Raw genomic sequence first — 141,401 nt, 5'->3', positions numbered from 1 at the left:
TTAAAAGAATATGTAAGAGTTAGCTGATAAGAGGTTAGAATTAATGGGCCAGGCAGTGTTTAAACGAATACAATTTGTGTGTTGTTATTTCAGGGTATAAGCTAGCTAACCAGGTGGCTGGGAACCGGGCTGCAGGAAGCGGCCCGCTGCTCCTTTTACAACATGCCTGTCATCTGCCAAACCGCGTGGCTTTTTTGGGTGACACTCATGGACCTGTACTATAATTTGCACTGTGCTGTGAGAGACAGGTGGCAAGCCAACCCCCAAAACACCAGTATGTCTTCATCATGGGCTGTGACTTGGGCTTCAGCAGCCTGCTGACCAGACTGCAGACTGGATAAAGGCTGAGAGTGCTGGCTGCATGCTTGTTGAAAATGGAGGCCAAGCACCGGTGGTGTCAGATGTCAGACAGGCTAGGGAGGGTAACCCTGGAGGCCGACATGACATGGCGCAATGTTACAGCCATCCCATGGATAAACCGTGTGAGGACAGAACTTACAAGGGATTCGGCTCATCAGAACCGCTAGAATTGCCAGACGATTCATGAGGTTTACCTGAAGCTTGAAGGATCAGATCAAATCTAAACAGAGGATTCTATTCAGATATAAGAAGTATATTTTCATCACATGAAGACTCACAAATGAATAAACGCTCATAGATTAAGAGAATAAGAAGTATTTGTATTTAGGGCAGCATTGGGAAAGACCCCTCTGTCTATTAGGTGTGTTTATCAGCGTGGAAATCAGGAAAAAGTATATTGGCAGCAAGAAAGTAGATTTAACCAGTGTGTGCACATGTGTGTGCACACGTGTGCATGTGTGTGCAAGGTGGGACAAAGAGCGAGTGAGAGAACAGAAAGAGGTGGCTGTGCTGCAGACTGTGTGAGTCTCAGGAAGATCCGGAGCGAAAACGTTTTGATGGCTGCTCCAACACAGAAGGCCATTCTGGGGATTACATGCTATTGTCTATGTCTTTTCCTTCCAAGAGCGGGACAAACCTGTTCTTTTAAAATTATAGGATGACGAGAAAGGGAGAAACCTACTGTATCTAGCTAGGGAAGGTTCCAGAAGCAACCTTATTGTTCAGCCCCTGTATGCCTGGTGATTTTATGGTGGGCCAGTTTTGAGCGACCGATAATTAAGCCACAATTAAGCTTAATTAAGATAACTGAGTTCCAGCGTGGCATAAGAAGCGCTGGCGTGGGAGACGTGAGCACCAGTCCTAGCTCTGGGGGCTGTCACTACCAAGGAGTGGCGTGCAAGGGCCTTCCAAGCTCCTGATAAAAACGTTCCCTGTGGTGACTTCAAATTTGTCCGGGAAGTGGGCAGCCCACGTGCGGCTCTTCAGGAGCAGGAAGCGGAAGACGTTAAGGTGGAAGGAAGATTTAGTACAGCGAGGGACGGAGCTGATTATCGGAGAAAGGTTTGGATGAAGGTTGCGAAGCAGGGAGCTTTATCGGCTTGGTTCTCTGGGGTGTCCCAAGTGTGAAAAGATGTGTAGAACACAGTGTCACCTGATAAATCTATATGCAGGCACTGGAGACGTGGTTCAGCAGTCAAGAGAACTTGTTGCTCTTCCAGGTTGGTTATCAGCACCCGAATCAGGCCGCTCATAACCGCCTGTAACTCCAGTTCTAGAGGATCTAGCACCCTCTTCTGGCTTCTGCTGGTACCCGCACATATGTGGCATATAGACACAGACATATAAATAAGAAATAAAAATAAATCTTAAAAAGTCTGTATGGGATAAAATAATCCCAGCTGCTACTGAGAACTGACTAGCAGCTGGCGAGTGTGAGCTTATGCCTCACCAATACTCAGTGGTTTGGTTTTTATCCCTGAGTGTGGTGGACGCCCCGACCAGCAAGGAAGACGCAACACTGGAGCTCTTCTTTCAAGCAGTTTACTCAGGACCTTGTTACAATAGTTTCTCTTGCTTCTCTCCCCGGGCAAACTCCTCCCAGCCCTTAAGTAGCCCTGGGCAGCCAATCCTGGATCTCCACGTGGGCACTGTCCAAAGGTCCACGATCATCGCGTGATCCTGGCCTTAGCCAAATAAGGTGTGGTTTACCACTGAGAGCGCTCGCTTTTGGGAAGGTGGAAGCCGGCACCACATTTTAGGTGCGGATCCACGCAGCTCTCTACACCGGAGGCCCAGCCACTTCCTAGAGAGGATGTGGAAGGGGCAAAGTCAGCTCCAAACTGAAAGCACAAGGAGGGGGAGGTTTGGATGATGGCTTTGCGGTCTTGCAGAAGGACTGAAGCCAAGAGGTGGGTGGAAGGGAGGAAGGAAATAGCAGTGGTTCAGACCCGGCTGAACCGACGTGTCGGAGGACTGGGATCTGATGTCAGAAGGGTTGCGAGGTCACGGTGAGAGACTCAGGCCTCAGCAGATCCGTAGCCCTAGCACAATCCCGGAGCGCTCTGGCGCTGAACCCAGAGTCAGTGACAAACACACCCTGGATCTGGGACCGGAACCAGTGGAAGAAACAGTTTATTCCTGAACCCAGAACCAGAGAAAAACACTGTGACCCTGAAACCAGAGCCAAAGGAACACACTTTGCCCCTAGAACCAGAACCTGTTAATGAAATTCACCTTATCCCTAAAATCATAGCTTAAGAGACAAAAAGGACCATAGAAAGAAACACAGTTTGGGCCTGAAATTAGAGCCATCTTTGCTCCTGACACCAACCAATCCCTGAAACCAACCAATCCCTGAACAGGAAAATAATGGCCATTCCCTAAGTAGGAAAGTAGCAACCCCTAGTCTAGAGGCTTGACCTTTCCGGACCTCAGCCCAGGGAAAGAGTAAAGTAGTAACCTCTAGCCTAGAGACCCTGTGCCTAGTCTAGTGCCATGACCTTTTCCGGACCTTAGCCCAGGAAAGTAGCCTCTAATCTAGAGGCATGACCTTCTCCCTGACCCCTGACATTAGGGGCTCCTCCCTTTTATGGGAAGATCCACTTAAAAGTGGGCAGCCCCCCCTCACCCTATAGGGAGCAGCCAATCCCAAGCCTGTAGGATTCCCCAAGCCTTCCCCTTCTATAACCCCCTCTCCCTGCACTGCCCAGGGTCGCCACCAGGGTTACCCCTATTGTTGGTGCTGGTGCTGCTGCTGCTCCTCCTCTGGACGGACAGACAGAAAGGCCCAAATTAACTCGCAATAAAGACTCTTTGCTTTTGCATCGGATTTGGTCTCGTGGTGGTGTTCCAGGGATCCAGACTTTGGACCTAACAATGATCACTCAGAAGACAAGTTCATGCCCTGGCTGGGTATTGAAGAGTGTTGTGTCCCCCTGGCTTAGGGCCTGTGGTGACTTAAAAGAAAAAGGCCCCCAAAGGGAGGCACCCTTGGGAGGTGTGGCCTTGTTGGAGGAACTCTGTCTACTGTGAAGATGGGCTTTCAGGTCTTATATATGCTCAAGTCACACCCAGCGACTACTTCCTCCAGATACAGAACTCTCAGCTGCCTCTCCAGCACCATGTCTGACTGCATGCCGCCATGTCCCACTATAATGATAAGGAACTAAACTTCTGAAACCGTAAAGAAGCCAATTAACTATTTTCCTTTATAAGAGTTGCTATGGTTATGGTGTCTCTTCACAGCAATAAAAAGAAAATCCAAACTAAGACAGAAGTCGGTCCATGGGTCTGGGGTATTGCTGTGATAGGCTGGACCATGTTTTTGTTTGGAGGAATTTGGACTTTGGGATTTGGGTCAGGAAAGCAGTGGATGCTTTAAGTGCTACTTAGTGAGCCGTACCAGTAGGAGCATGGAAGACAGTGGTGCCGAGAGTGATTTGGACTGTTGTGGACTGACTCAAGAGGTTTCAGAGGAGAAGAATTTTAGCATACTGTCTAGAAATCATTCTTGTGATATTTTGGTGAGGGAAGTGACTGCTTTTTGCTCTTGTCTGAAGAGTCTGCCTGAGGCCAAAGTGAAGAGATTTGGATTAATTCTGTTGTCTCAAAACAGCCTGGTATAGGCTGTTGTGTGGTTATTAGTGTTCCTACTTACAAAAAAATTATAATGAAATTTGAACAATTTGAGGTGAAAAGGAGAACCAGGAAATGGAATGGAAGCTAAATTCTGTGTTCAAGGAGATAAACAGTTTAGGAAATGGAATGAAGGGAGGGTGACCTCAGGGCAAGATCCCACCCAACCAAGTTTCCAATTTGTGAAAAGGAATTAACGTAAAGTTTAGAGCTGGGTGTGGTGGGGCATGTCTTTAATCCCAGCACTAGGAAGGCAGAGGTCAGCCTGCTCTACAGCCAACAGCCAAGCTCAGTAGGTGTAGGAAAGCACCGAAAACAGGAAGCTGGTGAAGACCTCTGAGTTCAAGGACAGCCAAGCTTAGGCGGTAAAGGTAGAAAACAGGAAGCTGGTGACTGTGTAACTGAAGGAGGGGACCATGATCCAGCCCCAGTAAGCAGCAGAACTTGGCAGCTTTGGCTGTGTGGTGCTGGCGTCAAGGATAGAAGGAAGGCATCATGGAACCTTCCTCCGTGACTAAAGTGGCTTGGCTGAGGCCAAGCTTGTATCAGGGCTGTCCCTGAGTGGAGGCTTAGAGAGGTCATTTCATGAAGCTGTGAAGGTGAAACTCGGATTGCTTGGGGACCCCAAGATCTTAGAGATACCAGAGTCATGGGATACCTGCAGAGGAGAGCTGCTAACAGGGAGTGGAACCAGCCCAAGAGAAAGAAGGGTGTTGAGTCAACAAAGCTGAAGGGAGTTGGAGATCTGAAGAACACTTTGACATCAGACCTGGAGACGCAGAGTTTGTAGTTTCGCAGCTTGGGTTTTGGTCTCACTTTGGTCCAGTATTTCTTCGCTATGCTCTCTTCCCTATGTTTTGGAATGGTAATGTATATGTTATGCCATTATATGTTGGAAGTATGGGATCTGTTTTTGTATTTTGATTTTATAGGGGATTACAGTTAAGAGATTGCATGAATCTCAGAAGAGACTTTGAACTTTGGACTTTTTTCATTGTTGATGCTGTGATAGATTCCACTGCTGTGGAATAATCCTTTTTGTTTGTTTGTTTGTTGGTTGGTTTGGTTTTTTGAGGCAGGGTTTCTGTGTGTAATAGCCCTAGCTTTTCTGGAACTCGCTCTGTAGACCTGAGTGGCCTCGAACTCACAGAGATCCTCCTGCCTCCACCTCCCGAGTGCTGGGATTAAAGCCGTGTGCCACCACTGTTCCACGGAATGTGTGCCACCACTGTTCCGCGGAATAATCCTTTTGCACACTGTGAAGATGTGTTGCTTTCCCCGATTTATTAAAGAGTCAACTGACCAATAGCTAGGCAGGAAGAGGTTAGGTGGGAGAGCCAGACTGAGCATGCTGGGAAGAAAGGTGGGGCTGCCGGGAGAAGATAAACACGCTGCATAGGAAAGAAATATGGGTTAATATAAGTTGTGAGAGCAATTAATAACAAGCCTAAGGTATCAGCCAAGCATTTATAATTAATTATAAGTCTCTGTGTGGTTTATTGGGGAGCCTGCAGTCCTGATGAAAACTCTGCCTATAGGGGACTTTTGAAGTTGGACTGAATGCATTTGCATTATGATATGGCTACAAGTCTTCAGGGGCCAGGGAGTAGAATATAGTGATGTGAAAGAAAATGGCTCCCAAAGGGAGTGGCCTTGTTGGAGTAGGTGTGGTCTCATTGGAGGAAATGTGCCACTGTGGAGGCAGTGTTTGATGTCTCATATATGCTCAAGCCACATACAGTGAGTCAGTTCACTTCCTGTTGCCTGTAAGATGTAGAACTCTAAACTTCCTCTCTAGCACCATGATGATAATGGGCTAAACCTATGAAACTGTAAGCTACATCATTAAATGTTTTTCTTTTACAAGAGTTGCTGCTGTCTTGGTGTCTCTTCACAGCAGTAGAAACCTTGACTAAGACAGGGCCTCTGAAGCTCCCAGTCACTATCACAGATGATCTTGGCCTTGCCACTCTGAGGTAAGAGAGACCGTCCAGGGAGGGGAACTCTTTTAGCAATCTGTTTGGGAATTTGCTTCAGGAGATTGCCAAACGTGGTTATAGAGTCAGTCTCTGAACTAGGCATGATTAAGGAGGAGCATGGAAGGGCTCAGGCTGGCTTCTTTTACCTATAGTAGTTAATTGCATGGGCTTGAGATGTGTGAGAAGTGGCCCTACAGTGACCACACCTAAACCGTCACTGGGAGAATGCACTTGGAAGGGGTTCAAGTCATTCTTATGGGACCCCTGAGTAAGTGTTTATGGAAAGGTAGTTATATAAGGAAGATGCTTGGCTCTCGCTCCCCCCCCCCCCCGGCTTTCTGTGTGATGATGTCATTTCTTGTTCCCATGTGTGCTCTGGTTTGTTTGCAGTGCTATCATGTACATCTACCATTATACCATCACCGGGGATAAGCTGATAGGACTTCATCATCTTGTACTGGCTGCATCCACAATGGCAAGCTAAATAAATCTCCTTTCTTCATAAAATTATACATCTTCAAGTCTTCCATTACAGTATTGAAGAACAGACTACATGGCCTTTCCCATCCCTCACATCAGGAATCCTGATACAATGGTTGCCCCAAAGGGTCCTTTTTAGGGGGTCTGGACTTGGAGAATAGCCAGGGGCTGAGCATAGACACAAACATTCTTCTTTATGTTCCCTCATATTCCCGACTTCCTAGTCTCCAAGCCCAGTGCTTTAGTTCACACTCATTTTCCTATGTTTTCTTCCCTTCCTTGTCAACTTCAGGCTCCTAGAGGCTCTGGAACTGCATGGGCTATGTGTGGTAGATTGAATGTAATTGACCCCCATAATCTCACAGTGGGTGGCACAATTAGGAGGCTTGAACTTGTTAGAGTAAGTGTGGTATTGTTGGAGGAAATGTGTCACTGTGGAGGTGGGCTTTGAGGTCTCTTATATGCTCAACATACTACCCAGCGTCACAGACACTTCCTGTTGCCTTCTGATCAAGATGTAGCCAGTACCATGTCGGCCTGCATGCTACCATGCTCCCTACCATGGTGATAATGGTCTGAACCTGTAAGCTGCCACTTCAATTAAATGTTTTCCTTTTTAAGAGTTGCTGTGGTCATGGTGTCTCTTTGCAGCAGTAGGAACCCTAACTCAGACACCATGCTAAGAGGAGATAGGTTCAGGGAGAAGGGGAGAGCCTGATCATTTCAGAAGAGTCACCATGGAAACAATGCTAAGCATGTCTGTAAGGGATCTAGACAAGGTCAGAAGACTCTCCAGCAGAGTGGGCAGTGCCATCCATGGACTCCTAGACTGAGCGAAAGGTAAAGGCAGGCTGGGAGTACCCCAGGAAGATGGTTGAGTTCATGGTGCTGCATGGTGCTGGCCACTGCTTTGTGCAGGGAGTGTGGATCTGTGGTGGCAGCAGGCTCCTGGGGTGACGGTCCATGGTGACAATGAAGTGGCTGAGACTGGGAAAGCAATGGCAACCGTCTTCTCTTGGATTCTGGACCAAAGCCTCCCCACTGACATTCTAGATGAAGATCTGGCAGCTCTCGTTGCTTGACGTGGCCCTTGGGGCTCCTGTTTTTGAGAAGTGCATTTCCAGGGTCATCAGGCCAAAGACAGCAACAGTTTCTAGGGACTTACTCTCTACTGCTGAGAAGACAGCAAAGGCTGAAGGTCTGAAGGACAGAGACTGACTCATACTAGCTTGTGATCGGTGCTCGGAAGATGGGCACTTGATCTGAGCGTCACTCACAGTGAGTCTCTCCTAAGTCTCGGAGGCTGACAGTTCCAGCCGCCTCCTTGATTAAGCCTCCCAATGAACAAGGCCCCCGTAGGCCTTATGCCTGGAAAGGTAAGGAGAAAATAACGGTGAGAGTTAATAAATATGTTCTCTCTCTCAAAGGGTGTGTGTGTGGGGGGGTGTAAAATGAGCCAAGAAGTCATCATTAATTATTCTCTGTTCAGCATGAATAGCTGCCTCCTACACTGCCACCACCGTGATAGGTTGTGTCTCCTCCAACAGTGAGCTGAAAAAACAAATAAACAAACAAACAAAAAACCCACAAAACCTTCCTCCCTTAAGTTGCTTTGGTTGGGTATTTTGTTGCAGGAACTAAATAAGTACGGAATACACCCTAAGTCAATCTTAGTTAACCAGTGAGTTTACTGGGTGACTTACAAAAACACAGAGTCACATACAGGAACAAGGGGAGCAAGGGTGACTCACTCCAAACCAGTCCTAGCGTGAGCGATGAATCGCAAATCTGCTGCACCGAGTCTGCCCTTCTACCTCCGGCCTCTGCTAGCACATCCGGAAAGCTCGAAACCTCGTGCATGGGGGCAGGATTACGTACAGCTGAGCTGGCGGTGGGTGGGTGGGTAAGAGGGAGGGAGTGCCTGGCATCTCAGCTGAGGGCACGGGGACTCCCCCCACTCCTTTGCAGGGATGTCTGCGGGATGCTCAAGGCTGTTCTCGGTTCAGCACAGTCGCAGCCGTGCCATTCCTGGACCGCAGTGTTCCACAGCAGGGGACTATGATGCTGACTGAGAGCTTTCAATTACACTATCCCGTATATTCGCCACAGTCCTGGGGCGTAACGAGCCTTGTCTCTGAGAAGCCAACCGATCCTTCAGCAGGTTAGCTTACTTTAGAAGGTAGATCAAAAAATTCCACCTTCCTTGAGATCCCTTGAGCCACTTTACTCCACACTGCCTCCTAGTGGACACACCCACCGAACAGCTCCTTGTCAACCCACGATGGCTAGAACAGAGGCTGTGGTGGGTCACGGGGGTGAGGAGGCGAGGGGGTGGGGTAGGGGAGTTTGACTGTTTTCGACGAGCCTCCAGAAAAACTTTATATTGTGATAGGTGATTATATTACGATAGCTGACAACCCCAGGGAACATTCCACCATACCACAGAACTCATAAAAAGAATAAAATCAAGGTTAACCCTTGAAACCCCAGGGTTACGGATGGAATCTTACAGATGAGCCAAGGATAAGATTAGGACCCAATTCTCACTATCTTTCTGGAGACAAAAATCCAGTATTCACTGTCACAAATAAAGGACTTTAGACGTTGAATTATTAGTGAAGCTCTCTATTCTTTCAATTTCCTTTAAAATACTTAGATTATTACACAATCAATTAACTGTTGGCATATAGAACTATGAATTTGAACACACCAAGAGTTGTAATTACCACCACAACCGATATAGGCTAATCTCATGACCTTCCGTACTTCCCGCCACCCCTTTAAGGCCACGCCCTCACCCCACCCACATCTGCCACCACCGACCTGGTTCTCACCGTCATAACTCGTAACTTTGCACCCATCCCACGCCCAAACCCATTTACTCTCGCCCAGCTTCCCAAAGAAACATTCCAATATAGAGTTACACAACTCTTATCTACATCCCGTCAAAATCCTAATCCTATCACACAGTCTGATCAGGAGTGGAAAGAAATCCGGGCACACCCTGTCTCCCTGGGGTCCTGTGAGATTCAACAAACGAGTTACATGTTCCTAGAACACAGCAGAGGTGTGTCTATAGGGCTATAATTGTAGACATCTCGTTCAGAGTCAGGGAAATGTCGTAGAACAGACAAAAGTAGCATGCAAATCTAGCGAGGCAGCCGTCTCCGGTCCCAGAGCCCGAGACAATCTCCCACTCTCGGCCCCGCCCTCTATGCCCCAGCACCCTCTTGGGCCCGCCCTGTGAGCACCCACCCTGCTTCAGGGAAGCTGCTAGCTAGCTTTTGCAGCTGGCTAGGTGACATTTCTCTCGACTGGCTGTGACTCTGACCCAATAAAAGCTATTTAAGAGCTGGGTGTGGTGGTGCAAGCCTGTAATCTTAGTACTTGGGAGATAGAGACAGGAAAGTCTGGAGTTCAGGTCGAGGTCAGGCCTGGCTGGTACGAGTTCAAGGACTACTTGGGCAACTTGAAACTTCATCTCTCTAAAAACAAAAACCAACCTAGTGGAGGAAGGCATTACCTAGGCCTAGAGACTGAGAGTCATGTGAGGGGGGCAGCTCGTGGTGCTGGGACCATGAGGCTGTGCGCTCACATCTGGGCAGGTTGAGAGCCGAGACAGGGGGCTATAAACCCCAAGGCCGGCTCCCTTTAGGAAGTGACCCTTCCTAAAGTCTCCACATTCTCCCAGACAGCACTGCCAGCTGGGGACCAAGTGTTCAAAGACATGAGCTGGGGCGGGGTAGAGGGCATCTCACAGTCAAACCATAACGACAGTAAAGGTTTGTGTTTCTATTTAGCGACAAGGTTGGTCTTGAACTTTTGGGCTCAGGTGATCGTCCCGCCTGAGCTGTGGAGTGGCTGGAACTACATGAGTTAGTATTCAGGCGTCTGCACTGGCCTGCCCTTGGGGTCCTGACAGGATACATCCTCAGCTGCAGCCGCTAAGAGCCCCTCCTGTTCACTGTGTTCACTGTGGTCCTTTTAAAAGGTGGACCTTGCCCACCTCTCTTCTCTTTCTCCCTCTACGTCTGTCTGCTTCTCTGCCTGTCTCTTTGTCTGCCCCACAAGTTCTTTTGCCTCTTTCTTCTCTTCTGCTGCTCCTGTCCCCAGAGGCTGGTCTCCCTCCTCTCCATCTCCGGTTTTATGTTCCCTTCTCCCTAATGGAAAATTCCTCCACGTGAGTTCTGTCCCATGGCGTCTTTCTCTCTTGTGCCGCTTTTAAAAATTACAACCGAGTCTGAGAAACTTTGTTGGCCAGCTTCCTGCCAGTTAACCTATGAGGATTTGACAGCTGTCTTTTGGTAATTACACACTGTTTGGCCCCTTAGCTCAGGCTTATTATTAACTAGCTCTTACAACTTAAATCAACGCATTTCTATTCATCTATGTATCGCCACGTGGTTTTAGCGTTACCTCACATCTTGCTTCTCTAGCAGCTGCTTGCATCTCATCCAACTCTGCCGCCTTTTTCTCTGTATTCGGTTTGGATTTCCTGCTTAGCTATATTCTGTCCTGCCACAGGCCAAAACAGCTTCAACTTATTAACCAATGGTAATAAAACATATTCACAGCATACAGGAAACATCTCACATTAAAGCCCCATTTCTCTCTCTCTCTCTCTCTCTCTCTCTCTCTCTCTCTCTTTCTCTCTCTCTCTCACCTGCCCTCTCAGAGAATCTCCAGCAAAGAAAAGTCCCCCAAAAGCCCAGTTCCGCTGAAGCTACTGCAGTTACCTCCCCTGAAGTTGCCAGCTCCCCAAGTCCCTGCCTAGAGCCCTCAGCTTTTGACCACACTTGGGCACAAACCCAGCTTCCTAGCTTGTGGCAGACACATCATCACCCTGCCCTCACCCTGCCCCTCACCTACAACCTGTATAATCTTCCTGCTTTAGTTTGGGTGTGCGGCTTCTCCAGCCTCAATCTCTGGGACTGGAGAATCTGCCCAGGAGTTGCTTTGCTCAAATAAACCTGTTGTTACACTTTTTAAATTATATTTGATCTGGCTGTGTGGACAGTGAAACCTATTATGGGGGGGGGCAGAAAAACCTCTCTGTGGAGAGCAGATGAAGCCCTGTGTGTACATCGTCTGACAAGGGTTAAGGACCAAAGTCTTAGACCTATGGGAATGCCCAAGCTTTATCCTACGCTGTCAGACTCAGAGAAACAGCAAACCCCTTCCCTAATCTGTGCATATTGGATGTCTAAAGTCTGTGACGACTGCCTACCAATGCTCCTACTGAGATGAGCTAACTGCTCCCTCTGTGCCAATGTAAACAACCTGAGGTCCCAGGTTGTTGCTTTGTAGCTACTGCCCTCTATCAGAGTGAGGAGAGCCCACCAGACCCCAGGTTTTCTATACATAATGTCTGTTTTTCCTTCATTCACTCAGCAGCCCAGTCAGACCCAAGCTGTGCTGGACAGGATAAATAAACTTGTGGACTTTGATTAACTTTATCTCTGGTTCAATTAACTGGGACCAGAGGACGAAATTCATATGAGGAAAAATCTTTGACCCAGGACAAACACATTTTGAGTAGAAAAAGTGAATCTTGCCAAGCGGTGGCACACGCATTTGATCCCAGCACTCGGGAGGCAGAGGCAGGTGGATCTCTTTGAGTTTGAGGCCAGCCTGGTCTACAGAGTGAGTTCCAGGACAGGCCCCAAAGCTACAGAGAAACCCTGTCTCAAAAGCAAAACAAAACAAAACAAAACAAAAAGTGAATCTTCCAAGAGGGGGTATGTGAAGTGGGTTCTAACACTGTCATTTCTTAGAAGTTCTTTGTCTCAGATTATGATGTTTGTAAATGTATTCCTTTTGTTGTTATCTCCCTATGCAGCTGAGCTGGCTTTCGCTCACTCTACAGCCCAGGCAGGCCTTTGCCCTGGAGATGTTTCAACTGCCTATGTGCTGGGGTTATGGTGTGTGCTGCGTGCTTAGCATAAATATATGATTATAGGGGCCAGTTAGATGTCTCAGCAAGTAACAGCGTGTGCTAAATAACCCTGATGACCTGCGTTCAGTCTCTGAGATCCACCATGAGAGGAGAGAAGTGGCCCCTGAGAGCTATCCTCGGCCCTCCACATACACGCTGTGACACTCACACACCTGAGAACTGTCCTCTGACCTTTACATACACGCTGACTAGGTTCCTCTTTCATAGGGGCCTGGTGTGTAAAAGCCACAAACGGCAGCTTCTTTCATATATATACAGCCTGCTGCATGAATGGGTTACCACAAGAGGCTTGGAACAGTTTGTTTCTGACGGACATTCATGATCTCAGCGATGCCCCCAAGCCTAGACAGGTGTGCAGGGGGATTCTGGGAAGCCTGGAGCTCATACTAATTGTACCATCATACCTACCGGCACCAAGTTGCAGTGTAAGAGTGTGACTGAAGCCAAGTGTAAGATCCCTGGCCGCTAGCAAAGATGGATCTCAGACAAGTAAGCTTAACCAAATTTAAAGCAGATTAATCAGAAGTCATGCGCAGTTTGAATAAGAATGGCCCCATAGGCCCATATATCTGAAGGCTTGGTCCTAGTTTAGGAAAGGTCATTGAAACCTAAGAGAGCCTGATGAACTCTCCTCTCCTTGACCAAGGTTAACTGGAGCCTTGTTTGCTGATAACAAAAATCCGGCCCCAAGTGGCATTAGGCAAACAGAGAATGGACTGGTCCACACAGTACGTTCAAGGTGCAAAATAGGTAGAAAGAGCACGCACACGTGTCACACGGCACACGTGTAGGCCAAGTCAGTGTCATCTACCCAGAGTCACAGAGTAAATAGCACAGGCACAAGCTGTCACCTGCTGCCCCTTTGCAAGCATGCAGAAGGAGACCATGACGAACACTTGTCAAGAAGAGGGTTTTCACATCACCCAGGATCACTCAGCAGTTTTTTGGTTCACTAAATGGTGCATCGCACAGTTTCTAGTTAGCAGGTCAAATCCACATTCCCAGCTCTGTCCAGGGCTCATTCCAGCAGAGCCAGGGGAGAGAACCCAGGAATAGACTGCAAAAGCTTAGCATCTTGGTATACAGCATTATTTTCTTTTTTAAAAATATTTTATTTTTTTATTATGTATACAGTGTTCTGTGTGCATGCTTCCACACCAAAAGAGACCACCAGATATCATTACAGATGGTTGTGAACCACCATGTGGTTTCTGGGAACTGAACTCAGGACCTCTGGAAGAGCAGCCTAACCTTTGAGCCATCTCTCTAGCCCTCGACATTATTTTCAAAGACAAAACATTTAAAGAAGAAAATGTCCAAAATAATTGAGAACATTAGAACATTGTGTCCCCCTTTCCTGTGTCTCTACTTGTCCTGTGTCAATATTCTCAGTTTAGCCCCTGTCAGGTGGGCCAATACTGAGGCCCCAGCCATCCCAGCATAAACCCCAAAGTGAATCTGTTTTGGTCACCACCCAAGCTTGAACCAATCACACCGCTTCAGAAGTGGAAGGGGACAGACATTAATATTTTCTTGTTTCTGTTGTTTTTCCAGAACAAAAAGACTTCTTTTTTTTTTCTTTTTTCTTTTCTTTTTTTGGTTTTTCAAGACAGGGTTTCTCTGTAGCTTTGGAGCCTGGTCCTGGAACTCGTTCTGTAGACCAGGCTGGCCTCCAACTCACAGAGATCCGCCTGCCTCTGCCTCCTGAGTGCTGGGATTAAAGGAGTGCACCACCACCGCCCTGCTATGAAAAGACTTCTTAATAGTGGGCGAATCATGCTTTAGATAAAGAAATAGATTTCTATTCCCTCTTCATCCAGCCTTTGCCTAAATTCTGGTAAATTGCCTGCAAGAAAAACTACCCATGGCTTTTTACCCCAGCCACCTTCCCTTGTCCCCTCCTGCCGTGATCAGAATGAGCGTCACAGTGTAAATAGTGCAGCTCCGACACACTAAGGGCGACTGTCTGACCCTTCCTCCACGGCTCTGTCAAACCTCTGCGCCAACAGCCTCCAGACTGTAGTAGACCTTGGCACAGCTGACGCCATGATGGAGCCCAGCATGGAGACATCATTACCTACCAAAACAAACACCCGATTCATCAATGTCTATGTAGTTCTGGGACAGTCCCTAAATGCACTGACTTTGACTTTTGGCTTCTGCCGTTCTGCTTCTTCTCGCTGGCTGTCAACCAGGATGTAGTTTTGGTGCTTTAAAGTCCACTGTGGGAAAGGCTCGGGGCTGCACTTGGGTCCCGAACACCCAGTTTGCTAATAAAGATTTTATTTTGGCTTGAATCTGTGTCTTATTGGCCTTCCCTGCCACTAAGCCATAACACTGACCGACAGCAGAATTATGGTTGCAATTAAACCACACACATGTACTGAAAATATGTGTCATATAACCTAGGCTTTCCTCTTCACAACTGCCTAGAATTACATCACATATCTGACACTATGGATTCAAATAGATCATTACATTTATTGATAAGGTACCCCACTTGACCTTAAAAATTTGGAATTTCATAATATTAAGAGGTATGGATTTTCCAGTCTTTATTGGTTTTTGATTTTATTTCTAAGGTAGCTAGCTACCCTTTCTTTTTGAAGGCAAGGTGACCCAGATGTCACAGTACCGACTCCACCTCCCAAGTGCTTGCCTCTTGACATTTTTTGTTTTCATTTATTTTTAAATGATTTTGGGGGATTAAGCTAGAGTTACACACTCATACTGAACAAATGCTTTACCACAGGGTCACATCTCCAATCCATTGTTATGTACTTTTTAAAATTGAGATTTATTTCACATTCCATAAAATCCACCCTTTCAGGTATGCAATTTATGGCTTCAGCAAATCTGAAAGGCTATGAAATTGTTACTACTATATAGCTCCAGAACATTCTAGCTGCCCTTAAAGAGATTCAGTAGTCTTGAGCTTTTGGGACTGTTCCCTACAGCCAGGCTCAAACAGACTTTCTACACAGCCAGGCGAAAGGATGCTAGATGTTTCAGGATCAAGAAGAACAAGAAAAATGTGAAGTTCAATGTTTGCTGCATCCGGACCCTTTACAGCCTGGTATACAGAGGGAGGTGTACACGGACCAGGAGAAGGCTCCATCACAGCCTGGTGTACGGAGGGAGGTGTACACGGACCAGGAGAAGGCTCCATCACAGCCTGGTGTACGGAGGGAGGTGTACACGGACCAGGAGAAGGCTCCTTCACAGCCTGGTGTACGGAGGGAGGTGTACACGGACCAGGAGAAGGCTCCATCACAGCCTGGTGTACGGAGGGAGGTGTACACGGACCAGGAGAAGTCAGAGAAACTGAAGCAGTCCCTCTCCCCTGGCTTGGCAGTACTGGAGCTGAAATGAAGCAGACATCGGGCTTTGGATCGGTGTTGGGAGCCACCTGGAGGCACAGGTGGTCCTGCAGTTTGGAGGTAGCCACGTGGGGCTGAGCAACCCTGCCTGCACCCTTGCCTGCACATGCTCAGACCAGCAGGATAGCATTAACCAATCAGGACAGCGTTCAAGCTGCTCCACCGTTTAAAAGCAGATGCCTCGGGACCCTACTTCCTCTCTCTAAGCTTTCTCTCGTCCCTGCTCTATCTTCCCTTCCCCCAATTTTCCTCAAGGAAATGCTCCAAATAAAGATGTGACCAGAGAAGGAATTCTCGTTTTTGGTGGCGTTCATTCCTGCGGGACAGGATGGCCCCCCGCAACTGGTGCTCGAAACCCCGGGACGCTGAGGGACCCTGACAACTACGCCGGGGGACCCTGAGAAAGCCCGGGAGAAAAAGCCAAGATCAGACACCAGCACAGAGAGCCTTGAATTTCAGAACTCTGAGAACATGGAGCGGTGAGTGACGTCGGTTAAAATCCCCAGAAAGGGGAGGAAAAGAAATGTAAAAAGGAATTTCAAAGGATAGGCCTAAATAGAAAAGAAAATACAAAAAAAAAAAAAAAAAAATCAAAGTTAAGGTATCTGAAAGAAGGTACAGAAAGCAACGGGGAAGAAAAATCCCTTAAGTTCAGTGCAGGAGGAATGTGAACAGCAGCAAAAAGGCGAGGTAACTAAGGCGGGACTTTGAGGACGATGGGGTACGGGAGACCGCGGCTTCCGCTCCCTCTCCGTCCACCTGCGTACTCGCTGATAGAGATTGGAGGCAACAGTCTCGTAGGGAGGCAAACTTGATCACTGCCTTCCCTGTTCTTAAAGAGCCACAGAGCTTTTGGAGGTGATTTTCGCCTAATTTTGTTAAGAGAGCTCAGTCTCTGGCTCTCACGTACAAAAAACTTTAATTTTTTGACTGAGAAAGACAAGCTGCTTGATCGTGCTGAGAGTGCTGGCGGCAGCCGGCCCGCCTTTGAGCGGTAATGCCTGATTAGAAACACGGAAGTGGGCCAGGCACGGTGGTGCACACCTGTGATCCCAGCTACTCAGGAGGGAGACGCAACCGGTTGCTGGCGGGGAGTTTGCTGGGGGCCTACGGAAAGCCAGATCGCCATGGCGACGGGCGGGCTAAAGTCCGTGTGACATCAGAGGCTATATGTCCCGGCCTTCTGGCGGGGCTATGGTTTTTGGAGGACTTTTTCAGCACCTGAGCGGACTCGCCTGACTGAGGCGGAAGCTGCGTGGTGAGCAGCGGCGCCATAGAAAGCAGAGAGGAGCTGAATCGGCTCTGCGGAAAAACTGTGTTTCCATAGCAACATGGGCGAGCGGGGAGGTGAGTTCCCAGAGAACGGGGCTCTGCGCGCAGGCGGACCGGGCAGGAGAAGCCCCTCCACGGGTGGGCGGATGCCCCCCCTCGCCGGAGCTTGGAAAAGGCTCACAGCCGGCGGTGCGAGTTCATTGCCTGAGGTGAAACGGCGAGCCCGCGCAAGGCCCGGGGCGGAGCCATGCCTTTGGGCCATGCGGAGCGCGCCATTATGGGCTTCAGAGGCGGAGCTGTGGCAGCTGCTGCCGCCGCCCTCAGTCAAGGTCGCCAAGAATTCAGTCAGATAAAAACATTTGTCGCCAAAAATTCAGTCAGATAAAAACATTTATCCCCTAAACAACGTCCCTTCGTCAGCAGGAAGTAGCCAGATCGATGCTACGCCCATTCTCCCTTAAAGAACTGGTCGTGATTATCATAATAAAGGCATGTTTACCTGGTTACCGTATCCTAGGTAACAAAGAAAGGCGGACCTTTTGCCTGAGGCACCTGGTGAGATAAACAATGCTACCTAGAGGTTTTTCCATCTGAATAGGGAGCTGGAGAGATGGCTCAGAGGTTAAGAGCACTGACTGCTCTTCCAAAGGTCCTGAGTTCAATTCCCAGTGACAACTGCTTTGGTTTTTAGACATAAGAGGGGGAATACACTACCAGTGACAGCTTCCCCCAGAGAAAGGATTTCTCTTGCATTCTTTACACTTAATTTTTAATTCAAAATTTTGCTGGTACAGGCAAACAAGATTTGCTCTTTGAAACGGAGACATGCAAATCTCTAAGTTCAAAACCAGCCTACTTCCAGTACTGATTGTGCTGAATTTTTACACTGAGAGTTTTTAGTACTCTTAAATGTTAATTTGGGAGGAGAGTTTTGTTTATGTTTTTCTAGGAATGCTGACATACATCTGGATGCCAGCGAGACCGACCAGAGAGATAAAGAAGACGACCCAGTGGATGCTGAGTGTCCTGCTGTAAAAGATTCGTGCGGAGACAGCAGAGATGACCTTCTGGGCAGTGCCAAGAGCAGCTGTTTCACGTTATCGCCTTGAGCAACACCCTGTGCATCTCTTAACAATTTTCTGACTGACTCTATTCTGCCTTTCTCCCTCCTTGGAGATGGGTGGGAGCAGAGATATCCTTGGCATGCTGCGTCTAGGTGGGGACCAGATTGGAAAATAGTTTTGCCTTATCGCTCTTAAAGACAATAATTAGGGGGAGATGTTGGGAGCCACCTGGAGGCACAGGTGGTCCTGCAGTTTGGAGGTAGCCACGTGGGGCTGAGCAACCCTGCCTGCACCCTTGCCTGCACATGCTCAGACCAGCAGGATAGCATTAACCAATCAGGACAGCGTTCAAGCTGCTCCACCGTTTAAAAGCAGATGCCTCGGGACCCTACTTCCTCTCTCTAAGCTTTCTCTCGTCCCTGCTCTATCTTCCCTTCCCCCAATTTTCCTCAAGGAAATGCTCCAAATAAAGATGTGACCAGAGAAGGAATTCTCGTTTTTGGTGGCGTTCATTCCTGCGGGACAGGATGGCCCCCCGCAGATCGGACTGTATTAAAAACACCGAAAAGCAATACGAACACGCAAAAGGACTCCGTGCGTGTTAGCAGTGGTACCCAGTAGCTCCAGGCAACAGTGAATCTAGAATCTAGTTCCTGCCACTGTGCATTGACTTGGCACGTGTATTTCATATAACTGGACTCACACTGTCACAAACAGGTAGCTGGGACTCTGCTTTATCTGGACAAAAACCTTGAAACTGCAAGGAGCAAATACCCCTAGTGCCGACTGTCCTGAGTTCCAGACCCAAAGCTAGAGGCCTATGTCTCCAAGCTTTCGAAGCCACTAAAGGTAGAAGTTCATCACTTTTAGTACCAGTATCAGGTGGTTGGAGTTACAGCCCCTGAGCTTGGGGTGTTGGGACTCTTGGCTCCGTGACACTTGTCAGCTAGCTCCAACACTTCTAGTAGCTGGGGCTTTCAGTATTTTGTACTTTGAGCTCCTATCTTTAGCTATTCTGGCCTCACACTCACAGAGATCCTGCTGCCAGGTGTAGGATTATTGGAGTCAGCCACCAAATTTGGCTCCTTGTGATGTCTATCCTTGGTTATATTTGGGATTCTTTGGTGGCAATCTAGAGTTATATAATTCTTTGGACCGGCTGGTGTTATAGTTCTGAGACTTCAGGGTAGGGGCCCTAGCTCTTGGTAAATCTCAGTAACTCAGCTACTTTCTCCTTGTCAATATTGTTGTCCTCACCAGTGGAAGCCAGAGTCTGTCTGTCCTTTGTGTCCGGACTGCTCAAGTCGTGATAAAAATCACGAACATAAAGAGCTCATCTGGGAGACCACTGAGCCTAACGCTGCTCCGTGCACCGGGATGGAGGAAGTGCATTGGTGAGATGCATCCTAGCCTAACCCGGAAACAGTGGAAACAGCCCGCTATGAGAGGTACATGGCTAACAGCCGTGAGAGGGACATGGCCTGCTTGTCTGGTGATTCTTATCCACCAACCACAGCCCTGTGTGTGCACAACTGTCCTTTCCACCGGTTACAGGCTTTCCATATATACCAGTCACAGGTCAAGGTTACAAATGAATTCCAAACCTGGCGGTGTGTCGATCACAGGCTTTCCCCCCCTGATTCTCAGGGTGAAGTGCGCCACCTTCTGTTGGAAGTGAGGATAGCTGCAGCTGTGCAGGGTCGTCTGAAATACTTCTTTGCTGCGCAGTCCTCCGGTGCCAACGTAAGGTGCCAGGAGGGATTGGCTGGAACACACTTGCCTCAGCCTGTCCGCGAAGTGCTCAAAGCAGCCAGACTTATGAGGACAGTCAGGCTGGTCTCCACAAGAGGGGCTGCTCAGTTGACGGCTCTCAGGTACGTACAGGAAGGGTCTGAGAGCTGCCAACCCAACCCAGCAGCAGCTCAGCTTACTTAGGGAGACGTAAACATTGAAGGGTGCTGACCATACAGACCAGACCCAACTTTTTATTTACTTATTTATTGACAGGGTTTCTCTGCGTAGCCCTAGCTGGCCTGGAACTGGCTCTGTAGACCCAGCTGGCCTGTAGACTGGACACCTGCTGCCCAAGAGCTGGGTTAAAGGCAAGCACTGCAGCCCTCTTAGGTACTCATTTTCAGGGTCGCATCACACACCGCACACACAGCGCATTTTCCCACCCCTCCCTTAGCTGACAGACGTGTCAGTGGCTCTTATTTTTTATTTTTAGCTGTTATGGAAGTGTAGCTGCCAACAGCTGTGTACAAGTTCTCTGTATGCGTGTTTTTAATTCCCTATCAGACTCAGTGCTGAGTCATATGGTAAATCTAAGTTTACCTTTCTAGGAAATTATCAGTGGGTTTTCCAAAGCAGCTGTCCCATTGAGCAGAATTAGCTTCACTATATGTCATATTTGGGTCAAAAGTTTTATGTTTGTGGTATTTAATGTTTTCTCATTTTGTTTTGACTTTAACTCCCGACTAGATAGCTAAGAAAATATTTTAATAGTTTCTAGTCAGGTATGAGGGCAGACACTAAGATCTTAGGGCTCAAGAGATGGAGGCAGGAGGATCATGAATTCAAGGTCATTCTCAGCTATGTAGTAAGCTGGAGGCTAACCTGGGCTACGCGAGAACCTGTCTCAAAAACAACAACAAAAGCAAAGCAACCCACAAAGTCTGGGTGTGGCTATTAGTAGACAATCGCCTAACATACAGGAACCCCCAGGTTTGATCCCTCTCACTCCATAAACTGGGCTTAGAGGCGCACGTCTATAATCCTAGCCCTGGGATTGGGGGCAGGAGGATTGGAAGTTCAAGGTCATCCTTAACTATGTAGTAAATGTGAAGCCAGCCTGGGATACAAAAGACCTTTTCTCAAAAACAACAGAACCAAAAAAACACTCCTAAGTTTTTTGTGGTGGGGAATTTTCTTAGTTTGGTCTCCTCATTTTGAGGCAAGAGGCAAGAAGTTCCTGGCCTTTAAAATTCCAGAGCATCTTTGTATCTTAGTGTCACTGTAAGGATTATTCATAAACTGTGGGAAAGAGCTGGGTTTCTTATTATAATGTAGTATATTCTTCCCTAAATCCAGTTTACGGGGCTTGGGAGAGCGCTCAGTCTGCGAAGTGCCTGCAGTGCAATCATGAGGACCAGAGTTTGGTCCCAGCTCCCACATTAGAAGACTCTGGGCAAGTCTGTAGCTACAGCTCTAGGGTCCTTGGGGCTCCCTGGGCGGCCAGCCTAGGCAATCAGTGAACTTCAGACTTAGTGACAGCTCCTAACAATATGGAGAGTGATGTAGGAAGACACCAGTCAGTGTGTGTATGCTCTACATACATGCAGCTGCCTTTGTCCTCCTGGGGTGCCTACGCTTACATGCATAGCCCCTCCCACAGCAACGCAATACATGTAATTAATAAATTAAAAAAACCCCAAAATAAGACAATAAAACCAACTGTTTATTGCCAGCAGGTGACTGGGAGAATTGACAGGACAGGAGAACAGCTCTGGGCTCTGGTGGAGGTGGGAGCTGCCGGAAGTAGGCAGGTAGCCTACTGAGGTTATTCCAATCTCTATACCTCCAAGGAGAGACTCCCCCCAATCAAGTTCAGACCACTGAGGATGAGGCACTGGCTGGATGGTGTCACCAAGCCTTAAGGGGTGGCAACTGGTTAAGGGAGACTTCCCAGTGCAGAGGGAATGGTAACCCGTTGCCAGATCTGTTGATATCAGAGTGTAAAAGGGTTGCTCTGGTGGTACCGAGAGGCCAAAGGTGTGAGGAAACCTGCCTGCTGGGGGTGCTGCGGGGGAGACCTGGGAAGGCCAAGTGTGGTCTGCACAGCAGCAGAGCGCAGAGCATAGAAGACTGCATTTCAGGCCAGAGAGAAGGGTCTCATAACCAACCTCACCGCCCGCCCCCGTTACTCTGCGTCAAACCGAGTCTCCACCTGTTGAGCTTCCAGACTAGAGCAAAGTGACCCTACCCTGTGACAAGCTGCGGGTTTCTTCTGTGCAAACAAAGCCATTCACATTCTCTTCCTACAATGAGAAGACACCCAGTCAGCATTTATCAGCGGGTGACATTCATAGCATCCCTTTCTGGTGAGGAGATGTAGAGTTGACAAAATAAACAACCAACAAAGAAATGCCCTCTCCCAGGTCTCAGTGGAAGGGATCCGACTCGTTCTCCACACTCCAAAGGCAGACATCTCTCCACTGGCCTCAGTGGGTGATCTCTCGCGACAGTGGCAGACTTGCTAACCTCCTGCTTATTCAGGCTAGAAACCGGGTCTGTATGTCTGAAATTGGGCCCTTCTATGGGGAGCATTGTCGAGCTGACTGACCTCATGCTCTTTGAAGTTTGCCCAGGGTATGTAGGGACCACAGGAAATCAACCAACCCTTCAAGTCTTTTGTCTTCCGAAAGTCTCTCCAACTGTTTTGACATAGGTTGTACACGCCATCCCATGGCCTCAAGCCCCGCCCTGCTAGCTTTGCCAGTTTGCTGGGATGCATGCTCATGTCATGGTTTGCACTCAACACTTGGCCCTAGCAGTGGTTTTAGGATGCTCCTCCCAGTGAATGGTGAGCTCTCTGTTCTTGAGATCCTCGCTGGGGCCAGCCCAGGGCTAGGACAGCTGGTTCTGCAGGATCAGGTATTATTCTGGGCTCAGTAGTCACACAGTAACATCCCTGTCCACACTCTCCCACTTCCATTTCCCGTTCTGATGCTGTATAAGTGCGTAATTTTCATCTCTCCTGCAGCCATGGTTTGCAGTGACTGACCTGAGGCATTCACGCTCTTGTGAATTCTTCCTTGCGTCTTACTCCAGACAGCTGGCCAGTCCCCTCAGAGAAGTGAGGCCTGTTCCTTTACGGACAGTAAAGCCTCCTTATAGTTCTTGGAGATGCCCTGGAATACCTTTCTTTCTTCCCCTTCCACTGACTGGCCATGTTCCAACTCAAGACTCTCACCCTATGTGTTAATATCTTTGATCTGGAGGACACTGGGATATGGGAGACTAGACCTCATTTAAAGGCAGTCAATGCTTTGCAGAAATCTGCACATGTGCAGTGTTTGTCTGTCTGTGTCTGTGTGTGTGTACGTGTTCACATGGGTACAGATGCACTTGCAAATGCATGTGTGGAGGTCAGAGGACCATCTTGAGAGCCATCCTCAGGAATGCTGTCTGTCTCTTTTGAGACAAGGTTTCTCATTGGCTTGGATCAGGAATGCTATCAGTCTCTTTTGAGACAAGGTTTCTCATTGTCCTGAATCAGGAAAGCTGTCTGTCTCTTTTGAGACAAGGTTTCTCATTGGCTTGGATCAGGAATGCTGTCTGTCTCTTTTGAGACAAGGTTTCTCATTGGCTTGGATCAGGAATGCTGTCTGTCTCTTTTGAGACAAGGTTTCTCATTGGCTTGGATCAGGAATGCTGTCTGTCTCTTTTGAGACAAGGTTTCTCATTGGCTTGAAACTCATCAATTAGGTTATACTGACAGGACAATAACTTTCAGGTATCCTCCTGCCTCTGCTTTCCCAGCCTTGGGATTACAAACACCTAACACCCTGCCTACTGCACCTCTGTGGGTTCTGGCCTTGAACTCAGGTCCTTGGGATTGCAAAGCAAATGAGTTATTTATTGAGCTATGTTCCCGGCCCAACAGATGCTTCTTGTTAAATTTAGAAATCTATTTTAAGAATTTCTGATTTAATTTTATGTGCATGAGTTATGAATGCATGTATGTCTTTAATTTGGCTTAGGAGGCAGTCAGAACTCTGTGAGTTCAAGGTCAGCCTGGCCAACGCAGAGAGCTCTAGCCCTGCAAAGGCTACTGAGGCCTGATCTCTAAAAAGAAACTTTAACGTTCTCAACACTGCTCTACTCCTGGTCAGGTACCCTCAAGGGGAGTTAAGTTCTCTTTGCTACTCAAATAATATGTGGTCTTTGTACTTAGTTCCTTCGACTGTTAGGACTCATCCGTGTGGTAGAGTGGGTGGATCTGGTTTGTTTTTTTCTTTCCCATGCAGTACCTGAAGAGACCAGAAGAGGGCATCAGATCCCCTGGAATTGGAGCTGCAGACAGTTTTGACCTGCTACCTGGTTTCTAGGAATTGAACCCAGGTCCTCCACGAGAGCAACAAGCGCTCCTCACTGCTGAGTCATCTCTCCAAACCCTTCCTTTTAATTCTTTGGGCTCAAAGTCTTAACAAAGGCAAGAAATTAGACTGTTCTGATTTTTTGTTGTTGTTGTTCGTTTCGTTTTTGTTTTTTTGAGATAGGGTTTCTCTGTGTAGCACTGGCTGTCCTGGAACTCACTTTGTAGTCCAAACTGACCTCGAACTCAGATCTCCTTGCCTCTGCCGTCCAAGGGCTGGGATGGATTAAAGGCGTGTACCATCACTGCCGGGTATGTTCATATTTCTGTTCCTGTCACTCACTGACCAGTCTTTTACTTCCTTGTCGTCTTGGAGCTCATACGAGGAAGCACCTCTTTCTTTTCTGATTGGGTTCTCAGCATGATGGCTAAGATATTCTTTGGCCAAATGACGCGTAAGAGGAACAATAAACAATGACAGGAAGGCCGATTTAAGCGACAAGGGCATTCAAAACCGGGCAAATAAGGACAATTATTAACTCCAGAAAAAATAAAATACGTGGAACTTGGAAATGATTGCATAATCATTAGATGCAATGCTGCGGGGCGTTCTGTTCAGTTCTTAGCCTCTCTATTTTAGAAGGGGAGGAGCTGATCGATGACACAGGTTGAAATATCACGGTCCACAGGAAGACTCAACAAAATGATACCCAACCAGAACCGTCACATAATTGTGCTGTTTAAGTATTTGGCAGAAAATAAAAAGAGTCCACTGAAGAATCCAAAGCACAGTCCTGTGTGGAGGGGAGGTGGGAAGGGAAGGAAGCGAACCTCTGCTTGTCTCACTAGAGTGTCCTCACAGGACTACAGACACATGTCACTTAGCGTGTCCTTACAGGACTACAGACACATGTCACTTAGCGTGTCCTCACAGGACTACAGACATGTCACTTAGCGTGTCCTCACAGGACTACAGACACATGTCACTTAGCGTGTCCTCACAGGACTACAGACACATGTCACTTAGCGTGTCCTCACAGGACTACAGACACATGTCACTTAGCGTGTCCTTACAGGACTACAGACACATGTCACTTAGTGTGTCCTCACAGGACTACAGACATGTCACTTAGCGTGCCCTTACAGGACTACAGACACATGTCACTTAGCATGTCCTCACAGGACTACAGACATGTCACTTAGCGTGTCCTCACAGGACTACAGACACATGTCACTTAGCATGTCCTCACAGGACTACAGACACATGTCACTTAGCGTGTCCTCACAGGACTACAGACATGTCACTTAGTTATGGAGACACAAATGTGCCAGTAGCAGGTCGTCCTTGTACTCTAACCATGGAGTGTGTTATACAAACTTAGACGGTCATGACATCATGAGGTGATGGAATCTTCCGGAACCACCCTCACCTGTGGTCCATCATTGGTAGAAACTTTGTTATGTGGGATGCAGCGGTGTTTGGCTGTCCGTGGCCCTATGATGTGTGTAGAAACCATACTTTGGAATGCAATGAGAGAGAAGGGTTTCATCATTTCTGGAAGCAATCTTGCGCTGCAGAACTTGGATTTGTGGTTGGGGGGAAAATATCAGTAGAATAAGAAGAAACGAACAGCAAGCACCTCGCTCCCCAAAGATAACTGCTGTGGAAACCATAGCGGAGAATGTTCCTCTGGTCCAGGAAGTCACCCAGCACTTCTTCTGCAGCTCAAGACTCAGTCAACTCAATCAGCCCATGCTCGGCGCTGTACCCGACTACGGTGTTAGGGGAGAAGAGCAAGACACAGCCCCTGTCCCTCCATTCAGTTACAGGTTAGACTTTTACTACAAAAGAAGCAATAGCAACATTTTTCATTGCCTTGAGATATCTTTGCCTTAATTTTTTAATTACATTTTTTTTTTAAATCTGGGGAAACAGGGATGATACCATGGTGTGCATGCATTGGCCAGAGGACAGTTTGTAGAAGTCAAATCTCTCCTTCCCACCATGCGGGTTCAGGTAATTAAATCAATCCAGCTTGGCTGCAAGCAACAGGCCTCTTTACCCAGTGAGCCATCTCTTCGGGTCACTTTCACTTCTTATTAACAAATCAATATTGTGCCAGTTGAGCTTAACCCTTGCATCCCCAGAAGCAGTGGGAAGCGAGGAAATTTTGCCAAGCCCAGTAATACATTCCATAAGAAATAGAAACCACCCAATCAGTAATCTACTAAGTTTAATTCTTGTTATATACTTACCACAAACGATAACAGGCCTTGACTTTGGTAAGAGTAGAGCCGGGTTATCCTGGTCCTGGTAGGAGGCAGTATATTCCGATGACTCCCAGATGACTCCTTGCAACTTTATAATCCTAATAATAACAATTAAATTATAGACTGAGCGTGGTGGTAAGTGCCCATGATCCCATCACTTAGAAAACTGAGACAGCAGGATTGTAATTTTGAGGCTACAGGGATAAATATCAGGACCTTGTCTTTGAACAATTTAAAGGAAGAAAATTGGTAAGGCCAATTGGGATCAAGAAAGTCGTAATTTCTCCTTTTATAGAAATCTGACGAACAATAAAAAATTAGAGAAGGCAAATTGTTGGGAAAGTGCTTTGCATCAGAGTTACTCACTGGGTGCTGCAACCCGCTCAGCCCTGCCGTTGCAAAGTGGTATGAAGGGAAAACGGCCCGATGGCTTGGCACAGGTCCCTGGAGATGGCCATTCGGATCTTCTGGTCAAGCCCTTATTTGTAGAAGATGATTGTTACTGTTGGTGGGCTGGATTTAGGCTCACAGGAACTAGGTAATTTAAAATACTATGACTGCAGAATCCCTGGGTGAAATGTCCTCTTCTGTTTAGGAGCACGGGGTCCTGCAGGCCAGCAGCAGTATCTCTCCTGGGCAGGGCAGGAAGTCCTCTCCCCATTCCCATCTTCCATGCTCACCTCAGTGTGTTGAGCATGCAGGTAACACGTGCCCACGTCATGTTCCAGGCCTGCTTTCTTGGTGATTTGCTTGCCCTGACAAACCCAGGGTTCATGACACTATCTGTGACACTTGTCCCCAGTTGGGTTGCTTGTTGCCTCTTAGCTGAATGTCAGGAGCTGCCGTCGCCTCAGCTAGTGACTCACTTACTAAGAGTGAGGTGGCGATGTGTGACTGGCTGCCCAAGAGAGCGAGAAAGGAGTGAAGACCTCAAGGCCAGGCAAGCCTGACTCCACGTCAGTGACGTCAGTGACGGCTACTCGTCAACCCAAACTTTGTGCTTGTTTTACTGTATTTTCACTGACCCCAAGTAATTCTTAAAAATGACCTTGTCATTAGTTAAAAATGTCTAGAGCCAAATCCAGACTTGAGAGAATCCAAATATGTCCCGACCAGCAGAACACGAACGGAGATCCTGAACCCTGGAGGGAAGAGGAATGAAAGGGACAAGAGACTCGAGAAGCAGACAGCAAGTCTGTATTCTGATCAAGCTGCCAACTCTATTTTTTTTCTCAGGAGCATTATATAGCTAACAGGCAGTGGGGAGGGGAGGGTGCTAGAATGTCAGGTCTGGAGACATCTCTAGCTGACAGAAAGAGATTAAGGAGATACTGAGGGCCTGTGACTGTTAACAAAAACAAGAAATGCTAATTACTTCTGAAGCCTGGGGCCTGCAGGTCTCACAGGGAGATAAGACACTGGGTTATTTTCCTAGGCCCCCCCCCCCCAACTTGCCCTACAGAGGCTTCTGAATAGCTTATTTAACTTGTGACTAAGATGGCTATAACCAAAATACAGGTCTTTGCTCACGGCACAAATACATGTCCTTTGAATACAAGACCTATGCTTCATAGCTAGGAATGGTGGCTCCTGCCTATAATCCCAGTGCTTAGAAAGTGGAGACCAAAAGTCCCAGGCCAGCCTTATTTCAAATAAAATTAGCTATGTACAACTGGCACACACACATACATACACACATGCACAAACACACACATATACAAACATACACAAAACACACACACACACACACACACACACACACACACACCCCAAAATTTTAGGTCTCCTTGGCCACCCTGGAAGACAGTGTCAAATTATTTGAAATAAAGTAATTTTCTATTTAGTGATCTTAGATTTAGAACAGTTTTTTTTTTGTTTTATGTTTTTTTTTTATTTTTGAGATAGGATCTCCTGTATCCCAGGCTAGATCTGAAGTTGCTGTGTAGTTGAAAAGGACCTTGAATTCCTCATCATCTTGCCTCCAGTGAGTGCTGGAATTACAGGTATATTCTACCATGTCAGGTGTATGTAGGGCTGGGGATCAAACCTAGAGCCTCTGCATGCTAGGCGGGCAGTCCACACGGGAGCCCCAGCCCCAGCCCCGAGAATAGTTGAGAGATTACGGTAAAGCACAGAAATGGCCAGGCAAATCAAACTATCTCAAACTAAATGTCAGAACAATCTAGAGGGAGAGGGTCTGTAATATATATTCTTAAAGAACATAAGAAAATTTGCTATGACAATAATTTTGTAGGATAGACTTACAGATTCATATTCTAAGTCAATTCTAACTGAACAATGGGTATTTGATTTGACTTGAGATTTTAATATAAAAATTTTCTTCATTTGCTGGATCTGTATCATTGGATTCATAAGACTATTTAGGGTTTAATCAGTCACATAGTTGACATGCCTTCAAAGAAATACGTTAGGTTAATGAACACAGATTCCATTTTCAAGGAAGTTTAATTAACAAAGGGAAATATTAATCAAAGTCTCCCTTATGAAGCTGATAAAAGGCCAGGCCTAGTGGTCCTTGCCAGGGATTCCAGTTATTATGGTTGAGAGGCTGAGGAAGGACAAAGTTAAGTTCCTTTATGTTGGGAAATGTAGTGAAAGCTAAGAAAAAAAATAGCCAGGCAGCGGTGCACACCTTTAATTCCAGTATTCCTGAGGCAGAGGCAGGGGGATCTCTGCGAATTCAAGGTCAGTGTGGCTTATGGAGCAAGTTCCAGGACAGTCAGGGCTGTTACACAGAGAAACCTTGTCCCCAAACCCCAAAAACAAATAAACAAATAAATAAACAAATAAGTCTCAGCACATTTTACAAATAAAAATAAACTATGAAAGTAAAATTACTTTAAGCTACAATTTAAACAAATTAACTATTCATCTTAATAGTCGAAGAAAGCCCGAGGAAATGCCTTTTTCCTCACAGATGCACCTTGTTCAAGGAAATGGACGCACACCAACTTCCAAAGCTCATTTGGCACCGGCCATTGAGAAACTGGAAGCGGGAGGGACCTGGGAACCAGTGGGCTCCCTGGAAAAGACACTGCCGTTGCTCATGCGCCGTGGAGAGAGCTGCCATCTTGATTGTGTAGGAAATAACGGATGTGTTCAGTATAGGTACAAACCTCTCCCAGAGTAGTTTCTCTCCATGGCTGGTGGAGTCCATAGACATGGAACCTAACGATTGAGACATTATTGCCCAACACTTAAACGAACGAATTAGTCAAGCATGTATTTTCTATATAACTTTGCTACATTATCAACATCAGATATTCCTTTAGAAGTATATGCGAGCCTTAGAGGTTAAAGAGAATATGAAATGTCACAGGCAGATCCGGCCTGCTTTTTTTCCCCTCCACACACGGGCCACTAGGCAGACAGTCACTGGCAGTACCCGTGTGACGCTGGCACTCACAGGCACACATGCAGACAGGGACAGAGACCACAGGTAGGCACACACAGGCCTGCAAGGCTGCCTGGCAAAGGCAAAAGTCGGAAAACGTTCTCCTCTTACCTTAAGGTCGTGTTTATATAGAGTCACGTGAAAGAATCATTTTGCCAGGAATCGTTACGTAATAGATTACATCACTGTTTACTTTTGGGTTCCAGGGTCCTCCGCATATCCGGAGTCAGCATTGTGACGTCTAAACAGAAACTGGCCCACTTGTCCTGTCTCCTTCACTGTGCACGGTGTATGTGAAAACATCGTTCCATTTTGTTTAACACATGCAGAGCTTGATGCTATGGGTCTTGGAATCCGATCCCCATGGATACCAAATGATTAAAGGTCTTTAAGAAGCTGTATTTTGAGAATCACTGGCCAGACAAGTTTTTTAATCTAAGGACACAACGTTCTTGTCAATAATCAGCTTGCTTGTGCATGCTGAGTCTCACTGCGGACATGGAGGGAGACTCAGGCCTGGGCTCTGAAGATTTCTGGACATGCCCTAATCATGGCATGGCATTTGCAGTAGGAGTGAGGTGATATCTTACTCACTCTTAGTCAAGCCATGAAAGGCTTACTGGTTTGGGTTCTGGGTTCTGAGTAACTTAGTGCGTGCTTTCAACTTGAAAACAGGAAAGATGGGAAAGAAGACAGTTAACTGCCAACACCCCGAAGTCCCTGAAGACTAAAGAGTTACTGAACTGCTCCTTATAGATGGATCTTCCATTTACAGACCACTCCCACCCCTGCTGAGCTGGGCACATTGCATATGTGTGGTGATCTGGATGAGAATGGCTCCCTTAGGCTCAGGTATGGGAATGTTAGGTCCCCAGAATTGTTTGGGAAGGATTAGGAGGTGTGGCCTTGCTGGAGGAAGTGTGCCACAGTGGGCAGACTTTGAGGTTTAAGAAGTCCATGCCATTCTGGACTAGTTCTTTCTGCCTTGTGGTTGTTGCCTCTACATGTAAATTCTCAGCTCCTGCTGCAGCACTGACCGCCTGCCTGCCATGCTCCCTACCACGATGGACCCGAGACAACATGGCAAACACACACTGTTTCATTGAGTCAGACCCGCAGCTCCTGGCTTTTGGAGACAGTTTCGATATATAGCCTAGTCTGACCTTACACTCACCAGATCAGATAGCCTAGGCTAACCTCAAACTTGTGATCCTTTTGCCTTTGCCTTAAAAGTGATGGATTATATTTTATTTCCCATTTAAAAGCTGCTTTTTAACTTCTTTCATCTTTGAACATAAAGGTGACTCTAAGCCTGGTATCAATAATGTACTAGGTTTTTTGTTTGTTTGTTTGTTTTTGTCAGTTTGATGCAAGGTAGAGTCATTTGGGAAGAGGGAACCTCAGCTAAGAAAATGTCCCTACCACTTTGGCCTATAGGCAAGCATGTGGGGGAGGGCCCAGTGCACTGTGGGTAGTGCCAGGTTATATAAGAAAGCAGGCTAAGCAATCTGTGAGCAGCAAGTCAGGAAACTGAGCTCCTCCATAGCCTCTGCTTCAGGCTCTGCCTTGAGTTCCTGCCCTGGCTTCCGGTCACCACGGACGTAAAATGAAATAACTTTTTTTCTCCAGGCTGCTTTTGGTCATGGTGTTTAGTCACAACAACGGAAAGCAAATGAGACAAGTAACTGGAAATATGATAAATTATAAGAAACAGTTACTGGGCAGGAAGTTTATCTGGGACTGCAATTAAGAATACTAAAACAGGGCTGGAGAGATGGCTCAGTGGTTAAGAGCACTGCCTGCTCTTTCAAAGGTTCTGAGTTCAGTTCCCGACAACCATATGGTGGCTCACAACCATCTGTAATGAGACCTGGTGCCCTCTTCTGGCCTGCAGACATACACACAGACAGAATATTGTATACATAATAAATAAATAAATGTTTAAAAAAAAAAGAGTATTAAACAACCAGAATGCCAGCTGGGCACGTTGGCACAAGCCTGTAATCCCAGCACTTGAGAGGCAGAGGGAGAAGAAGCAGGAAGAGCTCGGGAACAGCCTTGGCTATGCATCTAGGCCAGCCTGGTTGCTTAAGACCCTGTCTCAGCAAAAACTCTCAAACAGGGCAGGTGAGACGGCTTAGCAGTAAAGGTACCTGCTGCCGAAGCTGGTAATCCTTGCTCAACCAAAGCAACCCACATGCCAAAACAACCCACATGGTAGGAGATATCAGTAAGTTGGCCTTTGACCTCCACAGGCTGGTCACGGCATAAAGTATGCACACACATGTGCACTTCTATAGTTGAATATATACACACAGCACACACATACACATCTGTGAAAAAAATAAGAGAATAAAAACCTCTAAATTCGTGTCTGGGTGAAAGTTGACCCCTAGCTAATCCTTCCTCACTTAGAAAGCCCTTGCCGTCAAGGTCCTCGTCCCGTACGGGAGGTCAACATCACTAAGCCTAAACAGCGACACCCAACCCATATCCCGTCAGGGCAGCGTTTGCACACTGTCTTGTCTTTCGGGTGCTTTCCAGTTGCATAATGGCAGCCAGTGTACAGATATAAGTTTTTAAAAATGAGAATGTGATTTGAACTACAAAATGTGTTAGTACAGTCACTAGTGGGTACTTAGCGATTGTGAGCGACACCTCAAGACGCCCTAGGAAGCGTCTGGGAGGGTGCCCAGCCTTAAGCAAGAAGCTCCAAGGAGAAAGTTTGGAAAGAATCCAAGTAGTAGTTGTTGGCTAATAAAGTCACAATTTTTGTGATGATATTTCACTTTTCTGTGAGCAGAATTCATCTTTATAAAAGCTTAGGGGGAAAACCCCACTGCTTAATTAGAAAACCACACGAGGCTCGGATATCCTCTTTGCAAGGGAGAGAAGAAGTATCAATAAATAACGAAATGTGTCTCTGCTGACGAAGGACATGCCAAGTAAAACAAGAATGACTTTGCAATAACCAAGCGATGTTTGCTTTGCCGCTTCCTGAGTCCAGGGCTGGAGAGACTTCAGAGACCTGATGCTCACACACCGCTGGCGGGGTGGTCCCCGTGTGTCTCCAGGGGCCGCACCTGTGTGCTGTGCCCAGCACATCCTTTGCTGTGAAAGCCTTACTGGCCTTATAGTTATTATTGTTTTGGGACATGGTGTCACTATGTAGCCCCAGCAGGCCCCAGACTCAGGTTCCTCCTCCTTCATCCTCCCAGATGCTAAGATTACAGGCCTGTATCACGATGCCCAGCTTTTTAGGAGCCTCGGATGTTTTGCGAGTACCTTTGACTCATACATTAAAATAAAAAGAACCAGGAAGTAATTTGAGACTTTGGTTAATTCATTTTTCAAAGAACTTTGGAGTCAGCATTCAGCTTAATTAAAAGAAGATATTCTGGTCTGTATTTTTTTTAAAAGCCCTCCATGAAAATTTCCCAGTAAACTGCCCTTTTTATTTATTCATTTTTTAAGCATCTGCCAACTCCATGCTCTCTCTTTATTGACGTCCTTTTTGTTGGCATGATTTTGCCAAAGATAATATGGCTACTTTAAAAAAATCTCCCACCCCCCAAACAGGCCATTTCAGACCCAATTTTCCCATTTGATCCTGCTCTTTTGTAAGCCAGGTATCCTTAGAGGACACGAGAACCACAGGGCCCTTTCTCAGGGCCCGAGTGCCAAGGCTGTACGATTGGGGACCTTTTGGGCCTGAGTCTCCACTCTTTTTTGATCTGAAGTCCTGGATTCGCTAGATGCTGCAAATGTCCCATTTACACTACACCACGTTTTTGAGTTAGCAGGAACTGGGGATTGCTGGCAACTGCTGCAGTTTATTTTTAAGATAACAGGAATGGCCTTCTAGAATTATTTAGAATCAGTACCCAGATTCTGTCATTCTTCTATTTCTTGGTGCATTTAGATGACAGAAGCTTTTCTTTTCTTTTTCTTTTTTTCTTTTTTTGACTTTTTGAGACAGGGTTTCTCTGTAGCCTTGGCTGTCCTGGAACTCACTCTGTAGACCAGGCTGGCTTTGAACTCACAGAGATCAGCCTGCCTCAGCCTCCTGAGTGCTGGGATTGAAAGTGTGCGTCACCACTGCCTGGTTTAAGGTTCACTCTTAGAGAAACATTGATTTACTTGCAGAAAACAAAGCTTTTCTTATTTTCCCTATCATTCTTTCTTGGCATATAAAAATTAAATCAGGATATGCTTGGATAAAAATATGTTAGAATGTTTGATTTTTAAAATTAATTATTTGAATTCCTGATTTGGGTTTTATTTTCCTTTAAAAACTACTAAGCAGATCTGGGCATATAACCCAGTAGTAGAATATTCACCTGACAATCCGTGAGGTCCTGCATTCAATCCACAATATCATCACCTCCTCTCCCACCACCCCCAAAAAATAATTAAATGAATTTTATCTTGGATTGTGACAAAATTCCCAACAATTTCTAAAATGTCCCTGTCTTAATTACTGTTCTATTGCTGTGAAGAGACACCATGACCGAGACGACTTAAAGCAGAAAGCATTTAATTGGAGGCTGCTTACAATTTTGGAGGGTTAGTCCACGTCCACGGCCATCACGGCAGGGAGCGCGGCGTCAGGCAGCGCGGCGGCAGGCAGGCCCTGGAGCAGCAGCTCAGAGCTTATATCCTGATTGACGGGCAGGAGGCAGAGAGAGAGCATCTGTCATACCTCAGAACCCATCCCCAGAGCCATGCCTCCTCCAATAAGGTCAGGCGGCCCAAACCCACTGGAACAAGGGTTCTGAATGGCGAGACATTGAGTGGGTGGACGGAGGATGAGAAATAAAGAAGACGTAGCTGGGACTGGGAGGGCTTGTTTAAGCTGATGCCTTGTGACAAGTGTGTTTATTAAGAAGTGGAGCATCCTGTATATTATTTGTAGGGGAGAAGGGGCCAAGATCAGCAGGTGGCTGGATCAGACAATACTGGCAAGAAGAACACAGGGTACTTCACACAACTGCCTTAGCCCTTTGCGGGAGGACGCTGGGTTCCCAGGAACTGAAACTTTAACTCCTTCAAGGTCCGGGCTTCAGCCCCAGACTGGATCTTGACAAGCTTGCTCCCGGACAAGGAGCTAATGGTCCTTTGTCCTCTCTCAGGGTCTCTGAGAAGGTCTTGGGGTCATCTGACCGCCGATAGTCACATCTTAAACAAGGCCATACCTCTTTATCCTTCTCAAACAATTCTATCAACTGGGAACCAAACCTTTAAATATATGACCTTTTGGGGACCCTTCTCATTCAAACCACCCCAGTCTCTAAACATACTTTTGACATCTTGTACCATGCATTTGTCCTGGCAATAGTCTCAGCACTGACAATTATAAAATCAAAACACGGGTCAACTCCGAGAAAGACTACAGGTGCCCTTCAATTTTTTTTATGTGAAAATAAAAAGCTCATTCAGGCCTGGTGGTGGTGGCACATGCCTTTAATCCCGGCACTCGGGAGGCAGAGGCAGGCGGGTCTCTGTGAGTTCGAGGTCAGCCTGGTCTACAAGAGCTAGTTCTAGGACAAGCTCCAAAGCTACAGAGAAACCCTGTCTCGAAAAAACAAAAGCAAACAAACAAAAAAACAAAATAAAAAGCTCATTCATCTCACTAGTATGCTAAATCACACATATCCAAAGGATTGCTATAAAATAAAATTCTTTATGATTTACATGAGCGTATGTTTGTATGGTGTTTTGAATGTAAACAGCCCCCATAGGCTCATAGGGAGTGGCACTATTAGGAAGTGTGGCCTTGTTGGAGGAGGTGTGTCACTGTGTCGTTGGGAGTGGGCTCTGAGGTTTCAGAAGCTTAAACCGACTCAGTGTCTCTCTCTTCCTGCTGCCTTCAGATTCGGATGTAGAACTCTCAGCTACCTCTCCAGCACCATGTCTGCCTGCCTTGCTGCCATACTGCTCTCCAGGGTGATAATGGACTAAACCTCTGAACTGGAAGGCAACCCCAGTTAAATGTTTCCCTTCATAAGATTGGCCATGGTCATGGTGTCTCATAACAGCAATAAAATAGGTTGACTATAGAACTAGGGCTTTGTAAAGATTTCTGTGATGAAAGGGGTTCTGAGCAGGGACAGACAAGCCTTTGGAGACAGATAGCTGCTACATGTCTCCTCAACTACAATATGAAATATAATTCACCCTGGGCTATACAGCAAGGCCTTGTCTCTAGAAAAACAAAATAACAACAACAGAGAAAATTTAAGTGTGCTCAGGCTCACTAAAATTAAACTGTAATTCTTCTATTCACTACCCCCGCCCCCTCAAGACAGGGTTTCTCTGTGTAGTCCTGGCTGTCCTGTAACTCCCTCTGTAGACCAGGCTGGCCTCGAACTCACAGAGATCCACCTGTCCCTGCCTCCCAAGTGCTGGGATTAAAGGTGTGCACCACCACCATCTAGCCCAAATTGAAGTTATTTTTAAGCTTGTCTAATGAGCATAAATCTAAAGTACATTCATCAAATCTATAGTTTACTTTTTGTTTTCTTATAATATTGATAAATGATAATGAAATATTTTTATACATTCTTTTTTTCTGAGACAGGGTTTCTCTGTATCGTTGGAGCCTGTCCTGAACTAGCTCTTGTAGACCAGGCTGACCTCGAACTCACAGATTTCTGCCTGCCTGTGCCTCCCGAGTGCTGGGATTAAAGGTGTGCTCCACCACCGCCCGGCTTTTTATACATATTTTAAATTAGGCTTTTGCTTATGATTGTGTGTGTGTATATGAGTGCAGTGCATGAAGGGGTCAGAAGAGGACATTGGCTCTTGGGTCTGTGTCAGAACACGGTCCCGGAATGGCGATAAGTCAGAACACGGTCCAGGAATGGCCATAAGTCAGAACACGGTCCAGGAATGACCATAAGTCAGAACACGGTCCCGGAGTGGCCATAAGTCAGAACACGGTCCCTGAGTGGCCATAAGTGAGGATTCTGAGTGCCTTTGAGAAAACTTCAAGAAGGCAAGTCTTGTGACCTCAGTCTCTACAAAACAGAATTGTTCTTGAATGTGGGCTTCTTTGATTTGGAAATTTCACAACCTAGCAGTTTTTCAGCACTCTTATGAAGAAACCAGCTCATAAAATCATTAGCCTGCCGTCCAGGAACAAGAGAAACAATCACAAGAGTCTTAGCTGATGCAGGATTGTCACTTTTATGATTTTTATGACATTCTCAATCCTATTTTCCAGATTTAAAGTATCCCTTCCCTTAAGCTAACTATAGCCTGCAGCAACTTTTACAAGTTATATCGTTGTGAACAGAATTGAAGTGTTTACTTTTCTCCCTACTTGAGCCTTCTGGAATTCCAAAACTATATATTAATTAAAAAACTCTGGTCTGTGTGCATATGCGCACGTGTGTGTGCAGACATGTGTGCACGTGCATGTGTGCATACGTGTATGTGTGCATGTGCACACGTGTGTGCAGATGTATGCATGCATTACGTGCGTGTTTGTGTGCATGTGCATGTGTGTATGTGTGCATGCATTCACATGTGTGCATGTGCTATTGTGTCTGGCTTCATGTATGCTCTGGGGTTCAACTCAGGTCCTTGCCCTTGTACAGGCAAACACTTTCTACACTGAGTCATTCCCCACTCTATTCACGAATTCTCTTCATCTCTTTCTTGGCAGGGACTCACTGTGCAGCTCTGGCTGGCTTGGACCTCCTAGACGCCCCACTCCCATGCCCCTGTTAGGTTTCAAACCTGAGACAAATGACTGAGGTGCCTATTTATACCAAAGCAGACCTGGCTCCCAGGTCCTCCCTGCACCCCCTGCTACAGGGCCCTCCTGGCTGGCATATCCCAGCCCAGGGTTGGCCTGCTCTTCCCTATATAATCCAACAATTTGGATTGCTCACTCTTTGTTTCTTTGGGTCTCCTGGCTGCTGCAGTTGGTTCCCCTCTCTCCTTTCCCTTCCCCCCCCCCCTTTCCCCACATGGCCCAGACCAGGGTCATGTCCACTCTGGACTCAACCAGATGTCCCTTCCTCTGGCTAAGCCTCCCTTTAATCCACGATAAATCTTCTCCTCCATCACACCTAGGAACTGTCATGTTTCTTTTCCTTTCCTTTCTTTTCCTTTCCTTTCCTTTCCTTTCTTTTCTTTTCTTTTCTTTTCTTTTCTCTTCTTTTATTTTCTTTTCCATTCATCATCCAGTTCTGGGATTAAAGGCATCACCATGCCTGGCAACAGTATATGTTTTTACTTTATCTTTTATGCATAGGTCAATATGACTCTGTTCTCTGCGTCATAGAAATGGTGGCGAATACTGCTTGCACTGCGTGGGCTTTGACTGCAATGTGACTTTGCCACATGTGCTTGGCCTGCTTTAAGGAACTGAGCTAATGCCCAGGTACTTAAAAGCCCCTCACTGGGAAAACTACCTATTAGCTAGTCTCTGTGGTTCACTGTCAGGGCCCTGGTGGACCAGGAAGTAAAGAGTGCCACTTCTGCTAGAAACCTCAGGATTTGGGGGCCTTGAGGACAGAGGAATTCATCCCATGGTATGGGAACCACAGGAACAGTCCAATGTCAAGTCCCTGGTGTGTCTTCCTAGCTTGGGGGGCTTTCTCAAAGTCAAAAGGCCGGGCATGGTGGCACATGCCTGCATTCTTAACATTTGGGGAGTAGAGACAGAAGGATCAGAAGTTAAAATTGATCCTTAGCTAAAAAGTGAGTTCAGAGTTGGTCTGGGTCACATGAGGCCCTGTCTTGAAACAAACAAGAAACAAAACCCAGAAGTCTAACCTGAGATTCCTCATGCAAAGTTCAAACGGTGCACATTTGCTTATTAATTTATTTATTTTGGTGCTTTGAATCAAAGACTTGCTATGTAGCTTAATATCATTTTAATAATTAATTGTGTATGTGGTATATTTTTTTGTGTGTATGTACATATAAATATGTGTGAACACTTACGTGGAGGCCAAAAGGCCACACCAGGTGTCACCCTCAGTCACTTCCTCCCTTACCCTTTGAGAAAGTGTCTACCACTGCAACCAGAGCTCATTGGGTGGGAGAGGATCCACTTGCCCTGTTCCGTCCTCGGGCTGCCTCCTCTGGCTTAGGCACTTTATTGACCCAGTCACCCCATCAGACCCTAGTACTTGTTATTTTATTCTTGCTGGGGTGTGTGTGCTGGGATAGTGCCTCTTTATATAGCCCTGGCTATCCTGGAGCTCACTGCTTAGACCAGGCTGGCTCTGAACTCTCAGAGATCTGCCTGCCTCTCTCTCCCAAGTGCTGGGGCCAAAGACTTACACCACCATTCCCAGTATACTTTTTATTTTTAACTGGTCTACTAGTGGGATACTGTGTTGTGCTTAATGCATCAATTACATTGTATAATGCGTAAGTCGGGTTAAATACATTTCTCTCTTCAATCATTCTCATGGTGAAAACTTTCAGGGCTACTCCTCCCAACTTTTTGTAGCATATTTGTTAGAAGTTGTTACCTTACTGCACTCGCGCCCTGTAGCTTCTTGTTCCTCTGCAGCTGTAGCTCAGAACCCGCCCGTCACCCCATACCGAGTGTTTAAACAGCTGTGCTGCTAGTCACTGCTTCCATAAATCATCGGAATATGAATGTATGTTGTGACTTCGTCAGTCCTTCCGTCATCACCTTGGCAAGCGGGTGACTATAGAAAGAAAAACTGGTTCAAAGCAAACTTATCCGTGTCTGTTCTTAGACTCTGCCTCATTGATTTGGAAGTGTTGTATCCAGCTGCAATCTGGGCTAGATCCCCCTTCCCTGACTCTCCTTTGGAGACAGGGTCTCACTACTGTACCTCTGCCTGGATTGGAGCTCACTCTGGGATTAAAGGGGTACGCCACCATTCTGGGTTTAGACCCCAGTTATTGTCCTTCCCTCTGGTGACCAGCTGCGATTCTCCAAACTAACACTAGTGATTTCTTTTATTATTTATTATTTCTATTATTCTAGCTTGGAATCACTTATATCAAAGTTGTCATGTTCTGAAGCCCTGCAAGCTGGTTGATGGCCGGATGAAGACTTGGAAAAAACAACCATGAGCTTTTCTGGTCTTCATACCTGTGACTGTATGGCTTCCTTTTCTGGTCTTCATACCTGTGACTGTATGGCTTCCTTTTCTGGTCTCCATACCTGTGACTGTATGGCTTCCTTTTCTGGTCTCTATACCTGTGACTGTATGGCTTCCTTTTCTGGTCTTCATACCTGTGACTGTATGGCTTCCTTTTCTGGTCTTCATACCTGTGACTGTATGGCTTCCTTTTCTGGTCTTCATACCTGTGACTGTATGACTTCCTTTTCTGGTCTTCATAACTGTGACTGTATGGCTTCCTTTTCTGGTCTTCATACCTGTGACTGTATGGCTTACTCAGGGATGACGTGGAAATCGTCCTTCCAACACACAACAGATTATAGCGGAACATGCCAGAACCCAAATAGAAACCTTCTCCATTGGCAGTCCTAAGACTGAAAAATTGAGTTCACACTTCGTCATGACTTCTTTTTCCTCTTGTTTCTATAGAAACAACGCTTGTTGAAGATCTGGCTGCTTGAGTCCTGCAGTGACCTCCCGTGCCTGCACACAGCACCCTGAAATGAGATAAGTGACTATAGATTGGGAGACTGCTCTGGCTTGTTTCCGGGAATTTGGTTCAATGGCAGGGAGAGGAATGGACTTCAGATCAGAAAATGTTGATGTTCAGAAAAATGACACCCTCGCCTACCCTCTCGCCTCTCCCACCCTTGTTCTTTCCACTGTGAGCCTCCACAGAAACCACAATGCCTCTTCTCCAAGCTGGTCCTAGAAACCAGAACTTCGTTCCTCCCCAGGCCAGCCATAAAAATCCCTGGAGTTGACTGAAAAGAGATAAACTCTTAAACTCCTGAGGGTCCTTCTTGCCCTATCTCCAAGAATGAGATGCTACAAGAAGGGACCAGGAAGAATCTGAACAGATGTGCCTTGCAGGATTTGCCCACCTCAGTCTTCAGTGATTCATACACACATGCACACGTGCACATACATGCACACACAGACACACATGCATGCACACACGGACACATGTACATGCATGCACGCATTCACACACACATACATGTATGCACTCACACACACATGGTTGTCTGTGCTTTACTGAACCCAAGCATGGAAATAGGCTTGCTTTGTAAGTCTTTGGGTCTTTAATCTGCAGACTCCATGGTCATGTCTGTTGTCATTTGTTGTTAATTTGTCTTTTGTTATGAGGATATAACCCTTATAATAGGTAGACAGTAGGTAGACAGACATCACCTCTTTCTACCCTTACACTGTCTAAAGTCATTTGGCAGCTGATAAAAAATTAAACCACATAAAATAATCCTACTCATTAGAAAGCTATTTTTAATAGTTCTCTATTGAGAACTGAAGCTGGAGAGATGGTTCGGCAACTAACAGCACTTGCTGCTTTTCTGGAAGAGTCTGAGGTTGGGCTGGTCTACATAGCAAGCTCTAGGCCAGTCTGGGTTACACACTGAGAATCTGCTAAAAAATGAGAGAGAGAGAGAGAGAGAGAGAGAGAGAGAGAGACAGAGACAGAGATAGAGACAGAGAGACAGAGAATGAACACAGGAATTGCCAGAGAGCTTTAATGGCTATATTAATGAACCTTATAAAAATAACTATGATTAGAAACAAAGAGGTACATTTTATATTGATAACAATATTCAGAAATAGAAAAAGTATAATGTGTATGCCTCTAATGCTAGAACCCAAGGTATATAAAGCAAAATGAACAGGATTACAAGAAAAGAGATAATTCAATAATTACATTGGAAATTTCAATATTCCCCTTTAGAGTTTTAACAGAACTACTAGAAAGTTTAAAAGGCTGGAGAAGACTTGAACATTAACTATCTTGACCTAACAGATACTGCTAGAACTCTCTACCCAACAATGCAAGAATGTGGTTTCCTTTCAAGCATATATAGAAATTTTCTTAAATAGCTGATATACGAGGTCCTAAAATAAATCTCAATTATTATTTATTTTTTCTGAGACAGGGTTTTTCTGTGTAGCTGTGACTGTCCTAGAACTAACTCTGTAGAGCAGGCTGGCCTTGAACTCAGAGATTCACCTGCCTCTGCTTCCCAAGTCCTGGGATTAAAAGTGTGCACTAGCATGCCAGGCTATAAATCTCATTTTTTAAATATTAAAATTGCACCAAGATTGCCCTGCAACTATAGAGAAATTAAATTAGTATTCAATACCCATCAACAAAAAATTTAAAAACTCCCCGAGTATTTGGAAGCTAATCCTGTCTGAGCTGTCCTAGGATCAAAAAGAGTCACATTAGAAAGTAAGTCTGAAGAGATGGCTCCGTGGGTAAGAGAACTTAGCTCACAGCTGTGAGACCTGGATACGGAGTCCAACGCCCAGGTGGGTGCAGCCTTGTGTGTGCTGTGGGAGGTGGGCGGGAGGACTGGCTGGCAGCCTGGCTGCAGAATACGAGCTCCAGTTGTGAAGAGAGACACTGCCTCAAAGAAACAGAGTGAAAAGTGACAGAGGAAGGCATGATGCTGTTCTCTGTTCTCTGTGCATGCTCATACGGCACACCTGCACATCATACACACACACACACAGACACACACACACAGACCCGCACATCACACACAGAGAACTGCACATCACACACCTCTGCACATCATACATACACACACCTGCACATCACACACACACACACAAAGACCTGCACATCACACACCTCTGCACATCATACATACATACACCTGCACATCACACACACACACACACACACACACACACACCTGCATATCACACACCTCTGCACATCATACATACACACACCTGCACATCACACACACACACACCTGCACATCACACACACACACACACACACACACACACACACACACACAAAGACCTGCACATCACACACCTCTGCACACACACACAGACCTATACATCACACACATGCACACACACAGACCTGCACATCACACACTTGAGCATCATACACACACACACCTGCACATAACACACACACACACACCTTCACACACACACATACATGTGGGAGTCTGCGTTTCTCAATGAATACCCACGCCCGACCCAGGCTGTGCGCTTCCTGAACTTGGGCCCATGAGAAGGGACATTGTCCTGAGGGTTGGGAAAGAAGACACAGACACAAAGAGACCTGGCTCATCTACAAGAGTAAATGGCAACTTTATTAAATTTAAGTCAGATATTTATACCAGTGGGCAACCAGGATCAAAAAGGCAAGGCCTCCTCCCAACCAGAAGCAGGAGGAGAAGATTAAAGCTTCCCGGCCCCTCGAGCAGGGTCAGCTAGGGGAGGCAGGCATGGGCCCACTGCTAAGACCTGAATACAAGTGGAATCACCATAACAAAGAGAACCAGGTTCTTGCTAAGTTATCCCCTCAAGCCAGAGCTGGAGCAGAGACTCCAGGAAGCCGGAGGTCACACGGCCCTGCGAATCGCCAGGAGAGAAGGGAAGAAACTTTGTTAGCTACACATACACACACACACCTTCACACACACACACACACACACACACACACACACACACACACACAGACCTGTACATCACACACACACACAGACCTGCACATCACACACACAGACCTACACATCACACACATGCATACACACAGACCTGCACATCACACACTTGAGCATCATACACACACACACCTGCACACACACAGACCTGCACATCACACACTTGAGCATCATACACACACACACCTGCACATAACACACACACACACCTTCACACACACACACACACACACACACACACACACACACACACACCTGTACATCACACACACACATACGGAACTAGGATGGGATTTTGCAGCCTGTTACATATTCGGCATTATTTCTCAGCAGGGAAATGCAAACTAAACCCACTGCAAAATGCTGTCCCTACTGGTGACTGCATCCGAAAGACTGAGTGCCCAGTGCTGGTGACCATGTGGAGCAGTCACAGCAAACATGCATTGTTAGTGGGAACACAAAAGGCAGCAGCTGCTTTGGAAAATCTGGAAAGTTTTAAGAAGTTAGGGTTACTCCACGACCCAGTTACACAATTCCTGGGCACCTACTTGGAAGAAGTAAAAGCTGTGCTCACACAAAGATAGATCTGTAGTGTTTGGAGATGAGCTCTCATGTAGCCCAGGCTGGCCCTCGGAGTATTGCAGCTGCACACCACTACCCCAGGCTCAAAACTAGTGTTTCATGCTTTCAGTAGCATCCTTTATAGTACCCCTCAGAGAGAAAAGAGTGGGTGCTCGTGCTGACAAACAGGTAACACAGTGTGGCATTGCCATGCTACAGGTCACTGACATATGAGATAAGATGGCTAACTCTCCAGACACTATTCTAAGTAAAAAGCTAACATAAGGGACTACCTATGGTGTGCTTGTATTCATATGCAGTTTCTAGTCATGGAGGCTCCCTGAGACAGGAAGTGGATCCCAGTTTCTTAGCTGGTACAAGAGAGCATTTTAGATGGAGGAAATGTTTTATTGCTGAGTTAAATGATCTACAGAACATACATGCAGTTATATAATTGTATAAATTTAATAAAGGAAGGAAGGAACTGAAAGATCCCCAGGGATTTACCTATGGAGGAAGATATTTTTGCTGAGGACTCACCCAGAGGCCTGACTTTCTCGCTGGAGCAGAGACTGCCAATTGGACCATAGCGCACAGGCACCCTCTTCCTGTAGCAATGGAACTCCTGGTTGAAGGCATGGCTGCCCAGGATGCAGACCAATTTGCGCCTTTCCCAGGGTTTGTCTATGTTCCAGCCAGTGCGTGTGCGAACAAGTGAGTTGTGCAAAATGTGCCGTGCCCTTAGGGAGCAGAGACCTCCCTTTCCTCGTTCCAGCTGGCTGGTGCCATCTTGGACCATAGAATGGCGGGGCAGAAAGACACAAGGCATCGTTGCCTTCATAGACAGAAGTAGCACATTTTCAGGCGGAAGAAAAATCAGTTGTCATATATGCTATCCACGGTCAGTTCTGGTGCTGTGACACACAGCCTGGGAAGCCCTAGCTTTACGCTGTGGGTCAGAAACAACATTTGCACCCCCGTCTGCACCCCTGTCTGTCTTCCTTTTACCACACGGCCTAAGTGGAAGTTGCTATTGTTTTGGAGAGTGTATCTGCTCCTAACCTGAAGTGATTAATCAGGAACCAGTCTCTCTTCCAGGTCAGGTCAGACCTAGAGCCCTGAACCATTATGTATTGATCAGAATCAATGACCTTAGGTACTGACACCCAACAAGAATTCTTTGAGCTTGGATCTAATGGGGGCAAGTCTGAACTCCCATATGCTAGAGGTGTGAGGTTTGAGCTGGAAGCTGCTGTGGTTTGTGCCACCCCGAGGTTCAAGTTGAATTTAATTAAGAGGTCAGTCAGGGAACCTTTACTCAGTAACCGGGGCTCGTGCTCTCTTGAATGAATGGGCCCACATCCAGTGGCTAACGGGTGAATGGATGAAGGATTGAACGGGCTACCTGGAAAGTGAGCCTGAAACCAAAACCAGTTTGGTTAGTCTCATGCCTGCCATTACCCTTTGACCTCGGATTGGAGCTCTGATCCAAAATAAACTTCTTTCTTTGTAATTTATCCCGTTTTTAATTGTCTTAGTTAGGGTTTCTCTTGCTATGATAAAACTACATGACCAAAAACACCTGAGGAGGAGAGGGTCTGCCTCAGCTCACACTTTCAACCCTGGTGGACATCAGGGCAGAAGTCAAAGCAGGAACCTGGAGGCAGGAACTGAAGTAGAAGTCATGGAAGGGTGTTGCTAAATGGTTTACTCAATTTGTTTTTTTACATACCCTAGGACCACCTGCCCCAGGAAGGGTACCGCCCACAGTGGGCTGGTCCCTCCCACACCAATCGTTAATCAATAAAATGCCCTACATATTTGCTTACAGGCAATTTGATATTTTTTTTCTCAGTTAAGGTTCCCCTTCCTAAATAACTATGTCTTATCACACATGGGCAAAAAACAATAAACAAACAAAAACAAAATCCCCCAGCTAGAATATTGATTTGAAAGACTCCCATGGGCGTCTTCCCTCGGGAGAGACCCCGTGCCCAAAGATCAGTCGAAAACACGCAGCCGGATGCAAACAGCAAGAGGTTTATTGGATACGCAGGTACCTGGGGCGACAGAGTCTCTCGGAGGACTTGCGCGCCTGCAGGTTGGGGGTGAGGGGTTTTTATAGGAGATGTTTACAGAAGCAAGATGCAGGGTGGTAAATTCTTAACCTAAATAACAATGAGGGGACTACTCAGCGGTTCCTCTTATCCTGCCCCCCCCTTTCCTGGCTGGCGACCAGATGTCTGATTGCACAGCCCCTGACTCGTGACGAGCCCCGCTTTATACGTGACTTAGGCCTCGCAATCCTCTCTTTCTTTGTTTCTATGACCAATCCATAAATCTCCTGTCTTGCAGCCAGATAAGGCTGTCCTTGCTCTAACCTCAGGTATCTTTGCTCAGCATTCCGGAGGCCCTGAATTCCGGAGGCCCTTAATTAAGCCTGTTATTTGCTCAGCATTCTGGAGGTCCTGAGCTAGTTATCTGTGAACCTTTGCAAAACGGTATAACTGTGGTTAAAACGAGGGGTCCTTCAGATTTTGTGTTATTGGCAACAGAAAATGGGTAAAGACCGAACCTGCTGTCTGGTGTCCCCACGAAGAGGCAATCGGTCTCGGAAGGAGGGTAAAAGGAGCCTAAGTCCTCACTCGTGACAGTCTGCTACTCAAATATCTCTCCCATCTTTACAACAAATGGATTCTCTCTCTGTGTGTCTGTCTCTCTGTGTCTCATATGTGTTTGTGTGTGTGTGTGTGTGTGTGTGTGTGTGTGTGGTGTGTGCATGTGTATGTGTGTCTGCATCTTTGTGTGTACGTGTACACGAGTGGAGGTCAGAGGAGAGCTTTCGGCGTTGTTCATTGGGGACCATCCACCTTGTCTCTGGAACAATGTCTCTGTTATGGGACTGGAACTCATCAAATAGGCCACCTAGCCAGCCTCAGGGACCCTCTCGCATGTCACCACCTCCCCAGCACTGGGGTTATAACCATGCCATGAGTCTTATGCGTCTACATAGCTCTGGCTGTCTTGGAACTCACTATGAAGACCAGGCTGGCCTTGAACTCACAGAGATTCATGTGCGTCTGCCTCCTGAGTGCTGGATTAAAGGTGTGATCCACCATGCCCGGTTTATATAGCTTTTAAAATTATAGGTTCTGGAACTTGAACTTGGGTCTTCACATCAAAACAAACACTTCTCCACCAGCCCTGGCTCCTCAGACCCATGGCCCGGAGTCTTTCGACTTCATTCTCTTTCTCTGTTTCTTATCAGAACAAAGCTCCTGGAAGGGACTGTTAGTTCTCAGAACTGTTAGTTCTCCCCAGGAGAAGAGAGAGGCCACAGCGAGGGAGGGGACATAGTGCAGAAATGAGTTAAGGAAGAGGAGAGATGAAACATGGGGCCCTGGGCTGGGCAGAAGTAAGGGGTGCAGCGTGACAGACAGAGTCACTGGTCGTGTTGGTGTGTCGCTTACAGGAGGATGTGTCCGCCCACGGCCCTCCTCAGTGCTTTCAGCCACTGAGCCAATGCGAACAACACTTACCGGTAAGAGTTACAATTGCGCATCATTGTGTCAATTTACTGCAGGCTATGCAGTCCTTCGGGTTAGTAACCCTTTGAATAGCTTCAGTGATCTGTGAAATTGATATGATTGTTACCCTTGTTTGGCTTGGGACAAAAAACAAAGCACAGAGCAGTTAATACTCGGCCCAAAGTCAAAGTGGATGAACAACAGAGGGAGATTTAAACCCCTTAACCTTACTCTGGGACCCCAATTTTACTGTCCTTTGAAAGGCAAACATGGCGCTCAGCCAGAGCAGCTCCAAGGCAGGAGTTTACTGTCCTCCTTCCTCATTGCCTCCCACAGCTGCCTTCTGTGAAGGAAGTCTGGGTCCACCACCATTGCTCACAGGTTTTCTTTTAAATTCTCCATCTCACGTGCTGGCTGCTGTTAGTCAGCGAGGACCAAGTGCTCAATGATTTTAGGACAGACGGGGAACTGGGATGTGCGTGTGAGGGAAACAGTGTTTTCTCCACATAAACTGAGACCCACTTCTGCACGGAAGATAAGATGCTGACCCTCTTGCTTGGCCTGTGAGTTCCAGTCCCATTCTCTCCCTCCTCCCTCTCTCTCTCTGTGTGTTTTGGGCACATGCATGTGGAATCCCAACGTTGATTTTCAACAGCGTCTTCCTTGATTGCACAGTTGAGATAGTCTCTCACTGAGCCTGGGCACCTAATTAGCTAGACTTGGGCACTCCTTAAACCACCAGACCCTGAATTTCTTGTAAACAACTTGTTTTCCTCTGCGCTGAGCAGCCTGTGGCTGTTCTGAGCATGAGACCCGGATGGCAGGCTGGTGGATCTGCAGTTGAAAGATCCTGAGAGCTGGGGCGTGGCCAGAGCCCTATATAAGCTGCCCCTGAGCACAATAAAGTGGGCATTCTTGTCTCAAGGATGACCCCGTGGCCCTGTCTGTCTGTCTGTCTGTCTGTCTGTCTCTGCCTGTATGTTTTTAAATTTTCAGCCTATTTCCCGTAGCGTGTAGTGAGTAGAGAGCAGAACGGAACCTGTGTAGTTTTACATGTAGGGAGTTCTGGAGAGCTGCCTGTTTCTGTTCAAACATGTGTTTAGGGTCAGAGATGCATGCAATCATGTCCAGCTTTTTATGTGGGTATGGAGGATCTGAACCCGGGTCTACACACTTGCCTGGACTGAGCCATCTCCCAACCCCAACTTGATCTCTTCTTTTCCAAAGCTTTTCTATGTGTTACAGTACACGTGTTCTACCATGGCTTCTTTCTATGTGTTACAGTACATGTGTTCTACCACGGCTTCTTTCTATGTGTTACAGTACATGTGTTCTATCACGGCTTCTTTCTATGTGTTATAGTACATGTGTTCTACCATGGCTTCTTTCTGTGTGCTACAGTACATGTGTTCTACCATGGCTTCTTTCTATGTGTTACAGTACATGTGTTCTACCATGGCTTCTTTCTACGTGTTACAGTACATGTGTTCTACCATAGCTTCTTGGGGAGACACTGTTGTTCCCACTTCATTGGAAAAGGCCCTGACTCACGAGGAATTAATAACTTGTCCAAGAGCACACAGAATTTTAATACAGATATCTGGATTCCAACTCCCAAATGCCATTGCCACAGCTTGTGTCAGAGCTGTGAGCCAAGCCCTGGACTGAGGAGGAAAGACCCATCCAGAAAACATTCGGATTAACTGGTGTCGTAACTCACGCCTATAATCGCAGCACTTGGAGGACAAGGAAGGAGGGTTGCCATAGGGGTGAGGCCAGCCTGGACTACATAGTGAGTTCCAGACTGGTCTGGGCTACAGAGTGGGGTTCTGTCTCATAGAACAAACAGCAGCAGAATGCTAAAATGGTTAGCATGAAATAAAGTTTCTTTCCATAGGACGTGGATGTTGCATATAAAGGAAGCTGACTACACTGTGGTGTGCTGCACAAAGAGCACACAGGACTGAATAGTTTGTATTAAATCACTCAATGGGACCGCAGGATGGAGAAGAGCCTCCGTCTGCAGCATACAGCACACACATCCCTTGGGCTATGACTAACTGGAATTAGACATCCTCTTGGATCTAAAAGCAATGTTCCTTTGCACAAAGTAAGAACAAAACTTGCGGGTAGAGGTTGTAGCTCAATGATAGGGAACTTGTCTAGCATGTGCAAGGGCCAGGGTTCAACACTAAGTATGGGGTATGGACCAAATTACTATTTTGATGCCTCTTTCTTTTTTTTTTTAAATATTTATTTATTTATTATGCATACAATATTCTGTGTGTGCCTGAAGGCCAGAAGAGGGCACCAGACCTCATTACAGATGGTTGTGAGCCACCATGTGGTTGCTGGGAATTGAACTCAGGACCTTTGGAAGAGCAGACAATGCTCTTAACCTCTGAGCCATCTCTCCAGCCCCTTGATGCCTCTTTCTTATTAGGAACGTTGGTGCCATCTTCTTGGAGGCCGGTGTTTGGAATAAAGGGGCGTCCAGTTTAGGAGAAAACAAACCAGAGTCATAGGGAGTTCTCTCAGGTATACATCCTTTACAGGGAGCTAGAGTGGAGCTCACTGTCTGTTTTGGTGACATCTGAGGGCACCATCTTCCAGGCAGCAACTACAAGCCTTGCACGTTCAGCTGTCTGTTCAGCAGGTTCCCAAACCTGACTCACAACTCACCATTAAACTGTCCACATATCAGGGGTGGCTCATGCAGCGCCTGCCCTGCCACCCGAGGTGCGTGAGAGCCACACATAACTCCTTAGTATAGATCCGCAAATAGGCCCATGAGATGGCTCGCTGGGAAAATGCATTTGCCACCCAAGCCTAAGGGTCTGAGTTTAATGCCTGGGACCCACATGGTGGAAGAGAACTGATTCCTGCAACCTGTCTTCTGACTCCCAGGCATGCCCCAGCATGGTGTGTGTGTGTGTGTGTGTGTGTGTGTGTGTTGGTTCCTGCAAGGTGTCTTCTGACTCCCAAGCACGCACCAACATGGTGTGTGTGTGTAAATAACATTATATATATATATATTTATATATATGCATATATATACACATATATACACAACACGTACACACACACACACACACACACACACACACACATATATGTTTGAGACAGGGTTTCTCTGTAGCTTTGGAGCCTGTCCTGGAACTAGCTCTTGCAGACCAGACTGGCCTTGAACTCACAGAGATCCGCCTGCCTCTGCCTCCCAAGTGCTGGGTTTAAAGGCGTGCACCGCCACCGCCCTGCTCATAATAAATATTTTTAAAGAAATAAGGATTTTAAAAATCAGATCTTTCCTTTTCTAGAACAGTTGGGAGAGTCACTGGAGACGTGTGTCGCCTCCCTTCGTGTTCAAGGCCCTCTGACGGGTTGACGGGTGGTCTGTGGAGTCTCAGCTTTTCTGCGTCGCTCACAGACAACTCATTTTACCTTCGGCATCACACCAGAAGTGCCAGCAGGAGCATTTTGCTTGCTGTCCTGAGTTTGTCATTAACGGCCTGTATGTGATTGAGTGTGAGAGCAACGGGCTCGTGTTTATAGAGTGTCCTTGTGTAGAACTGCCTCAAAAAGGCTGGTCAGGCAAAGAGTGGCCACTTTCTGGTGCGTGGGCTCTTATCTTTCTCCCCACCTTCTCTTGAGGTTGAGGGACATCTGGGAACTTGCTGAGGTTCCAGGGGTGTATATGTGGGGGACAATCACATTCCCCAGGAAAGAAAAGCCTCTGGAAGGGCAGTGGTTGCTGAGGAATGAGCGGAAGGACAGCTACCGTCTCGGGAGGTGTCGTCGTGGAAACAGAGGGCCCATCACTCCTAGCAGGTGGACAGAGAAGAAATAGAGGGTGTGGTAAAGAGTGGGTTCTAGAACTCAAAGAGTGCTCTGTTAATCCCTTGTCGGGCAACTCATGACACTCCCTGGGCCTAGCCTCTTCCTCACTGAAACTAGAACGCTGCTGGCCGGAGGTGAGCTTCTGGAATGAAATCTCCTATGCACACAGGTTACTTAAAGAAATGTCTGCTGTGGCAATGTGGACACCCTTTCCTGGGTGGCTCTTCCGGCCTGTCCTGTAGAGTGGGGCACAGTATAGTATGTGACATTCCCCAGGCTCTCATCTGCGTTACACAGGGCACAGCAGCTGCTCCCCTGTCTTGCCAATCCCCAAAGTGCGTCTGGAAACGGCCCCAGAAACGTTAGACGTCACCCATTTCTCTCAACAGCCAGCGACTCCTCGTGTCTTTGGAGAAGGGACAGCTTCATGGAGACATTAGGCTTGTCCAGAAGTGACATTACTTGTACTTCATTCTCCAAAGCCCATAATTTCGCTATCAACTTCAGAGTTGGGGCAATAAAAGCTGAGAAAGGGAAATTGTGTTCTGTCAAACATCTTACCCCAGCGAAGGCTCAATTTAGGTACCTACTTGAGTCCGGGGAAGGGAAAATGGGACAGCAAGGAGCTTCGGAAAGTATATATGACTATCTCAGGCTATTGTCAGACACAGTTTCCTTATAATTCAGTGTCTGTGTCATTGGTTTGTGACAGGGTCTCATGTGACCCAAGCTGGCCTCAAACACACTATGTAACAGAGAGAGGCTGTAAACCCCCGATATCCTGGCCTCCACCTTCCCAATGCTGGGATCACGGGCATGCGCTGCCACACATGCCTGAAGCTGCTATGTCTTTAGTTAAATTTATGTTTTACGTTTCTTTAGCACTCTCAGCAGCACAGAGGTTTAAATTTTGAACTTTTCCAGGGCAGTGAGCAGTGTGGCCAACTCTCCGACACCCCCATCCTATGACTGAGCTACAGTTTATGCCAACTTGCAGCCTGATCGGGGATGGGGTCAGGACAAGCCCAAGCCACTTTGAGTCAGTGGGATTGATAGCAGCACTCAAATCATGACATGGAGACTCATTATTAGTTATGAAAGCTCAGCCTTATCTTATGCTTGTTTCTTTTGAGACAGGGTTTTTCTCTGTAGCTTTGGAGCCTGTCCTGAAACTAGCTATTGTAGACCAGGCTGGCCTCGAACTCACAAGAGATCTGCCTGCCTCTGCCTCCTTAGTGCTGGGATTAAAGGCATGCATCGCCACCACCTGGCAACTAGTTCTTATAACTTAACCTGTTTCTCGTTATGTGTGTTCTACTTTGGGGCTTTTTACCTTTCTTTCTGTATGTCTCCCTTCCCTTCTGTATGTCTTCCTTCCCTTCACTGCTTTGTGTCTGTCTGGTGGCTGCCTGGCTTCTGGTTCCCAGCATGTCCCTCAATTTCTCCCTCTTTCTCTCCATTCTCCTTTTTCTAAGCCAAGATTTCTCCTCCTACTTATTCTCTCTGTCCACCAGCCCCGCCTATCCCTCTCCTGCATAGCTATTGGCAGTTCAGCTCTTTATTAGTTCAATCAGGTGCCTTAGGCAGGCAGGATGAAACAGATGTAGCAAATCTTTACATCATTAAACAAATGTAACACATTTTTGCCTAGTTAAAATAATAATCCACAGCAGGGATTCTAAAAGAAACCTCAATGCTGGCTCTGAGAGAACACCTTTCTGGAAGGCTGTGAAAGCAGCTGTCTCCCCTGTGAGTTAGAAGTGAAGAAGCAAAGAGCTACTACCCTCAGCATTCCTGCCTCTGTGCTGCGGGAGTGCAGAGCCATGCCCCTAGGAGCTGGATCACTCTCTCACTATCTAGCACTTAAGCCTAGGGGGCCGGGCTTTCTCTTACTCCTTCCTCAGTTCCTTCTGTCTGAACCAGAATCTGGTGCTGGGAATAGTAGGTAACAGACTATAGCAGATTGTATAGTACGTCCTCTCCCTTCCCAGGGATGGGAATGCTAATTTCTGGAACCTACGACAGCTGCCTGATTTGGGAGGAGTTTGAAGAGATAATTAAAGTCATATTTATCTCTAGTTGTTGATGAGACACAAACACATTTGCATTTTCAAGAATCATATTTGAGCTTTATTGCATAGTCATCAAGATTTTCAACATTCTTATTTATTTATTTAATTGCTATTGTTGGGACTGGTGGCACATGTCAGTAGTCACAGCACTCTGCGAACAGAGGCAGAAGAATCACAAGTTTGAGGGACTACTGAAAGTTATAGCAAGTTCAAGGTTAGCCTGAGCTACTTGGTAAAGTCCTAACTGAAAATCCGACGGTTGGGAATGTAACTTAGTAGAGTGCTTGCCTAGACTGCCCAAGTTCTGGGTTTGATACTCAGTATCTCAAAAGAACTTTTCTTTTTAGCAGAAGCTCAAAGAAGCCAGAAGTTCATGACTGTTTTTTAATATATGTATTATTTAGTTCCATGACATATTTGAAGATGTCACAGTTACTGTCCTATAACTAGAAAAAGGAACCTGAATACTGGAGCTCTGTTTGTTTGGACGCTGAGCTGGGGGCCCTTGGGTAAGTTGTTTCTTACTCTGGACATAGCTGATTCTCCTGTGGCACTACCAGTGGCTCCCAGGTGCACAGGTACATCGACTCATCTAGGTCCTTGGTACCAGTTCATAGTCCTAGCCTCTGCCTTGGGTCTATTGAATCAGATTGTCTAACATTAACATTCATATGTACTTTTTTCCCGCTGGGGTTTATTTGTTTCTTGACACAGGGTCTTATTTTGTAAACTGTTTGCCCTTGAACTCACAAAAATCCTCCTGTCTCGGCTCCCCAAGCGTTGGGATTACAGGCATGAGACACCATGTCCAGCTTCCATATTTTATTTTATGTGTAGCAGTGTTTTGTCTGCATATCACACTATGTGCATGGTTGGTGCTTGTGGAGATCAGAAGAGGGCCTCAGATGCCCGGAACTGGAATTATGGGAGGTGGTGGGACACCATGTGGATTCTGGGAATCCGACACAGATCCTCTGGTCAGCAAGTGCTGCCTCTCCAGCAGCCATATGGACTCTAACTGAGTGATTATGAGCATCCAAGCTTGGGAATGATTACATTGTTGCTACTTTCCTACTTTGTTGTAGCTATTGTAACAAAATAAAACATAAACAAAACAACAAAATCCAAGCTCATGATTTCCTCCTCCTCCTGTACCCTCAGAACCTCAGTGCCTGGTAGGCATTAAGCAATCAATAAATACTTGAAACATTAATCAATGGTGATTAAAGAAGTGCGTGTTATATGGATCCCAATTACCTACAGATAGAGAAACGCAAAGGAAAGGAAACGACTTCAAACATTCTCTGGATATGCGCTGGCAGTTCTGACTGCCGCGTTACACAGTTTGTATATGTACAAACCTGTGCTTGTGAGGAGAGCTGTGGGGAGGGGCTGAGAGTCTCCCATGGACTAGATTATCCTGTGATATTTTTTATAATATTTATTTATTATGTATACATAATTCTGTCTGCATGTATGCCTGCAGGCCAGAAGAGGGCACCAGACCTCATTACAGATGGTTGTGAGCCACCATGCGGTTGCTGGGAATTGAACTCAGGACCTTTGGAAGAGCAGGCAATACTCTTAACCACTGAGCCATCTCTCCAGCCCTTATCCTGTGGTATTTTACAGGGTGGCCACAGTTTGTCATTCAACAGAAGCCAGCTTTCTTCTCCTTGACTTTTCCAGGGCCAGGGCCGTTTATACCTGCCTTGGCGAGAGGTGTCTTGGGGCCCATAGGGCAACTCTCTAAATCAGCAGGGGTCACATCAGGTTTCTGGAGGCCCCAGCAGAAGTGGGGAGACATAAGCCAGCAGTGAGTGTCCCTCTTGTGATCCCACAGTCCTTTGCCCCCTCCTCCATGCACCACTGGCCACCCCTTGAGCTCCCCAGCTCAAACACTGTCTGCTGGCCTCGGCAAGTATCGGCTCAAGATGAAATCTGTCACAGACGTGGGCAACTTAGCCAGGGGGATGTAGAGAAGCTTGACATCCAGACCAGGGTTGTAGCGGATTCGGGGACTCCTGGAGACCACAGCATGCTCCATGCTGTTGGTGACATCGCTGAGTTTTGGATGTGCCAGCTGCATATAGTTAGCCAACTTTTCGGTATCTGTTTGAGACATTGGGGGTGAAAGGAAGATAGAACAAAAGCCTGTTATCCTTCAAAAAAAAAACCTCCCCCCTGAATTCCATCCAAGCTCCCTGTCTCGCAGAAGTCTGACCCAGCATTTAAAGTGCGTCTCCCACACTATCTATGCACAGTGTCCCTCAGATGTCCCTCACCAAAAGCCTATTTACAAGATAATTATATTATCTTATTTCTCTTTCTAAACACTGGAGTTGTGTCCTGAAATCTTACTGTTTTATGAGATGAGCAACAAAAAGAACAAGCCCAATTCTTCAACAATAAACCACTTAGTAGCTAGCTGTCTGACCTGGAACATCTGTTTGGTTATCTGCAAAATGGGGGCAATCACACGGATCCTAGAGCATAGCACAGATGACTGTCATCTTTCTGTTTCTGTATCAAAATACCCAAGGGAAAAAAAACTAATTTTGGCTCATGGTTTCAGAGGCTGCCCTCCATGGCCACTTGGTCCTGCTGTTCTGGGCCTGCCAGAAGCCAAGCATCAGGGGGTGGGGTGCAAAGCTGCTCCTCATGGTGTCCATGAAGGAGCAAGGGATGGAAGAGAGGTGGAAAGGGAGGAAAGGAGGGATGAAGGAAAGAGGGGGAAGGGATAGCATACAGTCCTAAAGCCACGCCCCTAAGGACACACCCACTCTTTCACCGAGGACCAGATAAATCTGCATTATCTCTCATAGCCCAGGAAGTATGAATCACCAAAAGATTATCCTTTGTTTGCTTGTTTTTGTTTTGAGGACAGAGTCTCACCCTGTAACCTAAACTGGCCTGGAACTTACTATAGAGCCCACACACAAATGGCAATCCTCCTGTCTTAGTCTCTCAAGTCCTGGAATTACAAGTGTGAGACTTCATACCGGGCTCCCCATCTTTCCTGTTGCATGTATGTATGTATGATGTATTATGTGGTCCTGGGGATTGAGCACAGAGTCCCAGATACAGCAGGTAAGTACTCTACCACTGAATTATACAGCCCAACTGGGTTGACCCATTAATAACATCAGAGCCCTTGGGATCCAGCCACTCCCCTTAAGTCCCTACTTCTGAATATTGTTGTTTTGGGGACCCAGCCTTTAACACATAGCCTTTGGAAGGCATTTTTGGCCCAGACCATTCCTGGTTAACAGCAGAGTAGATGGTGTGGAAGGACAGAGTGGAAAGGTCCACAGTCACAGGGACCTGGAAGTAGGAAACTATTGGCTGGTGGGTGCCTAATTACTGTACAACGTTCCATGTTTTCTACCAAAGCATCTGGGGGATAAAAAGGTATTAAAATGAGTAATTCTGGGGCTGGAGAGATGACTCAGTGATTAAGAGCACTGATTGCTCTTCCAGACGACCCGGATTCAATTCCCAGCACCCACATAGTGACTCACAACTGTCTGTAACTCTGGTTCCAGGGGACTTGACACCCATGGCAAAACAACAATATACACTATGTAAAAATGAATAAATTTAAAAAATGGCAATTCTATAAACAGGCATGGAGACACGGATGGGTTTCTAAGTAGTTCAAGCCTGTTGGGGCTCATGACATAGAGGCAGACAGACCTCTGGCACCTCACTATGCCCCTCCTCCTGTACTCTGGGATAGAGATAGGTGTGCAGAATAGGGGGTGAGATTCAAGCTTCAGAGAGAGGAATAAGGGCTTCAGAGGAAGTGGACTTGAGGGTCAGACTTTCCTGACAGGGAGTCAAAGAAGGGAAAGAGTAACAATGAATAAAGCTGAGAAACAGAATAACAAAGTAGTCCTGACTTTGGCCTGCTTTAGGTAGGCACTTCTGTCCCTCCTCAGCTCCTCCTTAACCCACGTGACTCCACTTTATCATGCGATCCATCAGCGCTGGGGGGGGGGGGGATCCATCAGCGCTAGACCGTTGTCCTCTGTTCTCACCTGCTCTGGTGACTCTGAGCCACTTTAATATGGTTCTGCCCCAGACACAGTTAAAAGTAATGCAGGAAATCTGGAGCCCATCCTGGGGTTCAAAGCCAGGGACCTGTGGGATTAGCCAGAGCACCTGTCTAGAGTTTATGTCACATGACACTGAATCGTCACTCCTAAACATTCCTCCAGTCTCTCTCAGAGCTTGACCCTGTCCCCACACTGCCAGGACCTGCCTCCTATCTGGTCCCCTTAACATCCCCAGCTATTTGAGCTTCTTTAAAAGTCCTCTAGGGCCTCAGGACAAAGACCCACAGTCCTTTGGTGTGGGTATCTCCAGAGGCTTTCCCACCCTGTCTGCTTCTACCCTGTTCGTACTGCTGCCAGGTTGGTAGGAAGAACTCCACCGAAAGTTTGCCAGGCTCATTCTATGCCAGTTTTGTTCAGTTCTCCTAAAAATCCATAAGAGAACCATACTTAGGGGAATAAGCCTTCGTTTCTGAGAGCTATGGGATCATGCCCTGGAATCTGTGCACATCCAGATCTCCGGGTGTTGCTCATGAGCATCTGTGGGAAACTAGGATCTTATCCCTGTCGGTGAGCTCCTATTCACCCAGCTAAACTAAAGGATTCGTTATCACCTCTGTGGGCCATTGGTCACAGCAGAACTGGGTCTCTGGAGCCTCTCCAGATTGGCTTTGCATTCTGTGCCTACCCATTAGAGCATTATGTTCTGGGTGTGAGGGATTTGCTCTCAGATCTCCTCTGCAGAGCTGAAAATGTTTATCTAAAAGCACTTATCATGTGTTCTTGGAAAATCAGTGTGGAATAATAGGCAAACTAGCCTAGGGCATTTAGCAACCCAACTCTTACTGTTGTTTAGCACAGCTATTACCCTCCCCCCCCCAATGTCTGGCAAGTGGCTTTCAGGGGAGTTTGTCTCTCTGCATCTTCCTTCAAAAACCCTTGGAAACTTCACAGTCTCTGTCTGCAGTAGGTATTCCCCCTGTGAAGTTTCCAGATACTGAGTAAATCTATATTGCACCCCAGCCTTAGAGTAGGTCTGTAAATAATTTGGCCCGCTGTTTGCTTAAGAATCCCGCAGAGCATTACATTATTCATTCCCTCTATCATCTAATCCCATCCTTCCAACAACTTCAGATTTCCCTCTGTGGGCACACGAGCCAGCCTGAACCAATCAGAGCCAGCCTTATGTTTCTTTGAGCCTGTGATCCCCACAATGGGACCTCCAGGTCAGGATGAGTTTCTTAACTCTCAGGGAGGTGCTGGACAGGATTCTTTGCTCTGGAGATGAGCAGTGGGCACGAGCTGATACAAAATAACCAGAGATGAGAGAAGGAACCAGACCAGACCCTAACCGTAACATTCCCATAGCTGATCAGATTGTGCCCGGAGAGAACTGTTGCTGGATTCTTTACTCCTATAAGAAATTCCTTTCTTCTTAAATGGTTTGGGTTGACTTTCCTTCACTCGGTGCCCCAAGGTCCTATCTGATGTCCCTCCTGAGGGCACCCTTCTCTGTACAGGCTGCTGTTATGTGCAGAACCGAAAGACTAGTTGTTATTCCTTTGCGGTCCCTTTAAGAGCTAACCACGCCCACTCCCCAGTCACTTCTGACCTCCCTCATAGCCATCTTCCCTTCTCTCTTTTGTTTTGTCTCTTGGTGTGTGTACACGTGTCTCTGTCTCTCTATGTCTGTCTCCATGTCTCTCTGTCTCCCTCTTTTTAAGTAATAAATGTTTAGCCTTATGTCCATTTACTCTGCCGTCCACCGCATCCAGCCGCCTGACTCTGCCGCTTGCCTGGGGAACCTGCACTGCTCTGGCGGCAGCCCCTTCCTGGCTCGCAGGCCGCTTGGGGCATCCCAACATATTATCTTTTAAAAGAACAATACTAGTTTCTTTAAGGAACAAAATCAACCTTACCAACAGTGGACGAAATCAGTTCTAACCAACAGTGAGCGAGGTTGTGCCCCCACCAGGTAAACCTTTCCCCTAACCATTGAGAACAAGGCTGTCTCCCATCGGGTTCATCAACATAAACCCAGCCCTCATCCTACATGGCTCCTCCTCACACAGCGACTGCTGGCCTAAAACATTCCAGGCATTCAGACTCCTTCCCACTTCTGCTTCCTGTCCTGTTGGAACCACCATCCTGTCTCATCTGGAAGTCTGCAACCACCAGAGAAAACCTGAGACCACGGAGCAGATGGCTCTGTCTGATGCTCCCTCAGCTGCTCCTCACTGCTCCCTACCTGCTGCTTTCCTTAAATGCCCTCAAAATGTCCTGTCTCCGAGCCCCCTGAGGATTATAATTATAAATCCCCGTCTTCCCTTTCCACGAGCCACCAGCACCCAGCTCTGACCCCTCAAGCTACCCCAGCAGAAGCTCCCTTTATACCAGAATCTGAATTCAGCCTCCAGCCCCCTCTTGTTCTTCCTACATAGCCTTATTTCTTTGCAATGACATTTAATCACGGTTGTCACTAAATGTGTGTGATATCTGTCGTCAGCTACAGGCAGCAAGGGGTGAGTGTGCTATCCTGCCCACCCCAGTGTCTGACGTTCGATAGTCTCTCAGTGAAAGATGTTCCCAGTGGAGAGAGCTGTCTCGGTTTTCCTGCCTTGGCTTGCATCACTGTGGACATAGAATGCCCAGGAAAACTGTCACTAAGCACACGCTCCTATTCCTGGGCAGTTCAGACCTGCCACGGGCTTGACTGACTTATATTGTTGTAGTTTGGATCTTAAGTGTCCCCCTAAAGACCTATGCGCTTCTTTAAGCTCCTTGTACAGGTGGGAAACTGAGGCAGAAGATGATCCGTCAGGCTGGGCATGGTGATGCACGCCTGGGATTACAGAATCTAGAAACAGAAGCAGGAAGGTCCAGAGCTCAAGTCATCCTCAGTTAATAGGAAGTTTTAAGACAGCCTTAGCTACCAGAGACCCTGCCTCAGGAAAACAAAACAAAACAACAGACTTTTAAAAAGAAAACAATGACAACACCACAAAACAAACAAGCAAGCAAGCAAACAAAAAACAATGTCCATGCTCACAAGTGGCGGACAAAGCCTGGACTCCCAGCAGGAGGTCTGGCTCCCACAAACAGGCCCTCTGTCTTTTGCTAGTCTCCTCTCAGTGTGTTTTCACAAGCTCTACCTGCACTGATGTTTGGAGGAGCCGTGCCAGCGCAGACAGCATCTTTCCACCATCCCTACCTTCCCCGCAGCCGTGGCCCTGCAACCTGGATTCTAATCTCAAACTCCAGCTTTGTGACTAACTGTCTGGATGATCTCTGGGGCTCTGCCTCATCCTCTGTAAACTGAAATTCAGCCAGTGACTCCCCGAAGCCCCACAGTTGCCTCAGAGAGCCCGCTTCTTCCTGGAGACTCACAGACACGGAAATACTCCTCTCCGTAACTGTCCCGGGTCTCCTGCGGCAGCCGGTCCCACAGCTTCTTCATGCGTGATTGCAGAGTTTCCTGGCCCAGGATGGATGTCCGGTAGTTCCCCGGCTCAATAATGCTGACCTTCACCCCAAAGAAATGAAGCTCTCGCCTGTGGGATCAAGAGTTGCATTTGGTCTAGCCTCAGAATGACAGGCACCAGAGACACCTTTGGCGGGACCTGTCCCTCCCAAGACCTGGAGGTGTTCAGCCCACCGCCTGAGCTAATTTCAACCTCGCCTTTATGCAAATGGCTTTCCTTGAGGCCTCAGCCCGTTCCCAAAATGATCCAGTAGCCTGGAGCAATCTGCATTAGGCAAAACCAACAGGAAATCTGTAGAGAATCTAGGCCAACGTCCTGCCTCCTCCCAGGTTCTTTCCACCCAGCCCTAAACCCAGTCACCGAGTGACTAAAGGCCTGCATCTTCTGAGGGGCTTCCAGAGGCACCTCTGCACCAGGTCTCTCTCTATGTGTGCGCTCTCTCTCTCTCTCTCTCTCTCTCTCTCTCTCTCTCTCTCTCTCCCCTCCCCTCCCCTCCCCTCTCCTTTCCCCTCTCCTCTCCCCTCCCTTTCCCCTCTCCTCTCCCCCTTCTCTTCCCTTCTCCTCCCCTCCCCTCCCCTCTCTTCTCCTCTCCTCTCCTTTTTCCTCCCCTTTACCCCGCCTCCACTGTGATTTAACAGGGTTTGCCTCACTCTGGGTCTGCCCAAGGGAAGATCCACCCGGTGTCTTCTAATCCTAATTCCACAGGGCTCCCTCCTCCCGACTTCTCCCCTTGGTCCTGTTTGAGAGTCTTCTTCCCAGAACTCCCCTGCCTACACACTGACCCGTTCGGGCCTCTATTACTGTGGGAAAGCCCCGAGACCCCCACCTGGTTTGGTTCCAGGACCCACTCACCTGATGCTATCCGAGAAGGCTTCAACACCAAACTTGGAGACACAGTAGCCACCACCGATGACAGCCACGCGCCCACCGGAACTGGACATGTTGACCACCCTGCCCCGGGCTTTCTTGACCATAGGCAGCATGTTCAGGGTGACTTCAATCAGTCCCACCAGATTCACATTGATCACTTTCACGAAGTCTTCTTTGGTCAGCCATTCATTGGGGCCACTAGGCAGGCCCACACCAGCGTTGTTCACTAGGGCCCAGAGGCCTGGGGGGAGACAAAGGTAGAGAGAACCGTACAGGAATCAGCACGTTCCCTGGAAGAGCTCCGTGGGACACCAGTCAACAGCTCGCTGTCCATGGGTGGCTTAGCCGGTGGACAACGCCTACGGACAATGGGCAGACACTCAAGGATGGTGTGGCTTGGGACAGTCGGGAGAGCAAACTTAAGGCCAAAGTGTTCGATGTTCCCGGTGGGATGTTTTTTTATTTCCCTGATTCCTAGGGTCTGCCAACTAAACTGGGCTCTGTACCTACTATAAACAAGGCTGTGTGCAGCCAGTGGCCGTGAAGCTGTGAGTTGCCATTTTCATGCAAATGGATCAGTGCTTGGCTTCTCAATCTCACACCCTTTTATCTACTCTTCCAAGTTTCCATTTCATGATGACTCAATCAGTCAGTCCATTGGTCTATTCGCCTAGCAAACGTCATTCATTCATTCATTCATTCATCCAGTTTCTGCTCTGTGTTGTCACTTAAGTAAAGGAGACATAAAATGAACAAGTTGGGATCTTACGCCTCCAGAAGCCCAGAGACCAGAGAGAAGAGTGAGCTTGGAGTATTTATAGAAAAGTACAGAAGAACACACACTATGGTACTTATGGCAATGGGGTGAGGTTCTCTCAGATCAGGAAGGTAGGACTAGAGAAAAACAGTTTGGTCATCCAACTCTGTGGGACCTTGGGGTTGAAGAAACCCAGGACTCAGGTCTGGCTCTGATTCCGGCCTTGGACAAGCCCCTTCCCTCCCCTGGGCCTCGGGTTCCTCATCAAACAGCACCAGGACAGTTGTTTCCACAAGCCTGCTAGGGATGGGGCTGTGAGAGAAGTCCTTCTTTCATTTGTTTTATGAGTTGAGCTTTTGAGTGAAATGCCACCAAGGAGGTGATGCAAACAGTTCAAGTCTCTTCCTTCCCCTGGGACTCCATGAGCCCCAACCCCCGACCCTTCTGTTCTTTTCTCTGTACAGTCCCCTTCTGATTAAGACAAGCCCTGAGACCCCTTCTTGAGTGCACTCCCTCTCCCGAGGGCAGATCTGGGTGAGACCACCAGTTCTGACCCTGGCTCTGGAGTCCCCCCCCTAAGCCATGCCTCTCCCCATCTATGCCCTCTTCAGGCTGGAGAGACTCCAGGAGAAGAACCGACTGGTAGGACTCAGAGCCTTCCCAGCTAAGGGACCTCTCTTAGCAGAGGAGGTCCTGAGGCTCCTGAGACTCAAAGATCCTGACACTTGAGTGCTATTGCTCTCAAGGGGACCACAGACCACCGATGCCTCTGATGGTGTTTGTTTTCCTATAAAGAATAATTAGAGAATGATCAGAGCAGGGGTTTCAGCTCCAGGGCTGTGCTCACAGGAGCCTGTCTATCCTCCGCCTCAGTTTCTTGAACTCTGGGATGCAGGTGTGCATCACCTTACCCAGTCCCCAGTGCTTCTTCCATGGAAGATGCTGCTCAGTGGCGCATGAAGAATATCAGTCCTCCGAAGATGTCGCCACCCCAGGAACCTGGGAGTTTGTTAGGGTGCACGGGAAAGGGAGGATTAAGGCTACAGGTGGAAGGAAGGTGGCTAATCAAGTGACATTATCCCAAGTTCACCAGGTAAGGCCACATAACTACAGGACACTTAACTGGAAGAAGAAAGCAGGGGCCAAAGAAGCAGAAAAATGAAAACGCATAGAGAGGACGTGGCTCAAGCTTACTGGAAGAGGGGGTGAACCATGAGCTAAGGAATGTCGGCAGCCTCCAAGGCAGGAAAATCCTGGAAGTGAGCTCTGCCCCAGACCCCCCAAATGAGCCAGCTTTGTTGAGACTTTGCCTAGTGAGAACCATTTTGGACTTATTTCCTCCAGAATTATGGGGTAATAAATGTGTGCTGTTTAAACCACTGCATTTGCGTGGATTTGTTGCAGCAACAGGAGACTGCTACACCCAGTGAGTCATGGTCACAAATGGCTGCAGGCTGGGTGCAGGGAACAGGCTGAGGCAGCATGGTGGACGAGACTCACCCTGCTGAATTATTCATTAACTAACTCAGTCGACAAATATTTAGCAAGCACCTTTCTGGGTGGTAGATATCGTCCTAGGTACTAAGGACACGGGATGAGTGAGGGACATAGGCCCACTCTCTGGAGGCTTTATTCCCGCAGAGGAAACAGATGATAAAGAAAAAAGGGGCGGAAGTATGGCTCAGCAGATAAGAGTGTCTGCAGCACAAGCCTGGTGACCTGAATTCAATACCCAGGGCTCACATGGTGAGGGAACTGACTTCCAAAACCTAGCCTCTGACTTCCACACAGTTTTTTTCTTACTCTGTTTTCTTTTTCTGTAACTCCTGATCCATAGTACCAATGCCCTCTTTTGGTCTCTTCTCGTACTTCACACACACACACACACACACACACACACACACACACACACACAATAATCATAATAACAACATAGTTTTAAAAAAACTGAAATGCATTATGTACTGAGTAGGGCTAAATGCTGGAGCTCTGGGCAGAGGCCTAGCGATTTTTCGGAAGCAAAAACTTCCCCATAGTCGCCGTTCCTGTAACTAAGCAGTCCGGTGTCCACACCCTGTATGCCACAAGTTCAGGCAAGAAAGTCCCCATGTATTCCTGGTACAGCCCCCAACACAGGTTCATTTTCTAAAGGGAGATCCCCCCTGCTGAAGGCCGTACAGAAGAAATGGGCCCACCCCACCCGTGGGATTCCACCTCTTGCTGCTTCCCTGCTGCTCCTAGCCTCAGCCCTCCAAGAACTGTGACTGTGCCTCTATGGGAGCCAATTTGGGACTCCTGAAGTCTCCAAAAGGCACCTCCATCTTTAGAGGTTTGAACATTTGGAACATTCCAGATGCTGCCTCTGTCCTGAACCTCTGAGGGAGAAAATGTCCTCAGGATGTTGCTTCCTCGTGTCAACTGGCCAAACCATGCCATGATTCCAGATTCAACCGCACCAGAGGCTCTTGGCCTGCTTCCTATCCATCTCTCCAACTCCATTTGCACATCAGGTCCCAGAAAGAGAGAGAGAGAGAGAGAGAATGTTAAGGAACGCAGTTCACCCCACCTTGCTCGCCCACTTGGTCCCTCACCCACTGGGCTGCGGCCTTGATGCTCTCAGTCTTGGTGACATCTAGGAGGATGGTCTGCAGCTGGTAGGAGGTGTCCTGCTGGAGTTTCTGGGCCCCCTCCTCCGTGAGGCAGGCAGCGAGCACTCTCATGCCCCGATCAACCAGTTGTCTGGCCAGCAGGTTCCCAAAGCCAGAGTCGCAGCCCGTGATAAAGACATACTTCTCTGAGAGGTTTCGAACCAGATTGCAATTTTTGAACCAGCGGTACATAAAAGAGTAGTCTGTGAGGGCCGCCATTGGAGCCGATGTCCAAGGATGGGCCCAGGAATTGGTAGGATACGCTGGTCCCTAGAACCCAGCAGGCAGCCTGCCAGAGCCCACAGGGAGAGAGAGCTCTGGGACCTGCGATAGACACGGAGCCTCTGGGTGAGCCGCTCTGTAATTTTATAGGTGGATGCATGAGCGCAGCAATTAGCTCAGATGCAAGAAATTCAAGTCCAACCTGAAGTGTGTCACCTCTGACAAAATGACTGCCCTGGTGACTACTTCCATCTCTCTCCTTGACCTTCCAGGGATGGAAACCAAAAATTGAGAAATTCATAGTCGTGTGAGTTCAAGTGCATTCTGGGAAGGGGCATGAGAGGGCAAAGGAGAGCTTAGCTCTGACTGAGCTCTCTTAAGGAAACCCCACCCCGGTTTTACCTCCTGTCGAGGGATCAAAACCATCCACAATGCATTCAGGCATGTCAATAAATTTAATTTCTATTGTCTGAAAAGACAAAGTCACTAATACAAAGGAAACAAAAGCTGAATCGAGTCGCCAAGTCCCAGGAGAAATGAACTGCAGGGCATCAGCTCTTTGAGATCTTTAATTCATTTAGGTTAGTTTTGTGACAAGAGTCTCACTAGTGGCGCTGGCTGGCCTAGCCTAAACTTGCCAAGCTGTGACACCCCTCCTGCCACTACGACCTTCTATCTTCTTTAGAGGTGTTGAGCGAGCCTCCATCATGAGAGAGGAAAGAACACACAGGGTTTTCCCGGGATGGGTGTGACTCGCTGCTGACTCCAGAGGCCATGAGGCATCTCCGTAGAGGAGGCTGGAGATAGGAGTTTCAACTTGTAAAAAAGTAGGAAGACTCTAAACAGCTGGGTGGGTGGCACGCGTTTGTAATCTTAGCACTTGGGAGGAGCAAGAGTTCAAAGGTCATCCTCAGCTACAACAGCTACGTGGGACTCTGTCTCAGACAAATAAAACACGAAAATCAGCCAGAACCGTGGTGATGGCAGAGCGGGTGATAATCAAGTTACCAGCAAGGAACATCATACTGGAAACCAACCCAGTATTCAGCCCAGCCTACCCTCTGGTGGCCAGGTCATCACAGGGGTCCAGCACCGAGGAGACAAAGGCTGTCGGGGAAGGGCACCTTCCCTTCTATCCCAAGAACCTGGCACACTCTAGGTGGACTGATGAACTGAAGAAACTAGGCAGGGAAGGCGGCAGTACAGGGACCAGGCTACCAAGCCATTTGTCACTGTGGCTAATTAGATCTCCAGAAAGAAAAGAGGGCAGATGTCAAAACGATTAGAAGGTATGGGGCCAAGGACGGACAACAGCAGATGATGTGAAAAGTCGGGAGGTAAGACAGTAGCAACAGGGAGGTTAGGGAGGGGACAGCTCCGGCTGGAGGCACTCAGAGACAGACAGTCAGACAAGAGGAGGCTGGACCACAAGGAACCCGCTGGGAATGCGGGAGGAGCTTGGGCAGAGTCTCGGATCCCAGGGAGATGATTGTAGGGAGAGCAGGGTTGAGATGTGGGAAAGGTCAGCGGCAGAGCTTGCAGAGAGAGCTATCCCAGGCAACAGAGGGCTTACAGAAAATCGGAGGGCAGGAGGAAGCAAGCTGGGTGTGATCTTGAGGGACCACACCCAGCGTTGCATAAGCTGCAGGGACAGAGCAAGGCTGGGTGCCTTCTTGGTCACGAGTGACCTCGTCCCCTTTTAGAAGGTCTGTACAGAAATTGGGTGCAAAGGCTCCCTAGAGAGGGGAGCAACAGGTGCATCCCGCTATTTACCGATGCTGGCCAGCTATGCAGGGAAAGAGGGTGTTGTCACACCAACTGCTCATCCCACTGGGCAAGAATAAGACTTCTACCATAATTTTTGAGCCAAATTTGAAGCAAGCTTTGTTAAATACTGGTCTAGACACTGGCCAGGTCCATACCTGTGATTCCCATAGAATGGCTGCAAATTATGTCAGGTGCTTATAGAGCAAACCCCACAAGGCGACCTACTTCCTGCCTTCAGTCTGATCAGGGAGAAGCATACATCCTGATGGACCTCCTGCCTACATGTGATCGAGCACATCCTGTGCAGATGGGGCAACCAACCCTGTATACAGAAGTGAAAACGTGTGGCTTGTTATCTTCTGTGAGCAACAGCCCCAGCATTCCAGCTATCTGTCTTTGGGCAAGCGGGGCTTACAGGCATTTTTGTTTCCTAGATCTCTTAAGCACAATCATTTAAACTTCAAACATAACTGTAGGCCGCACACAACAAGGCTGGGTCATTCTGTGCCAAAGATTTGGAGGTGGAGATTAGGTCAGTGGCCGTCTCTGAAGGGCAGACCCGTGGGCAACGGTAGATGACAAACCTACGTGTTTCATGTTTTCCTCAAGGCTGTGGCACGTCCTGTGCTGGCTTGGTAAGCCTCCCCCAGGCTGAGCTGGCCTCCTGGATGAGAGATCAAAGAAGTTATGCCCAGGAGTCATCAGTGTCCCCCAAGGGCTGAGCAGGCTGAGGGGCAGCAAGCGTTGCAGTTCTTGGGGACAGGGTAAGACTGAGGTGTTTGACCCCAGAGTAGAATAATTCAGAACTGACCTGAGGCAGACCGATACAGGATCCAGACACTTTTTAGGCCTCTCTACGAACTCTGGCTAAGGTAGTGGCTGCCTGGATTCAAATTAAAAAAAAAAAAACAAAAAAAAAACCCAACAATAACAACAAAAAAAAAACTGTAGGCTGAGAGCGGTAGGGCCACATACAAGGCTGGAAGTGCCTCCTATTTTCAAATCCCAGCTCTCCTCACCTCGCTGGCATTTGCGGCCTGAGAGTTCAGCCTGCTTTGTCCCTTTCAAGGTCACCCAGAGTCCACAGGAACTTTCGAAAGAAAAAAGGCCTCATTTCCTCCAGGTCATTCCCATCCTGTGGGAGGGCAGGGACTGGCCACACCAAAACTTGCCCAAAGGAGGTAGGCAGGAGACAGGATAAACTGAGTCCCATTCCCCTGCCTCTGCTCATGCTTCATTCCCCAAAGCAAAGTACTCAGGGGGCAAGTGAGCTACGGGGCTTCAGAGCCTTGAGTGACAGCTGACTGCACACATGTACACAATTCCTCAGCTGAAACAGTGTTCACTCTTCCCTGTATTTCCCCAGAATCCTGATTAATATCTCAGGAAAAGCCTGGGGCAGGCATAAGGATGAGGGGAGCCTGCATGATCTAGGGTCCTGAGATGTTCTCCTTACCTCTCTGTTCCCAACCCCACGACGTATTACTATCACCAGTAATCCACTAGATTCTACCATGTTCTCTGATCTTGGTTCCACACCTTGGGGAGTCCATGGAACTCACCAGAAAGGTAGATGTACAGCTTGTGAGGAAGAGCAACGTTGGAGTCACAGCCACGTGAGTACCACATATGATGCATGAGTGGTTAGTGCGTCCTCTGTGTACGAAATCTGCCACCCAGCACAGATTCGACTTGTCAGAGCACTGCCGTGGCCTTTGAAATCTGCTCAGAGTCAACGAATCTTTAATGCATTCTCTCCACGTCTACTTTCAGTTCTGAACTGGGACGTTTGTAAGAGTTCCCGGTTCCCCAGTAATGCCACCTCCTCGCCCTCGGTTCTTTCCTCGGCATGGAATTCCTATCAACCCTCAGCTGGCCACAACCTGTGCCCATCTGCCCACCTCTTAGGCTCATGATGGCGCAAGCATGAGAAAAAAAAGGAAGCTAGTAGTTGGTTTTATATTTTTTCTTTTCTTTTCAAGTCTCCTAGACTTTTGAGGAATCTTGCGCTTGAGCACAAAAGGGATGTCCCCTTGACAAAGAGACAAGACCCAAAGAGGAATCTGACTAGTACCTTTGCCCCCCACACGGTCCTTTCTACACACAGTCCTTCACCCTTTAGAGGCTAGAGTAAATCTCTGGTTTGTTGATTTCCAGGGTTGTGGTTTCCAACATGTCTGATGCCTTGCCCCTCTGCTCAGCCTCCTTCCCCAACTACTCAGCCAGCACTCTCTTGCTTCATGTGTCCAGCTGTCTGGCCAGCAGGATTCCAGGGCTGGAGTCACAGCCCACGACGAAGACATGTTTGTCTTGGAGATGGCTCACCACCTGCTTCTCCCTGTATGAGTTCCACAGGCCCACTATGGCCACTAGGTACAGCCCAGGACTTTGCAGAGAACACTGAATTCTGAGTCAAAATGAGCCTGGCCCCTGTTCAGAATCGAAGGGGTGGGAACAAGAGGGCTGTGGTAGGCAGGAAGGGCGGCCTGCAGGCTTTTGGCATGGAGTCCTCAGTTTCTTCCCCATTACTGGCTTTCTGGTACATTTTGTTCCTGTCCCACCTCGGCTCTGTGAGTTGCTTTTACTATCCTAATAGGTGAATATCCTTGGATATTTCTGAAAGAAACCACAACTCAGTATTCAGCAAAACCTCGCTAGTCCCTGATTTCCCTCACCCCCTACACCCATGTGCGAATGCACGCATATTTCACAATGCATGCTCCACCCTAGTCAAGTCCCAGGCTCAGGTTGTTCTTACTGTCTCAGAGACTGGCAAGCCCCTTGAGCCAGGGGATTTCTGAACATAGGTAGTCGCTGTTAATACCCTGGACTTCGCATCAAAGCACATTTACAGCCACCTGTGTTGGGGACACCTGCAATCTGAACCACTTCAGAGGTGGATCCAGGAGAATTACAAGGTCAAGGCCAGTCTAGGCAGGTAGTAGGACCCTGTTTCATATTTTTTTTAAAAAAGAAGTCTGCTGATACATTTCACTGGCAGAAGTTTTGCTGATACCTTAGGTTCAAGCCGCAGTTCCTCTCCCCCAAAACCTCTCTTCACAGAAAAAAATTCCCCTATAAATCTAGGTTTTCTCATCAGCCTTAGAATCCTTACTCAGAAACCTAAGTCCTTCCCTTGCACCCGCAGAAGAGGCCGGAGGAGAGAGCAGGAGAGTTGTGGTGGCCGCAAGCCGTGAAAGAACCCTGAGTTGGGTATCCTCCCCTCGGGGACCCTGACGCCCAAGAACCAAGACCAGTCCACTGGATGCAAACGCAAGAGGCACTTTATTATTCGCACAGGCGCCTGGCAGACGCTCCAGCCTTCGGGTGACTGAACCGGGCTAGGTTCGGGGCCGATTATAGAGGGTTGGGGCAGCAAGAAGCGGGCTTACGGAAGCAGATGTATGGTTACAGGGTTCTCATTGGTCATTTCAAATAAGGCGATGGAGCCAGGTCAGGGACAGGGTACATGGAAAGCAGATAAGGCTCATTTTAGCACAGATATCCTGTTTTTCTCCTCAGTAGGGGCCCATCTGGCCTCAGGGCGATTATGCTGGCCTGGGAACAGCTTGACCTGGTTTGGACTATAGCTGCAATGGAAATTCCCCGATGCAGGCGGGCGGGGGTCTTTCAGCAGAACAACAGGAAGTGAGGTCTCCAAACAGGAAGTGTGATGCCATGAGCAGAGAAAGAAGAAAGGGAGAGGAGTGGAAACTGGAGTGAAACTTCCAGAACTAGTGGGAGACGCCCTTTCCCCTGCTGGGCAGATTCAGTTTGTCACAGCGACAGCCATCTTGAGTTGTCACTGACATACACAACCTTGGCTAGCCCCAGGCAGATTTTCTTACGTAGATTCTCAGAAATCAAATTATTAAATGGAGTCTGGCGAACTGTTTCCTGCTGTGACCCAAGCGCCTTGACATCTTGAAGCTGATCCTGGTGGTGAGGGGCCGAAGAAAGGACAGACGCAGACACGAAAAAGCTGGATCCAGTGGCTTGCGTGTGCCCTGATGGAGCCTCAGCCCCTGCAGCTGCGGCCTCAGCAAAGGGCCAACTAGTCTCTGCAGGGGGCCTGAAGGCAGCAATCTCAGACTGGGAACATCCAGGAAGCTGCATCTGCTCCTTTGGGCTCACATTGCTCCATCATCCACAAACACCCAAATGTGGACCAGAGGAAGAAGGCATTGCCAGTTCTGAGCCTGGCCCATACAGGGAATGGCTTTGTCGGTCTGCCATGGGTCTGAGGCCTGGGTCCTTGTCATGGTGGCACCCATGGTGGCAATACACACTCACCCAGGACTTTACTGACTCAGGGCTCCCTCTGCTCTCTGAAGTTTCCTGGCTTCTTGAGCAAGTTTGATTCTTTGATACCAGTTTAAAATAAACAAGGTGACTTCTAGCTGTAATGAAGTCACTTTTAAAAATTTTTTCTACAACTGTATATATATATACATATATATATGCGCATGTATACATACATATATGTAAAATATATACTTTGATCATCCTCCTCTCGCTTCCACCAGACACCATTGTCTTCCTAACAAGGAGCTGTCCTGGTTCCTGCCTTTATGGGTGTCCTTGTGTCTCCCTGCAATCAGGATTGATTGCCTGAATGAGCATGGGTGGGGAGCTGTTTACTTGAGCTAGGATAGCTTATCAGTAATGATATCACTGAGGAATAAGACTCCCCCTTCTTCAACAACCATGAGCTGCCTATAGCTCCTCAGGGAGGGGTGTGCCCTTATGAGCTCACACCCCACACCCCTACCCTCACTCCAGTGATGGAATGGTGTTGAGCTGATAAAGTCACTATCAGTGTACAGCCCTCTTCCTGATCCAGATGGCAGGGATCCAACTGGTTTTATTGCTACCCAAGATGGCAACACCTTGGGGTTGAATCTCCTACAGTTGCACCAGCGCTGGGATAGCCTGCTTCTCTCCCGTGCACATACCTAAACCTAAACCTCAGAGATGCCATTTTGGAAGGACTGCAAAGATAGGGGGTGTTTTGGACCTCAGTTGGACGGGGAGGGCCCTCAGCCCTACCCACTGGAAAGGTGTCAGTTTAGAATACATTCTGGATAGACACTATCCTTCAGGATGCCTAAAAAGAAGCCAGAGTCTGTCCCTCCATGACTGTCCATAGCGTACTCTCTCTAGGGTGAGTACAGTCAGTGCCCACAACAGTCAGGGGTGGAGGATGAAGAGGCACATGCAGTTGATGGAGAGAAAGCACAGAATAAATCAGGGAGCTATAGGCCTGCACAGCTTCCTTTTTTTTCTTTCACATTTGTTATTTCTTATTTAAAAAGATGCTCAGAGAAGAGCTGGACTCCATGAAAGCAGAAAGTAGACTCAACCGCCACTTGACCAATGAGAGGGAGTGGAAGAGTGGCTTATGGAGAGCACTGAGCATTGGGTAGCAGCAAGGAGCTGATTCCACCTGGAGCTGGAGTTTTCAATTTCTAAGGTGGGTAGGGCTCGTGCCCCCTTCTCATGTTGTTCCTTTGACTCCTCCTCCTGTTCCTCCTCCTGTTGCTCCTCCTCTTCCTGCTCCTCCTCCTGCTCCTCCTCCTGTTGCTCCTCCTCTTCCTGCTCCTCCTCCTGCTCCTCCTTCTGCTCCTCCTCCTGTTGCTCCTCCTCTTCCTGCTCCTCCTTCTGCTCCTCCTCCTGTTGCTGCTCCTCTTGCTCCTCTTCCTGCTCTCCGTCCTCCTGATGTTCCTCCTCCTGCTCCTCTTCCCGCTCCCACTCATCCTGTTCTTCCTTCTCCTGCTCCTCTTTCTACTTCCACTCCTCCTGCTCCTTCTCCTGCTCCTCTTCCTCCTCCTCCTCCTCCTGCTCCTCTTTTTATGCCCACTCCTCCTGCTCTTCCTCCTCCTGCTGCTCCTCCTCTTGCTGCTGCTCCCACTCATTCTTCTCCTTCTCCTCTTATACCTTATCTACCCCTTGCTCCCGCTTCTCCTTCTCCAGGTCTGTGCCTGGCCTTGTCCTTCCTCCAGTTCCAGCTCCTCACCAACCTCCTGCTCCTCCTCTACTGTAACCTCTTGCTGCCATTCAGGCTCCTGCTTCTGCAGTAGTTGCTGGGACCCTCTTTCATTGCCTCCTTTCAGTGATGGAGAAGAGGGTAGAAAATTTGCAGCGGTCAGTTAGGACCTGTGAAGACTCACCTGTGCTCACATCCAGCTAGCTACAGAAGACCTATGGGCTCTTGAGCTGGGACAACTGGCAGGCTTCATTTCCTCAATAACTGCTTGTTCCTTCACCTATGAATTCCCTAGGTCCATCCACTCAGTGTCATTTCCGATGCCTCAAACCTACAGCCTAAGGAATTCTATTACTCTGATGGAACACCATGACCAAAAAGCAAGTTGGGGAGCACAACGTTTGTTTGGCTCACACTTCCCTGTCACTGTTCATCACTGAAGGAAGTCAGCACAGGAACTCAAACAGGGCAGGAACCTGGAGGCAGGAGCTGATGCAGAGGCCATGGAGGAGTGCTGCTTACTGGCTTACCTCCCCAGGCTTGCTCAGTCGATTTTCTTCTAGAACCCATGACCACGAACCCAGAGATAGAGTACCACCCACCAGCTGGGCCCACCCCTATCCACATTGATCACTAATTGAGAAAATGCCTTGCAGCTGGATCTCATGGAGGTATTTCCTCAGCTGAGGCTCCTTCTTAGAAGACTCTAGCTTGTGTCAAGTTCACACAAAACAAACCAGCACACCTACTGCAACTTTCTCCCTCATCCTGACAGCAAGATGCACTTGAGCTGCTATCCAGGGCTTCTAGAACACAGCAGGGTCTAGTCAGTCTCTGAAAATTCCGGATAGAGTCAGGAGTCCGGGTATGACTTTCTCCCATGAGGCTACAGGGCTATAGAGACATCCCCAGAGACACCGACCTGTCCCATGGGGCTTCTCTCACTGATCCATCCCTCCACTGAGATCCCTGCACAAACCACTTGTCAGTGCCCAGCTGGTCCTCCTCTCTGTCCTGGGTAGCGGGTGCCTGGTTCCATTCCAGTACTGAACTGTGAGTGTCTAAACTCTCCAGCTGTTCTGAGCCCCAGCTGTGGGGCTGAGGTAGAATCTGAGCCGATCAAGACTCCAGAGGGGTCTAGCTCAGCCAGGTGGGAAAAGTCGGGTCTCCCCACCCACCCCACTCTTTCTTCTTCATGCAGGATGGGGAGGGACGGTGCCTGGAATATGTGATGTAAAGCATGGGAAACAGGCCCACTGTGCAAGCCTGTTCCCAGTCCTGCCACAGGGAGCCCCTTCTCATTCTTAACTGGGGACCCAGAAGTGAAGAACCAGTTGTACTCTAAGGCCTGAAGGTCTACAGCAGTGATCTCAACATTCCTAATGCTTGACCCTTTAATACAGTCGCCCACCTTGTAGAGACACCACCATAAAATCATTATCACTGCCATTTCATAACTGCAACTTTGTTCCTGTGATGAGCCATAATGTAATATCTCTGTTTTCTGAGGGTCTTAGGTGACCCCTGTGAAAGGCTCATTAGCTACTCAAAGGAGTCCCAACCCACAGGCTGAGAACTTCTGGTTCAGAAGATGGGCTTAATTAGGTGGATATCTGACAGATGGGCACGACAACAAGGGAATAAACAAGGTGACTTTTTATAGCAGTCGAAGAGGAGGAGGAGGAAGGCAGGGAGATGGCAGAGTCAGCAAACTACTTGCTGTCCAAGCATAAAACCTGAGTTCAATTTTCCCCAACCCATGTAAATAAGTAAGAGTGTTGTTCTTGCTTTTGGTCTCATGCTGGCAAGACAGAGGCTTGCTAACCTCTGGGACTCACTAGCCAGTAACTTATTCTATTGCTGAGTGCTAATCTACTGAGAGACACTGTCTCAAGAAACAGGACAGCGGCTTAGATAGGCGGAGTAGACCGAACAGGATGCTGGGAGAAAGAAAGCAGAGTCAGGCAGACGTCATGGCTCTCCTCTCCGAGACAGACACTGCTTAGACTCATCCCAGTAAGCCACAGTCAAGTGGCGATACAGATTATTAGATATGGGTTGAATCAATATGTGAGAGTTAGCCAACAAGAGGCTAGAACTAATGGGCCAGGCAGTGTTTAAATGAATACAATTTGTGTGATGTTATTTCAGGGTATAAGCTAGCTAGCCAGGCAGCTGGGAGCCGGACACTGGGAACGCAGCCCGCCACTCCTTTTACAACAAAGAACAAAATGAATAGATCTGCAAAATGAGATGTTAATCTCTGCTTCTCCTGAGACAGAAGTCATTGCTCAGTGATTCACCGAAGACACAGTGACCACCATTTCTACAATTGAAGAAGGACACCAGGGCATCTGGACAGGCTCCTCCCATTGGCAGTGTAGGACTGAACCCAGGGCTCTGTCATTCCCTATAATTGTTTCTCTGATCATCCCTCACTGAGAGGATCCTCACAACCCTCTGACTTTCAGGGCCAGGACATGGGAGCCAGGGCAAGTCCAGGAGCATCTCTGACCCGGAGCAGCAAATGCTGACAGAGAACAAAAGACCAGAACCCAGAAACGACGCTCACCTCATTCTGAGGTGGAGGAAGTCACAGAACAGAACACGGTGAACTGAGGGGGTCAGTGACTGAGTCTGGAGGGCAGGTGCTGGTGACAGAAGGGAAAGGTGGGAGAAAGGAAGGGCTTGGGGGCTCCCAGTACCCCCAGAGAGCTCCTTGATAAAAACTCTTTGCCTTATCCTGTGGATCAGGTTGCATAAAAACCCTGGAAGGGAAGCAATGGTCACTCTGCTCCATGGTGGGAGGAGCTAAGCAAGAGCAGAGGTGACAGCTGCTGGCGCTCCTCAGGACAGTCCCCTCTCCCTTAACTCTGTCTCCCAGTGATCCACACCTCGCTGCTCCTCTAGAGCAAGGCGCAGGACACAAGTAATTGTTCCAACATTTATTCTAAAATGAAAGGAATCCAAAGAAAGCCACGGTTTCGATACAAATCAAAAATTGTTTCTCAGTCTTGGCGAGATTCCATACCACCAGCATCACCATCTCCCAACCACAGGTGGCTGATGTGGCCTTAGGACGTGGGGTGCTGGCGGTGGTCCTCCCACTCGACATCATTGACAAAGATGATTGAGAAGAGGGTTGTATCCATGCTACGTGATGGTGTGAGGAGCCAGGCCCACACACATCCTGAGGAAAGGAGCTGTAACCTCCCCCAGGTCTGTGGATTCTCACAGTCAGCCATGACACACAGAGCCTTGGGAAGTTGCCTAACTTAATAGGTTACTGCCAGCACCTTTGAATTCTTTGGCTCTGTCCTCTGGACTTCCCTGGTCTAGAGCAGTGTGAAAGCAGAATGATTTTCATGGATATGGTGAACAATGTCCCCTAGTACCACCCCCTCCCTCCATCCACCTAACTTCCCCACTCTGCACAAGGGCACATTTCACAGGGCCTGAGCAGGCTTTGGTGAGCACCAGTAGAAGAAGGCATCTGATAGGAAGGTGGGCAGGTAGCTCATGGGGAGGTACAAGAGCTTAGCATCCCAGCCGGCTGAGTACCGGGTGCGAGGATGACAGGAAGTCAGGGCGTGTTCCATGCAGTCCGTCACCAATGTAAGGTCCTCTGAGCATGTTTCCACCAATGACGTCAGTGTTTGCAGGTCTGCAGAGAACAAGACATTATTCTGGTCGCCTCCACATCCCACCACCCCTGCTCAGTGACCAACTGAAGAAAGCCTGTCTAGAACCCATGTGTCCAAATCAGAAGCCATGCCCAAGCCTAGCCTGTCCCAGGTGCTCAGGAGGACACAACCAAGTTTCAAGAAAGAATTGTGCACACTCAGCCCCTGGTGTCTCTGTTCAGAGAACTCTCTGGCTGGAAGATCTCTCCAAACACCAGACATTAACACAAACTTACAGAAAGCAATGGTCTGATACCATCTCCCATCCCTGGCTTCATTTGCATCTGTGAGATAATGAGGGGTTCATATAAAACAGAGCCCCATGTTCTAGAAGCCAGAATGTCTTTGTGTGAACAGAAGCCCACAGGCTCCCAAGGAAAGGGGACTAAACTCTTTACTGTGAGAAAGGCAGTCTGGATGAGGCCATGGAGCAGTGACAGAAAGCAGAGACTCAGGACTTAGGACAAGACTTGATTTCAGTTCCTAAAGGTCACTCACAGGACTGCAAAAATTTCTCTCCGTAGATCTCTTTGACCTCTGTGCTGGCCTGGTCCCACAGCATCTTGATAATTGACAAATGCCTGTCATTCAGAGGAGTCTTGAAGCCTCCAGGCTCTATAATAGCCACCTTCACCCCAAAATAGGACAGCTCTCTCCTGGAAGAGAGCAGACAAATGTCAATGGCTTTAGATGTTTGTAGGGAAACAAAGCATTTAACAACACAACACAACACAACACAACAACAGGAACCTGTGGTGAGGAAATTCATGAAGGTTTGGGTCTGGTATGTGCAGCAGTTCGGGACAAAACTTTTGGAAAGTGTAAGGAAATAAGGATTGCCAAGCCAAGAGATGAGCCAACCTGCAGTCTGACTGAAGGCCTAGCCACAGGCTCTCCGGGAGTTCTTGATCACGCCTAGCCAATGAAGGGCAACCATGTGATGCTGCCTAATGACCTAGTGACAGGTGCTATCAGAGGTCCTGATGGTTCTTAGCCAATGAGAGCTGACCACGCAGTGTCAATGGATCAGCATGCAGCTCCTGTGCTAGGAGGAGGCTATAAAAGGCTCTCCTCATTGCTGAGTAAAGGAGTGAGCTGTCTGCCTTTTACCTGACTCCCAAAGTCTATGCCATTGATGCTGTGCCTTTTCACCCCCCCACCATGGGAGCCAAGAGGATACAACAAAATCTGACACAGAACAGGTGCCAGTCATCTCCTGCTCCTCGTTTGTGCACTGGACAGCACCCCCAAGGGGGAGTGTTTTAGTGAAAAGGCCCCTCCATGTTTGTGTTTTCAGTTCCTTCAGAGGAAAGCACTGGGACCCACTTTCTTTCCTTGTTTGTTTGTTTATTCATTCATTCATTCATTTATTCATTTACTTATTGTGTTGTCTGTATGTCTGTCTGCCCATCTGGTTAGGAAGACATATTTTTTCTGCTTTGATTTGTCCGATGCCTCCACATAAGTGCTGTCCCCCACAGAAGGTGGAACCAAGGCTTGTCTTGTCATCTGGAGACGTGGAAAGGCCCCAATAATCATGAATCATGACGGCCTGACACAATTTTCCACCCCTGTTGACCGCTGTCTTTTCTCTGACTGTAGCTCACCTGGTAGCCCCCTCTACACATTGGGTAACCTCTCCATCACCCCCACCCTTTGCATGTGTGACCTCTCTACGACATCCAATGAGGAGGAGACAATCAGAGACCCGGAATACACGCCAAGGAGAGCACAGGCACAGCTAAGAGCTCATGTACCACCTCCCATCAGAGTCCCTCCTGCTGGTTGAGACTATTCCTTGCCCTGCGACCCTTGGATTGAGATGCCTCAGTGTCCACCTGGACCTGATGGCAGACTTCCACATCAACCTGGGACAAATGTCATTAACCAGCCCCGGATTCCCACTCCCGCAGTTGAACTCTCTCCTATGCAGAAGGCTACGGAGTCAGGCCCGGATTCATCTTACTTCTAAATGGTTCTCCCTCAATGGGCAAGGCTACTACAGACTTCCTTTGATTGGTGAAGTATCCTCAAAGCTGTGCCAGAGCCGGCCCCCTTTCGTAGCTGGAAAACAGCTTACAATGGTCAGGCATGTGCAAACCTTATAATTAGTGTTCCATGTACCCTTGAACTGATCACTGGATGAGATCACTCTGTCTGTCCTGTCCATCAGACACAGACTGGCCATCATGTCTACTCCCAACAGATTTCTGATGTGGCCTTCAAGGCTCTCAAGGCGTGCACCACGCGGGGCCATTATACTGACTTCTGCAATCTTAGTCAACAGACACATGAAATTGTCCTATTAAAGCAGAAAAGGGCAGAGTTTATAGCTTTGGACTCTTCATTTTTTATAAAAGCTCGGTATAATATAAAAAGGCTATTTGATCCCTCCTGGGTGCTCACTAATGCCTTAATTGGCAGGGTGACACTGTTAATCCTCATTCTTTTTAAATGTTTCCTGCAGCATATTCAAGAGTGGTGGCAGCCACTAAGGGACTCTTCAGGTGTTAATGGCTCTCAGGCACCCTTCTTTCAGACCTCAGCAGGAGGTTATGCATGCCCGGTTTTCTGAAATCCAAAAGGCTACAGCTTAGTCTCCCCACCCTGGAAGCTTTCCAGGAATGAATGTTCTTTGAGGAATGGAGGTCAACGAAGGATAACAGCTCGTTAGTAGGCCTGTCTAAGACAGGCAAGGCAAAGTCCAGTTACTGAGCCCTCCTGAGGCAGGATCAACAAGGCCTGGGCAAAGAACTCTGGCTCCCGCTGAGTGACCACATAATTAAAAAAAAGAGTAGATACATAGAAAGCAAAGGCATACAAGGCTGAGAGATGAGCCAGCCTGGAGTCCGTCTGAGAGTCTAGCACAGGCACTGTGAGAGGTCCTGATTGTGCCTGACCAATGGGCGGACCAAGTGATGCTTTCTGAGGGCCTAGCAAAGGGTGCTGTCTGTAGAGCGAATAATAAAAACCCAGAGACAGATATTGGGGTTCAAGCTGAAGATCAGCAAAGCAAAGCAATCAAGCCACTAGAGAGTTCTTACCTCTACCAAGGCTCAGACCATCAAAGGGGCGGTCCTATCCTCGGTGTGACTGTAGACTGCAATGCTCGCCACCAAACCTCAGACTGCAGTGAGCTCTCATCTCTTCCTACTGCATAGACCTCTCTCCACACAGCCATATCTCTCCTGTCTCTACCTCACTCATGCTGGGATTAAAGGCACATGAATCCCCAGGCCTGAGAGCATCTTTGAGTTCTATTTCTCTTTTTAGACAGATTCAATCTCGTGTTGCCCAGGGTGGGCTTTAGACCTGGGGTAAAAGGTGTGTGGCCTCAGGTGGCTTAGCTCTGCATTCTTATCCTCAGGAAAGCTTTATTTATTAAAACACAAATTAAATAGCACTATAGCTGTCAGATGTCCTGATTGTGCCCAGTCTATCAAATGTGACCATGAATATTTAACAGTTCAAAATACAGCTAGGAGCTGGGAGGCAGGCATATGCAGCTCTCCACAGGGTTGAATAAACAAGTCAGCTGTTTGCCTTTTACCTGACTCCCAGTGTCTATGCCATTGACACCACCTCTTCTCAACCCCCTTAGGACCCTGCCCAGGCGAGTGCACTGCTTCTGGGCTGTGGAGTGTCACTCCTATTATTTACTGCATACAGCTCACTGCTCTAGATCTAGATATTTCTCTCCTATGACACCAAGGAGGACTTCTGTCCATAAAGAGTCACGTGGCTCACCAGGCTTGCCTGAATCAGCTCGCCTCATTCCTGGCCCCTGCCTTCACCTACTCCTGGCTCAGGAAATCTCAGACCAGTTCTTGCCTGGCTCCTTCAGATGCATTCCACCTCGAGATCTTCTTGTCCTGCAGCTAGCAGGAAGTCTAACCCCCTTTGCTACAGTGATGCCACAGCTTCAGATGGGTGAGGGGCCACCACATTGTGTACATACAATCCTCAGCCTCTGCGCAGCCACCTGGTGAGTCTGCACAGACCCACTGCTGCCAGGGCTGACCTGCCTTTTGCTCCAGGATGACGCAGCACTGAAGGCACTGTGCAAATATCACACTGGACCTGGGCTGTTAACACTTTCTTATCCAGGAAGCCCAAGTTCAGCCTGACCTTAGACCCATGCTGCAGGGCCCTCCACACATCTGGTGATTAACGAGGTCACTACTGCTAATACTCTGTCTCCCCTGCCCACGTTCTCTCTGTTTCTCTCTACTCTCTTTCTCTCAGTTGCTGGTGTTGTTGTTGAGTTGTTTGTTTATCAGGGTCAAACATCTTGGCATGTTAGGATATGAGAATTGTGGACCAATAGTTTGAGAAGCATGGTCGTATTGAATATTATGCTCAGCCACCACCCAGGGCATTTCCACCTGAGCATCAAAGAGGATGAACATCTGGACTCTTGGCCAAGGCCAGGGCCACCTTAATGATTCCTGGTTGTACACAGGGCAAACATCCAGGACAGGACAAGGGTAAATGAACCCAGGGGTTGGTCATCTACCAGGGGTATGGCAAGGGGTTCACAAGAAATTATCACCTTATTCCAGGGAGGCAAAGGTAAGAGAGTCTCCCAACAGGATTGAAAATCTCTTCATGAGCCTATCTAAAAGGCTGTGATCAAATCAAAACCCTGCTGAAGGTTTTCCACAGGACGCCATAACTCTCCATTACCTGAGGGAGTCCGAGAAGGCCTCTACACCATACTTGGAGATGCTGTAACCACCACCAAAGAAACACATTCGACCCATGACGCTAGAGACGTTGACCACTCGGCCCCTTGCCTTCCTCACTAGGGGCAGCATGCTCAGAGTCACCTCGATCATGCCCAACAGGTTCACATCCAGTATCTTGGCAAAACCCTCTTTGTTCAGCCACTCATTGGGCCCCAAGGGAATGGAGATGCCAGCATTGTTGACCAGGCCCCAGAGTCCTGGGAAGAAGAAAGAATCACATTAGACAGGTCTAATTATGACTAAAATCATGTTACAGTGGGTAAGGCCACATGGACAGGCATTGGATGGAGAGTTAAATACAGTTAACAGAATGGTGTCTGTGGGTTGGAGCTACTGATCCTGGTAGTCATGGCTCACAGCAGGATACCTTCCTCTTCCTTTGACTCCTGACAACTCCCTCCCTGAGAATCCACAACCAGCGACTTCACATTTGATAATAACTGGAATATATCTTGAAGACATATCGTGCCTCTGTTATCCTGGACGCATGGGAACCGTGTTTGCATCTTACAGGTGAGGGAGCAGAGGAAAGGACAAGACAGGAAAGGGACAGGGCAGAAGGCAGAGCTACCATGCTAGTGGAGTTTGAGAAGTATAGACTAAAAGTCCTGGTTGGAGGAGACCACGGAAAACCATGCTGCGTTCGTGCTTTGAAGAAGCTGGCTTTAGCAGGTCCAGCATCACTGTTGGACTACTTATGAAACTTGGTGCGTTCTCTTTTAAAAAGAAGATGTGACCTTGTGCAGGAAGATACGAGAGAAGGGCAAGGGAAGAATTAAAGGAAAGAGCGAAGAGAGATGTTACAAATACACTGCTACTCCATTAAATTACCAAACAATGAGTAAACAGTTTTAAAAATCTATCGAGCCACTTTCCTGGGACCCTTGTGACACAAGGCCAGCAGGAAGGGGGAGATGACACTTCCTGTAAACAACAGGATGTGAGCTCCACCCTCTGTCCCAGAAAATGGGGCCCTCTCTGCACACTCCCCCACAGACCACTCTCACCCGTCCTGCAGTCTCTAGGCGGTGGATCTTCAGGGAGCCACCCTGCAAGGTCTGCCATCAGCTACACAACGGTCATCACTGGACGCTGCTAACCTCCATGCGTAGGGAACTGGGGACTGGCTAATTTAAGAACAGCAGGTTACTTTAGATCCGGTTCAATAAGTCAGATGCCTCCTCAACTCAGATCCATGCCTGTCCTTCTTGAGGTGAATATGTTAAATCTAGGAATTTTACTTCTAGGATCTGAATATATTCATGCTTGCCGATAATTGAAATAATTAGCTTGTCAAGACATTGCTTATGGCAAAAACTTAGGAAACAGCTGGGCATGATGGGATATGAAAGCAAGATCTTTTTACAAATAATAATAATAATAATAGCAATAATAATAACAATAAAAGTAAAGAAAGATAAACGAGCCAAGGATTCTAGCCACAAGATACATTTAAGTTCTTAGAGATTTGTTAAAGGCTGGCTCTAAATCAGTGAATACCATTGTTTGAAGAGATGTTCTTGAGGTACAAAATTGACCATATTTTCAAGCAAAAAGAATTCATATATTTTAATCATGTGTAGATCAAAATGTTTACAGATTTTATGTCAGGGGAATCAGAATATAAGTTAATTTTATTTTAACTACATTCCCCAGTATTTTAATGAAGAATTATATTTACAATATATTCTTAGAATTCTTTAAACATCGCTTCCTTTCTTGCTATTGGTATAATAAAAGAAGAACAGCCAGCAGTGGTGATACATGCTTATAATCCCAGCACTCAGAAGACAGAGGTAGGAGGATCTCTGAGAGTGTGAGCCCAGCATGGTCTACAGAGTGAGGTCCAGGCCCGACAAGGATGCACAGAGAAACCCTGTCTCAAACAACAAAACAAACCACAACAAAGCAAACTCCATACAAGTACATAGTTTGCCATCTTACTCCACCATCTTGTCATGGCCGCTCTACACAGAAACAGTCTTATCTCGCTCCACAGAGGATGGCAGGTGACCAGTAAGAGCAAGGACTCTGCTGACCCAGGAGATCCACCCAAGTGTGGCCCCAGATACCCTGCACACTTAGCCCAGAGACAAATCCTAGCCTCTACTCCAGAAAGGGACCCTGCTCTAAGCATCCAGCAGTCTAGATTGTCTAAACAGAGGAGATGACAGAGCACAAACAGGAAGATGAGGAGGTGAATCCTCCACAGGGCACCTTACAGAGACAAGAGAGCGTGGGAGACAGCTTGGAGAGAGAAAATGGTCAGAGGTGATATTCAGGGGAGAGGAGGAGGCTCTGGTACTTTAAGTGCCCCAAACCACATAAGGCTTCTTGCCAGGGAGTGTGACCATGAGACCCCTTCAAGCAGGGTGTCAAACCAGCAGACACAAACAGGGATCTCCATGGTACCTCTGTTCCCAACACGCTCCTTCACCCACTGAGTGGCTGCCACAATACTCTCTGTCTTGGTGACATCAAGGATCACTGTCTCCAGCCTGTCTGATGTCTTGTTCCTCAGCTCCTCGGCTCCCTTCTCCGTCAGACATGCAGCCAGCACCCTCATGCCTCTCCTGTCCAGCTGTCTGGCCAGCAGGTTCCCAAAGCCCGAGTCACAGCCCGTGATGAAGACATGCTTGTCTTGGAGATGGCTCACCACCTGCCTCTCCCTGATCAAGCGCAGGAGGGTCCACAGGCCCACTAGAGCCAACAAGTAGAACCACATGGCGTGCAGAAGATAAGCCAAGAGCAAGAAACTCCTAGTCAGAATGAGCCTGACTTAAATTCACACAGGAAAAGCTAGGAATGCTGGATGGTGGATTTCTACCACGGAATCTACACTTTCCTCTCAAACCACAGTATTTCTGCAACATTTATTTCATGCCTGACCTCTGCTCTTTGAACTGCTTTGATAGCCAGTGCCCTTTGGCATGCCCTTACTTGTTGTCAAAGAAAACACAACTTGTTAAGCAGGACACCTTCATTCCCATATGATCTTTGTTTCTTTTACTCGTGTGGGAATATATGCATATTTACTTACACATGCTCACCACAGTCAAGACCCAGATTCACCTTGTGTCTTTACATCTGGCACACAGTGTCATAAACCCAGGGCTATACATAAACATAGATATATTCTACATTCTTACAATTTTGAGATCATTGTGCTTATGCTGTGTATGTGTTTGAAGATTATTTTCATACTGTGAAACCTTGGTCTTTAAGTTATGTAGGTTATTAATAAATACAGGATAATAGCCACCCATGTTAGTCACACTTATAATTATGTTAGTTAGGTTCTCTGGACGCACAGTGATATATCCTTAAAGATAGGTTATTGGTGTAGGAGGTCCTTCTGTTATGTGTTGCTTTCATTGGTTGAATAAAGAAACTGTCTTGGCCTTTTGGTAGGGCAGAACTTAGGTAGGCAGAGTAGACAGAACTGAATGCTGGGAAGAAGGACAGAATGGCAGAACACCATGGATCTCCAACCTGGGACGGATACTGCTTAGAATCTTGCCAGTAAACCACAGTTATGTGGCAATACACAGGTTAATGGAAATGGATTAAATTAAGATGCAATAATAAGCCAATAAGAAGTTAGAGCTAATGGACCAAGCAGTGTTTAAATGGATACAGTTTCTGTGTCATTATTTCGGGTGCAATCTAGACAGGTAGATGGGATGAAAAGCAGGCCCTCTCTTCTCTTACAGTCAATGGTGCAGGACAATTCTATATTCTGTCAATTATATTTCAAATAAATATTGATTGGCCGGTAGCCAGGCAGGAAGTATAGGCGGGACAACCAGACAGGAAGTAGAGGTGGAGCAATGAGAACAGGAGTATTCTGGGAAGAAGGAAGTATTTTCCCAAGTCCTGTCTCAACCAAGATGTGACCTGCCCTGCTGAAAAAGGTACCGAGCCATGTGGCTAACATAGATAAGAATAATAGGCTATATAAGTTATAAGAACTAATACAAAGCCTGAGCTAATGGGCTAATCAGTTTGTAACCTTTGGAGACCTCTGTGTGATTTTCTTTGGTGCTTACTGGCTGTGCAAAGTAGGCAGGACAGAAACCCCAACGAGCAGGCCCACATGCTACAGGTAACTTCAAACACTTCAAAGACCTATACAATATGGCATTGAAATGTTGTCTTAATTTAGAATTTTGTTGACTAAGATACAACTGCTCCTGACAACACCAATCTACTCCAGAGAAAATGATGAGCATCAAGGACACTCCATATGGAGCTTGCTTTCTTCTTGGCAAAACAGACATATTGGGCAAAGGACCTTACCTCAACTGCTGACAGTAAGCATGCTGCCTTATCTGGACAAGCAAGATATGAAGAGAAACTACTGCTGAATCTTGCCAAGACCTGGTAGGCGCTCTTTTGAATTTTCTTGCTTCTGACATGGTCTGTTGGATATTCTAGGCCTATAGCCAAAGTTAATTGCTCCAATGTTGCAGAGAGACTTTGGGTTACTGTCCAGGTAGCCAACTGTTTCTGTCATTTCTTACACCTTTTGGAAGTTGTCTGGTTGCACTTCCTGTTTACTTGTATAATATTATTTTCCCTCTCAGGTCCTTGGTGTAGTTGCAGATTAAATTCTTACAGTTACAAGCTTCTCATAGCTTAACTAAGAGCATAACAGGTATGAGATTCAGATTCTTCAGGACAGGACAGCTATCTTAGTAATCTCTGTGTTTTGCCAATCATGTATGATCTGGACATTTAGTATGTATTTTTTCCTTGACATTGTTCTTATTGGTTATAGTTTTATTTTATTGTATTTTTTTTGCACTTTCTTTCTCCTAGAAAAGATTTGATAATTGTTCTTATTGTATATAGTATTGTATTAGGTTTAGAACCTTTTTCCTTAGACAAAAAGGGGAAGTAAATGGGTATTCCTATACCCATGACCTTGGGCTACATGGACCAATTAGGGAGGTGTTTCATGTCTGCCTATGTAACCTCTTAAAAGGAAACAGGGGGTGGTTCCTTGCCCTCTTGTGTGGTGATTGGAAGTCAGACTGCTGGCTCCATCCACAGCAGTGATTTACCTTGGGTGTTCTGGAGTGGATCCTGATAAATCACTGGTGCCCTTGAAATGGACTCTCGAGGAGTCACCTGTAGTGCCCTTCTTTTAATTACACTTTGCTCAGGAACATCATGATGCACTTGAGCCCATTCACATGTATGCTGCTTTGAACATAATTGGTCCCAATAATCTCACAACAAAGCATGATTAATAAAAACTCAGGGAGAGAAATTGCAGTTTAACCTGAAGAATTGAAAAGCAAAGCAGCCAGCCACTGGTTCTTACCTCGAACTCAGTCTGAAAATAGTGATCCTGCCTCCAGGAACTCAGAATGAGACTGTGTTTGAGAGCTGTATTCTCCTGTCTTAAAATCCTATCTATGGCTGGGCTTAAAGGTGTGCACCACTGGAATTAAAGACATGCACCACCCTATTGCTATGACAACTAGTGTGGCTATTGGGATTAAAGATGTGTGTTACCATTGCCTGGTCTATAAGATTGGTCAATGTGGCTGTTTAACTTTTACAAGCACTAGGCAAGATTTATTTATTATTATTTTATTTATTAAAATAGAACTGAAATGCTTCTACATCACAGAAGTGGCACTATTAGGACTTGTGACTTTGTTGGAGTAGGTATCATCTTGTTGAAGGAGCTATGTCATTATTGGGGTGGACTTTCTATTTTCCTCTGCTCATATATACACATGTCTGTACACATGTATGTATAGAGAGCTGTAAATCCATCAGACTTGATATTGACACTTGCCTTTCCCCTGGCTCAGCTCTGCAGAATGCTAACAAGCAGGAGTGACCCACCATGCCCTGGTCTTCCTCTCCCTACAAGGAAAACCTGGGTTGGCCTCAATGAACTACACAGGAGCATTTGGAGGCTCTGAGCTCCTTTACATCCTGGTCATCCTGTCCCTTCACTGCTCTGATGCTGGAACCAACACTCACTGTGAGTTAGATAAGGAATTGCTTGAAGTATTACATGGTATTCTATTATCACGAGTAATAATATGTATAGGTATTGATTGAATATAATATAATATTATAATATAATATAATAATCAATGCATGGAGAACTGGGTATGCTGGTGCCAAGGACAGCATCATGACAAGGACCAAGGTATCAAACCAGTGGCGATTGGCAACGTTTTCGCCCTCTGCTCACAGTTCAAGCATTCATGGATGATGATTAGTGTGAGCAAAACCAAGCAACTGCTGCTTCCTGGAGGTTCTATCCCGAGACAGCTGCCTTCAGACCTCCTCCAGAGCCTAGAAAGCCACTTCCCCTTTGCTGTTATAATAAACACGCTGTGGCCACAGGTTAGAGTGGAACAACTGAGGCTCCATCAGAGCACACACGAGCCACTGGTGCCAGCTTTTCTGTCCATGTGTCTGTGTGTCTGTCCTTTCTGCATTCTCTCACTGCCCCTCAAAGGTCCTGTGGGTGTCAGACCTAAGAGATGTGCGAAAGCAAGGCTAGAGATTGAGAAGGTCATGATGTACCTGGGTGACAAAGTGAGATCCTGTTTCAAAATAGATAATTATCTAAAGATGTAAATAAGGAGTTTAGCCATAGGGACAGGTGGTAGAGTAGAGGACCAAAATTGTGTTCCCAACTCTACAGTAGGTAATTCACGAGAGCCTGTAAGTGCAGGCCCAGGGAAATCAATCTTCTGGACTCTATGGATATCCCTACACACATGCAATATAGACACACATGCAGACGGACAAATAAAAATTTTTTTAATTAAAATGAGAAAAATGGGTGATGATGATACATGAAAGATCATTTCTAATTTTACCAAAATTGGAATCATTGTATAGACATAGCAGTTTCTCCTGTGGGTCTATGTCCTCCAGGGTCTCACTGAAGGAAGACAAGTCAGGCACCTGTGGATGTCCTTCCCAATGACAAGTTTGTCTGGATCCCAGCCTCTGCCTTCTCCTGAGGATCCTCTCCCTCACACTACACCCTTATACCCCAACTCCGGAAACAGATGCAGGCTTCACAGAGCTTTGTCAGGCTTCAGGGAGGTCCAACCTAAGATGACATCTGCAAGACAGGTGGGCAGGTAGCTCACACGGATGCAGAAGAGCTTGGCATCCCAACCAGCTGAGTATTGGGTCCGGGGGTGACAGGACGTCAGCGCATGCGCCATGCAGTCTGTCACCAAGGAGAGGTCCTCTTTGCACTTTTGGTTCAGTGACTTTAGCAATGTCAGATCTGCTCAGAAGGAGAAAGGATTCAGGGGGTGGTTATCGCTACCATTCATACTCTAGACCAACATGGAGGAAAGCCTCACTAGAGCCCATTCCTCCCATGTCAGAAGCCATGCCCAAGCCTATCCTGTTTCACATCATCAGGAGGGCACAGCCTGGCTCTAAGGAGCAACCATGCACATGCTCCACCCGGGTCTCATTTCATGGAAAGTGCTGTCCAACCCTGATCACACTGCTGACTTCACTCTCAGCTGGAGAGGATGAGGGGTTCAGATGGGACAGAGCCCCAAGTTCTGAAGGTCAAGAATGCTTTCAGGGAAGGTATCCACCTACCCCATGAGTCTAAATGCCCTTCCTTTGAAAAGAAAGATCCTGTGGTTATTTCTGGTAAAATGAACAGGAGCCTAGGGATTCAGACTAGTTTGACTTAGGCTCTTATAGATCACATACAGGATGCCAGGAACTTCTAGCCATAGATCTCTTTGACTTCTGAGCTGGCCCGGTCCCACAGTGCTTTAGCACTACACAGATGCATGTCACTACTGGAACCACCAGTTCGGAAGAAGCCAGGCTCTACAATAGCCACCTTCACTCCAAAATAGGAGTGCTCCCTCCTGCAAGACAGACAAACATTAAGGACTTCAGAAGACTTTTTGTGAGATCACTCAGAATCAGAGCACAGTCACATGACAACGAGAGCCTATGGTGAGGAGAGGCCACAAGCTTCAGACAGGTGTTGTGCAGCATTTGGGGATGAAACTCAAGGTGAGGGAAATGCCTCTGTGCTTTAAATGTCACCCTAAGTACTTGGAGTATGACGCTCACCTGCCTAAAACAGACACTCTGTTCTCTGACAGCATGTGTGAGCTCTCTCCATGTACAGCTGATGGAAAGATCACCATCCTTGCCCGGGTCACCTGCATCTCATCCCTCCGTCTCAGTCTGCCCTCATCTGTCCCAGGACGCTCCCAGGACATCTTCCCCTTGCTTCCTGCAAGGGTCTTCAGAGACAAGCCCCTGCCTGCCACTTCCTCCCATCCACAGTCTCCATGTCCCCTGTAGCCAGGGATGTACCTGCCCTGAATGGCTCCCCTCTTTGATGCGCTGTACATAACTGTCCAGTACCCTTCGGCTCTGCTCGGGTTTACCTCAGCCCACCTGGTGACCATCCTCCTCCATATCCAGCCTGTTATTTCCCCAAGGAGAATCCTCCTACAAACAGGTCCAGGTTCCATGTTCAACCTTCACACTGCTGCTGCCCAGTCCTGCTGCAGGACCCTGACAAAGAGATGACAACCACGGCGAACACAGCTGACTGGGCCATGGCCACTCCTATGGAAGGACTCACATCTTTTGGGTCTCCTCTCTCAGTTGCCATAGTCTTCAGGTCAGGTTCAAAACATTTCTGTTCTCTGGAATGTATTGATTGTGGATTCCACGAGGGCTGATACCTGTCTGTAGATACAGTGAAATGTGCAGCCCTTATGTGGGATGTCCTTCTGTGTATGTGTTGCTTATTGTATGGTGAATAAAGCTTTTTCTGTTAATGACTTAGCAGAGTAAAGCCAGGAGGGAAACCTGAACACACACACACACACATGTATATATATATATAGTGGAGTCAAGGAGATGCTATGTAACTGCTGAAGAAGAAAGATGTCACTGGAACATTCCCGGTAGTCCATAGTCTCGTGATGATGCACAGATTAATAGAAACTAGCTAATTTAAGATGTAAGAGCTATCTGGGAATACATCTAAGATATTGACCTAACAGTGTTTTAATTAATGTAGTTTCTGTGTGATGAGTCATGTCAGGGCAGTGGGGAAATAAATGAGCAGTCTCCAATCACATAACAACACCACATCAAACCTGAGAGAGCTTTGGAAGGAATTCAAGACACAAAAGAACAGCTTTAAGCACAGCTTCTTGGTAGCAGCGTTTTTTCAGGTGGGCTCTGTTTGCTAGAGCCAAACAGAAATGTGGTTTCTTTAAGAGAAAGCTTCCTGACTCAACAATAGCCTCAAAAACTGTGTGGCTCCTTTAAGAGCTGACTCCCTGGTTCATGCTGGCTGCTTAAATGGAGCATTTAAATGGTGTTTGTGAGTAGAGTGCTACAAGTTGCTTCAAGGTGACATAGACCCTCTGTTTCCCTGGAGGTGGGGGTTAAGCTGGTGGTGAACATACCTCTGTCATTTTGGACAGAGCAGAGACAAAAGGCAAAGCAGCCTTAATTTGCTAACAAATTCGCTAATTTCTTAATTTGCTAAATGTAAACAGGTTAAGTATTAGAACTATAATTCTGCTTGATGACTGTTTTGATATATGTAATTTTACTATGTTAAAGTTAAAACCTTCCTTTTTAATTAGACAGAAAAGGAGAGATGACGTGGGATTTCCTTCTGTATATGTGTTGCTTATATTGATGGACGAATAAAGTTGTTTCAGCTAATGGCTAAGCAGAATAAAGCCAGGTAGGAAGCATGAACAGAGATATAGAGAGAGAATAGGCAGAGTCAGGGTGATGCCATGTAGGTGTTGAAGGAGACAGATATTGGAACCTTACTAGTAGGCCACAGCCTTGTAGAGATACACAGATTAATAAAAATGGGTTAATTGAAGATCTAAAAGTTATCCAGAAATATGTTAGAGCCGTAGACCAAAAAGTGTTGTAATTAATACAGTTTCTGTGTGATTATTCGGGGCTGGGTGACTGGGACATAAACAAGCAGTTTTCGTTTACAAAGTCCAACTCAAAAGACATGTTCAGCATCATAGAGCTCAGGGGACTGTAATCTTGACTTGCAGTACCAATTCTATGTCAGTAATGTGCCACAGTGCCCTCCCTCCTCCATGACAGGCCAAGATGAACTGAACTCAGCTCTCAGTCCTGCCCTCTACTGGAGACATAGAAATGTACTTCCCAGTGACTGATTCAGCGAAGATGACTTGAAAGGACCTCAAGCTAGAGTTTTCCCTCTCCATGATGGCTTCCTTATGGCCTTGATTGAATGAAACACCTGTCAAAACTTTCCTCAGAGACCCACATCCCTGTCAATACCTGAGGGAGTCTGAAAAGGCCTCTACACCATACTTGGAGATGCTGTAACCGCCACCACAGTAAGACACTTGACCCATGATGCTGGAGACATTGACCACTTGGCCCCTTGCCTTCCTCACTAAGGGCAGCATGCTCAGAGTCACCTCGATCATGCCCAACAGGTTCACATCCAGTATCTTGGCAAAATCCTCTTTGTTCAGCCACTCATTGGGCCCCGAGGGAATGGAGATGCCAGCATTGTTGACCAGACCCCAGAGTCCTGGGTACAGTGGGAGCAGAGAGAGTCACACAGCACAGGTATAGTTATGAATGAAATGCACATTCCACAAGATAAGACAGCTTAGACATGTGTTTACTGGAGACTAGGACACAATGGAGATCAGCATGGTGTCATCAGGACTGGGGAACCATTCCTGAGGCTCTAGGCTCACAGCATGGATACCATCCTCTTTAAGTCTCCATGGTCCAGGGCCCTGCCTGGAAAACAAGAGGCAGTCATTTCTGACTTGCTGATTTTACAAATGTTGAAGGCATAGTGTGCCTGCATTTATTGGAGATCATGAAACTATGTTTATATTTTACATATTGTTCCCATTCTTGAAGATATTTTATTCTTTTAATTGTAGTGTTGGTTTGAACAGGAATGTGAGCCTTAGGCTCATAGATTTGAAAGCTTGGTCATTGTGGACTGGCACTGCTTGAGAGGAATTAGGAGGTGTGGCCTTGTAGGAGTGACTGTGGCCTGGTTGGAGAAAGTGTGTCACTGAGGGTGGAGTGTGGGATTTCAAAAGCCCAAGCCGGAAACAAGTCTCTGTCTTCCTGTTTCTGGATCAATGGATGTGTAACTGATTTAGATGTAGAATTCTGAGCTCCTTCTTCTGATTCATGATTGCCTGTGTGCCACCAAGCTTCTTGCCCTTCTGATAATGAATTAAACCTTTGAAACTCTAAGCCAGTCACAAAAAAAAGTCTTCCTTTATAAGAGTTACCATGGTCACCGGGCAGTGCAAGCACACTATGGGTTTAATCCCAGCACTCAGGAGGGAGAGGTAGGTGGATCTCTGTGAGTTCAAGGTCAGCCTGGTCTATAAAGTGACTTCCAGAATAACTAGGGCTGTTAGATGGAGAAAACTGTCATGGAAAAAAAAATTACCATGGTCATGATATCCCTCTTCATAAATCAAATAGTAGGACACACTGCACAATACTGTCTTTGTCTTTCAAATGGCAAAGGAAGACAGCGATAAGGAAGCATGAGGGAGAGAGGAACAGAGGAAAATACAACGCAGAATAATAGTAAAGAGAAAATTAACGTCTGGGTGAAATAGGTTCAGAAACAAACAAATGTGATTGGGAGATTTTGGAAAACAGTGTTATGTTTAGGGCTCCGATGAAAGTGGACCTTGCAGGGCCCAGCATCAATATTGAGCAGCTCTCCTCAGATGCTTGCAAAACCCAGGGAGAGGATAAGGGAGGTGACAATGCTTGCAGATCACCAAAAGGACTGAGCCTGCTCTCTCAACCTCAAAATATGGTGCTCTGCAGGCTGCCCTTCCTCATCCGCTCTGGTCTTTAGGTCCTGGATGTTCAAGTAACTAGTCAGAAAGGCTTACAACTAACACCACATCTACACTGTCACTAGCTGTGCAGGGTGCATTGGAGACTGCTTGATTGAGACTAAGAACGGTGTTTGCTGATTTCAAAACTCACGCAATATGTCTTATCTCCTTGGCTCAAAAGCATGTCTTTCCACTGTTGAGAGAGAGAGAGAGAGAGAGAGAGAGAGAGAGAGAGAGAGATACCCTTTCCTAGGTTTGGCTTTCCTAAGGCATTCCTCCAGTGTGGGTGTGCACTTAACCATGGCATTGACTTTGACTTCCAAAAGGAATCCCAGGTGGAAGGGGAGCCCAGGTTCCATTACTGAGAGAGGAGAAGCATCTGTCACAGGACCAGCCAGTTTCACACAGAGCCAGGGACCAGCACTCTTCTGTCTCACTCTCTCTAGTGTGGCACTCAGCAGCCAAGAGTCCAGTCTTTCTCCAAACAGTGGCAGAAGAGGGTAGACAGGAGTGAAGACGTGGAATCACACAGGGCATCAGCTGACCAAGAGTAGAGAGCTTGAAGGACTGGGTGTAGGAGTAAGAGGAAGGGCTGACAAGCTGGGGATGGCCAGAGTCTGCAGCCACTTCAATTCCACCCCCACCCACATCGGAAATCATTGCGGGCAAAGCAGACATTCCCTTCATGCAACCAAAAACCCACCAGACAGAGACAGGGATCTCAATGGTACCTCTGTTCCCAACATGCTCCTTCACCCACTGAGTGGCTGCCACAATATTCGCTGTCTTGGTGACATCAAGGATCACTGTGTCCATCCTGTCTGATGTCTTGTTCCTCAGCTCCTCGGCCCCCTTCTTTGTCAGACATGCAGCCAGCACCCTCATTCCTCTCCTGTCCAGCTGTCTGGCCAGCAGGTTCCCAAAGTCAGAGTCAAAGCCCGTGATGAACATGTTTGTCTTGGAGATGGCTCACTACCTGCCTCTCCCTGATCAAGCACAGGAGGGTCCACATGCCCACTAGAGCTACCAGGTAGAGCCACATGACTTGCAGAAGATTAGCCGAGAGCAAGAAACTCCTAGTCAGAATGAGCCTGACCTAAACTCAGACAGGACAAGCTAGGAATGCTGGACGGTGGATTTCTACCATGGAGTCAACACTTTCCTCTCTTTGATCCTGGTATTTCTGCAACATTTATTTCATGCCTGACCTCTGTTCCTTGAACTGCTTTTAGTCTTCTGATAATCAATGCCCTTTAGCATGCCTTTACTTGCTGCCAAAGAAAACACAAGTTCTTGTTAATCAGCACACTTCAATTCTCTTATGAACTTTGCTTCTTTATTCATGGGGCAATATATTCACGTTCCTTATATATGGCCACCACAGCCAAAACGCAAGCTCAACTGTGTCTCTGCATCTGGCACACTGTGCTGTAAACCCAGGGCTGTGGGAACATAGTTAGGTGATGGTGCCATCGTGCACTTGGACTCAAGACACAGTTTACAAGGAAATCCTGCTCTGAGCTCAGGACTCCTCCTTGGGCTCCTCAGCCAGAATCTCTCCTCATAAAACAGAGCAGCTCTTCTTGTTTCTAGAGAGTAAGGAGAAACCAAAGAGACCGCAGGTGAGCTGGTGTCTTTCTGGTACAGCATCTGCCTGGGATGAAGGAGGTACCAGCTACAAACCTCAAAGGACAGTGAGGTGATGGGTGCCTGGGACCCAGACACATATGAGTCTCAGAATGGATGTGGGGGAACGATTGACTTTTACCTTCTCATGATGCCATCCTTGTTCGTCCTCTTCTTTGTTTGTTTCTTTGGTTTTCTATCCTTTTTTTTATTTTTTGTCAACTGACACAAGCCAGAATCAAAGTAGAAGGACCTCAACTGAGAAGAGGTTCCCATGGGATTGCTATAGGCAAGACTGTGGTGGTATTTTTTTCATTGACTAAGGAAGATCCACACTCCTATGGACAGGGTCTTCCCTGGACACATGGTTCTGAGTGGTATAAAAGTGATGACTGAGTTAGTCAAGAGGAGCAAACCAGGAAGCAACATTCCCCATGCTCTCTGCTTCAGTTCATGACTCTGGGTTCCTGCCTCGACTTCCCTTCACGATGCCTGTCAACTCAAAGCTGAAATAAACCCTTTCCTCCCCACATCGCTTTCGGCCACGGTTTTCAACAGAGCAATAGAAGGCTGCTGAGGGCAGGTGTCCTGCTCTTGACCGCACAGAATCACCTGGACATAAGTGGAGCAATCTTGAGTTGGAATCGCCATGCATGCCCCAGACTAAGCTGAGCCAGGATTTCTTGCATGATTCCCACCAATCCTTACTTACACAAAATGTCTAGAGACACTTGGAGCTATGCATGTGGTTCCGGTTTGGATGCTAGATTCTGGGTCTGAAGAATGTTTGGGAAGTATTGGGAGAATGGCCTTGTTGGAGGAGGTGTGTCACTCGGGGCCAGCTCTGAGGTTCCTAAAGAGTCCCTCCACTCAAATTCGCTCTGTTCCCTGCTTCTGTGGGATGTGAGCTCTCCTGCTGCTCCAGCTGCCTGCCCCCGGGGGATTTGCTCCACCATCATGGACCCGATTGTACCTAAGCCCATTTAGATGCTTTCTTCTGGCAGTGGCCTTGTTCATGGCATTTCACGACAGCAGTGAAAAGAAGCTCCTGCTCATCCATTCCTGTCCCAGAATCCCACCTGACCAGTGGTCCAGAAACAGTTGCCAATCACAACAAGAGGGACAAAGGGACTCGAAAGGATCTCAGCAGTCAAGGGGACCTCAACACCCTAGAATGCTTTGCCCCTTACAACGTGAATCCTGCGGCTCTCTTAACAGAGTGAGACTGAAGGTAGATCCCCTGTCCCACGTCACTTCAACCGTGAGTTCGCTAGGCCCATCCATTCACGTCCAAACCCACTCCTCACAGCAGCTGCACGGCTCTTCCTCATCCTGACAGCTGTGCCTCAAGCTGCCAGGGCTTCTAGAACACAGCAGGGTCGAGTCAGTCTCTGGAAGTTCCGGACAGAGTCAGTGGGAATGGGTGTCGGTGTGTGACTACCGTACATGGAGACACAAGGCTGAGGAGACATCCTAAGAGGCACCGACCTGTCCTATGGGGCTTCCCTCACTGATCCATCCCTCCACCGAGGAATACACAAACCACTTGTCAGTGCCCAACTGGTCCTTCTCTCTGTCCTGGGTAGCGGGTGCCTGGCTCCATTCCAGGACTGAACTGTGAGTGTCTAAACTCTCCAGCTGTTTTGAGCCCCAGCTGTGGGGCTGAGGTAGAATCTGAGCCGATCAAGACTCCAGAGGGGTCTAGCTCAGCCAGGTGGGAAAAGTCGGGTCTCCCCACACACCCCACTCTTTCCCCTTCATGCAGGATGGGAAGGAATGATGCCTGGAATATGTGATGTAAAGCATGGGAAACAGGCCCACTGTGCAAGCCTGTTCCCAGTCCTGCCACAGGGAGCCCCTTCTCATTCTTAACTGGGGACCCAGAAGTGAAGAACCAGTTGTACTCTAAGGCCTGAAGGTCTACAGCAGTGATCTCAACATTCCTAATGCTTGACCCTTTAATACAGTCGCCCACCTTGTAGAGACACCACCATAAAATCATTATCACTGCCATTTCCTAACTGCAACTTTACTCCTGTGATGAGCCATAATGTAATATCTCTGCTTTCTGAGGGTCTTAGGTGACCCCTGTGAAAGGCTCATTAGATACTCAAAGGAGTCCCAGCCCACAGGCTGAGAATGGCTGAACCAGAAGATGGGCTTAATTAGGTGGACATCTGACAAACGGCTATGACAATAAGGGGAATAAATGAGGTGACTTTTTATAGCAGTCGAAGAGGAGGAGGAAGAGGTAGAAGAGGCAAGAGAGATGAAGAGGAAGCCAGGGAGATGGTTTTCCAAGCATAAAAACCCAATTCAATTCCTACAATTTATGTGGAAAAGCTAAATGTGCTGTTTGTCCTGCTTTTAATCCTGTGGTGGTGAGGTGGAGGCTGGTGAACCTCTGGGGCTCACTCAAAAAACGTATTTCTTTGTTGAAGAGGTTATCTTTTGGTTCCACAGGTAACAAAAGACTGTGGGTTTCTTCAAGGTTACTAGAGATCAGATTTGGTTAGGGAAGACTCCCTGAATATCCTGGCTACAAACATAAAGATTATCTTTGGCTGGCTGTATACAATGCGTAGTCCATATGTGTGGGAATGCAGATATGTATGTTACCTTTGGAAATTTGTGTGTTTTCAGAGAGGGGACAAGACACCAATGGAAAGAGGTGACCCAGCTGACCCAGCCCCTGATGTGATTTCCTCAGAGTTCCACACCCAGACCGGCTTCAAGGCTGCGGGTTGAGATGCTGCAGCCTCACAGACTACTCCAGCCAGACGTCAGACAAGCCCTACGCTTTCCAAGCACGCTGAGACTAGACAGCAGAAAACTCTCCTAGGAATTGAATATTATCCCAATTTTCTCAGGATCCCTCAAGAGATATATGTTACCACCGACAACAGGAAGCAATTTAGAGACTACAAAACCCACATTCCGAAGAGGTTGGTTGTGTGGTTCTGGTCATTCAGTGGATTATGGATTACGTCATTGTTTAGGAGACTTGGTTACAAGTTGTTATTGGTCAGGTCAGAAAAAAAGCGAAGCAAAGGAGATTAGATTCAAGGGTCTCTTTCTGAAGGGGGAGAGGGGAATGTGATAAAAAAAATGATCAAATAAAAAAGTGGATTATCGGCGCTCGTGAACAACCACTGATCTCAAATATTTTACACTGATCTGAATTTTTGTATATTGACACAAAGTCCAGTGCCCAGATTCTGTGTTAAACCAAAACCAAGAAAATGTTAGAAAAGAACAAAATGAATAGTGAGGCCAATCTCTGTTTTCTCCTGAGACAGGAGCCATCGCTCAGTGATTCACCGAAGACGCAGTGACCACCATTTCTATAACTTAAGGAGGACACCAGGGCATCTGGACAGGCTCCCATTGGCAGTGTAGGACTGAACCCAGGGCTCTGTCACTCCCTGCAATTGCCTCCCTGCTCATCCCTCACTGAGAGGATCCTCACAACCCTCTGACTTTCAGGGCCAGGACATGGGAGCCAGGGCAAGTCCAGGAGCATCTCTGACCCGGAGCAGCAAATGCTGACAGAGAACAAAAGACCAGAACCCAGAAACGACGCTCACTCCATTCAGAGGTGGAGGAAGTTACAGAACAGAACACGGTGAACTGAGGGGGTCAGTGACTGAGTTTGGAAGGCAGATGCTGGTGACAGAAGGGAAAGGTGGGAGAAAGGAAGGGCCTGGAGTTTCCCAATACCCCCTCCCAGATATCCTTGATGAAAACTCTTTGCCTTATCCTGTGGATCAAGTTGCATAAAAACCCTGAAAGGGAAGCAATGGTCACTCTGTTCCATGGTGGGAGGAGCTGAGCAAGAGCAGAGGTGACAGCTGCTGGCGCTCCTCAGGACAGTCCCCTCTCCCTTAACTCTGTCTCCCAGTGGGCCACACACTCTTCTAGAGCAAGGCGCAGGACACAAGTAATTGTTCCAACATTTATTCTAAAATGAAAGGAATCCAAAGAAAGTCATGGTTTCGATACAAATCAAAAATTGTTTCTCAGTCTTGGCGAGATTCCATACCACCAGCATCACCATCTCCCAGACACAGTTGGCTGATGTGGCATTAGGACGTGGGGTGCTGGCGGTGGTCCTCCCACTTGACACCATTGACAAAGATGATTGAGAAGAGGGTTGTCTCTATGATTTGTGACTGTGTGAGGAGTCAGGCCCATGCACATCCTGAGGAAAGGAGCTGTAACCTCCCCCCAGTTCTGTGGATTCTCACAGTCAGTCATGACGCACAGAGCCTTGGGAAGTTGCCTAACTTAATAGGTTACTGCCAGCACCTTTGAATTCTTTGGCTCTGTCCTCTGGGCTTTCCCGGTCTAGAGCAGTGTAGAAGCAGAATGATTTTCATGGATATGGTGAACAATGTCCCCTAGTGCCACCCCCTCCCTCCATCCACCTAACTTTCCCATTCTGCACAAGGGCAGATTTCACAGGGCCTGAGCAGGCTTTGGTGAGCACCAGTAGAAGAAGGCATCTGATAGGAAGGTGGGCAGGTAGCTCACGGGGAGGTACAAGAGCTTAGCGTCCCAGCCGGCTGAGTACCGGGTGCGAGGATGACAGGAAGTCAGGGCGTGTTCCATGCAGTCCATCACCAAAGTAAGGTCCTCAGAGCATCTGTCCCCCAATAACGCCATTGTTTGCAGGTCTGCGAAGAACAAGACATTATTCTGGTCGCCTCCACATCCCACCACCCCTGCTCAGTGACCAACTGAAGAAAACCTGTCTAGAACCCACGTGTCCAAATCAGAAGGCACACCCATGCCTAGCCTGTCCCAGGACCAAAGGACACAGCCCAGCTAAAGGAAGAACACCTCCCCCTGTGTCTCAGTTCATTCTGGCTGAAAGGCTGGAAGATCTCACCCAACACCGACACTAACCGAAGTTTATGGAAAGCAGTGGTCTGATACCAACTCCCATCCCTGGCTTCATTTGCATCTGTGAGATAATGAGGGGTTCATATAAAACAGAGCCCCATGTTCTAGAAGCCAGAATGTCTTTGTGTGAGCAGAATCCCACAGACTCCCAAGGAAAGGGGACTAAACTGTCCACTGTGAGAAAGACAATCTGGATGAGACCGTGAAGAAGTGACAGAAAGCAGAGACTCTGGATTTAAGACAAGCTTTTGTCTCAGTTCCTAAAGGTCACTCACAAGATAACAGAAACTCCTCTCCATAGATCTCTTTGACCTCTGAGCTGGCTTGGTCCCACAGCGTCTTGATACTTGACAATACCTTGTTATTACTCATCAAACCAGTCTTGAAGCCTCCAGGCTCTATAATAGCCACCTTCACCCCAAAATAGGAGAGCTCCCTCCTGTAAGAGAGCAGGCAAATGTCAATGACTTCAGAGGTCTCTCCTATGACATCAAGGAGGACTTCTGTCCATAAAGAGTCACATGGCTCACCAGGCTTGCCTAAATCAGCTCCCCTCATTCCTGACACCTGCCTTCACCTACTACTGGCTCAGGAAATCTCAGACCAGTTCTTGCTTGGCTCCTTCAGATGTGTTCACAGAGCTATTCTGTATAACTGTTTGTAGGACTCCACCTTGAGATCTTATTGTCCTGCATCTCTCAGGAAATCTAAGCCCGTTTGCTACGGTGATGCCACAGCTTCAGATGGCTGAGCTACCACCGTATTGTGTATACACAGCCCTCAGCCTCTGCACAGCTACCTCGTGAGTCTGCACAGACCCATCACTGCCAGGGCTGACCTGCCTTTTGCTCCAGGATGACACAGCATTGAAGGCACTCTACAAATGTCACACTGGGCCTGGGCTGTTAACATTTTCTTTTTTCTTTTTTTAAAAATATTTATTTATTATGTATACAATATTCTGTCTGCATGTATGCCTTCAGGTCAGAAGAGGGCACCAGACCTCATTACAGATGGTTGTGAGTCATCATGTGGTTGCTGGGAATTGAACTCAGGACCTTTGGAAGAGCAGGCAATGCCCTTAACTGCTGAGCCATCTCTCTAGCCCTGTTAACATTTTCTTATCCAGGAAGCCCAAGTTCAGCCTGCCCTCAGACTCATGCTGCAGGGCCCTCCACACATCTGGTGATTAACGCTGTAACTACTGCTAATACTCTGTCTGCCCTGGCCTTATTCTCTCCCTGTTTCTCTCTTCTTTGACTCTCTCGTGCTGCGGTTTTTGGCGTTATTATTGTTGGGTTTGTTTTTTAGGGTCAAAACATTATTGTCATGCTAGGTTATGAGAATTGTGTACTTTAACACAGCCCGATAAGTACAGCTGAATTGAATATGGTGCTCAGCCACCCCCAGGGCATTCCCTACTGAGCATCAGAGAGGATGGCAAAGGCCAGTGCCACCCCAATGCATCCCTGCTATGTACAGGGATGTCTTCCTGGTCAGGACAAGGATAAAAAAAACCAAGAGTTGGTCATCTACCAGGGTTATAAAGAGGGGCTTCCCAACAAATGACCGCCTTACTCCCGAGAGGAAAATGTAAGAGAGTCCCCCAAACAGGAAAGAAAAGGTTTTCATGAGTGTTTCTCAAAGGCTGCAATGAAATGAAACACCCTGCCGAAGGTTTCCCATAGGACCTCATAACCCTCCATTACCTGAGGGAGTCTGAGAAGGCCTCTACACCATACTTGGAGATGCTGTAACTACTACCAGAGGAAGACACTCGGCCCACGGCGCTGGAGACGTTGACCACTCGGCCCCTTGCCTTCCTCACTAAGGGCAGCATGCTCAGAGTCACCTCGATCATGCCCAACAGGTTCACATCTAGTATCTTTGCAAAGTCTTCTTTGTTCATCCACTGAATGGGACCCAAGGGACCGATGATGCCAGCATTGTTGACCAGGCCCCAGAGTCCTGGGAAGAAGAAAGAATCACATTATAGGGCTGGAGAGATGGCTCAGGGCTTAAGAGCACTGATTGCTCTTCCAGAGGTCCTGAGTTCAATTCCCAGCAACCACATGGTGGCTTATAACCATCTGTAATGAAATCTGATGCCCTCTTCTGGCCTGCAGGCATACATGCAGACAGAACACTGTATACAAAATAAATAAATAAATAAATCTTAAAAAAAAGAATCACATTATACAGGTATAATTATGATTAAAATCACATTACACTGGGTAAGGCCATATGAACAGGCATTGGATGGAGAGTTAAACAGAAGTAACAGCATGGTGTCAGTGGACTGGAGCTACCCATCCTGGTAGTCATGATTCACAGCAGGATACCTTCCTCTTCCTTTGATTCCTGACAGCTCCCTCCCTGAGAATCCACAACCAGCGACTTCACATTTGATAATAACTGGAATATATCTTGAAGACATATCGTGCCTCTGTTAACCTGGACGCGTGGGAACCGTGTTTGCATCTTACAGGTGAGGGAGCAGAGGCAAGGACAAGACAGCAAAGGGACAGGGCAGAAGGCAGAGCTAGAATCCTAGTGGAGTTTGAGAAATATGGACTAAAAGTCCTGGTTGGAGGAGACCACGGAAAACCATGCTGCGTTCGTGCTTTGAAGAAAACTGGCTTTGGCAGGTCCAGCATCACTAGTGAACGACTTATCACACGTGGTGAGTTCTATTACGAAGGAAGATGTGAGGTTGTGGATGAGGATATAAAGCAGGGTGAGGGGGAACTGAAGGAGAGAGAGGCGTTGGATTGATATGATACAAATTCACTGAATGACTCCATGAAATTTCCAAAAAATAAATAGTCTTAAAAATCTGTCTATCCACTTTCCTGGGACCCTTGTGACACAAGACCAGCAGGAAGGGGGAGATGACACTTCCTGTAAACAACAGGATGTGAGCTCCACCCCCTGTCCCAGAAAATGGGGCCCTCTCTGCACACTCCCCCACAGACCACTCTCACCCATCCTGCAGTCTCTAGGCGGTGGATCTTCAGGGAGCCACCCTGCAAGGTCTACCATCAGCTACACAACGGTCAGCACTGGACGCTGCTAACCTCCATGCATAGAGAACCAGGGACTGGCTGATTTAAGAAGAGCAGGTTACTTTAGATCCGGTTCAATAAGTCAGATGCCTCCTCAACTCAGATTCATGCCTGTCCTTCTTGAGGTGAATATGTTAAATCAAGGAATCTTACTTCTAGGATCTCAACATATTCATGCTTGCTGATAATTGAAATAAATAGTTTGTCAGGACAGTGCTTATGGCAAAAAAAGGAAAAAAATGAATGTAGGAAACAAGCTGAACATGATGGCATGTGAAACCAACGACAACAACAATAATAATAAAGAAAAGAAAGAATTATGTGCTGAACATTCCAGTATTCACCTCAAGACAAATTTACATTCTTAAGGATAGGTTAAAGTATTCACTGCTCCTAATCAGTGATTACCATTATTTGAAAAAATGTGCTTCAGGTATTAAAATTGATCACATTTTTAAGTGAAAACAATTCATGTATTTTAATTCCATATGGGTCAAAATGTTTATAGGTTTTAGGTCAAAGAAGTGAGAATATAGGTTAATTTTAATTAAAGTTTCATTCCCCAGAGTTTTAATAAAAATCATATTTTCAATTTATTCTTAGATTTCTTTAAACACCTTTTCCTTTCTTGCTATTGTTATGATAAAAGAATAACAGCCAGCAGTAGTGGCACATGCCTTTAATCCCAGCACTCTGGAGACAGAGGCAGGGGAAAATCTGTGAGCTCGGCGACACCCTGAGATGCACAAAGAAACCCTGTCTCAAAAACTAAACCAAACCAACAACAAAGCAGCCCCCTTTCAAGTATGTTGTTTCCCAAGTCAGTCCTTCATCTTGTCATGGCCGCTCTACAGAGAAGCAGTCTTGTCCCCCTCCACAGAGGATGGCAGGTGACAAGTAAGAGCAAGGATGGTGCTGACTCAGGAGATCCACCCAAGCATTGCCCCAGATTCCTGCGCACATAGCCCAGGGACAAGTGGCATCCTCTGCTCCAGAAAGGGACCCTGCTCCAAGCATCCAGCAGTCTACATAGAGAAGATGACAGAGCACAGACAGGAAGGTGAGGAGGCAAATTCTCCACTGGGTAACTTCTTACCAAGATCAAAGAAATTGAGAGACAGAAGGTAGGGGCAGGAGAGAGAGAAAGTGCTCAGGTGATGTTCAGGGCAGGACAGGAGGCTCTGGTACTTCAAGTGCCCCAACCCACATAAGGCTTCTTGCCAGGGAGTGTGACCATGAGACCCCTTAAGCGGGGAGTCAAGCCAAAAGACATAGAAAGGCATCTCAATGGTACCTCTGTTCCCAACATGCTCCTTCACCCACTGAGTGGCTGCCACAATACTCTCTGTCTTGGTGACATCAAGGATCACTGTCTCCAGCCTGTCTGATGTCTTGTTGCTCAGTTCCTTGGCTCCCTTCTCCGTCAGACATGCAGCCAGCACCCTCATGCCTCTCCTGTCCAGCTGTCTGGCCAGCAGGTTCCCAAAGCCCGAGTCACAGCCTGTGATGAAGACATGCTTGTCTTGGAGATGGCTCACCACCTGCCTCTCCCTGATCAAGCGCAGGAGGGTCCACAGGCCCACAAGAGCCACCAGGTAGAACCACATGCCTTGTAGAAGTCAAGCCAAGAGCAAGAAATTCCTTGTCAGAATGAGCCTGACTTAAATTCACACAGGAAAAACTAGGAATGCTGGACTGTGAATTTCTACCACAGTATCTAAACTTTCCTCTCTGACCCTGGTATTTCTGCAACATTTATTTCATGCCTGACCTCTGCTCTTTGAACTGCTTTTGGTCTTTGATAGCCAGTGCCGCTTGGCATGCCCTTACTTGTTGCCAAAGGAAACACAACTTGTTAAGCAGGACACCTTCATTCCCATATGATCTTCGTCTTTTACTCGTGTGGGAATACAAGCATGTTTTCTTACACATGCCCACCACAGTCAAGACCCAGGCTCACCTTGTGTCTCTGCATCTGGCACACAGTGCCATAAACCCCGGGCTATGTGAACATAGATATATTCTACATTCTTAAAATTTTGAGATCATTGTGCTTATGCTGTGTACATGTTTGAAGATTATTTTCGCACTTTGAAACTTTAGTATTTAAGCTATATTGGTTATTAATAAATACAGGATAATAGCCACCCATGTTAGTCTTACTTATAGTTATGTTAGTTAGGTTCTCTAGATGCACAGTGATATATCCTTAAAGATAGGTTATTGGTGTAGGAGGTCCTTCTGTTTATGTGTTGCTTTCATTGGTTGAATAAAGAAATTGCCTTTGCCTTTTGATAGGGCACAACTTAGGTAGGCAGAGTAAACAAAACTGAATGCTGGGAAGAAGGGAAGTGTGGCAGAAAGTCATGGATCTCCTACCTGGGACGGACGCTGGTTAGAATCTTGCCGGTAAACCACAGTTATGTGGCAATACACAAGTTAATGGAAATGGGTTAAATTAAGATGTAAGAATTAGCCAATAAGAAGTTAGAGCTAATGGACCAAGCAGTGTTTAAATGAATACAGTTTCTGGGTCATTATTTTGGGTGCAATCTAGCCAGGTGGATGGGACAAAAAGCAGGTGTGGCGCGCTCCTTGACCAGCAAGCAAGAACGACCACGAGTTGAGGATTCTTTCAAAATCACACTTTATTGGAGCCCCTTGGTTGAAGGGAGAGCGGGGAGTGAGAGGGAGAGAGAGAGCAAGAGGGAAAAGGCAAGAGAGCAGACGAGAGAGAGGAAGCGAGAGAGAGAGCGAGAGAGCGAGAGAGGTGGGTGAAAAGCCTAGCGGCAGCTGCTTTTCTCAGGTGGAGGGACTCGGATCCTGTCCTGATTGGTGAATACCATTCTGCTGGTGCTCAGGGCTTCGTGATTGGCCAGGGACAAGGCTCAGTTGTGCAAATGCAGGCAAAGGGTGCTCAGCCCCACGCGGCAACAACAAAAGGATTTGTTTACCTCCAATCTGCAGGACCGCCAGCGCCATTTCATAATGGCGATATCCGGACGGCTCCTTACAGTTCCCCCTTTTTGTTTTTAAGAGCAATAAGGCAAAACCTATTTCCCAATCAGGTCCCCACCTCATGATGTGTGGACCGATTGAGGGAAAGGAATAAGCAAGATACACCCTCCCTGTGCAATGGGACAAATACTTCCCTTGGAGTGCAAGGGCTGTATCTACACACTCTCCGCCTATGCATACCTTTTTCAGTGCAATGGGACTATCGGGTCCCTTGAGGGTGCAAAGGCTATGCATGGCATACTGCCTACAAGCTCTTTAAGGCTGAAAGCCAAATCTGGGGTGAGGATCCACATTCCAAGACAGCCAAGGCCTGTGCTACAATGACCTTGTCCCTCTTTGTTTGGGCTTGCAGATGGCACACCAACCACAGACATACCGTACATCCACCTAGGCAGCATGCCAAAAATATCCCTACCCCCACCCATTCCTTAAAAAAGGAAAAGGCAGAATAAAGCCAGTCAGAAAATTGCTCAAAGATGAGAGGCTGCACACGGGTGCTGCTCAAGGTGATAATGCGAAACAGCTGCTCTTTTCTCTGCCCAGAGGGTCATCATTGCTGCTTCTGCATGAATCATCCACAGTAGGGCATTCAGCATCCACTGGATCATCTTCATCCTTTGCAGCATCCTTCACTTCTCTGGTCAGCCTTTCTGGTACCCAGATTGGATCCTCTCGATTCTGAGGGAAAACACAAACAGCTCCCCTGGATCTGGCAGTCACTGGATCCGGTCTGTACCATTTGTTATCCAGTACATTTTTCCACATGACCAAATCTTGCCCCGTAGAGCTTTCATACAGGGCATGCCTGTCTGCTGCTGTTTTTCCAGCATTGTTTTGAATTAAAAAATTAAGTGTAAAGAGTGCAAGGGAGATCCTTTCCCTGGGGGACGCTGCTTCAGCTATTCCCCCTTTTTGTTTTAGCAGAGTCTCCTTTAGGTTTCTATTTGCCCTCTCTACAATCCCTTGACTTTGTGAATTGTATGGTAGGCCAGTGGTGTGTTCAACTTGTAATTGCTTGCAAAAGGCTTTAAAGCACTGTGAGGCATAGGCCGGGCCATTGTCAGTCTTAAGACGGGTTGGCTTTCCCCAGGCCACCCAGGCCTCTAAACAATGCATTTTTACATGAGTTACCTTTTCCCCCGCTAGGGGGCTGGCCTGAATTATCCCAGAGCATGTGTCCACCGACACATGAACATATTTTTGCCTGCCAAACTCCGAGATGTGAGTCACGTCCATTTGCCAGAGTGAGTTTGGCTTCAACCCCCTGGGATTTACCCCAACATGTGGGGGATGTAACATGGTCACGCAGGAGGAACAGGCTTTTACTATTCTCTTGGCATTATCCCTAGAGATCTTAAACCTTAAGCAAAGTGTATTTGCTGGGACATGATAGAGTTGATGGAAATCTCTAGCTAGCTGAAGTGAATCTGCAGCCATAAGGGCTATAGCTCGTGTAGCATGATCAGCTTGAGCATTGGCCTCTGCCATAGGTCCTGGCAAAAGAGAATGGGCTCGAATATGAGCAACATAAAAAGGATTCTCTCTTTTTAGAATACATTTTTGTATTTGTCACAAGGTGTTTCTCATTATAATTCATGCAGATTATTGAGAAAAAGATAGTGCAGAATTAACTTTAAATAAAAAATTATTCCTCCCCATCCTCCCACTTCCCTATATTCTACAAAATATTTTCCCTGGGACTAAGCCTTGAAAAGGCCACTACATAGCGAATTGAGGCTGCTACCTCAAGAGAGGCCACAGCATTGACTACATGTTGTGAATCTGAAATTAAATTAAATGACTCAAGAAATCTTTGGAACACCTCCAAAACTACCAAGCACTCAGTGACTTGGGGGGAATCAGGCCGAAATTGAAAAACCATAGGTTTAGCATTTCCCGCCACCAAAGCCCCTTTAAGTAAGGTCTCAAATAGCATTGGTGTAAGGTCCCTGGAAAGCTAACTAGAATAAATGACAGCCAATTAGTAAATTTTGTATTCCAGGGCCCATGAAAAACAGTAAAAATCCTATTTTGTGACCAGTAGAGGTCAAAAACCATATCTAATCTGTAAAGATCAACCTTAGTATCCAATTTTTGAATTTGAACAACCATGGCATTTTGTAACCTGCCTTGAAGATACCCATAGTGCTCAGCAGAAACAGCTGACAGGATAAGAAAAACTGATAGCAAGCAGTAACTGACAAATCAAGGGGAAATCCAGCAGTATAGCAATTGTACAGCAACAACAGTACAGTAAATGTATAGCAATAACAGTACAGCAATAACTGATAGATCAAGGGTAGGGAGCTGGGGGAGGAAGGATTTAGGCACTGGATCACTTTTTAGGAACCTGCCAGCTCTGCAGCAATCAGGTCAGACAGCTCCATAGCAGAGGCTTTGTCCTCAGGTCTCTGGACAGATGAATCCACAGCCAGCATAGCAGCAGTACTCAAATGGATATCAGCATTTTTGGAAAAGACATAGACAAACTCTTCCCCAAATTAATGCATTAACTGGATCATATTGAATATTGGGAGTAATAAAATACTCAGAACAAAACTTAGTTCAGCCAGCATTGGTGCTGGTTGGTCTTGAACTTAGAGACCTGCATGTCTCTGTCCAGAGAGCAAATACTATTGGCCTGCGCCACTGCAACCGGCCTTAAAATTAGGCTAATCAGTTTGTAACTTTTGGAGACCTCTGTATGATTTTCTTTGGGGCTTACCGGCTGTGCGAAGTAGGCAGGACAGAAACCCCAACGAGCAGGCCCACATGCTACAGGTTATCTTCAAACACTTCAAAGACCTTTACAATATGACATTGAAAGGTTGTCTTAATTTAGAATTTTGTTGACTAAGATACAACTGCTCCTGACAACACCAATCTACTCCAGAGAAAATGGTGAGCATCAAGGACACTCCATATGGAGCTTGTTTACTTCTTGGGAAAACAGACATATTGGGCAAAGAACCTTACCTCAACTGCTGACAGTAAGCATGCTGTCCCATCTGGACAAGCAATATATTAAGGAGAAACGACTGCTGAACCTTGCCAAGACAGGGTAGACAGTCTTTCGAATTTTCCTGCTTCTGAAATGGTCTGTTAGATATTCTAGGCCTCTAGCCAAAGTTGATTGCTCCAACGTTGCACAGAGACTTTGGGTTACTGTCCAGGGAGCCACAGTTTCTGTCATTTTTACACCTTTAGGAAGTTGTCTGGTTGCACTTCCTGTTTACTTGTATAATATTATTTTCCCTCTCAGGTCCTTGGTGTAGTTGCAGACTAAATTCTTACAGTTACAAGCTTCTCATAGCTTAACTAAGAGCAAAACAGGTATGAGATTCAGATTCTTCAGGACAGGACAGCTATCTGAGTAATCTCTGTGTTTTGCCAATCATGTATGATCTGGATATATAGTATGTACTTATTTCTTGACATTGTTCTTATTGGTTATAGTTTTATTTTATTGTATGTTATTGCACTTTCTTTCTCCTAGAAAAGATTTGATAATTATTCTTATTGTATATAGTATTGTATTAGGTTTTGAACCTTCTTCTTCAGACAAAAGGGGGAAGTAAATGGGTATTCCTATACCCATGACCTCGGGCTACATGGACCAATAAGGGAGGTGTTTCATGTCTGCCTATGTAACCTCTTAAAAAGAAACAGGGGGTTGTTTCTTGCCCTCTTGTGTGGTGATTGAAAGTCGGACTGCTGGCTCCATCCACAGCAGTGATTTACCTTGGGCGTTCTGGAGTGGATCCTGATAAATCACTGGTGCCCTTGAAATGGGCTCTCGAGGAGTTGCCTGTAGTGCACTTCTTCTAATTACACTTTGCTCAGGAACATCATGATGCACTTGAGCCCATTCCCATGTATGCTGCTTTGAATGTAATTGGTCCCCATAATCTCACAACAAAGCATGATTAATAAAAACTCAGGGAGAGAAATTGCGGTTCATCCTGAAGAATTGAAAAGCAAAGCAGCCAGCCACTGGTTTTTACCTTGAACTCAGTCTGAAAATAGTGGTCCTGCCTCCAGGAAACTCAGAATGAGACTGTGTTTGAGAGTTGTATCCTCCTGTTTTATAATTCTCTCTAGGGCTGGGCTTAAAGGTGTGCATCACTGGGATTAAAGACATGCACCACCCTGTTGCTAAAACAGCTAGTGTGGCTTTTGGGATTAAAGGTGTGTGTTACCATTGCCTGGTCTATAAGATTGGTCAGTGTGACTGTCTATCTTTCCCAAGCACCAGGCAATATTTATTTATTATTATTTTATTTATTAAAATAGAATTGAAATGCTTCTACATCACAGGAGTGGCACTATTAGGACTTGTGACTCTGTTGGAGTGGGTATTGTCTTGTTGAAGGAGCTATGTCATTATTGGGGTGGACTTTCTATTTTCCTCTGCTCATATATACACATGTCCGTACACATGTATGTATAGAGAGCTGTAAATTCATCAGACTTGATATTGACACTTGCCTTCCACTCACAGTGATCCCCCTCGCTCAGCTCTGCAGAATGCTGACAAGCAGGAGTGACCCACCGTGCTCTGGTCTTCCTCTCCCTACAAAAAAAACTGGGGCTGGCCTCAATGAACTACACAGGAGCATTTGGAGGCTCTGAGTTCCTTTACATCCTGGTCATCCTGTCCCTTCAATGCTCTGATGCTGGAACCACCACTCACTGTGAGTTAGTTAAAGAATTGCTTGAAGTATTACATGGTATTCTATTATCACAAGTAATAATATTTATAGGTATTGATTGAATATAATATAATATAATATAATATAATATAATATAATAATCAATGCATGGACAACTGGGTATGCTGGTGCCAGGACAGCACCATAGCAAGGACCAAGGTATCAATCCAGTGACAACTGGCAAAGTTTTTGCCCTCTGCTCACAGTACAGGCATTCACGGATGATGATTAGTGTGAGCAAAACCAAGCAACTGCTACTTCCTGAAGGTTCTATCCCGAGACAGCTGCCTTCAGACCTCCTACAGAGCCTAGAAAGGCACTTCCCCTTTGCTGTTATAATAAACAAGCTTACAGGGAGCAACTGAGGCTCCATCAGAGGACACACAAGCCACTGGTGCCAGCTTTTCTGTCCATGTGTCTGTGTGTCTGTCCTTTCTGCATTCCTTTACTGCCCCTCAAAGGTCCTGTGGGTGTCAGACCTAAGAGATGTGCTAAAACAAGGCTAGAGATTGAGTAGGTCATGATGTACCTGGGTGACAAAGTGAGATTCTGTTTCAAAATAGATAATTATGTAAAGATGTAAATAAGGAGTTTAACTATAGGGACAGGTGGTAGAGTAGAGGACCAAAATTGTGTTCCCAACTCTACAGTAGGTAATGCACAAGAGCCTGTAAGTTCAGGCCCAGGGAAATCAATCTTCTGGACTCTATGGATATCCCTACACACATGCAATATAGACACACATGCAGACGGACAAATAAAAAAAATTTAATTAAAATGAGAAAAATGGGTGATGATGATACATGAAAGATCATTTCTATTTTCACCAAAATTGGAATCATTGTATGGACATAGCAGTTTCTCCTGTGGTTCTATGTCCTTCAGGGTCACACTGAAGGAAGACAAGTCAGGCACCTGTGGATGTCCCTCCCAATGACAAGTTTGTCCCGATTCCAGCCTCTGCCTTCTCCTGAGGATCCTCTCCCTTGCACTACACCCTTATACCCTAACTACGGAAGCAGATTCAGGCTTCACAGAGCTTTGTCAGGCTTCAGGGAGGTCTAACCTAAGATGGCATCTGCAAGACGGGTGGGCAGGTAGCTCACAGGGATGAAGAAGAGCTTGGCATCCCAACCAGCCGAGTATCGGGTCCGGGGGTGACGGGAAGTCAGCGCATGCTCCATGCAGTCTGTCACCAAGGAGAGGTCCTCTTTGCACTTTTGGTCCAGTGACTTTAGTAATGTCAGATCTGCTCAGAAGGAGAAAGGATTCAAGGAGTGATTATCTTATTTCTACCATTCATACCCTAGACCAACATGGAGGAAAACCTCACTAGAGCCCTTTTCTCCCATGTCAGAAGCCATGCCCAAGCCTAGCCTGTCCCACATCATCAGAAGGAAACAGTCCAGTTCTAAGGAGCAACCATGCACATGCTCCACCTAGGTCTCTGTTCATGGAAAGTGCTGTCCAACCCTGCTCACATTGCTGACTTCACTCTCAGCTGGAGAGGATGAGAGGTTCAGATGGGAAAGAGCCCCAAGCTCTGAAGGTCAAGAATGCTTTCAGGGAAGGTACCCACCTACCCCATGAGTCTAAATGCCCTTCCTTTGAAAAGAAAGATCCTGTGGTTACTTCTGGTAAAATGAACAGGAGCCTAGGGATTCAGACTTGTTTGGCTTGGGCCCTCATAAATCACGTACGGGATGCCAGAAACTTCTCTCCATATGCTTCTTTGACTTCTGAGCTGGCCCGGTTCCACAGCGTTTTAGCACTACATAGATGCATGTCACTACTGGAAACAGCAGTCCGGAAGTAACCAGGCTCAACAATAGCCACCTTCACTCCAAAATAGGAGAGCTCCCTCCTGCAAGACAGACAGACATCAAGGACTTCAGAGGACTTTCTGTGAGGTCACTCAGAATCAGAGCACAGTCACCTGACAAAGTCAGCCTGTGGTGAGGAGAGACCACAAGCTTCAGACGGGTGTTGTGCAGCAGATGGGGATGAAGCTCCTGGTGAAGGCAATGCCTCTGTGCTTTAAATGTCACCCTAAGTACTTGGAGTATGACGCTCACCTGCCTAAAACCAGACACTCTGTTCTCTGACAGCATGTGTGAGCTCTCTCCATGTACAGCTGATGGAAATATCACCATCCTTGCCCGGGTTACCCCCATCTCACCCCTAAGTCTCAGTCTGCCCTCATCTGTCCCAGGATGCTCCCAGGACATCTCCCACTTGCTTCCTGCAGGGATCTTCAGAGAACAAACCCCTGCCTGCCACTTCCTCCCATCCACAACCTCCATGTTCCCTACACTAAGGGATGCACCTGCCCCAAATGGCTCCCCTCTTGCAATACCTTTGATGCGCTGTACATAACTGTCCTGCACCCTACGGCTGTCCTTAGGTCTACCGTAGCCCTCCTGGTGACCACCCTCCGCAATATCCCACCTGTCCTTTCCCCCAAGGAGATACCTCCTACAAACAGGTTCCAGGTTTTTATGTTCAACCTTCACACTGCTGCTGCCCAGTTCTACTACAAGACCTGACACAGAAATGACAACCATGGCCAACACAGCTGACTGGGCCATGGCCACTCCTAGGGAAGGACCCACATCTTTTGGGTCTCCTCTCTCAGTTGTCATAGTCTTCAGATCAGGTTCAAAAAATTTCTGTTCTCTGGAAAGTGTTGATTGTGGATTCCACGGGGGCTGATACCTGTCTGTAGATACAATGAAATATGTAGCCCTATGTGAGATGTCCTTCTGTGTATGTGTTGCTTTTATTAGCTGATGAATAAAGCTTTTTCTGTCAATGACTTAGCAGAGTAAAGCCAGGAGGGAAATCTGAACAGACATATATATCTATCTATATATATATCTATTTCTATCTATCTATCTATCTATCTATCTATCTATCTATCTATCTATCTGTAGTGGAGTCAAGGAGATGCCATGTAGCTGCTGAAGGAGAAAGATGCCACTGGAACATTCCCGGTAGTCCATAGTCTCGTGATGATGCACAGATTAATAGAAACTATTTAAGATGTAAGAGCTATCTGGGAATACATCTAAGATATTGACCTAACAGTGCTTTAATTAATGTAGTTTCTGTGTGATGAGTCATGTCAGGACAGTCGGGAAATGAATGAGCAGTCTCCAATCACATAACAACACCACATCAAACCTGAGAGAGCTTTGGAAGGAATTCAAGACACAAAAGAACAGCCTTAAGCACAGCTTCTTGGTAGCAGCGTTTTCTCAGGTGGGCTCTGCTTGTTAGAGGCAAACAGAAATGTGGTTTCTTTAAGAGAAGGCTTCCCGACTCAACAATAGCCTCAAAAACTGTGTGGCTCCTTTAAGAGCTGACTCCCTGGTTCATGTTGGCTACTTAAATGGCTCTGTGTTTTTCAGAAGATCCTGTAATGGAGCATTTAAATGGTGTTTGTGAGTAGAGTGCTACAAGTTGCTTCATGTTGACATAGACCCTCTGTTTCCCTGGAGGTGGGGGTTAAGCTGGTGGTGAACATACCTCTGTCATTTTGGACAGGGCAGAGTCAAAAGGCAAAGCAGCCTTAGTCTGGCCATGTCCACTTAGCATTGTTTTTGTTAAAAGGGGGCACTCCTGCTCAGAAAATGTTTATAGATACTCAATAAATACAGATTCAGACAGAAATAAACCTCTGAATGCATCATAGTGTGTTCTAAAAATGTACATAGGCTTCTGAGAGAGGGTATAGACAGTTTTAAATGAAAATAAATGATTTTAAAAATAAAAAAATCTTTAAAGAGACAGTAAAAGTAAAAGAATAGGACAGTTATAGATTTAAAAAGTGAAGAAAAATAAGCCAAGTGAAGATGGAATATACACAGAGAGCCTGGGTTATGTATATTATTATGTTCTTTGAATTTTTAGACTGCAGGGAGACATTTGATTCTGGGGGATGCTAAGTTAACCAACATAAAGGTACCTTGACTTCAAAATTTGGAGCTCAGGATATGTTACTTTGAAAAAGAAGTTCTGCATTTGTTTCCACAGAAGATGAGAACCTATAGATTCTTTCCAGGCTAATGTAGTTTGATGTAACAAGACCCCCTGAAAGGTCTCTGTGAACCCTAAAAATACTTCACCCATCAAAGAGCAGGAAGCAGTTTGGAGAAAATAATGCTCAAATTTTCAAAATGATTGTTTATCAATGTTGGTTATCATTTAAAGGGGGTTGATTATGAGTGTTTAGTGATCATAGCAAATATCTTTCCAAAAAAAGAAGGAGGGAAATAAGATATAGAAATGAATACTTTACATTGGTATGGATCTTGGTTTATTGCTATAGATTTAAGGTCAATTTTGTTATATGCACATTTCTGCTCTTTTTAAGGTATTATGTTTGTGCAGCTCATTAAAAAAATGTAAAATATAATTAGAAATTATGGATTAATAGTCATCTGTAATAGTCAAACTTGTAGTCATATTAGTTAGGTTTTCTTGATATACAGAGATATATTTCAGGTAGATAGATAATCTTTAACACTTCAAAGACCAACATAAAATGGCATTTAAAATGTTTCAAGAACTTAGACTTTTCTCAACAATGAGACATGTCTGATTCTGGCAGAACTAATTACTTCAGAGAGGTTGATGGGCATTGAAGAAACTAGTTTTGGAATTTGCCTTCAATGTGACAAAGCTAGCCATTTGGGCAAGAAAGTGCTCTTGCCTGGACTGCTTGATGCTATGCTTTATGAATTGGACACACAGAAAAATGACTGCTGAACTTGCCTATAGAAAGTGAGATAGTCCTTCAGGATTCCTGTTGCATGAAAGAATCTGCCAGATTTTCTGCAGGACACAGAAGAAAATGACTGGCCAACTGCCAATAGAAGCAAAACAATCTTTCAAATTTCCTGACTCACTGTAAAGTCTGCCACATATTATGGGCCTGTAGACTGAAGATGGATGCTCCAATGCTACAGAAGAGCTTTGGGTGACAGTTCAGGCAGCAAGATATTACTGTCAGTTATTGAACTTTGGAAGTTGCTTACAATACACTTCCTGTTTCCTTAGGTAATATTATATCCTTCTGGGGTCTTCAATTGAGTGGGAGAATAGAGAGTTATAATTATAGTTTTCCTTAATTATGATAAAAGATAATATAGATATAAATTATTTTACTTACAAATATAGGATTTATAATGGAGTATTTTTCTTAATTTGCTAAATGTAAGCAAGTTAGTATTAGAACTATAATTCTGCTTGATGAATGTTTTGTCATATGTAATTTAACTATGCTAAAATTAAAACCTTCTTTTTTAATTAGACAGAAAAGGGGAGATGACGTGGGATTTCCTTCTGTATATGTGTTGCTTCTATTGATGGATGAATAAAGTTGCTTCAGCTAATGTCTAAGTGAATAAGCCCAGGTAGGACGCATGAACAGAGATATAAAGAGAGAATAGGCAGAGTCAAGTTGATGCCATGTAGGTGCTGAAAGAGACAGATATTGGAACGTTACTCATAGGCCACATCCTTGTAGAGATACACAGATTAATAAAAATGGGTTAATTGAAGATATAAGAGTTATCCAGAAATATGTTAGAGCCATAGGCCAAACAGTGTTGTAATTAATACAGTTTCTGTGTGATTATTCGGGGCTGGGTGACTGGGACATAAACAAGCAGTTTTTGTTTACAAAGTCCAACTCAAAAGACATGCTCAGCATCATAGAGCTCAGGGGACTGTAATCTTGACTTGCAGTACCAATTCTATGTCAGTAATGTGCCACAGTGCCCTCCCTCCTCCATGACAGGCCAAGATGAACTGAACTCAGCTCTCAGTCCTGCCCTCTACTGGAGACATAGAAATGTGCTTCCCAGTGACTGATTCAGCGAAGATGACTTGAAAGGACCTCAAACTAGCGTTTTTCCTCTCCATGATGGCTTCCTTATGGCCTTGATTGAATAAAACGCCAGTCAAAGCTTCCCTCAGAGACCCACATCCCTGTCAATACCTGAGGGAGTCTGAAAAGGCCTCTACACCATACTTGGAGATGCTGTAACCTCCACCACAGTAAGACACTCGACCCATGATGCTGGAGACGTTGATCACTCGGCCCCTTGCCTTCCTCACTAAGGGCAGCATGCTCAGAGTCACCTCGATCATGCCCAACAGGTTCACATCCAGTATCTTGGCAAAATCCTCTTTGTTCAGCCACTCATTGGGTCCCGAGGGAATGGAGATGCCAGCATTGTTGACCAGACCCCAGAGTCCTGGGGACAGTGGGAACAGAGAGAGTCACACAGCACAGGTATAGTTATGAATGAAATGCACACTCCACAAGATAAGACAGCTTAGACATGTGTTTACTGGAGACTAGGACACAATGGAGATCAGCATGGTGTCATCAGGACTGGGGAACCATTCCTGAGGTTCTAGGCTCGCAACATGGATACCATCCTCTTTAAGTCCCCATGGTCCAGGGCCCTGCCTGGAAAACAAGAGGCAGTCATTTCTGACTTGCTGATTTTACAGATGTTGAAGGCATAGTATGCCTGCATTTATTGGAGATCATGAAACTATGTTTATATTTTACATATTGTTCCCATTCTTGAAGATATTTTATTCTTTTAATTGTAGTGTTGGTTTGAACAGGAATGTGAGCCTTAGGCTCATAGATTTGAAAGCTTGGTCATTGTGGACTGGCACTGCTTGAGAGGAATTAGGAGGTGAGGCCTTGTAGGAGTGACTGTGGCCTAGTTGGAGAAAGTGTGTCACTGAGGGTGGAGTGTGGGATTTCAAAAGCCCAAGCCAGAAACAAGTCTCTGTCTTCCTGTTTCTGGATCAATGGATGTGTAACTGATTTAGATGTAGAATTCTGAGCTCCTTCTTCTGATTCATGATTGCCTGTGTGCCACCAAGCTTCTTGCCCTTCTGATAATGAATTAAACCTTTGAAACTCTAAGCCAGTCACACACACACAAAAAAACTTCCTTTATAAGAGTTACCATGGTCACCGGGCAGTGCAAGCACACTATGGCTTTAATCCTAGCACTCAGGAGGGAGAGGTAGGTGGATCTCTGTGAGTTCAAGGTCAGCCTGGTCTATAAAGTGACTTCCAGAATAACTAGGGCTGTTAGATGGAGAAAACTGTCATGGAAAAAAAATTACCATGGTCATGATATCCCTTTTCATAAATCAAATAGTGAGACACACTGCACAATACTGTCTTTGTCTTTCAAATGGCAAAGGAAGACAGCGATAAGGAAGCATGAGGGAGAGAGGAACAGAGGAAAATACAACGCAGAAAAATAGTAAAGAGAAAATTAACGTCTGGGTGAAATAGGTTCAGAAACAAACAAATGTGATTGGGAGATTTTGGAAAACCGTGTTATGTTCAGGGCTTTTATGAAGCTGGACCTTGCAGGGTCCGGCAACAATATTGAGCAGCTCTCCTCAGATGCTTGCAAAACCCAGGGAGAGGATAAGGGAGGTGACAATGCTTGCAGATCACCAAAAGGACTGAACTTGCTCTCTCAACCTCAAAATATGGTGCTCTGCAGGCTTCCCTTCCTCATCCGCTCTGGTCTTTAGGTCCTGGATATTCAAGTAACTAGTCAGAAAGGCTTACAACTAACACCACATCTACACTGTCACTAGCTGTGCAGGGTGCATTGAAGACTGCTTGATTGAGACTAAGAACGGTATTTGCTGATTTCAAAACTCACCCAGTATGTCATATCTCTCCTTGGCTCAAAAGCATGTCTTTACCCTCTGAAGACAGACAGAGAGAGAGAGAGAGAGAGAGAGAGAGAGAGAGAGAGAGAGAGAGAGAGAGAGAGAACGCGAGAGCCCTTCCTAGGCTTTCTTTCCTAAGGTATTCCTCCAGTGTTGGTGTGCTCTTAATCATGGCAATGACTTTGACTTCCATAAGGATTCCCAGGTGGAAGGGGAGACCAGGTTCCAGTACTGAGAGAGAAGAAGCATCTGTCACAGGACCAGCCAACTTCCCACAGTGCCAGGGACCAGCACTCTTCTGTCTCACTCTCTCTAATGTGGCACTCAGCAGCCAAGAGTCCAGTCTCCCTCCAAACAGTGGCAGAAGAGGGCAGACAGGAGTGAGGACGTGGAATCACACAGGACACCAGCTGACAAAGAGTAGAGAGCGTGAAGGACTGGGTGTAGGAGGAAGAGGAAGGGCTGACAAGCTGGGGATGGCCAGAGTCTGCAGTCACTTCAATTCCACCCCCACCCACATCGGAAATCATTGCGGGCAAAGCAGACATTCCCTTCACGCAGCCAACAAGCCAGCAGACACAGACAGGGATCTCAATGGTACCTCTGTTCCCAACATGCTCCTTCACCCACTGAGTGGCTGCCACAATACTCTCTGTCTTGGTGACATCAAGGATCACTGTCTCCAGCCTGTCTGATGTCTTGTTCCTCAGCTCCTCGGCTCCCTTTTCTGTGAGACATGCAGCCAGCACCCTCATGCCTCTCCTGTCCAGCTGTCTGGCCAGCAGGTTCCCAAAGCCCGAGTCACAGCCCGTGAGGAAGACATGCTTGTCTGGGAGATGGCTCACCACCTGTCTCTCCCTGATCAAGCGCAGGAGGGTCCACAGGCCCACTAAAGCCACCAGGTAGAGCCACATGGCTTTCAAAGGACAGGCACAAACAGTCTGGGACAGAGTGAACCTGGCTCCTATTCACAGAGGACAAAGTAGACACACAGGACTCAGGAGACACAGAGGAATGCAGGCTTCTAGCAGGAAGTCCACACTTGGTTCTTTGCGGACTGCCTGTCTTGATATTTATTCACGCCTCATTTCTCTGCTCTTTCACCTGTTTATTCATGTGAAATTTAACGGCCTTTGATATTCCCTAACTTGCTGCCGAGGAAACCACCACTGTCTACTCAGTAACCCACCTCCGTTGTCTTATGATCTTTGTATCTTTTACTCATATGGGAATACGTGCACATTTCTGTAAATGTAGACTGTCCTTTCATTTCCAGCCCCCCTGACATGAATAATACAGGAACTGTATTAATTGCAACACTGTTTGACCAATAGTTCAGGCATATTCCTAGCTACCTCTTACATCTTAAATTAACTCATTTCTATTAATCTCGGTATCCCCACGAGGCTGTAGCTTATTGGCAAGGTTCCAGCATCTTCCTCCTTCAGCAACAACATGGCATGGGCACGAAACTGCCTGCTTTCTCCCTCTGTTCAGTTGAGGTTTCCCACCTACTGAGACAAACAGCTTATTTATTAACCAATGGTAATAAAACATATTCATAGCATGCAGGGAAGAATCCCACATTACATTTCCTTACCAATGTCCACTACAGTCAAATCTCTGGTTCAGCTTGGGCCTCTGCCTCACGCAGTTCATGTCCACAAATGCAGGTTTTGTGAACACACTAGGGTTTTGTTGCTGATCATCACATGGACTTAGGTCACATTTACAAGGATATAGGACACTGAGCTCAGGTGTCCTCCTCAGGGTCCTCAGCTAGAATCTCTCTTCAGAAAACAAAGTTGCTCTCCCTGTCTCTAGGATTGCAGGGGAGGCTAAGGAGAGGACAGGGTGAGCCGGTGTCTTCCTTTACAGTGCCTGACTGGGAAAAACAGGGCCAACTACAAACAGGAAGGCTGACCTCACAGGAAAACAAGGTGATGGCGCTCAAGACCCCAGATGCCTAAGTCCCAGCATGATTGGAGAGGAATTGACTTTTCCACAAAAGGCCCCTGTCCTGGCTGCACAGATTCAAGCACACATGAGCAGAGCCATCTTGAGTTGTAATCTCCATAGCTGCCCCTGACTGAACTGAGACAGGATTTCTTGCCCAATTTCCCAGCAAGCCATACTCAGAACCTCTAGAGAAGTGTGTGAGTTTGTATCTGGCTCCTGGCTCTAGAGATGTGCCCAACTGACTCTCTATTTCCAGCTCAAAGTAAACCAGGCACCTTCTACCAGATGTGAAGCCATGTTTCCTGTATCTATTTCTTCTACCACTTTCTGGCCTGACCTTTAAGGGCTCAAACTGGCCTTTTGCTCTGAAGGAGCTGCTTCTGTGTCAAGTCCTCCAACACAGAGTCTTCTCTGAGGACTGCATCTGTGTGCCTTTCTGTTAGGACCACAGCACCTCATGTCTGGTCCTTAAACACTCATCTTAACTTTCCCTGGTAATCAGCTCTGGATGCCATCACACTGCTCTCTAGTCTCCAATCCTGGAGCATCCCTGTCTGGTCAGAGTCTTTGTTAGAGTTTCTACTCTTGGAATAACATAAAACGACAAAAAGAACCTTGTGGAGGAAGGAATTTGTTGTGGTTTAGACCCCCACGATACAGTTCTTCACTGCGGAGGGCAGGGTAGGAGCTCATGCAGAGACCACGGAGGAATGCTGCTTACTGGCTGGTTCCCCAAAGCTTTCTCAGCTTGGTTTCTAACAATACCCAGGACCACCAGTCCTGGCCCAAACCACCCTGAGCTGAGCACTCCCACATTCCCACTAATCTAGAAAATGCACCTCAGGCTGATCTAGTTGGGGCAATTTCTCAACTGAGGTTTTTCTTCCTAAATGGCTCAGGCTTGTGCACAGTCATGTGCACATAGTCCAGACCCTTCAGTCACTGAGCCTCTAAAAACAGTACAGCCTCAGTGGATCAAACACCAAGTCATTAGCTTGTCCTGAGACCAGCTAAGAACAGAAGGCGTGAACGCTATAGACAATAGGACTGTTAGTCAAGCAAGCATCGCACGAGTGTTGAAGAAAGGGCACTCGTTTGTTTCCCAGCTGCCCAGCAGCTCAGACCCAAAATAATCAGAGAAAAACTATATTAGTTAAATCACTGCTTGGCCCATTAGCTCTAGCTTCTCATAGGCTAACGCTCACATATTAATTTAACCCATTTCTGTTAATCTGTGTATCACCATTTGGCTGTGGCTTACTGGTAAGGTTCCAGCATCGGTCTCCGGCAGGGCTTCATGACTTGACTCCAGCTCCTGTTTCCCAGCATTCAGTGTAGTTTCCCCCGCTTACCTCTGATCTGCCCTGCCATAGGTCCAAAGTAGTTTCTTTATTAACCAGTGGTATTCACAGAATACAGAGGAGAGTCCCATATCACCTCCCTTTTTCTATTAAAATAAAAAGGAAGGTTTTAGCTTTAACATGGTAAACTTACGTATACAAAACACCATAATAAGCAAGAATGACAGTCATGATATTTATATCTACTTTATCTTTTATCATAATGAGGAAAACTATAACTATAGCTATAAATTCTTCTACTCCATGAAAGATTCTAGAAGGGTATAATATTACCTAAGTAAACAATAAGTTCATCATAAGCAACTTCCAAAACTCTGGAACTGACAGAGACATCTCACTACCTGGACAGTCACCCAAAGTCTCCTGTAACATTGGGGCATCCATATTCAGCCTCCCGGCCCATAGTATCTGGCAGACTTTTCCATGAAGCAGGAAATTTCAAAGACAGTTCCACCTATATTGGCACCATGTCAGTCACTTTCTTCTGTGTCCTTCAGAATGTCCAGCAGACTCTTTCATGAAGCAGGAACCCTGAAGAATGGTCTCACTTTTAGGCAAGTTCAGCAGTCATCTCTCTGTGGGTCCTGCATATCCAGTTCACACAACATACCAGAAAGCAGTACAGCCAAGAGAAGTTTCTTACCTAATTGGCTAACAAGCTCCATAAAGAGTCTCTTTGATGCCCATTTTCCTCTTGAAGCAATTGGTGCTGCCAGGAGCATATGTGTCTCATTGTCATGAAAAGTTCTAAGTTCTTAAAACATTTTATATGGCATATTCTATAGTCTTTGAAAGGTTTCAAGAATATCTATGTATTTGAAATACATCTCTATACATCTAGAAAACCTAACTATCATAACTACAGCTAGACTATTTTAGATGACTCTCTATTAACGCATAATTTTTAAATTATACATTACATTTTTAAATGAGCTGGACAAACACAATAGCTTAATCAAGATCAGAAATATACATATAACAAAATTGACCTTAAATTTGTATCAATAAAGCAAGATCCATATTAATGCAAATCTCTATATCATCTCCCTCTTTAAATGTAAAAAAAATTGTAAACAATATTAGGGGATATTGGCGTAGTTCTTCTCCAAACTGCTTTCTGCTATTTCTTGGGTTAAGTAATTTTTTGAGGAGTGTTCAAGGTGACGTTTTAGGGGCTCTTGGTCCATCAAACCACCTTAGCCTGGAATGAATCCACAGGTTTTCATCCTCTGTGGAAACAAAAGAAGAACCTCTTTTCTAAAGCAACAAATCCCTAGATCCATATTTTGAAATTAAGATACCTTTCAAATATATAAGTTGGTTTAGCTTAGCAATCCTCAGAATCAAATGTCTCTCTGCAGTCAAAAAATTCAAAGAAACCACAATAGTGTACATAATCCAGACTCTCTGTGCATATTTCATCTTTACATGGCTTGTTTTTGTTCTATTACTTTTTAATATTTATTTTATTATCTTTATTCCTTTAGTCTCTGACTGTCTATACTCTGTCTTCTTAAAGACTTTACTTTTAAAAAACATTGTCTTCTTTTTACAATTGTCTATATTTTTTTTCTTCACTCTCCCAAGCCTATGTACATCAATCCAACACTGTGAGCCATTTAGAGGTCTTTTCCATCTGAATTTGTCTTTATTGCATATCTGCAATTTGATGGGAGAAGACTACTTGCTTGTTTCCTGGCCACCCAGCAGCTCAGACCCAAAATAATCACATAGAAACTGTATTAATTAAATCACTGCTTGGTCCATTAGTTCTTGCTTCTTATTAACTAGCTCTTACATACTAATTTAACCCATTTCTATTAATCTATATATCACCGCGTGGCTGTGACTTACCGGCTAAAGTTTCAGCATCTGTCTCTGGTAGGCTACATGGCTTCTCCTTGACTTTGCCTCCTTTCTCCCAGCATTCAGTTTAGTTTTTCCTATCTTCCTGTGTTCTGACCTGCTATAGACCCAAAGCAGTTTCTTTATTCATTAATGATAATCACATCATGGTACAGAACAATTCTGTATTCTGTTAATTATGTTTTAAATAAATGCTGATTGGTCAGTAGCTAGGCATCATGGATAGGTGGGACAACCAGATAGGAAGTAGAGGAGGGGAAATGAGAACTGGAGAATTCTGGGCATAGGGAAACTTTTTATGCAGTCCTGTCCAGACACCAAAGAAGCAGGATATGACCTGCCCACTGGAAAAGGTACTGAGCCATGTGGGTGACATAGGTAAGAATAATGAGTTAATATAAATGATAAGAGTTAATAAGTAGCCTGAGCTAATGGGCCAATCAGTTTATAATTAATATAGACCTCTGTGCAATTTCTTTGGGGCTTACAGGCTATGGGAACTGGGCAGAACAGAAAATCCAACAAGCAAGCCCTCAGAGGCATAGAGAGGGGAGTCTCATATCACAAGTGGACTGACTGAGCAGTTTGCCCTAAGAGTCCTACGTCAATGTTCCAATCAGGATCTGTTAGATTTAGCATGGAGGACTGTACAGTGAAGTAGAGGGTCTCATGTCCCAAAAGGTATGGAGAGGACAGAACAAGACGTGCAGACGTGGGAGAAAAGCCAGCTTCATGGCTCTGAGACCTTCCAAAAGCTTTCATTTATCCATTCTCTAAAGCACAAGTCGTGCCCTAAGAGTAGGAAATCTTTTTACAAAGCTCAAGGAAGGACAGAAGTCAATGATAGAGAGGAGAACAGTGGGTACATTACAGCTCTACCCTAAGGCTAAGCCGTGCTTGTCAGCAGAGTGTGAATTGAGACTTGTTCAGAGAAGAGAATTCCATTTAAGATGTTCACAGATACCCAAGGTTATAGAACTAGTACTTGTTCCTGCTACTGTTCTGGTTTCACCCCACAACCAGAACAGATGATAACAGTGTAGCCCGGAACAGATAGAGGCCTGGCTCTCCCCTTCGTCTCTACCACTTAGACCTAAACCTGTGTAGTCCTGCCTCGTAGCCCATTGAAATGACACAGTCTGGTATATGCGCTTTCTGACCAAGAGCCATGGCTTCTCCCTGACTGTTCATGTGGCTTGCTTGGTTACTGAATCCTATGTATGCTTGGAGGGAAAAAAATCTGTGCTCTGAAAATAAACTTTTTAGTCCATGCTACCACTGAATCTGTAGCATCAGCCTTCCCATCTAGAAATCTCCGATGACTGAGTTCCTTTTGCAACTAACTTCCTCCATGAATGCGTTCACTGGATGTGTACTAGTCACTCCCACATTAACAGTCATTGGTGTGTGTGTGTGTGTGTGTGTGTGTGTGTGTATGTGTGTGTGTGTGTCTGTGTGTCTGTATGTGTATGTGTGTGTGTGTGTCTGTGTCTGTGTGTGTATGAGAGAGAGAGAGAGAGAGAGAGAGAGAGAGAGAGAGAGAGCTCCTTTCTGTTTTTTATGGGGAAAAATAATTCTAGGCTTGAAACCAGGTAGGGCTGGACAATTGATGGTTATAAGAGTGTATATGACTGTGAACGTTTGTAACAGGGAGGAAGAGAGAAAAAAAAGAGAAAGAAACATGACTAGACAAACCCTATAGTGAGTAGATTTCTTACCCCCAGACTTCAGTCACTTTTGTTGAATTACCCAAGGTCTGCATCACCACCCTCCCTGTATGGACTGCGGCTCCATACCACCATGAGCTTGGGCAAGGGCCTAGGGGTTAAACAGAGACACACACATAGAGAATTCAGGTCATTTGCCAAGAGGTGAATACCAATTTATTTGGCTTTATCCAGAGTTAATATACTTTTCCCCCCAGTAATGGAAACCCCTCCCAGCCAGAGGGGTTGGGGGAACTGGCGTCATATGAGAACTTTTCCGCAGGCAGGTGGGCAAGAGGTGTGGGTCAGTGGCAGACAGGTGAGAGGGACCTTGGCACCGTGAGCTCTCCTGGGCAGGTTGGGAAATTACCATTCCAAAGTAATACAAGGCCCTATGGCTAATTCAGCAGGCTAGCAGAGCAAAGCACAGAATTTAGCAGGAAGCTCTGCTGGTTCTTGATTTGCATCCCAGGGAGCAAGGGAAGACAGGGGCCTACACGTCCCCCTTTTATATAAATTTATGCGATTAGGCCTGTCTTAGATGGCAACGGACGTCAGGCAAAGACTCCTTACCCGTGATGGGAAAGTGTCCAGGTCTAAACATATTTCCTGTCTTAGGTTGGGGCTGTCCCCCATAAAACCTAATCCGTCTCTGGCTCATTAGTCACTCATCACCAAGTTTAGCCAGATTTATGCTGAAAGATATTTTGAGGCAAATGCTAAAAGGACTTACCACGTGGCAACATTGATCTGAGTTAGCCTTTGGCTCTGGCAGCATGAGATTATGAAGATGATGGTCCAGTGTGTATATAAGCATTCCTAAAGGAGACTGTGCCTATACAATCCTTAAAAAGTCTGCTCAAAAAGGAGCCTTGGTGCGGGAGAATTATCTGTATTCTGTCAATCATATTTTAATAAAACGCTGATTGGCCAGGCAGGCAGTATAGGCAGGAAAGCCAGACAGGAAGTAGGGGTGGAGCAAAGAGACTGGGAGTATTCTGGAAGCAGAAGCTCTCTCTCAGTCACTCCTGCGCAGACCACCGAAGAGGCAACATGTAAGCTGTCACACTGAGAAAGGTACTGAGCCCATGTGGCTAACATAGATAAGGATAATGGGGTAATATATGTTATAAGAGTTAACAAGAAGCCTGACCTAATGGACCAATCAGTTTATAACCTTATGGAGTCCTGTGTGTGATTTTCTTTGTTGCTTGCTGGCTGTTGGGGTACCAGGAGGGACAGAAACCCCAACAAGCCGGCCCTCATGTTACATATGGCGCCAACGTGGATAACTGAATCCACATAAAGCGTGAGAAAGCTTGGGAAAGAATAGAGTAAAGCATGTTTTCTTGGTAGCAGCAATTTCTCAGGTCTGCTCTGTTTGCTAGAGCAAGCAAGCACTCTCATCTAAGGGAGGCTTCCTGACTCAGCCTTAACTGCAAAACCTTGCAGCTCATTAAGAGGTCCTGCCACGAAACACTTAAATGCTGTTGGTGAAAAGCTGAACACATGCTTTTCGGTTTTCAGTCGTAGCAGGAAAAAAGCTGTGCTGTTTTAAAATGCCGGCTTTCTGGGCTGTCCTGCCAGAGCAAACTCTGACTCTTTCAGGCAGGCAGTCCGACTGAGTGTGGTCTGTGAGCAGAATGCTGCAGCTTGCTTGCTGGCAAGGACTTTGAAACGCCATAGAGTTGTGGCAGTGAACACAGCTCTGGCTGGTACCTCAGCCTTGAGGCTGAAATGCTAAGGAATGAGCTGGATCTAGCTGTCAAAGCCACGGCTCTCCATATTGCTTAGTAAATTAATGGCTCATGTGGTCAGAAAAAGAAAAATATACAGTAAAGAGAGATTCAAAGAGGAAGAAAACCTCTAAATGGTTTACAGTGTGTATATGCAGGCTAAAAGTTAAAGTTCTTAAAGTTAAAAGGAAAGAAAGAGAGTAGTTGGGTGTGGTGGTACACACCTTTAATCCCAATGCCTGGGAGGCAGAGGCATATTGACCTCTGTGACTTCAAGGGGTAGAGGTAGATTGACCTCTGTGACCTCAAGGTGTGGTAGTACACGCCTTTAATCCCAATGCCTGGGAGGCAGAGACAGATCTCTGGGAGTTCAAGGTGTGGTAGCATACACCTTTAATCCCAGCACTGGGGAGGCAGAGACAGGAGGATCTCTGTGAGTTCAAAGACAGCCTGGTCTACAGTGTTATTCCAGGACAAAGATATACAAAGATCCTGTCTCAAAAAGTAAAAGTAAAAATAAAAGAAATAGAGGTTAAAATAAAGCCACATAAAGATGGAAAATGCACAGAGAATCTTCATACTGTATGCTTTTATGCTCTCTTTAAATTGTTTGATTGCTGAGGAAGGAGCAACAACTGCTAAAAGACTTTTGTTTATAAATGCTGCTGAACTAACCCAAGATAGGAATTTTGAAAATACCTTGGCTTCAAAACTGAAGTCAAAAGGTATGTTACTTTGGAGAAGAGATTTTGCTTTTGTTTCCACAGAAAACGAGAGACTCTGGATTTATTCAGAGTTAAGAATAATCACCTTTGACCAAGGGAGGCCACCTGAAAAATCTCCGATAGGAACAGATGGCCCAGATGACAGAGGTCTACATCCAGAACTGATCCAAGACTGCTGCCTGAGATGATCGAGACTCACAGGACACTCCAGTCATGACTTGATTATAACTCTAAATTTTCTTTAGGTCCCCTTAAGACTATCAGCGCCCCCAACCAGCAGGAAGTAGCCTGAAATACTACGCCCACATTCCCAACAAATGGATTATGGGTATTTTCCTTTGTTTAAAAAAAAAAAGAGAGGGAAATGGTGCGGGAGAATTATCTGTATTCTGTCAATCATATTTTAATAAAACGCTGATTGGCCAGGCAGGCAGTATAGGCAGGAAAGCCAGACAGGAAGTAGGGGTGGAGCAAAGAGACTGGGAGTATTCTGGAAGCAGAAGCTCTCTCTCAGTCACTCCTGCGCAGACCACCGAAGAGGCAACATGTAAGCTGTCACACTGAGAAAGGTACTGAGCCCATGTGGCTAACATAGATAAGGATAATGGGGTAATATATGTTATAAGAGTTAACAAGAAGCCTGACCTAATGGACCAATCAGTTTATAACCTTATGGAGTCCTGTGTGTGATTTTTTTTTGTTGCTTGCTGGCTGTTGGGGTACCAGGAGGGACAGAAACCCCAACAAGCCGGCCCTCATGTTACAGAGCCTTTTAAGTAAGGACTTTAGCATTGGTGAAAAGAGCCCCTGGAATAGCTAACTAGAATAATAATTAACAGCTAATTAGTAAATCTTGTACTCCAGGGTCCATGAAAAACAGCCAAAGTTATCCTGACCAAGCAGAGGTCAAAAAACATAACCAATCTGTAAAGATTAACTGTAGTATTTAATTGTAAATTTAGCCTAATTTGAACGACCATGGTATTTACAACCTGCCCTGAGAAAGTACCCATAGCGCCCAGCAGAAGCAGCTGACAGGATAAGGGAAAAAACTGGTAGCAAGCCGCTTCTGGCGGCTGTAGCAATGACAGATCATGGGGAGGGAGCTGGGACAGGAAAGGGCCCGTGGCTATGGGCCACCCCTGTCAGCTTTGGGAATCCAGCAGCTCCTTAGTCTGGCATGTCGACTACACCTGGATCTCTCAGTTTTTGTCCCGTCTTCAGGCCTCTGGACAGAAGGATCCACGGCATGGACCAGGTGCTCCGGTACCCAGATGGGATGGTTTCCATTCTTTGGGGAAACATAGACAAAACTCCCCTGCCCCAAGATTAGTATATGGTCTGGACCATGTATAGTACAGGGCCTAGACCATATCAGGTGTCATCTGTTCCTTTTGGCAAATTTTGCCGGCGTGTGCCATCACAACCAGCCTTTACCCTGGAGCAGAAGCTCCCACACCCAAATGAGCCAATCCTGGCCAATCCACCCTCCCGAGGGTGACTCCCCATGGAGATGCTTACCCCTCAAAACTCGCAGATGGGTTTCGCAGACGAGTGTTCTTCGGTTGCAGTTGCTTTCGACCGCCCACCCAGGGACGCCATTTGTTGAATTACCCGAGGTCTGCATCACCACCCTCCCTGTGTGGACTGCGGCTCCACACCACCACGAGCTTGGGCAAGGGCCTAGGGGTTAAACAGAGACACACACATAGAGAGTTCTGGTCCTTCGTCAAGAGGTGAATGCCAATTTATTTAGCTTTATCCAGAGTTAATATACTTTTTCCCCCAGTAATGGAAACCCCTCCCAGCCAGAGGGGGTTGGGGGAACTGGTGCCACATGAGAACTTTTCCGCAGGCAGGTGGGCGAGAGGTGTGGGGCAATGGCAGACAGATGAGAGGGACCTTGGCGCCGTGAGCTCTCCTGGGCAGGTTGGGAAATTACCATTCCAAAGTAATACAAGGCCTTACGGCTAGTTCACCAGGCTAGCAGAGCAAAGCACAGAATTTAGCAGGAAGCTCCACTGATTAGCCAAAACAGTTCTTGATTTGCATCCCAGGGAGCAAGAGAAGACAGGGGCCTACAACTTTTTCTTACTGTGGTGTCTTTTATTGAACCTGGAGAGGGATTTCTTAAGAGCTGGACTCTTAGAGACCCCATTACTCTCCTTGTCTCTAGGATTGCAGGGGAGGCTGAGGAGAGGACAGGGTGAGCCGGTGTCTTCCTTTACAGCACCTGACTGGGAAAAAGCAGGGCCAACTACAAACAGGAAGGCTGGCCTCACAGGAAAACAAGGTGATGGCGCTCGAGACCCCAAATACCTAAGTCCCAGCATGATTGGGGGAGGAATTGACTTTTCCACAAAAGGCCCCTGTCCTGGTTGCATGGATTCAAGCACACATGAGCAGAGCCATCTTGAGTTGTAATCTCCATAGCTGCCCCTGACTGAACAGAGACAGGATTTCTTGCCTAATTTCCCAGCAAGCCATACTCAGAAGCTCTAGAGAAGTGTGTGAGTTTGCATCTGGCTCCTGGCTCTAGAGATGTGCCCAACTGACTCTCTATTTCCAGCTCAAAGTAAACCAGGCACCTTCTACCAGATGTGAAGCCATGTTTCCTGTATCTATTTCTTCTACCACTTTCTGGCCTGACCTTTAAGGGCTCAAACTGGCCTTTTGCTCTGAAGGAGCTGCTTCTGTGTCAAGTCCTCCAACACAGAGTCTTCTCTGAGCGACTACATCTGTATGCCTTTCTCTGTTAGGACCACAGCACCTCATGTCTGGTCCTTAAACACTCGTCTCAACTTTCCCTGGTAATCTGCTCTGGATGCCATCACACTGCTCTCTAGTCTCCAATCCTGGAGTACCCCTGTCTGGTCAGCATCTTTGTTAGAGTTTCTACTCTTGGAATAACATAAAACGACAAAAAGAACTTTGAGGAGGAAGGAATTTGATGTGGTTTAGACTCCAACGATACAGTTCTTCACTGCGGAGGGCAGGGCAGGAGCTCATGCAGAGACCATGGAGGAATGCTGCTTCCTGGCTGGTTCCCCAAAGCTTTCTCAGCTTGGTTTCTAACAATACCCAGGACCACCAGTCCTGGCCCAAACCACCCTGAGCTGAGCACTCCCACATTCCCACCAATCAGGCTTCCCCATAGGCTGAACTAGTGGGGGGCAATTTCTCAACTGAGGTTTTTCTTCCTAAATGGCTCAGGCTTGTATCAAGCGCACATAACTAGCCAGCACAGTCATGTGCACATAGTCCAGACCCTTCAGTCACCGAGCCTCTAAAAACGGTGCAACCTCAGGGGACAAACACCACCAAGTCAGTAGCTTTTCCTGAGACCAACTATGAATGGAATGCTTGAAGGCTACAGACAATAAAAGTGTTATTCATGCAAGTATCACATGTGAACTGACTGAGTAGTTTCCCCTAAGAGTCCCAAGTCAATGCTCTACTCAGGATCTCCTAGATTTGTCCATGGAGGATATACAGTAGAGGGTCTCATGTCACACAAGGTCTGGATAAGGACACAGAGAGAGAGTAAAAGGAATAGAGATGAGAGAAAGCGAGTTTCTTGGCTCTGAGAACTTCCAAAGGCTTTCACTTATTTATTCTCTAAAGAACCAGTCATGCCCTAAGAGTAGGAAATCTTTATACAGAGCTCAAGGAAGGACAGAAGTCAATGATGAAGAGGAGAACAGTGGGTACATTACAGCTCTACCCTAAGGCTAGCTGTGGTTGTCAGCAGAGAGAGAATTGTGACCTGGAGTTGGGCCACCCTTCCTTCAAGGGGGTGACTGACTTGGTTCTATCTCTGTTCCTGCTACTTCCCTGCCCCTGTGTGCTGGTTTGTTTTTGTCCACATGACACAGTCAAGAGTCACCTGGAGACAGGGAATCTCCCTTGAGGGATCTTGTCCCTCAGATTGCCTGTGAGCATGTCTGTGGGTCTTTTTCTTGCCTTGAAATGCATGTGAGATGGGCCAGCCCACTGTGACGACAGGCTAGTCAGCTCTTCATTAGCCATTGATAGTAGTACACATTCACCCTGTACAAAAAGACTGTTCCATACCAGGGTACTCTAAGTGGGTATTTGCTCTGTCTGTGACCTGACCCGATAGAGGTTAGAGATGGTGAATCTTTTCTATGGAAGTGACCTCTTCAAATGAAAGAAGGGTGTGGCCGAACTTTCTTTTTTCTTGCTCCCTTGCTCCCTCTCTCCCTCCCTCAGTGATGGTCAGAGGTCAGACTGCTGGTTCCATTCATTCCCAGGTATAATGAAAGACCATGGCAGCTTTTTACCAGATTGTATATATATGAGTGTATCCTAATAAATCCCTGTTATTTTTTAAAGGTTTCTTGTGTGGTGTGGGACAATGCTCTGTATTGTGTCAATTATGTTTTAAAGAAACACTGATTGGCCAGTAGCCAGGCAGGAAGTATAGGCGGGACAAACAGACAGGAAGTAGATGCAGGTCAATAAGAACAGGAGAATTTTGGGAAGAGAAAAGCCCATTTCTCTGCAGTCCTGGCCTAGACACAGAAGAAGGAAGATGTGACTGCCTCGCTGAGAAAGGTACTGAGCCATATGGCTAACAGAGATAAGAATAATGGGCTAATATAAGTTATAAGAGTTAATAAGAATCCTGTGCTAATAATGGGCCAATCAGTTTATAACTAATGTAGAACTCTGTGTGATTTGTTTGGGGACTGTGTGGGGAAGAACCTCAGTCAACACTTGTGGATTGTCCTACATTTAGTACCCAACTGAACCCCATGGTCTTCTGCTAACCTGCATGGCATCAGCTTCCCACACCTTGCCAACCCCCTGCTAGTATCCCGAGAGGCAGGATTCCCTTGAAATTCAGCTGCCACCTCCTGTGTTCCGCTGCCTGTGAGGGGGACCTAGAGCTTTAGCCTGTAGGCACCCGCAAGCTGCTTAGTCCCTGCTCCCATCTTGGCCATTTTCCGGACAAGCTCCTGGCATTCCCGGCCAGTATGGACAGCTTCTCTTCAGCCAAGAACGCCTACTCTGCAGTCTGGCACGACGCCAGCCATTCTGCTCTGTTTCATTTAAGCAAAAAAGCCCACAGAGGCCAGCGGCTAGATGCATGCAGCTGAATGCCCTTCAGTAGCCAGAGCTCCTAATTTGCAATTTGGAATGCTGCTTGCTGCAGACTGGACTGCAGCGTCGTGGTCCATTCCACCAAGGACCCAGCCACTTGCTCACAGCTCGTGGCTACTCTGCTCTGAGCAGAGTGGCTGCTACATTCTGCCTGCCTACCACCAACTGGTGGCCCCTCGGCAACTGCTGCACTTGCAGGCTACTCCTTTTCTTTCTCTCTAACCAAAATCTGTTCGGTGTAGTTGCTTCCAATCCTGCTTAGAATTTACAGGTGGCTCAACTTCGGAACCTAAAGCCAGAGCAGAGGTACAGCATCCCACGATCTGCTTTGGTGTTATTCCTGCGGCACCTGCTGGTCATACACTGTCATTACATTACAAAATCACCCTTTAAACCAGCCATCCATACCTACCTGGCTATATAAGAGCCTAGGACATCTAGGATGATCTCCCAAGGATGTCTTTACACTTTACACACACACACACACACACACACACACACATTCTTTCTTACATATATACATATGATAGATAGATAGATAGATAGATAGATAGATAGATAGATGAATAATTTGCTTTTTACATTTTGTAAACTTCTGTGCCAATAGTGGATAATATTATTATTCAGATATTTAAAAAAAACTTTTATTTTCTACTATGGATGGAATTTTAGAAAGGATATATGACCTATCTGGGACATATACATTGTTAGCTAAAGTTGCTATTAATCAACCAATTCATATCATATCTTTAAAAAATGATTTGGTAACAGAGCCAAGAATGAGAAACTTATATTCTTAAATTTTTGAGATCATTGTCCTAATTCTGTACACATGTTTGAAGATTATTTATTTTCATACTGTGAAACTTTAGACTTTAAGCTACATAGGTTATTAATAAATATTGGTTTATTGTCATCCATGTTAGTCATACTTACAGTTATGTTAGTTAGGTTCTCTAGATGCACAGAGATGTACTCTTCAAAGATAGGTGATCTTCAAACACTTCAAAGACTTACACAATACGACATTTAAATGTTGTAGTAATTGAGAATTCTGTTGACTGAGACACAACTGCTCCTGACAATACCAATCTACTCCCAAGGGAATAATGGACACCAAAGACACTTCATATGGAGCTTCTTGGCAAAATTGGCCTATTGGGCAAAGGACCTTACCTCAACTGCTGACAGTAAGCATGCTGTCCCATCTGGACAAGCAAGATATAAGGAGAAATGACTGTTGAATCTTGCCAAGACAGGCTAGACAGTCTTTCAAATTTTCCTGCTTCTGAAATGGTCTGTTAGATATTCTAGGCCTCTGGTCAAAGTTGAATGCTCCAGCGTTGCAGAGAGACTTTGGGTTTCTATCCAGGTAGCCAACTGTTTCTGTCATTTCTTACATATTTTGGAAGTTGCCTGGTTGAGTGAAACTTGTGTAATATTATTTTTCCTCTCAGGTCATTGATAGAGTGTCAGACTAAATGCTTACAGTTGCATTCCTCTCATAGCTTAACAGGTATGAGATTCAGATTCTTCAGGACAGGACAGCCATCCGAGTAATCTCTGTGTTTTACCATTCACCTATGATGTGGACATTGAGTATGTGTTTCTTCCTTGACGTTATTCTTGCTGGTGATAGTTTTATTTTATTTTTGTGTATGTTGTTAGCCTTCTTTTTCTCTCCTGGATAAGACTTGATAGTCTTTTTTGTTGTATATAGTATTGTATTAGGTTTAGAACCTTCTTCTTTAGACAAAAGAGGGAAGGAAATGGGTATTCCTATACCCATGACCTTGGGCTATATGGACCAATAAAGAAGGTCCCTCTTGTGTGCCAATGGGACCTCTTAAAAGGAAACAGTGGGTGACCCCTTGCCCTCTTGTGTGGTGATTGGAAGTCAGACTGCTGGCTCCATCCACAGCAGTGATTTACCTTGGGCGTTCTGGAGTGGATCCTGATAAATCACTGGTGCCCTTGAAATGGGCTCTCGAGGAGTCGCCTGTAGTGCCCGTCTTTTAATTACACTTTGCTCAGTGACATCATGATGCACTTGAGCCCATTCCTATATATGCTGCTTTGAACATAATTGGTCCCCATAATCTCACAACAAAGCATGATTAATAAAAACTCAGGGAGAGAAATTGGGGTTCAACCTGAAGAATTGAAAAGCAAAGCAGTCAGCCAGTAGTTCTTACCTCGAACTCAGACTGAAAATAGTGGTCCTGCCTCCAGGAAACTCAGAATGAGACTGTGTTTGAGAGCTGTATCCTCCTGTTTTATAATTCTCTCTAGGGCTGGGCTTAAAGGTGTGCACCACTGGGATTAAAGACATGCACCACCCTGTTGCTATGACAACCAGTGTGGCTATGGGGGTTAAAGGTGTGTGTTACCATTGCCTGGTCTATAAAGTCGGTCAGCGTTGCTGTTTTACTTTCCCAAAGCCCAGGCTAGATTTATTTAGTAAGTTACAATTCAAATGTCACTACATCACAGGAGTGGCACTATTAGGACTTGTGACTCTGTTGGAGTGGGTATCGTCTTGTTGAAGGAGCTATGTCACTACTGGGGTGGACTCTGTATTTTCCTCTGATGTAGGTGGGTCTTCTGTATTTCTGTTGCTTTCATTGGTTAAATAAAGAGACTGCCTTGGTCTTTTAATAGGTCAGAAATTAGGTGAGCGGAGTAGATAGAAGAGAATGCTGGGAAGAAGGCAATGAGACAGATGCATGAAACTCTAGCCCAAGATGGACGTAGGTTAGAATCTTCCCGGTAAGCCACCACCACGTGGTGTTACACACATGAATAGAAATGGGTTAATCAAGATGTGAGAATTAGCCCATAAGAGGCTGGAGATAATGGGCCAGGCAGTCCTTAAAAGAATACAGTTTCTGTGTAATTATTTCGGGATAAGATAGCCAGATGGCGGGCAGGGACGCAGCTCGCTGCTCCTTCTACAAATGTGTTCAGGATGCCACCTAGTGTCTCAGCTGACTTCCTGTTGCTTACAAGATGAAGTACTCTCAGGAACTTCTGAGGTACCATGACTGCATACACACAACCACACTTGCCACAGTGATAATAATTGCACCTCTGCAATCTGTGATTGGCCCAATTTAAATGATGTCCTTTAATAGATTTGCCAGAGTCATGGTGTCTCTTCACAGCAATAAAAACCTTAACTAAGACAGAGGTTGGAGCATGGGTTTGGGGTATTGCTGTGATAGGCCTTTCTATGTTTTCTTTTTTCTTTTCTCTTTTTTTTTTTGGAGTAATATGGGCTCTGAGACTGTAGATTAGAAAAGCAGTTGCATGAGTTAAGCGCTGCTGAATGGGCCGTACTAATAGGAGCAGGGAAGACGGTGGTGCTGAGTGTCATTTGATGACCTGTGGGTGTCCACTCAAGAGGCTTCAGAGAAGAATTTTAGTATGTTGCTTAGAAATTTTTCTTGTTATATATTGGTGAGAAAAATGGCTGCCATTTGCCCTTGTCTGATGAGTCTGCCTGAGCTAAAGTGAAGAGTTTTGGATTAATTACCTTCATAGAGGAAATCTCAAAACAGCCTAGCATAGATTCTGCTTCATGGTTACAAGTGTGAACGCTGATGAAGATTTCTAATAAAAAGAAGCAAGCTGAGCAAGGGAAATATTTGTGGAGGAAAAGATCACCAGAAAGTGCAGTGGAGCTGAGTTCTGTGTTCAGAGAGATAGACAGATTAGGAGATGGCGTAGAGGAAGTAGTGACCTCAGGGCAATCTCCCACCCAGCTACATTTCCCACTCGTGAAAAGGAACTAAAGAAAAACTGAGAGGCAGGTGTGGTAAGGAATACCTTCCATCCCAGTCCTGGGAAGGCAGAGACTGATGGATCTCTGAGTTGGAGATCCACAGCACGTTCAATGACAACCAGGCTAAGGTAGCAAAAGAAAGCAAGCTGGTGAAGAAGTAATTGAACAAGGGACTGTGTTCAAGCCCCAGTAAGCAGAAAAACTTGGCATATTTGGCCACAGTGTTCTGACTTTAGAGTTAAGGATAGATGAAACAGGTGTGAAATTTGACTCAATGCCTAAAAATGCTGCTGAAGTCAGGCAATTGTCAGGAGGGTCTCTGGATGAATGCCTAGTAGAGAGGCCACGTGTGAGTCTGTGAAGTTGAAGCCTGGACTGCCTTGAAGACGCCAAGATGTTGGAGATGCCAGAGCTGTGAGATAGCTGCCAAGGAGAACCAGCCCACGGGAAGAAGTGTGCTGCAGTCAACAAAGCTGACTGCTGTTGGAGATCTCTAGAGCGTTTTGACATCAGACATGAAGATACAGAGTTTAGTTTTCCCAACTGGTTTTCTATCTTGGTTTGGTCCAATATATTCTTGCTATGCTGACTTCACCATATTTTGTAATGGTGATATATTCTGTGTCAAGGTATGTTGGAAGTATGTGATCTTCTTTTTATTTTTGATTTTACTGGGGTTACAGTTAAGAGATTGTATGGATCTCAGAAGAGACATTGAACTTTGAACTCTAAAATAAGGTGGAGACTGTGACAGACTTTGGGGACTTTGAAGTTGAACTGAATGATTTGTGTTCTGATATTGTTGCAAGCTTATGGGGCCAGAGTGAGGAATGGGGTGGCTTGAATGATATTGGCTCCCATACTCTCATAGGGAGTGGCCCTATTATGAGGTGTGGCATTTGCAGACGTGGTCATGGCCTTGTTGGAAGAAGTGTATCATTTGAGGGGAAGGGCTTCGAGGTTTCCTATGCTCAGGATACCATCCAGTGTCTCAGTTGATTCTTTATTGCCTGAAAGATGTGGGACTCTCAGCTGCTTCTCCAGCACCGTGTCTAAGTGCCCACATGCTCCCTGTCATGATGACAATGGACTGAACCTCTGCAAGGGCAAGGGAGTCACCCCAGAGAAATGCTATTTCTTTAGAAGAGTTGCTGTGGACATGCTGTCTCTTCACAGCAATAAAAACACGGAGACATCATGTTAGGGCTATGGATCTCTTGTACGTAGTGCCCCTGCCACGTGGCCTACTGGAGCTCAGCATGGGGACAACGGCTTATACCCTCGTATTTCTCTGATGCTCCAAGGTAAAGGTCTGAGACAGGTCCAGCCCTTCTGATCAGCTTCCTCACAATCTATAGTCTGTAAAGCTGAGAGATACTATTGTTTTTTTTTTTTCAAAAATGGGATTCGTGTGTGAAGGTGTTTGTGAGTGTGTATACACATTTATGTTCACACATATGTAGAGAGAGCTGTAAATCCAGTTGACCTCATATTCCCACTTGCCTTCCACTCACAGCAATCCTCCTGGCTCAGCTCTGCAGAATGCTAACAAGCAGGAGTGACCCACCATGCCCTGGTCTTCCTCTCCCTACAAGGAGAACCTGGGATGACCAGAATGAACTACACAGGAGCATTTGGAGGCTCTGAGCTCCTTTACATCCTGGTCATCCTGCCCCTTCACTGCTCTGATGCTGGAACCAACACTCATTGTGAGTTATAATTAAGTTCTTCAAGTCTCACATGGAAATCTATTATCATGTGTTATGTGAGTATTTGTATGTATTGGATTGAATATAGATAGATTGAATATAATATAATATAATATAATATAATATAATATAATATAATATAATATAATAATCAATGCGTGGAGGTATGCACTCTCCAGTACTGGTTAAATGTGAGCAAAACCAAGCAACTGCTGCTCCCTGGAGGTTCTAGCCTTAGACAGCTGCCTTCAGACCTCCTACAGAGCCTAGAAAGCCACTTCCCCTTCCCTGTTACAATAAGCAAGCTGAGGCTGCAGGTTGCAGGGGAAGCAGCTGAGGCTCCATCAGAGCACACACGAGCCACTGACGCCAGCTTTTCTGTCCATGTGTCTGTGTGTCTGTCCTTTCTTCATTCCCTCACTGCCCCTAGTCTGGGCTTCATAGCTAAGCCAGATTGCCACAGCAAAGCAGAGTCAGAATGTCATTATGTGGGCTGGAGAGATGGCTCAGTGGTTAAGAGCCTGCTCTTCCAAAGGTCCTGAGTTCAATTCCCAGCAACCACATGGTGACTCACAACCATCTGTAATGAGGTCTGGCGCCCTCTTCTGGCTGTAGGCATACACAGACAGAATACTGTATACATAATAAAGAAAGAAAGAAAGAAAGAAAGAAAGAAAGTCATTATGTTACTGTTGACATAGTGAGAGTCTCTCTCAAAATAGATAAAAAAAAAATATAAATAAAGAGTTTAACCATAAGGACAGGTGGTAGACCAGAGGACCAAAATTATGTTCCCAACTCCAGAGTTAGGTAATTCACGAGAGCCTGTAAGTTCAGGCCCAGGGAAAACAATCATCTGGTCTCTATGGGTATTCCTACACACATGCAATATAGACACACATGCAGACAGAAAAGAAATGTTTTAAAATTAAAATGAGTAAAATGTGTGATGATGATACATGAAAGATCACTTTGTGTTTTTACCAAAATTGTAATCATTGTATGGACATAGCAGTTTCTCCTGTGGCTCTATGTCCTCCAGGGTCACACTGAAGGAAGACAAGTCAGGCACCTGTGGATGTCCCTCCCAATGACAAGTTTGTCCCGATCCCAGCCTCTGCCTTCTCCTGAGGATCCTCTCCCTCACACTACACCCTTATACCCCAACTACGGAAGCAGATTCAGGCTTCACAGAGCTTTGTCAGGCTTCACGGAGGCTCCATATAAGATGGCATCTGCAAGACAGGTGGGCAGGTAGCTCATGGGGATGAAGAAGAGCTTGGCTTCCCAACCAGCCGAGTATCGGGTCCGGGGATGACAGGAAGTCAGCGCATGCTCCATGCAGTCTGTCACCAAGGAGAGGTCCTCTTTGCACTTTCGGTCCAGTGACTTTAGCGATGTCAGATCTGCTCAGAAGGAGAAAGGATTCAAGGAGTGATTATCTTATTTCTACCATTCATACCCTAGACCAACATGGAGGAAAGCCTCGCTAGAGCCCATTCCTCCCACGTCAGAAGCCATGCCCAAGCCTAGCCTGTCCCACATCATCAGGAGGACACAGCCTGGCTCTAAAGGGCCACCATGTACATGCTCCACCTGGGTGTCAGCTCATGGAACGTGCTGCCTATCCTGGTCCCATTGCTGGCTTCACTCTCAGCTGGAGAGGGTGAGAGGTTCAGATGGAACAGAGCCCCAAGCTCTGAAGGTCAAGAATGCTTTCAGAGAATGTAACCATCTATCCCATGATTTTAATTGCCCTTCTTTTGAAGAGAAAGATCCTGTGGTTACTTCTGGTAAAATGAACAGGAGCCTAGGGATTCAGACTTGTTTGGCTTGGGCCCTCATAAATCACATACGGGATGCCAGGAACTTCTCTCCATATGCCTCTTTCACTTCTGTGCTGGCCCGGTCCCACAGTGCTTTAGCACTACACAGATGCGTGTCACTACTGGAAACAGCAGTCCGGAAGAAGCCAGGCTCAACAATAGCCACCTTCACTCCAAAATAGGAGAGCTCCCTCCTGCAAGACAGACAGACATCAAGGACTTCAGAGGACTTTCTGTGAGGTCACTCAGAATCAGAGCGCAGTCACATGACAACATCAGCCTGTGGTGAGGAGAGGCCACAAGCATCAGACAGGTGTTGTGCAGCATTTGGGGATGAAGCTCCTGGTGAGGGCAATGCCTCTGCGCTTTAAATGTCACCCTAAGTACTTGGAGTATGACGCTCACCTGCCTAAAACCAGACACTCTGTTCTCTGACAGCACGTGTGAGTTCTCTCCATGTACAGCTGATGGAAAGATCACCATCCTTGCCCGGGTCACCTCCATCTCACCCCTAAGTCTCAGTCTGCCCTCATCTGTCCCAGGACGCTCCCAGGACATCTCCCCCTTACTTCCTGTGGGAGTCTTCAGAGAGCAAGCCTCTGCCTGCCACTTCCTCCCATCCACAGCCTCCATGTTCCCTGAAGCCAGGGATGTACCTGCCCCGAATGGCTCCCCTCTTGCAATTTCTTTGATGTGCTGTACATTACTGTCCAGCACCCTATGGCTCTCCTCAGGTATATCTCAGCCCACCTGGTGACCATCCTCCTCCATATCCAGCCTGTCCTTTCCCCAAGGAGAATCCTCCTGCAAACAGGTTCCGGGTTTCCATGTTCAACCTTCACACTGCTGCTGCCCAGTCCTGCTACAGGATCCTGACAAAGAGATGTTAACTATGCCCGACACAACTGACTGGGCCATGGCCATGC

At 46.5% G+C, this 141,401-nt stretch overlaps 5 protein-coding genes, 2 long non-coding RNA genes and 3 pseudogenes across 13 annotated transcripts in view; 4 read left to right on the top strand and 6 right to left on the bottom strand.

Annotated features, from left to right (window-relative positions):
• The first annotated feature begins 3,645 nt into the window (after nucleotides 1-3,645).
• Nucleotides 3,646-7,077, top strand: LOC146889812 (uncharacterized). Its single transcript, XR_014999776.2, has 2 exons — nucleotides 3,646-5,972; nucleotides 6,366-7,077. It is a non-coding gene; the product is annotated as an uncharacterized LOC146889812 (long non-coding RNA).
• A 5,507-nt stretch (nucleotides 7,078-12,584) lies between these two features.
• Nucleotides 12,585-12,711, top strand: LOC125390133 (small nucleolar RNA SNORA70; annotated as a pseudogene).
• Nucleotides 12,712-17,089: 4,378 nt separating this feature from the next.
• On the top strand, nucleotides 17,090-17,279 carry LOC148117738 (Nuclear RNase P; annotated as a pseudogene).
• Nucleotides 17,280-18,673: 1,394 nt separating this feature from the next.
• On the top strand, nucleotides 18,674-30,311 carry LOC125389726 (uncharacterized). 3 transcript variants are annotated; one of them, XR_014999774.2, is made up of 6 exons: nucleotides 18,674-20,001; nucleotides 20,135-20,251; nucleotides 24,157-24,341; nucleotides 25,950-26,054; nucleotides 26,161-26,241; nucleotides 30,117-30,311. It is a non-coding gene; the product is annotated as an uncharacterized LOC125389726 (long non-coding RNA). The 3 variants fall into 3 exon arrangements; XR_015736773.1 differs by lacking the exons at nucleotides 20,135-20,251; nucleotides 24,157-24,341 and having other exon boundaries at nucleotides 18,674-18,976; nucleotides 19,388-20,001; XR_014999773.2 differs by lacking the exons at nucleotides 20,135-20,251; nucleotides 24,157-24,341.
• A 23,228-nt stretch (nucleotides 30,312-53,539) lies between these two features.
• Sdr9c7 (short chain dehydrogenase/reductase family 9C member 7) lies at nucleotides 53,540-65,673 on the bottom strand. 2 transcript variants are annotated; one of them, XM_085683302.2, is made up of 4 exons: nucleotides 65,241-65,673; nucleotides 61,900-62,158; nucleotides 60,953-61,116; nucleotides 53,540-55,622 (listed from the first exon to the last, which is right to left on the bottom strand). In XM_085683302.2, the coding sequence occupies exons 1-4, from the start codon at nucleotides 65,539-65,541 to the stop codon at nucleotides 55,405-55,407; spliced, it is 942 nt and encodes a 313-aa protein (XP_085539428.1). In that variant the 5' UTR covers nucleotides 65,542-65,673; the 3' UTR covers nucleotides 53,540-55,404. The 2 variants fall into 2 exon arrangements, with proteins under 2 accessions (XP_085539428.1, XP_087758028.1); XM_087901902.1 differs by lacking the exon at nucleotides 65,241-65,673 and adding an exon at nucleotides 63,869-64,013.
• Nucleotides 65,674-76,227: 10,554 nt separating this feature from the next.
• LOC125389833 (retinol dehydrogenase 7-like) lies at nucleotides 76,228-84,602 on the bottom strand. Its single transcript, XM_085683303.2, has 4 exons — nucleotides 84,141-84,602; nucleotides 81,667-81,925; nucleotides 77,479-77,636; nucleotides 76,228-76,961 (listed from the first exon to the last, which is right to left on the bottom strand). Exons 1-4 carry the CDS (start codon nucleotides 84,451-84,453, stop codon nucleotides 76,744-76,746), a joined length of 948 nt encoding a protein of 315 aa, XP_085539429.2. The 5' UTR covers nucleotides 84,454-84,602; the 3' UTR covers nucleotides 76,228-76,743.
• Nucleotides 84,603-88,509: 3,907 nt separating this feature from the next.
• Nucleotides 88,510-94,786, bottom strand: LOC148117737 (retinol dehydrogenase 16-like; annotated as a pseudogene). Its single transcript, XR_015736717.1, has 4 exons — nucleotides 94,354-94,786; nucleotides 92,064-92,322; nucleotides 89,454-89,617; nucleotides 88,510-89,007 (listed from the first exon to the last, which is right to left on the bottom strand). The product of XR_015736717.1 is annotated as a retinol dehydrogenase 16-like (transcript).
• A 4,403-nt stretch (nucleotides 94,787-99,189) lies between these two features.
• LOC148117736 (retinol dehydrogenase 16-like) lies at nucleotides 99,190-104,965 on the bottom strand. Of its 3 annotated transcripts, none has more exons than XM_087901944.1 (5): nucleotides 104,828-104,965; nucleotides 104,513-104,719; nucleotides 101,863-102,121; nucleotides 100,429-100,592; nucleotides 99,190-99,924 (listed from the first exon to the last, which is right to left on the bottom strand). In XM_087901944.1, exons 2-5 carry the CDS (start codon nucleotides 104,664-104,666, stop codon nucleotides 99,707-99,709), a joined length of 795 nt encoding a protein of 264 aa, XP_087758070.1. In that variant the 5' UTR covers nucleotides 104,667-104,719; nucleotides 104,828-104,965; the 3' UTR covers nucleotides 99,190-99,706. The 3 variants fall into 3 exon arrangements, with proteins under 3 accessions (XP_087758070.1, XP_087758068.1, XP_087758069.1); XM_087901943.1 differs by adding an exon at nucleotides 100,157-100,214 and having other exon boundaries at nucleotides 99,789-99,924; nucleotides 104,513-104,964; XM_087901942.1 differs by having other exon boundaries at nucleotides 104,513-104,961.
• Nucleotides 104,966-111,696: 6,731 nt separating this feature from the next.
• On the bottom strand, nucleotides 111,697-119,741 carry LOC148117735 (retinol dehydrogenase 16-like). The gene is made up of 4 exons (XM_087902085.1): nucleotides 119,278-119,741; nucleotides 116,953-117,211; nucleotides 112,649-112,812; nucleotides 111,697-112,197 (listed from the first exon to the last, which is right to left on the bottom strand). The coding sequence occupies exons 1-4, from the start codon at nucleotides 119,588-119,590 to the stop codon at nucleotides 112,010-112,012; spliced, it is 924 nt and encodes a 307-aa protein (XP_087758211.1). The 5' UTR covers nucleotides 119,591-119,741; the 3' UTR covers nucleotides 111,697-112,009.
• Nucleotides 119,742-139,550: 19,809 nt separating this feature from the next.
• The window catches only part of LOC125389790 (retinol dehydrogenase 16-like), a 5,215-nt gene continuing 3,364 nt past the window's right edge, over nucleotides 139,551-141,401 (bottom strand). The window contains exons 3-4 of the mRNA XM_087901904.1: nucleotides 140,506-140,669; nucleotides 139,551-140,055 (exon numbers count right to left, since the gene is read on the bottom strand). Coding sequence (XP_087758030.1) covers nucleotides 139,838-140,055; nucleotides 140,506-140,669 — 382 coding nt within the window. The 3' untranslated portion in view covers nucleotides 139,551-139,837. The remainder of the gene's footprint in view (nucleotides 140,056-140,505; nucleotides 140,670-141,401) is intronic.

The sequence above is a fragment of the Myodes glareolus genome, chromosome 26 (genome assembly GCF_982192425.1).
Source record: "Myodes glareolus chromosome 26, mMyoGla1.1, whole genome shotgun sequence".
Classification (NCBI taxonomy): domain Eukaryota; kingdom Metazoa; phylum Chordata; class Mammalia; order Rodentia; family Cricetidae; genus Myodes; species Myodes glareolus.
Note: the sequence above shows the minus strand (reverse complement) of the source record. Positions and strands in the feature narration are given on the sequence as shown.

What these genes read in the sequence shown, in the direction of transcription:
- Sdr9c7 (XM_085683302.2), bottom strand. Translation starts at nt 65,541, where the DNA reads ATGGCGGCCCTCACAGACTACTCTTTTATGTACCGCTGGTTCAAAAAT. An exon ending in GCCTTCTCGGATAGCATCAG is followed by an intron (nt 61,117 to 61,899) that starts GTGAGTGGGTCC and finishes TTGATCCCACAG; the next exon opens with GCGAGAGCTTCATTTCTTTG. An exon ending in AGAGGAGTATTTCCGTGTCT is followed by an intron (nt 55,623 to 60,952) that starts GTGAGTCTCCAG and finishes TGTCTCAAACAG; the next exon opens with ATACCGAAAAGTTGGCTAAC.
- LOC148117736 (XM_087901942.1), bottom strand. Translation starts at nt 104,825, where the DNA reads ATGTGGTTCTACCTGGTGGCTCTTGTGGGCCTGTGGACCCTCCTGCGC. An exon ending in GGAGCATGTTGGGAACAGAG is followed by an intron (nt 102,122 to 104,512) that starts GTACCATTGAGA and finishes TCTTCTTCCCAG; the next exon opens with GACTCTGGGGCCTGGTCAAC. An exon ending in AGAGGAGTTTCTGTTATCTT is followed by an intron (nt 99,925 to 100,428) that starts GTGAGTGACCTT and finishes TGTTCTTCGCAG; the next exon opens with ACCTGCAAACAATGGCGTTA.
- LOC125389833 (XM_085683303.2), bottom strand. Translation starts at nt 84,453, where the DNA reads ATGTGGTTCTACTTGTTGGCTCTAGTGGGCCTGTGGACCCTCCTGCGC. An exon ending in GGAGCGTGTTGGGAACAGAG is followed by an intron (nt 81,926 to 84,140) that starts GTACCATGGAGA and finishes TCTTCTTCCCAG; the next exon opens with GACTCTGGGGCCTGGTCAAC. An exon ending in AGAGAAATTTTTGCAGTCCT is followed by an intron (nt 76,962 to 77,478) that starts GTGAGTGACCTT and finishes TGTTCTCTGCAG; the next exon opens with ACCTGCAAACACTGACGTCA.
- LOC148117735 (XM_087902085.1), bottom strand. Translation starts at nt 119,590, where the DNA reads ATGTGGCTCTACCTGGTGGCTTTAGTGGGCCTGTGGACCCTCCTGCGC. An exon ending in GGAGCATGTTGGGAACAGAG is followed by an intron (nt 117,212 to 119,277) that starts GTACCATTGAGA and finishes CACTGTCCCCAG; the next exon opens with GACTCTGGGGTCTGGTCAAC. An exon ending in GCCTTTTCAGACTCCCTCAG is followed by an intron (nt 112,813 to 116,952) that starts GTATTGACAGGG and finishes TCTGTCTTGCAG; the next exon opens with GAGGGAGCTCTCCTATTTTG.